This window comes from Thunnus albacares, chromosome 17 (genome assembly GCF_914725855.1).
Source record: "Thunnus albacares chromosome 17, fThuAlb1.1, whole genome shotgun sequence".
NCBI lineage: Eukaryota > Metazoa > Chordata > Actinopteri > Scombriformes > Scombridae > Thunnus > Thunnus albacares.
In genome coordinates, this window is record NC_058122.1 from 27,809,739 (window position 1) to 27,953,917 (window position 144,179).

Here is a 144,179-nt window from a genome sequence, read left to right on the forward strand (position 1 = left end):
CATGAAGTTTTCATGGTAGTGTACCTTGTTCAAAAACAAGAAACAATAGCAAGCGTAAAACCCCAAAACTGAAGATAGTTCCAGTTTAGTTTAATGTAACAATTTTAGCACTTATATTATTTTAGCATTTCTAGCATCTTACTGGCCTGTGAGCTCCTGTAGTCTCATAAATGTTCCTTTTGTGACAAATACAGATGTTGTTACATTTGAGATGCAGCTAAAAACAAACTGGGATTAGCAATGGCAGCAGCTCTGTTGCCATGGAGGCAAAAGGGTCCCTAGATGGGTCAAAATAAATGCACAGCAGTGCAAACATGGAAATCAACATGCTGAGGGGATGTTACTAAATGTGTTTGACAGAATAAACCAGTGCAGAAGACATACTCATATCTCTTACTTAAATAAAAGTAGCAATGCTACAGTGAAAAAATAGTAAATTACAAGTCCTTCATTCAAAATCCAGCCTTGAAGGACAGGTCCACTGTTTTTTTCAGTGTGTCTTAAAACAACAATCAGATGCCCATATGAACAGTAACAGAGGTTTCTCTCACTGTAATTATTCCTCCTGTTCATACTGAATATTAATTAATATAAAAGATCCCCTTCAAATGTGCTTTCAATCATTTTGTGCAAAAATGCATTCCAAAGTTGATGTGAAGCTTATATGAGTGTAACTTTATTTTGTTACTGTACTGCTGCATATACTAGGCCTATGTTTCGTTTCAATTTTCATTTTTTTCTGTTTATTGTATTGTACTGTGTTGTGTGACCATTGCAGGAAATTAAATGTGTTTTTCCTCACATTACACGCATATCTAAGTGCTCTTTTGCTTTACAAAGTGGAATGTGAAACCTTGTACTCTTGAAATCAGTGTCTGAAGAATATTCACTTTGATACACAGTAGCAGTCAGTTATCTTCAGGAAAATCTTCAGAAATCTGGTACAGTAGGCATTCATTGTGAGTGAAAACATGTAGGACAGGACTGTTTGGAAATTCGGAGATGAGAAGCACACTTCCAGAGTCCACTGTCATTCTGACAAAACATCTAAACATTTTGACCACCTTGATTGTATACAGCGTCAAAGGAGCGTGTCATTCTGGTGGCAATGAGTTATTCGTTGACACAATGACTTAATTTTGAAACATGAATTTAAGGTTTTGGGTGAGTTGCAGCCTTTTGCAGGTTCAAATTTTACTTTAAATGCTGATCATTTATATTTCTAATGCCTAACAACCTGTAACTGTTACTTATGTCAAAGAATATAAGTTACTGTTTGTGGTGTATTATCTCATATTCATTCATATTCATAAACAAAAGACCAACACATTCTCTGCATTAAACATTAGCATGAGCTTTTGTTGTTTTGTCATAACAGAGTGAGGAGTAATAAAAGATTCTTTTTTTTTTTGGCATTTTTGCCTTTATTGGACAGTGGGCAGTGAAGAGGCAGACAGGAAACAAGGGGAGAGAGAGATGGCTATGACATGTGACATTTGGCTACTGGGGTGCTCCAATCAATTGACTCTTTACAGTCTTCTGGAATAAAACTGATAATTACATCATTTCAAGTAGCAGTATTTCATCTGTGTCCCAAACCCAACTGAAAACAACACAAAAAGTACTGAAATTCATTCAAATTTATTTGTAAGTCTGTCACAATGTGGTCATTGTACATTTTTTTGAAAGCTGATAACTCTTCTTATTGGTTTGGTTCATTTCTTTATATGTCTACATTTAACTTTAAGCTTTATCTACTGTAAATACATAAATGAGATCAGATTTATGATGGAAATATGACATTTCTGTTTGTTTCATGTATTCATTTGAGGAACGTTACAGTATCCTCATTCCTCCAGATCTGATGTTTTCAGCTCTTCAGTGACATTGAAGTCATATGATTCATGTACATCATCCTTTATTCACCAAGTCTACATTTGATTTTTATATACACAACTACTTTTACACCTCAGGAACAGGGAAGCATAATAACAATACTAACAATAACAACAGTAATAATAATAAAGATGACTAGCAATAATAATAGCAATAATAGCTGGAGAAGGTGTAAAGGCTGGACCACGCTTTCATCACTCAGGTTCTGGAATTTCCTGTGAGATGAGAAAGCAAAAAAACTCTGGGGAAGAAGTCAAGTTAGTTACACACATTAATGGTACATGAATGCATACAGATTGAGAGGAGGAAGAGGAGAGAGGAGCTCAATGCATCATGGGAAGTCCCCCAGCAGTCTTGGCCTATAACAGCATAACTGAGGGCTGATCCAAGGTGAGCTTTATCAAAAAGGAAAGTTTTAAGCTTACTCTTAAACGTAGAGAGGGTGTCTGGGTGACCGAATCTGGGAGATGGTTCCACAGGAGAGGAGTCTGATAGCTGAAGGCTCTGCCTACATTCTACTTTTGGAGACTCTAGGAACCACAAGTAAGCCTGCATTCTGGGAGCGCAGTGTATTAGTAGGGTAATAGGGTACAACGAGCTCTTTAAGACATGATGGTGCCTGACCACTAAGGGCTTCGCAGATGAGGAGAAGGATTTTTAATTCTGTTCTATATTTTACAGGAAGCCAATGCAACAAAGCTAAAATGGGAGAAATATGATCTCTTTTTGTAGTTTTTGTCAGTACACGTGCAGCTTCATTCGGGACCAGCTGGAGAGTTTTTAGAGACTGATAATACCTGATAATGAGGAATTGCAATAATCCAGCCTAAAAGTAACAAATGCATGGACTAGTTTTTCTGCATCTTTGTGAGAAATGTTGTGCCTGATTTTTGCAATATTATGTAAGTGACAAAAGGCAGTCCTTGAAATTTGTTTTGTGTGGGAGTTGAAGGACATATCCTGATCAAAGGTAACTCCCAGATTCCTTACGGTGGTGCTGGAGGCCAGGGTAATGCCATCCAGAGTAGCTATATCATTAGATAATGTATTTCTGAGGTGTTTAGGGCCAAGCACAAAATTTCCTTTTTCTCTGTGTTTAGTAGCAGAAAATTGCAGGTCATCCAAGTCTTTATGTCCTTAAGGCATGCTTGTAGTTGCTTTAGCTGATTGGTTTCATCTGGCTTCATTGATAAATATAATTGGGTATCATCTGCATAGCAATGAAAATTTATGTTTCCAAACAATATTACCTAAAGGAAGCATACATAAAGAGAATAGTATTGGTCTAAGCACAGAACCTTGTGGAACTCTGTGACTAACTTTTGCGTGCTATGTAGAAAGTCACACAACTTACTGGTGACTGCTTTCTCAAGTATCTTAAAGAGAAATGGAAGACTAGATATAGGTCTATAGTTGGCTTAGATGCATGAATCAAAAATAGGCTTCTTAAGAAGAGGTTTAATTACAGCTACTCTGAAGGACTGTGATTCATAGCCTGTTAATAAATACAGATTGGTCATTTTTAGTAAAGAAGTGGTAGCTAAGGGTGAGACTTCTTTAAGCAGCCTAGTTGGGATGGGGTCTAAGAGAAGTAATCGTTGAAGTTAGTTCAGGAAGGTTAATTGGAGAACAACAGTCTACATATATGTCAAGTTTTACAGCTGTTTCTAGAGGTCCTGTGTCTGGGGATAAATAAGTGCCTGTTGAGGGCAGGAGGTGATGAATTTTGCCTCTAATAGTTAGAATTTTATCATTAAAAAAGCTCATAAAGTTGTTTCTACTGAGAGCTATAGGAATACATGGATCATAAGAGTTATGACTCTTTGTCATCCTGGCCAAGGTGCTGAAAAGAAACCTAGGGCTGTTCTATTAGTGATGAGTAATAGGCGGCTCTGGCATTACAGAGGTCCTTCCTATATGTTTTAAGACGTTTTAAGATCTTGCCAGAGTAAGTGAGATTCTTCTAGTTTGGTGGAATGCCAAATCATTTCAAATTCTCGTGATGTTTGCTTTAATTAGCAGGTTTGGGAGTTATACCATGGAGCTAACCTAGGTTTTATTATTTTCCTTTTTAAAGGGGTGATGGAGTTGTGTGTTATTCACAATGAGCCTGAGCACTATCGACAAGCTTATCAATTTGGGAGGGACTAAAGTTAACATAAGAGTCCTCTGTAGTATTGAGACATGGCATTGATTTCAGTACTGATGGAATTGCTTCCTTAAATTTAGCTACAGCACTATTAGATAGACATCTAGTAAAGACATTTTTGTCTAATGGCATGTAATCCAGTAATAGGAATTCAAAAGTTATTAAGTAATGGTCTGATACAATAGGATTTTGTGGAAAAACTATTAAATGTTCAATTTCGATACCCTAAGTCAGAAGAAGATGGAGGGTGTGGTTAAAATAGTGAGTGGGTTTAGTTACACTCTGAGAGAAGCCAATTGAGTCTAATAATAAGATAAATGCAGTGCTAAAACTATCATTATCAATATCCATATGAATATTAAAATCACCTACTATAATTATTTTATCTGTACTAAGGACTAAGTTTGATAAAAACTCTGAGAATTCAGATAAAAATTCAGAGTACGGGCCAGGAGGACGGTACACTATAACAAATAGAATTGGCTGTTAAATTTTCCAGGTTGGGTGAGAGAGACTAAGAACAGAGCTTTCGAATGAGTTATAATTAAGTTTAGGTCTAGGGCTGAGAGTAAATTCATTTAGGCTGACATATTCTTCATGATACAGTCAGGTTTCAGTAAGACAAAATAAATCAATATGATAATCTGAGATTAGATCGTTTACTAATACAGCTTTAGATGACATGAGATCTAATATTTAAGAGTCCATTTAATTCTTCTATTTTGTTGTACTATTGCAGTGGTGGTGTTAATTTTTATCAGATTTTATAAATGAATCCTCTTCTGTTTACTTTAGATTTAATTGATTTAAGTGGTTGGGGGACGGACACAGTCTCTATGTGGTTTTGGGTGGGTAACTGCTCTAACTGAAGCACAGAGAAGTGTGTAGGACTGCAGCTCTGCCTACTGGTCACAACTCTAGGTTGTCATGGTTTTCCCCCTAAACTTTATTTAAAAATACACAAAATGTCATGCCAGCAGGTGTATTCCATGTATACCTTTTATGATTGGTTGGTTTGTAGACCTCTATGTAGGTTGTGGCAGCAGTCACATTTACATAATTTGGTCTTAAATTTCTGACTTTCTGTATTTCCCTCAGGCTGTTTTCTGGTCAGCAAATCAGCTGTTGGGCTCATATGTTTTAGTGACATTTCGTGAGTCACAATGTGATGTAATTGGAGTCTGATATCAATTAAGATATATCATTATTATTATCATCATCATCATCATCATCATCATTATTATCATCTCCACTGTCGTTGTCCCACTGATATGTGTATCACTGGAGCATATCACTGCAAAACTTTCAAAACTGACAAACTGAATGAAGCATGAGTGATGTTTGAAGCTTTGTGATGTCATCAGTCACATGGTTTTCTTCATTTGACACAAACTCTGACACATACTGTACTGAAACTGTGCGCTTCCCATGACTGAAACAAGCCTCAGAGCTTCGCTGTCATCAACCCATCACTTGCAGAACATCAAGATAAGATGTAAACTGATTCAAACAAAAATCTGTGTCTTTAATGACCAAAATATTTTCACAGGGTTGGTTTTGTCTGATAATAAGTGTAATATTTCTTTAATTCAGGCCTTTCTTCTTTTTCTTCTTGTATTTAAGTATTTTTCCATTATGTAACATAATGTCGGCTCAATATGTCAGTAAATAATTTGTGTAAAACCCTTCCTGTTCAAACACACACACCTGTTCATCCTATAGCTGAAGTTCATTGGTCGTTCATGAGGTAATCAGTGCGTTGTTATTTCCAGGGGTGACCGCAGACAGGAGCGGTGAGGTCGTCCCTACTAAACCACCTCCTCCCACCTCAGTGCAAAGAGCAGTATGTGTACCTCTGTCCACACTGGGCCCAGCCCCACCTTTCACCTTTTACATAACTCTGTTAGCTCTCACTTTGATCCTCTTGATTCACTGTGTAGAAAAATCTGACTATCATTGTTCTTTATGTTTGCTCTTTTTAATGTGACTCACTTTATTAACATCTATAAACACTCTTTATTCTGCTCAGTGGGGCCTCATTTATAAAAACAGTCTCAGGACCAAATTCTAAGAAACTTTATGCCCGAAACCTTTCAAACAAGTCTAGTTTAACTTTATTATTGTCTATCTATCTGTCAATCTTACTATATTATTATAATATCTAACCAACAGATTTAAGTGAAATTTTATGGAAAGTTCAGCTCTTCATGTCGTTTTTTGTTTGGATTCAGTAACTTTTTAAAAGTATGAGATGGCTCAACATTCATTATTATCTCATGAATGTCTGTTGTATCCTGTAATATCTTTGTGTTTTGCGTATTTTGTTGCAGACCATGTCTATTATTTAAATGAATGTGGAGTTTAATGTTGCTCTGGCAGAGGAATGAGCTGTCATTCTAGTTCAGAAGTGAAAGAAAAAGATTAAAATTTCCACCCAAGCTGTAAACGTCAGAGCTAATTCATGTTTCAACTCTGACCTGCTGTACTTAGTGTAGAGCAAACTGTTTTACAGTGCAACAGATGATTATGAGTGACAAGTGTTTTTATCTGGTTTTTGTCACTCTGAGGTTTACCAACCTGGAAATTCAAAAACCGGTCTGATTGTTTTCACTGTTAGACTTCTTTGTAAATATGCAGCTACCAGTGAGGCCACATCCTCAGAAATTAAGTTTCCTGTTACTAAGAATTTTCTCTGAGGTTCAATTCACAAGAAATTCACAAGATGTCTCTGCTTATGCTTATACTAATGAGTCATGTACAAATAGTTTGCCTTCCTCCTCTGCAGGAAAAAACACTTTTGTAATGTAAAATCAGTATTCTGCTCATCATATTGTCATCATGGCATTGACTGATTTTATTGACATATTTTGGCAATATTATGTCAACTTGTACAGTTCAGTAGTTGTTAGAGAAATTGTCTCACTCCGACAGCCTCAGAGTCTTCATGCAGGCTGCAACTAACGATTATTTTCATCATTGATTAATCTGAATATTATCCTCTAAATTATTCAATTGATAGCTTGGTCCATGAAACATCAGAAAACAGTGAGAAATGGCCCTTTGTTCAAAAAAATCAAAATTATTAATTTAAGACAAAGAAAAGCCATAAATTCTCATTTTGAGCTCCTGGAACCCCCACATCTCTCAGCTCTCTAAGTCATGGACTGTTTTCAGCATCTAACTTTTCATGCCAGACTATTCTCTTTATTTCTGTTACAGTATGATGCTGCTGAATGTGTTATGTTTTTGTCTACTGATTTCTGACGTGTGAAATTCAACTTCTTACTCTTTGGGAAACTTGACCACAAACGGAACTGAATGGCTCGCCTCACGGTTCGGTCATTTTACGTTTCCATTCAACAAATATTTCCAATTCACTTCTGTTGAAGCTTGAACAAAAGGCAATTGAGGCATGTGTTTCCTGGTTGGGTGTGATGTCAAGCCAGTTTCGCAGTTCAGAGTTCACTTTTGTTCAGCTCTGACTTGGTGGATGTACTTGTTGAAACATCATGTGACCGTACCTTTCTAAGGAAATTTGAGGCATTGATTATTCTGAAGAAAAAGGGTGTGGTCACAAACTGATTGGCTAAGATGGGAATGAACCCAGCTGCCCTCAATTACTATTTGAGAGCTAGTCCCCACACCCTGCACAACAGGTGATCTAAATAACCCTCCAACCAACCCAGAGGGATTTCGTCATACAACTATATAAATTCGGAACAGGGAAATGACAAAGTCCCATGAATGGGGTGACTGCTACACAACAAAGGGTCAGTTGCACTCATACCTTGCAGACAAATGCCCCACAGGATGTCAAGTCTTGCCGACACAGATGATTTATTGTATCGCGAGTCCACCGTGAGATGTTGATATGTCTGTGTCTCATGAAGGCTCTGTAGGATAGCCAAATATTTTAGCCATTTGTAATCAAGAAACTTATGACATTACCACTGATGTATAACTTGCCTTGTCATATCCTTACATTTGCTTATGTGGGCAGGGGTTTCATCTAAGGGGTCAACGTAAAGCGCCCACTTCTCCTTTGGATAGATGACCTTCATAATACATATGAAGTCATGTAAAGGGGATGAATTATCAAATTAAAAATCATGCTAGAGTACCACACAAATGTCTGGACACTCCTACACATGGTTCAATCTGCTCTATGGTAGTGAATGTAAATTCTCACCACAAGTGTCCAGTGCCATTTGTCACAGACTGGTCCTATGGGGACATTGTAAGATGAATGAATGAATACTTGTGTGTATTGCAATCATGTATGAACAGATTTTGATAACAGTCAGCTTGTTTAATCCCTTGAATGATCCTTGCCACATTGCAGTCATTTGAAAGGAGTCAATAAGATAAAACTCTGTTTCCTCTTGTAACTTCACGACAGCATGAATGAATGCATTCACACGACACACTAGTCACCATGCCCGGCTGCTGATCATTCTCTCACGTGCTGACGTGCTGACGTGCTACGGTAAGCGTATTGTATCATTTCCGGTTGCCGACTGTGTCTACTGATAGCGTTGTTGCTGCTCTCGTCTCAGTTGATTTTCCTATATATATCACATTACTGTGGACTAATTGTGGATTAATATCTGCTGTATATTTAAACTTTCGCTAGTTTTACACAAGCACTCTCAGCGCTTTTCTCTTGGCGACTTTTCTCGCTAATCGCACAAGTTGTTAGTCACTTTAGCTCTGCAGCTAGCACTAGCAGCTAACTTAAACTAAGTAGTTAGCGATGGCTTCTCTCTCTCCCTCTCGTTCTCCTGCTCTCTCTTGCTCGGTGTGTCAAATGTTTAGTTATTCCTCTGCCTCCTTTAGTGATAGTGGTAAGTGTAATAAGTGTAGTTTATTTGCAGCACTGGAGGCAAGGCTTAGTGAATTGGAAGCGCGGCTCCGCACCATGGAAAAACAATCAGCTGCTAATATAGTTAGCCAGCCCCTAGTATCCGGTGCGGATACTAGGGGGATACTAGTATCCAGTGCCGACCTAGCGTAGCTCCCACTCCCCTGGCAGCTCCCGAGCAGCCGGGAAGCCAGGGCGGCTGGGTGACTGTCCGAAGGAAGCATAGCCCTAAGCAGAGGCCCACGGTTCACCACCAACCAGTTCATGTTTCTAACAGGTTCTCCCCACTCAGCAACACACCCGCTGAGAAACAAACTCTGATTATTGGCAGCTCCATAGTCAGAAACGTGAAGTTAGCGACACCAGCAGCTATAGTTAAATGTATTCCTGGGGCCAGAGCGGGTGACATTGAGTCAAATTTAAAACTGCTGGCTAAGAATAAACGTAAATATGGTACGATTGTCATCCATGTCGGCGGTAATGACTCCCAATTACGCCAATCGGAGATCACCAAGATTAATGTTGAGTCGGTGTGTACATTTGCAAAAACTATGTCGGACTCCGTAATTTTCTCTGGACCGCTGCCTAATCTGACCAGTGATGACATGTATAGCCGCATGTCACAATTCAACCGCTGGTTGTCGAGGTGGTGTCCAGCAAACGATGTGGGCTTCATAGATAATTGGCAGACTTTCTGGGGAAGACCTGGTCTGATTAGGAGAGACGGCATACATCCCACTTTAGATGGAGCTGCTCTCATATCCAGAAATATGGCCCAGTTTATTAGTAAACCAAAACCATGACAACCCAGAGTTGAGACCAAGAGGCAGAGCTGCAGTCCTACACGCTTCTCTGCGCTTCCATTAGAGCAGTTACCCACCCAAAACCACATAGAGACTGTGTCTGTCCCCCGACCACATAAATCAATTAAATCCAAAGTAAACAAAAGAAGAGTCATTCATGAAAATCTAGTAAAAATTAAAACCACTACTGCAATAGTACAACAAAATAAGATAATTAAATGTGGACTCTTGAACATTAGATCTCTTTCATCTAAAGCCGTTTTAGTAAACGATTTAATTTCAGATCATCATATTGATTTATTTTGTCTCACTGAAACCTGGCTGTGTCATGAAGAATATGTCAGCCTAAATGAATCCACTCCCCCCAGTCATATTAATACTCATATTCCTCGAGACACTGGCCGAGGAGGAGGAGTTGCAGCCATTTTCAACTCAAGCCTAATCATCAACCCTAGACCTAAATTTAATTATAACTCATTCGAAAGCCTTGTTCTTAGTCTCTCTCAGCCAACCTGGAAAACTTTACAGCCAGTTCTATTTGTTATAGTCTATCGTCCTCCTGGCCCGTACTCTGAATTCCTATCTGAATTCTCAGAGTTTCTGTCGTATTTAGTCCTTAGTACAGATAAAGTAATTATTGTAGGTGATTTTAATATTCATGTGGACGTTGATAATGACAGTCTCAGCACTGCATTTATCTCATTATTAGACTCAATTGGCTTCTCTCAGTGTGTAAATAATCCCACTCACCGTCTTAACCACACCCTAGACCTTGTTCTGGCTTATGGGATTGAAATTGAACATTTAAGAATTTTTCCACAGAATCCTATTTTATCAGATCATTTTTTAATAACTTTTGAATTCCTATTACTGGATTATACACCACTAGACAAAAATGTCCTCACTAGATGTCTCTCTGATAGTGTTGTAGATAAATTTAAGGAAGCAATTCCGTCAGTACTGAATTCACTGCCATGTCTCAATACTACAGAGGACTCTTATCTTAACTTCAGTCCCTCCCAAATTGATAATCTTATTGATAGTGCTGCAGGCTCACTAAGACAAACACTCGACTCCATCGCCCCCTTAAAAAAGAAGACAATAAAACATAAGAGGTTAGCTCCATGGTATAACTCCCAAACCCGCAAATTAAAGCAAACATCGCGAAAATTGGAAAGGATTTGGCGTTCCACCAAAGTAGAAGAATCTCGCTTAGTCTGGCAAGATAGTCTTAAAACATATAGGAAGGCCCTCTGTAATGCCAGAGCCGCCTATTACTCAGCATTAATAGAAGAGAATAAAAACTGCCCTAGGTTCCTTTTCAGCACTTTGGCCAGGCTGACAAAGAGTCATAACTCTACTGATCCATGTATTCCTATAGCTCTCAGTAGTAACGACTTTATGAGCTTCTTTAATGATAAAATTCTAACTATTAGAGACAAAATTAACCACCTCCTGCCCTCAACAGGCACCGTTCTTTCCCCAGACACAGGAACCTTGGTAACGGCAGTAAATCCTGACATATATTTGGACTGTTTTTCTCCAGTACACTTGTCTGAACTAACTTCAATGATCTGTTCAGCTAAACCATCAACCTGTCTCTTAGATCCCATCCCAACTAGGCTGCTTAAGGAAGCCTTACCCTTAGTTAGCACTTCTTTACTAGATATGATCAATCTGTCTTTAGTAACAGGCTATGTACCACAGTCTTTTAAAGTAGCTGTAATTAAACCTCTTCTTAAGAAGTCTACTCTTGATTCAGGTGTTTTAGCCAATTATAGACCTATATCTAACCTTCTATTTCTATCTAAGATCCTTGAGAAAGCAGTCTCTAATCAGTTATGTGACTTTCTACATAACAATAGTTTATTTGAGGATTTTCAGTCAGGATTTAGAGCGCATCATAGCACAGAGACAGCACTGGTGAAAGTCACAAATGACCTCCTAACTGCATCGGACAAAGGATTTGTCTCTATACTTGTCCTGTTAGATCTTAGTGCTGCATTCGACACAATTGACCATCAAATCCTTTTGCAGAGACTGGAACATTTAATTGGCATTAAAGGAACTGCATTAAGATGGTTTAAGTCCTATTTATCAGACCGATTTCAGTTTGTACACGGAGTTCCACAAGGTTCTGTACTTGAACCAATTCTATTCACCTTATATATGCTTCCTTTAGGTAATATTATTAGGAAACACTCCATAAATTTTCATTGTTACGCAGATGACACTCAATTATATTTATCAGTGAAGCCAGATGAACGCAATCAGTTAAACAAACTCCAAACATGCCTTAACGACATAAAGACCTGGATGACCTGCAATTTTCTACTACTAAATTCAGATAAAACTGAAGTTATTGTGCTTGGCCCTAAACACCTTAGAAACACATTTTCTAATGATAAAGCTACTCTGGATGGCATTACCCTGGCCTCCAGCACCACCGTAAGGAATCTGGGAGTTATCTTTGATCAGGATATGTCCTTTAACTCCCACATAAATCAAATCTCAAGGACTGCCTTTTTTCACTTACGTAATATCACAAAAATCAGGCACATCCTGTCCCTAAAAGATGCAGAAAAACTAGTTCATGCATTTGTTACTTCTAGGCTGGATTATTGCAATTCCTTATTATCAGGCTGCCCTAACAAGTCTCTAAAGACTCTCCAACTGGTCCAGAATGCAGCTGCACGTGTTCTGACTAAAACTAGAAAAAGAGATCACATTTCTCCCATTTTAGCTTCACTACATTGGCTTCCTGTAAAATTTAGAATAGAATTTAAAATCCTTCTCCTAACTTACAAAGCCCTTAATGGTCAGGCACCATCATATCTTGAAGAGCTCATAATACCGTATTATCCCACTAGAACATTGCGCTCCCAGTATGCAGGCTTACTGGTGGTCCCTACAGTCTCTAAAAGTAGAATGGGAGGCAGAGCCTTCAGCTATCAGGCTCCTCTTCTATGGAACCATCTACCGGATTCAGTCCGGGGTGCAGACACCCTCTCTATGTTTAAGAGTAGGCTTAAAACTTTCCTTTTTGATAAAGCTTATAGTTAGGGCCGACCAGGCTCGCCTTGGATCAGCCCTTAGTTATGCTGCTGTAGGCCTAGACTACTGGGGGACTTCCCATGATGCACTGAGCTCCTCTCTCCTCCCCCTCCTCTCCATCTGTATGCATTCATGTAACATCAATGCATGTCACTAACTTTGCTTCTTCCCCAGAGTTTTTTGTGCTTTCTCATCTCACAGAAAAACCTGACTCTCGGGCCGAACCTTCGCGGTCCTTCACAGTCCTGATGGCATCCTTCCCTGGCTGTTGCTGCTTGTGCTTGTTGTTGTTTGTTGTTGTCATTGTTTTTCTTCTGTCCCCCCTCCCCCTTTCCCTCTCTCTTTCTCTCTCTCAACCCAACCGGTCAAAGCAGATGGCCGCCCACCAAGAGCCGGGGTCTGCTTGAGGTTTCTACCCGTTAAAGGGGAGTTTTTCCTTACCGCTGTCGCCAAGTGCTTGCTCACGGGGGAATTGTTGGGTCTCTGTAAATTAAAGAGTACGGTCTTGACCTGCTCTATGTGAAAAGTGCCTTGAGATGACTTCTGTTGGCTCCTCATTTTCAATCAGTGCATAAAGATCTGCAACACTAGTGTAGATAAATAAGCAAAAGACACACAGCAGAGAAATGCATATGTTACCAAAGCAGTTCCTATTGTAGGTAAATGCCATCATACCTGCCACTTGTCTGGAATTTCAGACAGGTAACAGGCCTCCCTTCCATACATGAGAAAATAAGGAGAATATTTAGTGGTTATTTGTTTTTTAGTGCATAGTCCAAAGACAGTTGGTTTGATATAACTGTCCAAGTCACTTGGGTGATCCTGCGCCATCTTTTTCAAGGCCCTGAAATTGGACAAATATGATCAGTCTCTAGAGAGACAGATACACAAAATATAGATACACAAAATGTAGAAAGTTGTATTTTCACCCTTGAATGGTGCCATTAAGCTTTTCCACCAAGCCATTTGTTTGCGGGTGGTATGGTGCACAGAGGCTTCTGTCAATGCCAAGCTTGGAACACAAATCCAGGTTGAGCTAGCACAAGCATTGAATATGAAAATGAAGAACATACATTTTTATACAATACCATGCTGTTTTTCCCAGTGTTGCTGTGTACAAAAAAAGAGTAATATCACATCTCAGAATTCAACTTACTTTGTTGACAAATTCTTTTCCTCGGTCAGTCAGAATTCCTTTTGGTGCACCATACTTATAGAAAAAATCCAGAATGTAGTCTCACTTCCTTGGCCCTCTTATTTTTTAGTGGATAGACCTCTAGCCATTTAGTGATATAGTCCACCATGACACAAATGTATATGTGTCCATTGTTTGAGCACTTCAACTTGCCCACAAGGTCCATCCCCACAAGTTCAAAGGGCTCCGACACCTTAAATGCAAACAAAGCATACCATCAAGTAAAAGACTTCTATGTTAAACATGTTTTAATTTAATGAGATCATTCACCTCGATGGGTTTATACTGGATTTCATCCTTTATAGATGCCCTCTTTTTTTGACAGTCATCACATCGGGAATCTAATAAAGCAAAACAATTGAGACACTCGGATATGAAATGTGTAAATATTTCCATAAGATCCATAGAAATATGGAGAAATAATCTACTCACCCATTTTGTGATGTCTGCTTTCATAACAGACCAGTCATACTGTTGAAGGATTGCATGCATGGTCTTGTCCACTCCACAGTGGGCCCCGATAGCACTGACATGAAAGATGTTGTTTGCTTCATGTGGAGTACAGACTACCTTAGCAAGATGATGCTGCTGCTAATCACGCTTTCTGTGGCACTGGTAATACAGTTCCCCATCTAGGGATTTTATTGCCATAAACATTTGAAATGACATTTAAAATTCAATAACGCAATATATACAGTGCTGTTGTGTGGTTTGCCTTACTTATTATTTGCTAACTCTCTGCCCTTCGTTTAAGAATGTAACGCTGATTCTTGGTGAAGTTTGGAGGGTAGATGTTTTCCAGTTTAAAGTCAAGGATTTCCTTCACTTTCTGAGGGTCCATTGCTGGTTTCTTTACTAATCCGCTATTCAGTTGCCTACTCGATTGTTTGCAAGCCACTATATTGCTACTGAGCAAAATTCCTGTGGAGAGGATGGAATGGCCTGCCAGCAGTCCTGACCTCAACCCCACTGAACACTTGCGGGATCAGCTTGGGTGTGCTGTTCATGCCAGAGTGACCAACACAACCACGTTGGCTGACTTGTGACAAATGCTGGTTGAAGAATGGGACGCCATCCCACAACAGTATGTGACTAGGCTGGTGACCATCATGAGGAGGAGGTGCGAGGTTGTTGTGTATGGTTCTTCCACATGCTATTGAGGCTCCTGTTTGTTAAATGAATAACTTGTTAAATTGCCAATATGTCTTGTTTCTTCAAACTTCAATCATCCAATCCACCAAACAAGAGTCAATGTTAGAATAAGCTGTTTGGCATTGGCACAGAAGATTTGGCATATTTTTCATGGGTGCAAGCCACATACTCAGCTCTGCTGCTCATCCCACAAATGCATGTTCCTTACAAATGTGGCACCATTTAAAAGGGAAATAAACAGGCTTTCCAACAGTATAAGATTTATTGCCAAGAAGCATTGTTACAACAAAGAAATAATCTACCAAACACAAATTTTCTTACTTTTGTGCTATGTTTATATCAGTGAAGCTTGGCACACAACTTCATGGCTTGATCACTGCATATGCACAGCTGATGCACATGACACTTTAGATGCCATGTAGATTAATTATGATCTGGCCACTACTGACCATATACCCTTTTCTATGTTAAATTTTGGCAATATACCTAGTCTATCATCTATTGATAGCAACATAAGTGCGGGGAAATTAGACTGGTCTAATTTAACACATTTCTCAGACTGACACCCTGTTGGATGTATTGAACTACCAAAAGTTGCTACTGTTTGTTATGATATGAACTGCAAGAACCTGCAACATAGTAATGAGTTAAGTTTTATGTATGATTCCATTGTGGAGTCCCTCCTTATCTCCAGCAAGCCTTTTTATAAACATAAGTCTAATGTGTACCATGCTAAACTGGGTTGGAATGACAAGGGCTTCATGCTGAGGTTTGAAGGGCTTTTAAAGCATGGGTAGAATCGGGTAGATATAAACACGGTCCCTTATTTGAACATAAGAAACATGCAAATGCAAATTTTAAATATGCCCTTCGATTTATTAAAAGGAATGAGAATACAATGAGATCTGACTCACTTGCCAGGAAGTTGCAAAATAATAGTCGTAATGATTTCTGGAAAGAAGTCAGAATAATAATTGTAAAACATCATTACCATCGAATATTGATGAAGTGGCTCAGAAAAAAATTCTCAGTTGTGGCAGAAACATTACTATGATCTGTTCAACTGTGTTAAAAGCAAATCATTTAATGTGGGCAACACAGACAATAATGAAGATGTGATTGTCACCCCACAAGAAGTCCAAGATGCTGTCATGAAGCTAGGAGATAATAAGGCATCTGGTATGGATAATATAACTGCTGAACATTTAAACCTTGCTAGTAAAGAAACTCTACCCTTTTGTTTGCTATTTGTTTTACTGGGCTATTAGTCCATGGTATTCTACCTGACTCTATTTTTTCTGTTTATACTAGTGCCTGTCATTAAAGATAAAGCCGGTAAACTAAACAGCTCAGAGAATTACAGGCCTATAGCCTTAGCCAGCATTCTGTCCAAAGTGCTGGAGAGAACCCTACTAAATAGGCTGGAACAGTACATCCTGACTTCTGACAACCAGTTTGGCTTTAAACGTAAACATGGCACTAATTATGTGCATTTGCCAAAGCCTTTGACCGTATAAATCATGAAAAACTATGCAAATTAAATGGGGAAATTCTGTATCTGCTCCATTCCATGTGAGTAATGCAGTTCGACAAGGCAGCATTTTGTCTCCTTTTCTTTTTAATATCTATATGGATGATCTGTCACTGCAGTTGAAAAGATGTGGAACAGGGTGTATAGTTGGCAATTCTATCATTAACCACCTTATGTACACAGATGATTTGGTGATTTTCTGTCCATGTAGTGCTGGTCTTCAACAGTTGTTGAGGGTATGTTCACAATATGGTATAGATTTTGACATCAAATATAATGCAACTAAGAGTAATATTATGATATAGAAGTAGAGAGGACAGAAAATTAGTATGTCCTGATTTCTTCCTGTATGGCATTGCCCTTAATTAGTGTAATGAGGCTAAATATTTGGGCCATTATATAACCAATGATTTATCAGATGACAGGGACATTTACAGACAGTGTTGAAAGTTGTACGCACAAGCAAACATGTTGGCTCACAAATTTAGTATGTGTTCAGTAACTGTGAAAATCTCTTTTTTTAAAGCTTATTATTATATTGTAATTTAGGCCCTGCAGAAATATTTAAAAAGAGAGAAACACGACAGCTAAGCCTAGTTATTAAGGTTCCTCATTGTTTCGGCATCTGTCCAACTGAGCTCAAGAGTTTAAATCCACTTATAAAACGGGTAGTTAAAATCTCACAATCTGATTGGTTCATAGCCATGATAGAATGAGTGTATACTATAGCTATGACATTTAACAGACCTTTTACAGTTCTGTTTTTAATTATCACTCTGTGGCCACTGTCAAAATGTTACTTGCAACCTGTAAGCAAGCAGGGATGACGCTGAACTAAACCAACCACTGTCTCTGCAGCACCATGGTGCAAAAGCTTTCAGATGCCTTGAAGCAAGAAAAATAGTGGTATATTGTGATTACATCACAGAGAAGGGGGTTGTCGGGCCTCTGCTGCACTGGCTGAACAATGCCTCTATATATTGCTTAAATGTCTCATGAGGTCAGGGTCATTTTGAAAAGTTGTCTGCTCTCAGAACTCTTGACACTTAAGAACACAAACATTTTTTATCACATACTGTATCAGTGTTATTTGACACTGCACACTTACACGACTGTTGATTTTGGCTGTACGACAAAAAACATCCCTGCCAGAGTTGAAACCAGACCTCTGGTTTACAAGATGTTTTCAACTTACGCTGCCAAACTGTTATCTGTTGTACAGGTGATGTCAAAGACACAAACACTCATATTATTAACCCCAATATTTAAGGAAATAATTAAGGAAAATGTTTATTGATAAGGCTGATTGGGTGGATTCCTTGAATGTAAATCACTTCAGATTGTTTCTCAAATGTTACTTTGTTACTAAAAAGCATCTTGAAAGATCACAGACTTCATTATTAGTACATTTGCTTCACATTATAAAACCATTACTTTGCATATGAGAATTAGAATTTAGGTTTATTTCTAAATATGTTGTTGCCTGCTGACAAATGAGATGTGTTTGTTGATTTGTGTCTTTAAAGGTTTTTTTTTTTTTCAGTGTTTGTTTCCTGAATTTGTTTTTGTTTTGTTTTTTTTAAATATTTGTCAATTTCTGTGGTTGTTACAGGATGATTATTGTGGATCAAACTTTACACATTTTGGGCCTTTAATAACCTGTGAGATGCAGCTCTTCTGAGGTAAATATACAGCTTGTTGTTCCGTTGGAGCATGAACTGACTCATTCACTTTTGACATCATTCATCATTAATCTTCTTACTGGTTTATCCGGCTCGATGTTTTTTTTTTTTTTTTTTTCTTGTTTTCTGGAGGCCATTTTCCGGTGCTGTGATAAGTTTCCCCAAATGACTCTGCACTTCTACATACCTGCACATGTAACTGCACTTTAATCTCAGCGACACAGACTTCCTTGTTGAGTTCAACACCTCTGAATGTTTGTGGCCTGTAACTGGCAGATCCGGTTTGTCCTCACAAAAGAAAACGTCATGAGTGTCTCTAGAAAAAACACAACCTTTGACAGATAACAATCCCCTTTCAAAAACCCTATTATGGATGGTCAACCATTATGTTAAGCGTGTACAGAACAGTATGTTTCTGTATCACAGCTGTACAGAATATACCTAAGATGCCTTTTTAATAGCTGCACTATTAAATCAAATAAATAAAAGAATTAAAGATTTCTTGGAAGTTTTCATGTTTTATTGTTTTACAAAATTGAATCAAAGTAGATTTAATATGGCCTTTTTTCAGTGATGGAAAGTAACTAAATACACCTTTGTGTCATGTTTCTGTGTCTCCATGACCTGCTGCCACTCTCTCTCCCTGTGTGTGAGTGGAGAAAGGTGTGCTGGAATCAGAGCAGAGCCAAACCAGCTGCACGTCATCTCAATAATCAAATACTCAGCCCTACCACTTCAGCCCTGCCAGATCGTAGCTTCTGTGCCAGTCAGTCTACATTTCTAGCCAATTTCATGCCATCACCAGTTTTCTTGTCAATGCCTGTTTTGCCCTTGCCTGACCCTGACTCCCATTTCCCCGCAGTCTAATCTGCTCTGTCTCAATCCCCTCATCTCATTTCGTCAGTCCTGTTTCTTTGCCCTGGACCCTCACTCTTCCCAGTTTCCAGCCTAAGCCCCAGCCCCAGTTTCCCAGTTTCCAGCCCAAACTTCTCCAGGCCTGGATTCCCTTTCCCTAGCCTTCAAAATGAATACTTTATTCTTGTCATATCCCTGTCTCCTCGCTGTTGAGTGCCTACACTTGGGTTCACCTGCTTTGCCCCACACAACACTTTGAGGTATTTGTACTTTACTTGAGTATTTCCATGTGATGCTACTTTATACTTCCACTCCACCACATTCCAGAGGAAAATATTGTACTTTTTACTCCACTACATTTATTTGACTGCTTTAGTTACTTTTTCAGATGAAGATTTGACACAATGGATAATATAACAAGCTTTTAAAATACAACACATTGTTAAAGATGAAACCAGTGGTTTCCAACCTTTTTGGCTTTTGACATCTTACAAAAAGCAGTGTGTAGTCGGGGTCACATTTCACATGTCTATGAGTTGTTAACAGCTCCACCAAATAGTGATCTTTCCCTCTAAACTTCTCACATGCTTTCATTTCAATGAATGTTCAAATGATCCAATATTTCAGCAAAAATCAAAGATTAGAGAAAAAGTCCAAAAACTGAAAACAGATTTGTGTATCAGAACTTTGTTTTTTCTTCTTTCCTCTCCCATTAATCATCTCACCACCCCTCAGATTTATCTGCTGACCCTTTGGAGGGGCCCGACCCCTAGGTTGGGAACCACTGGACTAAACTAGCTAACTGTCTATAAAGTAGTGTAAACTAGCTCCACCTCCAGCAGCTACAACAGTAACATGCTGCTCTAACACTGATGCTTCACTATTAATAATCTAATGATGTCATATATAATAATATATCAGTCAGAGGGACCAAACCACTACTTTTACTGCAATACTTTAACTACATCAAGCTCATAATACTTATGTACTTTAACTGTAGTAGGATTTTTCATGCAGGACTTTTATTTGTAATGGAGTATTTTTACATTGCTGTATTTGTTCTTTTACTTAAGTAAAATATCTGAGTACCTCTTCCACTACTGTTTTTTTTTGACACTGTTCGACAAAATTGTGAAAATAGATCTCTATAATAATTAATTACAAATACAAAATACATGTTGACATATGTATTCAGCCCCTTTAACCCTAAACTATCACTGATGCAGCCAAATTTGTTTAAGATGACTCATAACTAGTTAGAGATCACCTGTGCGTAAATTGTTCTATAAATACTCATGTCAGTATCATGGAAAAACCATCACGATTGTAGACAAAGAAATTCTGAAAAGGTGGTTGTGTAAGAGGAAGTGATGGACCCAAGTTTGGCAGGTTACAATTTTTGTTGAACACTGAGTGGCTCTGCAATACCGCCATAGACTGTAAAAAATAACGGTCATAACCACTGTGATGTCAGGGTAAATGCTAGATTGGACTGGCCAGAGGGACGAACTCTTGTGAGTGCAGTAAGGCTTAGGGTTAGGGTTAGGGTTAGGGTTAGGGTTAGGTCAAGGTAAAGGTTAGGATTTGCATTTTGACTATTGCCATCTTAGATTTTTGGAGCAAGAAGTGACAACAGCTGTGTCTCAATTCAGGGGCTGCATCCTTCGAAGGCTGCATTTGTAGACCAAATGCGTCACAGCGGCGTGACTCATTTCAAAGGCCCCCCCAAATGCAGCTAAGAAATGTGGCCTTTTCTTGAACTTGGAGGATCCAATGGATGGATCCTTCACTGTCCAACCTATCCCAGAACGCATTTTGCACTGACTGGCAGCAGTGATGGTGGAGATTTTGAGCCAGGCGAAGCTGTAATTTTTCGCTGTAGTACTAATATGTTAATATGTCACTTCATTAAGTTTTAAGATTTTTTCAGGTGAGAAAATAACAATTTAGATTCTCACTATGTGGCCAGTTTATCCAAATATCACCTATTTGTAAGTCTTCTTGAACGTTTTTGGATATTTGAGGAGCCGCTGGCAGGGTGAGACCAGCCAGTCATCTCAGCTGTTAACAGTCCGACTCCGGAGATGATCAACCAGTCGACATCCGTCATCCCTAACTGATCTGTGCAGCTCTTTGATTATTAACCGCTGACTCAAATGTCTCCACAGCATTTTGATTGATATAATTCCTTTTGGAGGATAAATGTTGGTCTCACAGATGAAATCTAACAATGTCTGAATGTAAAATGAAGTTGCATATTTTACTAGACAGAACAACAGTGCTGCCTCTGGGGCTATATATATAGATATCACCACATTTACTTAAATATAAATGTATTAAAATGAACAGATCATTCCATATTAAATCTTGTTTTATTTTATAAAGCCAAATAACAGTTTGGATTTTTATTATAGACACATTACAGACTGAATAAAAATGCACTGCATCTCTCTGTCAGTGAGGTTATTATTTTGTGTGAGGGAAAAATGTTGGTGGAGCTGCGAGCTTTGATTATTTTGTCACAGTACAGTCAGGTAGGTGTGTTGAAGCTGAGCTGCAGCTGTCAGCAGGTACACTGCTGCAGAGAGGCAGAGGTGAAGACAGCAGAGAATGGACAGGCTTTTCTCTCTATTCCAGAGATTGGTTGAAAAATAAAAATATTGAATGAATTAAAATAAAGTAATTATTTCTGTACATTGATTATTTCATTTAGCCTACAGCAGTCTTTACAACTATTTAGAACATAAATTAAAAGTACATAATAAGTAGAATAACAGGCTGTCTGCAGGTCCTTAAATTCAATTTCATAAATATGAGGCCTTAGAAAATAACATTAAAAACATTAAACGTTCCGGCTCCATTTCTACTGGCTGTTTCCCGATTGTCAGCTTTGGGTATTGGCGGGAACAGCTAATGACGCAGCTGGAAATCCTCTGTAGACCAGACTGGTTCTGGCCTTCGTGGTCTACCAAAGCTTTGTCCTTCATAGACCGCGTAGACCACGTCCTTTGAAGGATGCAGCCCCTGAATTGAGACACAGCTCATATTTGGACGAGCGAGTGAAGCTGACCCTAACGCTAGCTGCTAGCTTGGTTAGCATGGTGCATTTACAGTCCATGGTTAACTGTGATAATGCTAATGGTAATTTTCTCTCACGAAAAACAGACTTAAAACCATTAGAACAAAATGTACTGAGGCTGCCAGAAAAAAACTGAACATCTGACTCCTCAGAGGGTCTTTTATTACAACCAAACACTCACACTCACACACAAGACTTTTTTAGGCAACCAAAGTGTCACACACTGAGATAGCGATGCTACTGCTACATCTATACTCTGTGAATCTGGGGTTACGCCATGGTTACGTAACCTAACCAACATTGCTGCTGTGGTAGTAACTTGCCTGTGATGGCACCCACCTGTCACTCAAAGTGGCCACGCCCTTAATTACACATAACTTTAAGCCTTAATAAAGGGAAATTGGCTATAGAGGCCAAAACTGTCTTTTGTACCAGGCTGTTATTTTTGCTGTAAAGTTGGGCATTTTAACATGGTGATCTATGGGGATGGACTCGCTTTTAGAGCCAGCCTCAAGTGGCTATTTGAGGAACCGCAGTTTTGGGCACTTCTGCACTGCCTTCATTTTTCGGCCCTGGAGGTTGTTGCTTGGTCAACTCTGATAATTTCCTCCATAACTTCACGATTAATCCTAAAGAAGAAAAACACGTTGGTTCCGCATGTGAAACTTTCATGTGCAGGGTTGAAAGTCTTGGCCTGTCAGGGATTTTTGAAATCTTTACTTCCTGCTGTGTTCAACATTACAGGATAGGTTCACATTTTAACCTTTTAATACAATACTCACACGCCCATAAATACACTGAGAGACTTTTGTGTTTCCCTGCTGAACAGCAGTGCAGGGATAGTAAAACAAATCTAGTATGAAGTTTCATACTAAAACAGACAGATTACATGTATACAGCGTCTATAATTCCCCAAAACAAAGTCTAAAAATAATAATACAATAATATAACATTGCAACAAGACAATTCAGTCACACTCAGCAGTCATCACACACACATTAATTTAAACTGTCAAATATTATTAAATCTATCAGTTAGTAGAACTTTAAAAAAGTATGACCATGTGCAACATCAAAATACTGCATATTCCTTAATTCATCAATAATAGTAACATTATAATAATAATATGGTGAAATATTGGATCACTCGAAGACGAGACGCAACTACACACTGTGTCATCCTTTTTAAGCTTGTGGGTTTTTATGCAAAATCTTAATCTACAAAGTAACTAAAACTGTCAAATAAATGTAGTTGAGTAAAAAAAAAAGTACAATGTTTCTCTCTGAAATGAAGTGGAGTCAAAGTATAAAGTAGCATCACATGGAAATACTCAAAGTAAAGTACAAGTACATCATAACTGTATTTTAGAACTTGAGTAAATGTAATAGTTGGATTTGTTTCTTTGCACTGCAGGGTTGAAGTGACGCTGTTTGACATGTTGGCTGTGAGGGAGGTGGAGCAGGTGATTTGTAGTAAGGTGTTTGGCTTGTTGTCAGGCAGGTAGAGAGAGGTGGGTGTTTGTGTTTGAGGGAGGGAAGGTAAAGGAAGCTTATTTATGCCGGAGCAGATCTGATATGAACTTACTGTACAGTGATGGCTCTCTACAAAGTGATCTGTGTGGCAACTCTGCTGACTCTACTGATACAAGGTAAGCTTCCTCTTCACCTGCACACACCTGAACTAATGACATTTATACTGAACACTGGGAAGGAAATAAAATTTTCTAATTAAGTAAATATAGCTGTAACACAACAGGAGTGCAAATCCTTTAAAATGTTCTCAAGAAAAGTAAAAGTACATAGCAGACCCTGTCAGTGTTAAAATATTGATGCATTAACACATGAGTACAAGTTAACATGTGAAGTGGAAGAATTACTGAGATCTCTTACCTAAGTAAAAGAAGAAATACCACAATAAAATCTCACTAAAGTAAAAGTATTGGCAGCAAAACGTATTTAAAGTATAAAATGTAAGAGTACTCATTACACAAAAAGTGTGTGTATATATATATATATATATATATATATATTAAAATATTAATACTGATTCATTGATATGCACATTTTAAGCAGCATTTCAATGTCAAGTTAGAGCAAATTTTAACAACTTTACAGTTAAAATTGTAATGATATGTTTTATGTATAAAAACTGACTTGAAACGTGTAACTATAACTGTGAATTGAATGTAGTGCAGTGGAGAGGAAGTACAAAGTAGCGTAAAATAACAAGATAACAAGTACAAGTACCACAAAATTGTACTTAAGTACAATAATTGAGTACTAAATTCCTTTCCACAACTGGATGTAATAATAAAATAAAAAATAAAATTGATCAAATCAGGGCAGAACGAAAGAAAGAAAAGTCTTGTCCAAGTTGAGTAAAATCTCAAAGTCCAAACATTTTGAAGATTAAACATTGCTAAAGGGCAAAAACAACAAACTAGTTTAATTAATTTTAAGGAAGTTTGGCAGTAGTTAAGGAGAAATTAATGTAAATGTGAAATCTGAACTACAGGCATCAGATAAATGTAGTGGAATAAAAAGTACAATATATCCACCTGAAAAGTTTCCTAAAATAGAAAACTGTGTAATAAATATACTCAGTAACTTGTCACCTCTGATTTTGTTGCTCCAAGAATCCAAAAATGGAAATGATTTTGTACAGGACTCTGTTCTGAGGGCTAAAAAATGAAATGATAACATACTATTTATAGCAGATAATCATGTGAGGGAAGCAGCAGCTCGTGCCTCAGCTTAGTTTATTTGGTTAGCAAATAGCTGTCATTCATCCTGTCACTGACTGTAAAGAGTCACTATAAATCACAGTGTCTGATACTGTATTCATGTCCTAAGGTTCTGGAGAATCTAGGAATTGGGGGATTTTTTTTTGACATGATGACAGTTTACTTTTTACTTTATCCAATTTAAATTTCCTTGAACACACTGGGTTACATGTTTTATGGATGGACACTGGCAGGCAGCACTTGGTTAAGGTCAGAGAAAGATCATGGTCTTTGTTTAAAACAGAAAAATTCTGCAGTGACATGAAGCAGGAGACACAACATGTTCATTAACATTTAACCAAACATCACCATTTTTCACTAACATTTGCTTTTGTTGTCTAAATTAAAACACACACAGGACTCAGGACACAGACCCTGGTCTCCAGTGTAGGGCTACAAATAACGGTTATTTTCATTATCGATTAATCTACCGATTCATTGATTAGTTGTTTTGTCTACATGATGTCAGAAAAGAGTGAAAATTGCCTGCTATAATTTCCCACAGTCAGAAGTGAAGTTTTTAAACGTCTTCTTCTGTCTGACCAACTGTCCAAAATCCAAAGATAAACTTACTTAACTAAATTTATTATAATGAATGAGATTATTCAATCTGGAAACAAAAATGACAATCACAAAAAAGTGTCCTCCCTCTTCTAGTATGACCTCATTTATTTTGGATCTTGGTATAATCACACCTGAAAAAAACCCCAAAATGAATAAAAAACATCATAAGTATGAAGGTCTTAAACATCCTGCTTGAATCCTTTTAAATAATATTTGGAAAGATGTACAACTTTTATTTAATTTAATTACTGACCAAACTTTATTCCAGATGTTTTTCCAACAACAAATAGCTCTGGTAAATGGTATAAAAATTTAAAAACCTTCCCAGTGACTGACTGACGGGCAGGGGAGAAAAATATAAAGGACACCTGATACATTCAGTGGGTCCCATCAGCAGAGAACAATGATGCATGTTTGGTAAAACATCTCCAGTTAAGATGAACATTTTACACAGTGGCTCAGAATATACAGTAAGGAAAACAACGTCTCTGTAATTAAAAAGGATTTACTTTTTAAACATCTATTTAGCAAACATCTGTGAAATATAACACAGGGAATGGTTAACATTTTAAATGTTTCTTTCTCAAACACATCTGTAATAAAAACAAGGAACTATTAACATTTTGAGAATTAGCTGTTTTGAGCCGTCTTGTCAGGGAAACGAGAAGCAAAATTGGTGAAATAAAAGGAGAATTCTTTTGGCCATGAGTTTGTAAATGTTAATAGCCTCCCTTCCTTCCCTCTCAATGGACGTCAGCAGAGGTTCTGAGAGCCTTCCTTCTCCACATCTGTTTGTAAGCTGGGTCTTGATCAGCTTCAGTTTGGAGAATGATTGCTCAACTGATGCAGTCATCACTAGCAGCTCAGACTGCACTGACCCAAAGACAACAGAACCATGTAAACTAGTGAGTAGAACTGTACCAGAACCAACTGAATGGAACAATGTTACAGCTACAACAACTACAACAAGTTTTTAAGGGTTCTTTATTTTCATGATGGTCAGCATACACTCATTCCTACCATAATTGTAGAGGAGTTCTCCTTCTTTAGGCTCAAAGGTAAGTATGACAGTGTTATTTAGACGAGTGGTCATTTTTGGGTCACATTTTCTTCAACTGAAAAGGCATCCTTGAGGGCATTTCATCCCAGATTGTTACATATACAGGCACTCTATAGAGCATTTCATCCTGATGAGCACTTTTGCTTTTTATTTTTGCCCCCTTGAGCCCACCATTGAACCTACCTGTTCGATGACGGTGAAAAGCCATTAAAAGGAATCAATAAATTATAGGATGGTACAGCACTTAAATTTTGGTTATTGAAACCTTTCATGATCATGATGATTTCTGAAGCAATGCCATCAAAAACAACAACTCTTTTGTGACTGGAATTTTTCTCTCTCTCTGTTAGCTGAGAGAAGAGACGGGAAAATGAGTGTCACTCATATTTTAAAAATATGTGTTTAAGTGAGTTTAGTAGTCAATATTGTAGTATTGAGTATCAGTGAATATAAATGCTGAATTGTTATTTCAAGAGCTGTTTGTTTTCTGTTTTTCAGAGTCTCACTCACAACTAGATGGTAAGTCAAAGTTTCCACTTGTTTACATTTTAAACATGTTGTTGGATAGAAAGGTTGATAGTTTGATTGTTGTTGATATTTGCTGTCAAAGCCAGAATTCCATTCTTAAAGGACTGGTTCATTATTCTTCAAAGGCATCTTAAAACAACAGTCAGGTGTCAGAAACCACAGTGGTAATTCAGGGAGGGCCGAGCATTGCTCACTCTGTGTTTTTATCGTCTGTCTCTCTGTAGTGTGCGGTCGGCCTGCGCTCAACACCAGGATTGTTGGAGGAGAGGTGGCCCCTAATGGCAGCTGGCCCTGGCAGGCCAGTCTGCAAAGTTCTGGATTTCACTTCTGCGGAGGATCCCTCATTAACAAAGAATGGGTGCTGACGGCTGCTCACTGCTTCCCAATGTGAGCAGTTAGAATAGAGCTGTGATGGAAAACAACATGCCATGAGACCCCTCCAAGGGGTCACAGGATGAATATCAAGGGTCTCAAAATGATTAACAGGACAGGAAAGAAGAAAATTTATTGTTCTACTGCTCAAATTTAGATCTCTTTTTTCTAGCTTTGTCTTGTGAAATTCTGGAGATTTTCCTCTTCAGGCCTCCAACAATTATTCAAATAGAACAATACAAGAGGTTTAGAAGAAAAATCTTTCTCTCTTAAATGGATTTGTATCTGCTTGACTGAGGTAGTCTCGACTGCAGCCCTGCTCTTCATGTCTTTGCACTGCTTTGTTTCTCTTCTGATCTTCAGCAACAGCACAGCGGGTTTGGCTGTGGTCCTCGGTCTCCAGAGTCAAGAGGGGTCCAACCCCAATGCAGTGTCTCGAACGGTCTCTCAGATCATCAATCATCCCAGCTACAACCCTAGCACTGATGACAACGACATCTCCCTCCTGAAGCTCTCCTCACCGGTTACTTTCAACGACTTCATTCTGCCAGTGTGCCTGGCAGCCTCAGACAGCACTTTCAACGACGGCGTGGACACCTGGATCACCGGCTGGGGCAACATCGGATCTGGAGGTAGGTCATTGAGAAACTGGGGCACATCTATTACTTGTGCTCTCTCAGATTCAAAAATGCATCTCAGTGAGCGACGGAAACCTTTTGTAACTTACAGCTTGTATTTATATTTTCAACATAATCTGCATGTGACAATACTATCACACCCCACATTACAAAAGTATTAGACAGATTAAACAACAAACTGATGATTTATCTATCCTAGGAATATTCTGATAATGACGTGATATGAAAGGTCATTAAAATCAAAAGGGTTCATTTATCTGAGGAGCATTAATGTGGTCAGCAAATTTCATGGCAAACTGCCGACTAGACTTCACTAGATTCTGAAATAACATTTGAAATGTTGTCCTTATTGTTGCACAAGAGGAAAGGTCAGAGGTCACCGGAAACATTATGATTGACATGAGACAGACAGACAGGTTGACTGATATCAATAACCTCAAAGATCCCCTCCAGACATGTTTTAGGAAATAACAATAATTAGCTTTGAAAAATGAATTTGTGGGTTTTTCCACACAAAAAGCTCATTTACCTTGATAGAAATTCTCAAAATCACATCTCCTCCATCTCCCTCACTGTAAAATCCAGAATCTATGAATATGCAAATCTTTTTCTTTTCAAAAGTTTTCCTACTTGACAAAAGATGCCTCCTACTTCACTGTGAGGTCCATTCTCAGTGTATGTGCACTGGAGGTTTCCATTCTCCGTGTCACACTTGTGTAAGTTGCATACTGGACTACGACTGGATCTCCTTGGCTTTCTGGAACTTTAAAGCGAGTTTCAGCTCATTGTTTGGTGTTCTCATAGAGTTGTTTTGGGCCGCAGAAGGCAGCTGTTTTCAGAGAAAAAGCTCCAAAAAGCCACTGTACAGTATCTGCTCGGCACCAAATGGCAAACAGATACAGTTACCTGTAGGCTAGCTGGTGAACATAATGCAGCATTTAGCAACTAAAGAGTCAGATATTTCTTTCAGGAGCTGGTAGAGAGCAAAAACTGAGCTAAAAGAGAGTGAATATTGTACTTATATTTACCAGTTGGACAGAAACACGACTCCAAATGAATGATAATGTTCCTCCATAACAGCTGGATGTGGAAATAAGCAACTGTTTGCTAACAAGTTCAACACGTCAATTTAAAAGCTGAAATATGTCAGTGTTGTGTTCACTACTTGTTTTTGCTGAACACTAGTGGACAAAACAAGTGGTATGAGTCCTTTACAAAATATATTTCACCATATGTGTTGTTTATTAAACTGATTTTGTGTGTCTTTAGTACCCCTTCCTTCCCCACAAAACCTAATGGAGGTGGAGGTTCCTGTTGTTGGGAACAGACAGTGTAACTGTGACTATGGAGTGGGCACAATCACCAACAACATGATCTGCGCTGGGTTACGTGCCGGAGGGAAGGACTCCTGTCAGGTGATCATTTTACCACCTGTTCTTCCTTTAGATTTCCCCTCCTACAAAGATTCTTTCTCCTGACCCACTCCTGAATGTTTCTCTCCTCAAAGGGGGACTCAGGTGGTCCGATGGTAACAAAGACAGGAAGTGTCTGGGTCCAGGCTGGAGTTGTGAGCTTTGGTTTTGGTTGTGCGGAGCCTAATTTCCCAGGAGTCTACGCCAGAGTGTCCGAGTATCAGTCCTGGATCAACAGCCAAATCACCAGCGACCAGCCAGGCTTCGTCACCTTCACGTCCAATGGAACTGACAGTGACCTCAGTGCCAACTGTTCTGGCCTGCCGCCACCTCCAACCACCCTCCCTCCAACCACCCTCCCTCCAACCACCCTCGCTCCAACCAACCTCCCTCCAACCACCCTCCCTCCAACCACCCTCCCTCCAACCACCCTCCCTCCAACCAACCTCCCTCCAACCACCCTCCCTCCAACCACCCTCCCTCCAACCACCCTCGCTCCAACCACCCTCCCTCCAACAACCACAGTCAAGCGTGAGTAACTGTAACGTCCAGGCTTTGTGAACAGATCTGACAGATTTTTTACCACAAATTTGAAAAGCTTTGAGATCACACATTTTTCCACACTGTGTGACAGTTTCAGATCTATTCTGTATCAGCTTGTTCCGCCTCTTCATTGAGGATAAATGATCTTTACACTGAGAGAAACATTCAAACCAAAGGCTCCATGCTTCTTATGGCTGCACTATTCTAACAGAAGAGAAATATTCCAGATGTTTGTGCATCGTTTTGGACAAATTTTTCCAAAAGTCAGCCTGACATGTTTGGTATCTTTGGAAACATTTGGATCTCTGCTAGAATTTAAAATAAAGTTCTGTGTGTTTGAAGGATGTTTAATGTTTAAAATGATGGATGTATTTTCTGTGATCTTTTTTAAAAAACATCTTTCATTGTCTGCCTTTTGAGAATTAGCTATTTTGAACAGTCTTGTTAGGGAAATGAGAGGCAAAATTGGTGAAATAAAAGGAGAATTCTTTTGGCCATGAGTTTGTAAATGTTAATAGCCTCCCTTCCCTCCCTCTTAATGGACAACAGCAGAGGTTCTGAGAGCCTTCCTTCTCCACATCTGCTTGTAAGCTGGGTCTTGATGAGCTTCAGTTTGGAGAATGATTGCTCAACTGATGCAGTCATCACTAGCAGCTCAGACTGCACTGACCCAAAGACAACAGAACCATGTAAACTAGTGAGTAGTACTGTACCAGAACCAACTGAATGGAACAGTGTTACAGCTACAACAACTACATGTTTTTAAGGGTTCTTTATTTTCATGATGGTCAGCATACACTCATTCCTACCATAATTGTAGAGGAGTTCTCCTTCTTTAGGCTCAAAGGTAAGTATGACAGTGTTATTTAGACGAGTGGTCATTTTTGGGTCATCTGCAAACCTTGGAGGAGTAGGTCATGACCTCTCTCTTTCAGAGCAGTTCATCTCTCTGTCTGCTAAGGATGACTGAGCAACGCAGCTGTCCTGATGAGGCTGGCTGTCTCCTTGGGAAACTAAGGTTGTAGAAGAAATGCTGTGCTCTGTTTCAGATGGCCAGGCTGTCTCTTCTAAGAATATATTGCATGTTGCCTGAATGTGTGAACAATGGTTCACTTAGGTCGGTGTAGTTTCTTGTTCAGGATCTAGTACCCAATAGAATCCTCACACCTGTATGGATGAGTAAAGAATAAGCTTATTTGGACATGTAGTAAATCTCGAGGGTCTAGTGAAGGATTAAATACTGCCCACCGGGAGGTAACCTTCAGAATTGAAAAACAGTGTTTCACTTGTACTGCTAATATCTGTTCTCTTCTAGCTTAGTCTAGCTTCAATAAATCCATGTCTCCTGAAACCTTTGTCAGTTAGGAGTTAGACAGTTCTAAATATTTTCGTTCACAATAATGGCCAGTTTACTCCATCATAAGGGCATTTTACAGGCAAAGTATCTCATGTTCTTCACTGGAAGGGCACTTCACCATGTTTTTCTCCCATGCAGGGCACCCTATAGGGCACTTCACCATGTTTTTTGTTATTGAAGGGCACTCATCATGGCATCATGTTTTCTAACACCTGGGGGCACCCTAGAGGGCACTTAATCCCTTTTTTCATTGAAAGTGCACCCAATTCTGCACTTAAATTAGGGGAACCCTAAATGGCACTTTTTCCACTAGAAGGGCAGCCATACAAAACCTCCAGCTCAGCCCATTACAAGAGCAACTCATAGGGCTCTGCATTACATCATGTGGGGATATTTTACAGGGCACTATCACATTTTCTTCAACTGAAAAGGCATCCTTGAGGGCATTTCATCCCAGATTGTTACATATACAGGCACTCTATAGAGCATTTCATCCCGATTAACCATAACTAAGATGATACTTACAGAACAGGTGTGGGGGCACCTTAGAGGACATTTTATCATGTTTGCTTTATTGTGGGGTTCACTTAAAGGGCACTTTTGCTTTTTTTTTTTTTTCCCCCTTGAGTCCACCATTGAACCTACCTGTTCGATGACGGTGAAAAGCCAATAAAAGGAACCAATAAATTATAGGATGGTACAGCACTTAAATTTTGGTTATTGAAGCCTTTCATGATCATAATGATTTCTGAAGCAATGCCATCGAAAACAACAACTCTTTTGTGACTGGAATTTTTCTCTCTCTCTGTTAGCTGAGAGAAGAGAAAATGAATGTCACTCATATTTTAAAAATCTGTGTTTAAGTGAGTTTAGTAGTCAATATTGTAGTATTGAGTATCAGTGAATATAAATGCTGAATTGTTGTTTCAAGAGCTGTTTGTTTTCTGTTTTTCAGAGTCTCACTCACAACTAGATGGTAAGTCAAAGTTTCCACTTGTTTACATTTTAAACATGTTGTTGGATAGAAAGGTTGATAGTCTGATTGTTGTTGGTATTTGCTGTCAAAGCCAGAATTACAGTCTTAAAGGACTGGTTCATTATTCTTCAAAGGCATCTTAAAACAACAGTCAGGTGTCCACAGGAACAGTTAAAGAGGTTCTCCTTGCTGTAATCATTCCTCCTGGTCATATTGGCTATTAAAAGATCTGCCACATTTACAGTCTTTTTAGCATGAAATTCCCTCTTTGTGTTTCCTTGGACAGTCTTTCCCTGTTGAGCTGTGAAGGAAGTATAGTAACACAAAGAGGGACTTTGGCACTACAGTTTTTGTAACATTGAACGGTATCTAATTGATCTGGCTCATTTGGACGCTGAAGCTTCATATTAGCTTCAGATAAACTTTTAAACACATTTTTGCACAGAAGGAGGACTGTGGATTTTGTCCCCATCACTTACATTGTACGTGCGTTATGAGGGGATCTTCTAATGGTCAGTATGAACAGGAGGAATGATTACAGCAAGAAAAACATGTTTCACTGTTCATTTGGGCTCCTGGCTGATGTATTAAGACACACTTGGAAAATTGTGAACCTGTCCTTTAAGAGAGCGAGTAGAAGTAAAGAAACATTTAGACTAATATTGAAATGAGATTATAGTTTCACCGCTTGTTATCTTGAGAGCCTCCCAGCAGACTCCCAGGATCATAATCTTTAACCCACAGTTGAAGGTTATAATCCTGCAAACAGAAACCACAGTGGTAATTCAGGGAGGGCTGAGCACTGTTCACTCTGTGTTTTTATCGTCTGTCTCTCTGTAGTGTGCGGTCGGCCTGCGCTCAACACCAGGATTGTTGGAGGACAGGCGGCCCCTAATGGCAGCTGGCCCTGGCAGGCCAGTCTGCAAAGTTCTGGATTTCACTTCTGCGGAGGATCCCTCATTAACAAAGAATGGGTGCTGACGGCTGCTCACTGCTTCCCAAGGTGAGCAGTTAGAATAGAGCTGTGATGGAAAACAACATGCCATGAGACCCCTCCAAGGGGTCGCAAGATGAATATCATGGGTCTCAAAATGATTAACAGGACAGGAAAGAAGAAAATTTATTGTTCTACTGCTCAAATTTAGATCTCTTTATTCTAGCTTTGTCTTGTGAAATTCTGGAGATTTTCCTCTTCAGGCCTCCAACAATTATTCAAATAGAACAATACAAGAGGTTTAGAAGAAATGGATTTGTATCTGCTTGACTGAGGTAGTCTCAACTGCAGCCCTGCTCTTCATGTCTTTGCACTGCTTTGTTTCTCTTCTGATCTTCAGGAACAGCACAGCGGGTTTGGCTGTGGTCCTCGGTCTCCAGAGTCAAGAGGGGTCCAACCCCAATGCAGTGTCTCGAACGGTCTCTCAGATCATCAATCATCCCAGCTACAACCCTAGCACTGATGACAACGACATCTCCCTCCTGAAGCTCTCCTCACCGGTTACTTTCAACGACTTCATTGTGCCAGTGTGCCTGGCAGCCTCAGACAGCACTTTCAACGACGGCGTGGACACCTGGATCACCGGTTGGGGCACCATCGGATTTGGAGGTAGGTCATTGAGAAACTGGGGCACATCTATTACTTGTGCTCTCTCAGATTCAAAAATGCATCTCAGTGAGCGACGGAAACCTTTTGTAACTTACAGCTTGTATTTATATTTTCAACATAATCTGCATGTGATAATACTATCACACCCCACATTACAAAAGCATTAGACAGATTAAACAACAAACTGATGATTTATCTATCCTAGGAACGTTCTGATAATGACGTGATATGAAAGGTCATTAAAATCAAAAGAGTTCATTTATCTGAGGAGCATTAATGTGGTCAGTAAATTTCATGGCAAACTGCCGACACGCAGATTTATTTTCCTTTGAAACTGAGTGTGATCATGGACAGTGAATTTAGGTTAGACAAACAGCTAAACTCAGTGGTCGAAACGAGTTTCTTCCAGCTAAGGCTTTTATCTAGGGTGAAGTCCTTTATATCACTTAATGACTATGAGAAGGTCATACATGCTTTTATCTTGTCCCACGCAAGCGAGAGCACATTTCCCCTGTACTAGCATCCCTCCACTGGTTCCCAGTGCGTTTTAGGATTGATTTTAAGATTCTACTGTTTGCCTATAAATCACTGAATGGAATATCTCCAACCTACCTCTCTGATCTCTTACAACCACACATCCCATCAAAGTCACTCAGGTCTGCTGACCAGTCGCTTTTAGTTGTGCCAGGACCTAGGGTGATCGTGCCTTTGCTGTTATAGCCCCCAAACTCTGGAACGAGTTGCCTCTACATATTAGACTGGCTCCCACACTGCCTGTTTTTAAATCCTATCTTAAAACTCATTTTTATTCCTTGGCTTTTAACTCGGTGTGTTAAAACCAAGAAATGTCTCATTTTTCTGTTAAACCGGTCTTTGTGGCTTAATTGTGTTTTCATGGCCTTTGTTGTTACAGCACTTTGGTCAACTGTTGTCATTTTTAAACGTGCTTTATAAATAAATTTGATTTGATTTATCACACCCCACATTACAAAAGTACTGGACAGATTAAACAACATACTGATGATTTATCTCTCCTAGGAATATTCTGATAATGACGTGATATGAAAGGTCATTAAAATCAAAAGGGTTCATTTATCTGAGGAGCATTAATACGTTCAGCAAATTTCATGGCAAACTGCCGACTAGACTTCACTAGATTCTGAAATAACATTTGAAATGTTGTCCTTATTGTGGCACAAGAGGAAAGGTCAGAGGTCACCGGAAACATTATGATTGACATGAGACAGACAGACAGGTTGACTGATATCAGTAACCTTAAAGATCCCCTCCAGACATGTTTTAGGAAATAACAATAATTAGCTTTGAAAAATGAATTTGTGGGTTTTTCCACACAAAAAGCTCATTTACCTTGATAGAAATTCTTAAAATCACATCTCCTCCATCTCCCTCACTGTAAAATCCAGAATCTATGAATATGCAAATCTTTTTCTTTTCAAAAGTTTTCCTACTTTGACAAAAGATGCCTCCTACTTCACTGTGAGGTCCATTCTCAGTGTATGTGCACTGGAGGTTTCAATTCTCCGTGTCACACTTGTGTAAGTTGCATACTGGACTACGACTGGATCTCCTTGGCTTTCTGGAACTTTAAAGCGAGTTTCAGCTCATTGTTTGGTGTTCTCATAGAGTTGTTTTGGGCTGCAGCAGGCAGCTGTTTTCAGGGAAAAAGCTCTAAAAAGCCACTGTACAATATCTGCTCGGCACCAAATGGCAAACAGACACAGTTACCTGTAGGCTAGCTGGTGAACATAATGCAGCATTTAGCAACTAAAGAGTCAGATATTTCTTTCAGGAGCTGGTAAAGAGCAAAAACTGAGCTAAAAGAGAGTGAATATTGTACTTATATTTACCAGGTGGACAGAAGCACGATTCCAAATGAATGATAATGTTGCTCCATAACAGCTGGATGTGGAAATAAGCAACTGTTTGCTAACAAGTTCAACATGTCAACTTAAAAGCTGAAATATGTCAGTGTTGTGTTCACTACTTGTTTTTGCTGAACACTAGTGGACAAAACAAGTGGTATGAGTCCTTTACAAAATATATTTCACCATATGTGTTGTTTATTAAACTGATTTTGTGTGTCTTTAGTACCCCTTCCTTCCCCACAAAACCTAATGGAGGTGGAGGTTCCTGTTGTTGGGAACAGACAGTGTAACTGTGACTATGGAGTGGGCACAATCACTAACAACATGATCTGCGCTGGGTTACGTGCCGGAGGGAAGGACTCCTGTCAGGTGATCATTTTACCACCTGTTCTTCCTTTAGATTTCCCCTCCTACAAAGATTCTTTCTCCTGACCCACTCCTGAATGTTTCTCTCCTCAAAGGGGGACTCAGGTGGTCCGATGGTAACAAAGACAGGAAGTGTCTGGGTCCAGGCTGGAGTTGTGAGCTTTGGTTTTGGTTGTGCGGAGCCTAATTTCCCAGGAGTCTACGCCAGAGTGTCCGAGTATCAGTCCTGGATCAACAGCCAAATCACCAGCGACCAGCCAGGCTTCGTCACCTTCACGTCCAATGGAACTGACAGTGACCTCAGTGCCAACTGTTCTGGCCTGCCGCCACCTCCAACCACCCTCCCTCCAACCACCCTCCCTCCAACCACCCTCCCTCCAACCAACCTCCCTCCAACCACCCTCCCTCCAACCACCCTCCCTCCAACCACCCTCGCTCCAACCAACCTCCCTCCAACCACCCTCCCTCCAACCACCCTCCCTCCAACCACCCTCCCTCCAACCACCCTCCCTCCAACCACCCTCGCTCCAACCACCCTCCCTCCAACAACCACAGTCAAGCGTGAGTAACTGTAACGTCCAGGCTTTGTGAACAGATCTGACAGATTTTTTACCACAAATTTGAAAAGCTTTGAGATCACACATTTTTCCACACTGTGTGACAGTTTCAGATCTATTCTGTATCAGCTTGTTCCGCCTCTTCATTGAGGATAAATGATCTTTACACTGAGGAAAATGTTCAAACCAAAGGCTCCATGCTTTTTATGGTTGCACTATTCTAACAGAAGAGAAATATTCCAGATGTTTGTGCATCATTTTGGACAAATTTTCACAGTAGTCATCCTAACATGTTTGGTATCTTTGGAAATGTTTGGATCCCTGCTAGAATTTAGAATAAAGTTCTGTGGGTTTGAAGGATGTTTAATGATTAAAATGATAGATTTATCTTCTGTGGTCTTTTTTAAAAATCTTTCATTGTCTGCCTTTTGCCTTTCTCTCCAGCTGTGGTCTGCGGTAGCGCCCCAATCAATTCACGTATTTTGGGAGGAAGCTCGGTGGTGACTGCTGGCATGTGGCCGTGGATGGCGAGCCTTCAGAAGAATGGAAGTCATGTGTGTGGTGGGACTCTAGTGGCTGTGGACTCAGTGCTGAGCAACGCCAACTGCTTCTCAAGGTGAGCCTGATATATCAAGTTAGAAAATATTGACAGACGGACTAACACATGGTTGGTTTTCAAGTTCTTCTCAGTCCTAATTGAGTCGATTTTTCCTCCCACAGTTCACCCACAGCATCTGAATGGACTGTGGTCTTGGGCCGTTTGAACCAGAATGGAGTCAACTCCTTTGAGGTGACACTGAATGTGACAAATATCACCCTAAGCACCCTGACCGGGTCTAATGTAGCAGTGCTGCATCTGGCAGCCCGGCCCACCCTGTCCGACTACATCCAGCCCATCTGCCTGGACAACGGACAGACCTTCACTGTGGGCTCCACATGCTGGGCTGCTGGCTGGAGCTCTGGGCGAGGAGGGGGTGAGTCCTTCACATACAGACTGACACAATAACATTAGCTCTCTTTATCATGTCAAACACTTAGGACATCTGGGTGTTTCCCCTCATCATTTTCCCATTTTCTTATTTTTCCCAACTCTAGTGGAACAAGTTCTGCAGGAGTTCCAGACCACAGTGGTAAATTGTGGGAACACAGCAACCAGTGATGACATTTGTACAGGATCTTTTACACTGGAACAGGTGAATAATGACAATAATGAGTAATATATACCATTTGTTGATATAGTATTTCTCTCTATTTCATCAAGGTATTTGTGAGACTTTAAACATCATAAACGTTAGGTTCCAACAGTGGTAGAAAGTAACTAAGTCCATTTACTCAAATAGTGTACTTAAGCACAGTTTTGAGGTACTTACTCTGACGTCTTACAAAAAGCAGTGTGTAGTCGGGTCACATTTCACATGTCTATGAGTTGTTAACAGCTCCACCAAATAGTGATTTTTCCCTCTAAACTTCTCACATGCTTTCATTTCAATAAATGTTCAAATGATCCAATATTTCAGCAAAAATCAAAGATTAGAGAAAAAGTCCAAAAACTGAAAACAGATTTGTGTATCAGAACTTTCTTTTTTCTTCTTTCCTCTCCCATTAATCATCTCACGACCCCTCAGATTTATCTGCTGACCCTTTGGAGGGGCCCGACCCCTAGGTTGGGAACCACTGGACTAAACTAGCTAACTGTATATAAAGTAGTGTAAACTAGCTCCACCTCCAGCAGCTACAACAGTAACATGCTGCTCTAACACTGATGCTTCACTATTAATAATCTAATGATGTCATATATAATAATATATCAGTCAGAGGGACCAAACCACTACTTTTACTGCAATACTTTAACTACATCAGGCTCATAATACTTATGTACTTAAGTAGGATTTTTCATGCACGACTTTCACTTCTAATGGAGTATTTTTACATTGCTGGTTATTGCTATTGGTACTTTTACTTAAGTGAAGGATCTGAGTACTTCTTCAACCACTGGGTTCAAAGTTGTGGAATGAAATTTCAATTTAGCTGAGCACTCCTCATCCATGTTCAGATATGTTAGAATATAAGACAACATTCATTTGGAATCCTTATTTGAAGGTTTTCCTACAAACTTACCGATAGTGGGACTAAATATGTAATATTTGTCCTGAGGGTGACACTAGAATAAAGGTTGGTTCATACGCTACTCCCTCTAAACAGACACTCAGTAGTTTACTCTTTAGCAACAGTAAATTGAGGTTTCACCTATCATCATCATTTTACGTCATCACAGGTGTAGAGCATGGACCATAGACTGTAAAAACTATGGATGTAGCCATTGTGGTCTCACCCATTGGTTTGTGAACTGCCGTTTTGAAGCCTCGAGTTTAGCGATTTAACTGTGGCCATCTTGGATTTGACCGTCGCCATATTTACTTTTTGGAGCCAGAAGCGACCATATTTGGACGAGAGGGTGGAGCCGACCATAGTGCTAGCTGCTAGCTTGGTTAGCATGGTGCATTTGCAATCTTTAAATGAACAGTTTGACATTTCTGGATTGACATTACTCCCTTCCTAAGATGGCAAAGTCATGACCCCCCCCCACTCTGCCTCTGATTGGCTAGTACTCGTTGCCTCATTGGTTGGGTTGGTTAGGTTTAGGCATGAGGAGTGAGATTCGTTTGGGTTAGGGTAAGAATATCAGGGTAAGACAATCAGAGGCAAACTAGGGTGGGTTATGACTTCGCCATCCTAGGAAAAATATTGCTTACATTGTGAAAGAGACGTCTGTAAATCAGCGGATACAATTTTTTGAGCATCACAACCCCGTCAAATGACTTGTTTCACGATCAGAATTTGATCCATTCGGTCTGATCACATTTCAAAAGTCTGGAAGAGCCGCATGATTGAATTATTTTATCCCCTTTCAAGTTAGCTGGAGGGCTAAACTAGAAGTTAGCCATCTCAGCCGGCAGAAGTCTCTAGTGAGCATGCTCCATGGGAGCATCGGGCCCTTAGAATGTGCGCAGTTTGTTTCCAGGAAGTGTTTTTTTTGGCTTCATGCGCCACTGAGCAACTTAGGAATGAACAGGGGCCCGCCTTTGATGCTGTATTCGGTTCTCTTTATACATCTATGAAAGCTACACACAGCATACGGTTAGCCTAGCTTAGCTCAAAGACTAGAAACAGGGGGAAGAGCTAGCCTGGCTCTGTCCAAAGGTAAACAACAGCACGAATTAACTTCAAAATTATATCATAATACTGATTTAATGTTTGCTGATTTCACCAAAAGGCAGATTTGCAACAAGAAAAATAAGAGGCAGATATTGTTTTTTTAATAGTTTCACAGAATGCTGTGACTGAATGTCCACACCAGTTATTTTAGAAGCTACATGTTGGACGTGAACTAATCCGTCTTTTCTGGTTGTTCAGGATGATTCTGGGGGTCCGATGATGTGTCAGATAGACGGCTCTTGGTTCCAGGCAGCTGTGTTGTCAGGCAACAACACCACCACCAATCAAACACGAGCAGATCCGGTGATGGTCTTCACCAAACTGAGCCGCTATCAGAGCTTCCTGGCTCAGACTGTGGGAGCATTCTTATCTCCAGCCTCCACCAACAGCACCGCACCTAACAGCACTGTGTCCACTAACCAGACCACTACCACGACCATCACCACGACCACCAGCGGGGGCTCACCTGCTCACCCCTTCTTCTTCTTCTTCCATCTCCTCGTCTTCTCTGTGTTCCTCCACCTCACCTTATAGGAACCTACCTTTACTTCTCAATAGGTTTACATGATGTGACGGGCACAAATGAATGTAAACAACCATGAGAGACAATATAGGCTTAACGCTACATTAACTAATCTATGACTCGATTCTGTCTTTATTGGCGACCACTAGGAATAGAGAAGTGAAGTGTGCTGGGTTACATCAGAGTGGTCTTTTAATTAAAGTCTCCTCCACTCAAAAATCTGGTTCCTACAGTTGAATGTTTTAGCTTCACTGTGCAGAATGATGCATGTGCAGAGTTTGACACTAGAAGGCTGTTTTTCTCATTCAGCTACTGAAAGTGGGAAGTTTCTCTGAGCTCATTGTAAATGTAATTTTAAGGGGCGGGACAACAAGCATGAATTGTGACATCACAAATAATTTGGAAGCCAATCATGGTCCAATATTCAACTTACACAAGTGTGATGTGGAACAAACACTGAGAATGGACCTTACAGTGAAGTAGGAGACATCTTGTGTCCAGCAGGAAAACTTTTGACATGAAAAATGCATATTCATAGATCCTGGAATTTTTAATGAGGAAGAAGGAAGAGATGCCATTTTAAGGTTTTTAACAAGATAATTGAACTTTTTTTTGTGGAAAAACCATATCCGACACAAATTATTATTCAAAGTAGGGTATTTAATATACATATTAAACCAAGAGGAATAATTACAGGGACCAATAACTCTTTCAGTGTACATTTTGGCCTGTGAATATATTAAGATAGAATTTAAAAATGTGAACCTATCCTTTAATTTAGTCACTTTTCTAGTATGAACACACTTCACACTCAAAATCTGATTACAATTAGTATTGTGGCGAGGCAAACTTTTCAGGATTTTTTTGATTTTTTAGTTAAAACGACACCTCCAGCTCACTTCTCTACTCTATTCCAACAATAAAACATGATTTGTGCTGTTCGTGTTGGACACAGTTTTATAATTTGGTCATTGTTGACCTTTTTTCTTTTTTGGCCAAATAAGAGATTCTGGATGCTAACTGCTTTCGGTCTATGAATGAAAGGGATAATGTGGGTGTAAAATGAAGAATTATTTAAGCTCCACTGAACAAATGATTGTATATGTAGCCTATGTGGTTTTTTATTGTTATTTTTTAATCAGCACAACAATGAAATATGTGTAATCTTATATGATTTTCACTTTCTGTAGTGTTTAGACATGAAAGATTGTTAAACAGGTTTTCCTGCAGTCTTTAACAAATGGACTGAAAAATCTTGAAGAATCATATTTTAGATGTCTGATGAACACAGTGACAATGATTTGCCTGTCCATCACTTACCTCATAATATCACAGAGCTACTGTACAATAACAGAGGTTACTACCTGAAAAGACAAAGCACTTAAACAGTATTTGCTTTATAAATACTTAAAAGCTGCACTTTAAATTGATGATTATTTTGCCTTGAAAGGTAAATGTCAATTTCAAGTCTTACCAAGCACTGTCACACAAAACTGTCCAGTAAATGTGAAAATTGTAAACAATTTTCCCGTTTGTCATGTTGTCATAATGACCTGCTTTAAACTGAAGTAAAAATCTTTAAAATTTTTCACTTGATTCAGTGACATATTTTTGTGCTGTGAGCCCACATAATGTTACTCTCAGTTTTATTTCTAAAAAGCGACACGTTAATATAGCAGTTAATTTGTTTTGCTTACACAAATAAAGAAATGCACAGAAAAAGTGATTGTATGTGTGTTTAATCTAATACACAGCCTGCATTTATAACTGCGCACTTATCAGGTTTGAATGTAGCAGCTAAATATAGGATGATTAATACATTTGTTCTTGAATTTTTACGTGTTTTGATCAAGACATGAATATTTATGTTTAACAATAAGACTAAGAGTTTATAGAGCCATGCTAGCATCTAGAGGTGGACATGAATGTCTGTGCCAAAGTTCATGGTAATCCATCTTTTTTATTGTAGCGTACCACAAGATGTTTATTTCATTATGTAGTCTTTTTATTGTTGTCTACAATGGTTTAAAATTATTTTTTGGAATTGTCCACATGGTCCACATTAATAATAGTTTGCTTGTATAATCTTATGTAGCTCTGTGGAATATATGCATGTATTGACACATCAGAGTCCTGAGGTCCCACCATCACATTGCTCTAAACAGAGCAACATAGAGAAACAGAGTCCTTGAAGGACTTGCACTTCAGAAGGAGGATCTCCACCAGACTACACGAGACAAGCAACAGCAAAGAAAGGAGAGACTCTCTACCAGTGGCACACTGGCTGCATGTGTTTTCTTTAAAGAGAGAGTTGAAGTTGAAGCAATCATGGAACAAAACTGGCAAACACTGAAGTAGGAAAGGGAACAACAGAAGGTCAAAAGTAAAAGTCTTTAAAAGAAAGTAAAAAGTTTCCCAAATGAGAAATACTCAACTAGCAGGACCTCAAAACTGTACTCATCTGATGATGTTGACACCATTAGACAAATGTAAAATTCTTTCAGCAGTTTGAGCTTCCAACCCACTATTTCGATCTGATCCAAAGTGATAGACCAACCGACACCAACACTGCTAGTGTAGCGAAAAGTAATGAAGGAGGATACCATCCGCTGGTAAAAACAAAAAAATTGTTTGTTTATCTTTTAACATAAAAGGTCAAAAGAAAAAACTCAGTTAAAAGACAAGTAGTCTGGTTTAAGGTGCTAACCATGAACTGCAACATCCACAGTTTGAGTCTGGCCAGAAACCTTTGTTGCATGTGGTTCCCCATCACTCTCCACCCTCTTCTGTCATCTCTCTCCTGTAAACTTATTATTGAGGCTTTCCAAAAGTCTAGTATCTGTTTATGTTCTAATAAGATGCAGCATGCTCTACTGTTGTCTGTCTGATCAAATAATTTCATTTTTGTTGTTCAGAATCTCATCTGTACCTCAGGTTATGAGTGAGTTACAGACGTGGCAAAAATTATTGGTACCCTTGCATTTTATTAAAATAATGCACCATTCACCCTGAACAGTGTTGAAATTAAAATATATTTTAATATAATTGATTTGTAGTGATACTTTAAGTAGACTATTGTGTTGTAAATAGTATCATAGGTGTTTTCAATCCTATATTCACTCATGCAGCTGGTTTAAAAGGAAAACATTACTCACTCTGCTGTTTTGTGCCACTGTGTGCATCACATTGAACATGGAAAACAGAAGGAAAACTAGAGAGTGGTCTGAAGACATTAGAAAATAGTCAAGCATGGTCAACATAACGGTTACAAGACCATATCCAAAGAGCTTAATGTTCGTGTGACCATTATTTACAATATTATTAAGAAGTTTAAGGCCCAAGGAACTGTAGCCAACATCTCTGGACGTGGTCGCAAGAGGAAAATTGGCCCGAGATTGAACAGAAGGATTGCTCAAATGGTTGAGAAAGAACCAAGGAAAACTTCAATACAGATCCAAGCTGATTTTCAAGTTCAAGGTACAGTAGTTTCAAAGCTGAAGGAAAGGAATTCAAAAGTTATTAAGTAATGGTCTGATACAATAGGATTTTGTGGAAAAACTATTAAATGTTCAATTTCGATACGCTAAATCAGAAGAAGATGGAGGGTGTGGTTAAAATAGTGAGTGGGTTTAGTTACACTCTGAGAGAAGCCAATTGAGTCTAATAATAAGATAAATGCAGTGCTAAAACTATCATTATCAATGTCCATATGAATATTAAAATCACCTACTATAATTACTTTATCTGTACTAAGGACTAAGTTTGATAAAAACTCTGAGAATTAAGATAAAAATTCAGAGTATGGGCCAGGGGGACGGTACACTATAACAAATAGAATTGGCTGTTAAGTTTTCCAGGTTGGGTGAGAGAGACTAAGAACAGAGCTTTCGAATGAGTTATAATTAAGTTTAGGTCTAGGGCTGAGAGTAAATTCATTTAGGCTGACATATTCTTCATGATACAGCCAGGTTTCAGTAAGACAAAATAAATCAATATGATAATCTGAAATTAGATCGTTTACTAATACAGCTTTAGATGACATGAGATCTAATATTTAAGAGTCCATTTAATTCTTCTATTTTGTTGTACTATTGCAGTGGTGGTGTTAATTTTTATCAGATTTTATAAATGAATCCTCTTCTGTTTACTTTAGATTTAATTGATTTAAGTGGTTGGGGGACGGACACAGTCTCTATGTGGTTTTGGGTGGGTAACTGCTCTAACTGAAGCACAGAGAAGTGTGTAGGACTGCAGCTCTGCCTACTGGTCACAACTCTAGGTTGTCATGGTTTTCCCCCTAAACTTTATTTAAAAATACACAAAATGTCATGCCAGCAGGTGTATTCCATGTATACCTTTTATGATTGGTTGGTTTGTAGACCTCTATGTAGGTTGTGGCAGCAGTCACATTTACATAATTTGGTCTTAAATTTCTGACTTTCTGTATTTCCCTCAGGCTGTTTTCTGGTCAGCAAATCAGCTGTTGGGCTCATATGTTTTAGTGACATTTCGTGAGTCACAATGTGATGTAATTGGAGTCTGATATCAATTAAGATATATCATTATTATTATCATCATCATCATCATCATCATTATTATCATCTCCACTGTCGTTGTCCCACTGATATGTGTATCACTGGAGCATATCACTGCAAAACTTTCAAAACTGACAAACTGAATGAAGCATGAGTGATGTTTGAAGCTTTGTGACGTCATCAGTCACATGGTTTTCTTCATTTGACACAAACTCTGACACATACTGTACTGAAACTGTGCGCTTCCCATGACTGAAACAAGCCTCAGAGCTTCGCTGTCATCCACCCATCACTTGCAGAACATCAAGATAAGATGTAAACTGATTCAAACAAAAATCTGTGTCTTTAATGACCAAAATGTTTTCACAGGGTTGGTTTTGTCTGATAATAAGTGTAATATTTCTTTAATTCAGGCCTTTCTTCTTTTTCTTCTTGTATTTAAGTATTTTTCCATTATGTAACATAATGTTGGCTCAATACGTCAGTAAATAATTTGTGTAAAACCCTTCCTGTACAAACACACACACACCTGTTCATCCTATAGCTGTAGTTCATTGGTCGTTCATGAGGTAATCAGTGTATTGTTATTTCCAGGGGTGACCGCAGACAGGAGCGGCGAGGTCGTCCCTACTAAACCACCTCCTCCCACCTCAGTGCAAAGAGCAGTATGTGTACCTCTGTCCACACTGGGCCCAGCCCCACCTTTCACCTTTTACATAACTCTGTTAGCTCTCACTTTGATCCTCTTGATTCACTGTGTAGAAAAAGGTGACTATCATTGTTCTTTATGTTTGCTCTTTTTAATGTGACTCACTTTATTAACATCTATAAACACTCTTTATTCTGCTCAGTGGGGCCTCATTTATAAAAACAGTCTCAGGACTAAATTCTAAGAAACTTTATGCCCGAAACCTCATACAAAACCCGAGATTCATAAAACGGATGATGGAAAGGTGATAGTGGAAGACGAGTTTTTGAATTTTCTTGTTGTCAAAATAAGGATACTAAGCCACAATGAAATTGTTTTGCTGGCTTCACACAACTTCTCATCGGAGTGGATTCAAGAGTCCAAGAGGCTCCTATTTGAAGTTTGTTTGAATACTTCACAATGCTGTGTGTAGCCCAGGCTCTAAAATGACACCCTGTAATATTAGAATTATCCCTTTAAAATAATTCATCTTAATTGAGAAGTTAATAATTCATTGAAAAGCCGTTAAAATCCTTGAAAACAATTCATTTTATTTTGAATCAAACAAACAATTAATTTAGGTTGGTTATATACATTAAGAAAATAATAATACGAAGAACTATTAAAAAGTGTTGGTATAAAAATAACATTTGGAGTAAATATCATTCAAATAACAAATAACAAATATAAATGACTACATCTGTTAAAAGTTTTTTAAAATCACGAAACTATGTGCATAAAGGGAGAAACACAGCCAACATTGTATTTTCCAAGCAGCAGTGAAGGACTCAGTATGACAAGATCCCCAAATAACAAATCAATGGACCCCACTAGTCCCAGGTGATCGGCTGCAGTTCCGCTTCCTGTTATAACTTCCTGTTTTAAAAAACAACCTATGCTGGCTACGTCGAGTGCTGTTGGGACATAGAGAAAATAAAATCTTTTGTCATCCGTTGGGCAAGAACTAAAAATGATCTTCTGAACGAAGTAATATTAATTCTAGATGATGTTAAACAGCTGCTGACCGCCATACTGTTGCATTTAAGATTGTAAAGCAGCGTGAGAGGCCGGATGATTTTCGCGGGTCTGCCGAGGTGAAATGCTGTAAACCTCATTCATACTTTGACTCAGCGGTGAGTGAAAACACTATAAAACCTGTTAAGATGACTGTAAGGCAGCTGATATTTATGTTAATTGGTGCTGATAGCCGTTAAAAGGTGCTAATAGTGCTCTATCTGAGACTGTGTTTTGTGATGCTAATAGCGTGTTAACTTGAGCCTAGCCACTTAGCTGGCATGATTATTTGGTGTTACGTGCAATTTATGTTTATTTTATGTTTATGGTAATTAAAGAGGTTAATATTTAGTGCAATCTCTCACTGTTACCGGTGCAAGGAGAGACAATTAAGCACGTTAAGCCTTAATGCCTTACGTTACTATTAATGCTTACTGCATTTGATGCAATTTTGACCAAATTAAAGGGGTACTCCACAGTATTTTATTTTATTTTTGTAAAATGTACTTTTGTTAGTTACTTGTGTAACCACATAATTTTGAGTATTTGTAGATGGTTATTAATGTGTAATTGAACATGATTATAAGAAGCACTTTGAATGTATTTATAGTTACACAACTACAAATGAACACTTGAAACTAAAGATATATTTTTGTTGTACAACTAAACCTTTTTGAGAACACGATTTGAACTAATTAATACAAAATATTATTAATTGGTAATAATTCACGGGAGATTAGAAAATGAACATGATTTATGCAGACAGTATGAATGTAATGAGATATTTGGATCTCATCTGGCCTGTCTCTAGGTCAGGTTTTTGGTGATACCATAAAGAAAAAGGGGACGCAGCCAGTATTTCCTGCCGGACTCCTGCAAGGCTTCAGATCCCTAGATCCAGAGATTCCCAGTGTGAACTGGGTGGCGAGCCGAACCAAACCACTGGTATTGAACCTGAGATGCGTGCAGAGTTCCTTGGTTTCTCCTTTCTCACAGACCGTGTGGTAGGACTAAAATAGACAGTGATACACTGACATTTGGTCGGAAAAAGGGCCCCAACGCAATAAGGACTAACTTTGGGAACAAAGGGTATCTTTTGTTTTATTTTGCCGGCTTTATTATTTTAGTTTGTTATTTTTCATACATTGTTCTTTCCAAAAAAGCTGTTGTATTACATGTTGACTTTTCAGCTTGAAATAACAAGTGGCCACAAACATACAAACCATTGTGGTCTGTGTCATTATTGATGTTCAAAATATTGGCTCTTAAAAGCTTAGTGTCTTCTGTTACTGGTCCAGTTATTACTATTGACTATTACTTACCTGTGCTCTGTTATTACATCGTAACAAGGGTTACAGAACTTGCGAGCCAGCTAGGAGCCAATTAATTTCAATATCAATACTGAAATCATGTCCAATATGGACTTTGTACAAAGGTATGGTGTTAGAATCCCAAATGCAGTTATTGTTAATGGTCTGACACAGATAGCTGATCAAGATGAACAGGTAATTGACTATCTAAAGAAGTATGGCAAAATTGAGAGATCCCTTGTTGTTGATGATCTATCAGACGAACTCTACCAAAACCTGATCGTTGAGTACTCGAGTGGTTCAGCCTTGGAAGGCTTAGAACCTCACTTGTCGCGTACGTACACAGTACATAGCAATCCCCCCATTGCCTATGAAGTAAAGACACTAAGCAGTGTGTACACTACTAAGATCGGCAGCAATGTTACCAAGACATATCTGGCTGAGCTCAAGGAGCTGGCTAAGCAGAGTGGTAAAGATTATGGTGAGGTGCTGAAAGAAATGATGTCTCAGATCGGTGAAGATGTTGAAGCTATGCAACCCCGAGCTGAAGGCCCTCCCCCCATACCTGCTGAGCCCACTGTCTTCATACCATCACCTCTGGGCCCTGAGCAACAGCCTCTCATCTCATTCTCAGATATATCACCAAGCAATAATGGCTTAGGTGCCACTGACTCTGCCCTACTCACTAATGAAAAGAGATTACCATCCCTTTCGGTAAGTGATATGAATCCACCTGAAGTCCAGAAGGTCGTGGTTGAGCACATCATATGGAGACAGGATGCTGTCCCACAAGTGCAATCCCCAGTGAGACTCCGCTCCTTCTCTGGAAAGGCCCCCAGACCTAATAATGAAACCGACTATGATACTTGGCGCTCACATATTGAGATGCTCCAAACTGATTCCAGCATGTCCCCCCTGCAAATATCCAGAAAGATCTTTGAAAGCTTGCTCCCGCCCGCAGCTGACGTCAAAGGGCTACGGCCTGTGTCACCCCCTTCAGCCTATCTACAGCTACTAGACTCAGCTTTTGGCACCGTGGAAGATGGGGAGGAACTTTTCGCTCGATTCCTGAACACCCTCCAAGATCTGGGTGAGAGGCCCTCCGCTTACCTCCATCGGCTGCAGCTAGTTTTAAACCTTGCGATTAAAAAGGGGCGGGGTTGTACACGAGGAGGTAGACAGACACCTTCTTAAGCAGTTCTGCAGGGGGTGTTGGGATAATGCCTTGCTCAACACCCTGCAACTCGAACAAAAGAAAAGTAGTCCACCCTCATTTTCAGATCTCTTGCTAATGATACGCTCTGAAGAAGACAAACAGCAAGCGTAAGCCAGTCGTATGAAAAAACATATGGGTGCTACAAAGCAGAAAGCCCAGTTGCAGTTCCATGGTGCATATGCCTGTGTGCCAGAGGAGAGTCATGAGATTGGCCTCAGTGCTATTGAGGACTTGAGGAAACAGGTGGTTAGTCTACAGAGTCAACTAACCTCATTCATGCAAACGAAAAGGACAAAGGGGGGTGGCGACAAGGGAGCAGCTGGGAAGTTTCAGAGTAGAGTATCAGGGCCAGATGATGCCAAGACAGACATGCGAGAACCGATCAAAAAGAACCCGGCAAACAAACCCAAACACGGGTACTGCTTCAACTGTGGGGAAGATGGACACATTGCTCCATCTTGCACCAGCACAGCAAACCCAGCTTTAGTAGCTGAAAAGAGGAAGCAGTTTGAGGAAAAGCAGCACAGGTGGGAAACACAAAATGGTCCCAGCCCGCCTTTAAACGAGTAACAGGCCCTGTTGCGGGACAAACAGGGGCTGAGGAGAGTCAGCAACATCCCCCAGATGTAAACAAACCCCCAGCTGGAAGAGTCAAAGCCCAATCATGTTCCAGCCTGGAACATGTGTATCGAAACCCACCTTTCCGGCTTCCCAAGCGGTTGGTTGGCACCAAGAGTACGGCTCGAGTGACCATAAAAGACGAAACAGTCAACTGCCTGCTTGACACAGGTTCACAAGTAACAACCATTCCTCAGTCGTTCTACACACAACATCTTTCAGAGCAAGAGATTAAGCCATTATTCAACAGACAACAGAGGGAGCAGCGGGGCAGTCCGTCCCCTATTTGGGCTATGTTGAGTTGGCTGTAACTTTCCCAAAAGAACTTGTGGGGGCATCAGTTGATGTAAACACACTTGCCCTAGTCATACCTGACTTTGAAGCCGTCACAGAGCCCCTTGTGCTTATAGGCACTAATACCCTTGATGTGCTCTATGACATCTATTCCAAAACTGGAATGACACATCAGCCTACCCCGCACGGTTACAGAGCATAATACTTGAGGTGAGACACAAGCGGGCAAACAACATCTAGCCCTGCGGTGTAGTGAGGCTACATGGGAAGAGCTCCCAAATCATTCCAGCTGGTGAAACTGTTGTACTGGAGGGAGTTGCTCCAATGAACGGGTTCCAGAGCGAGAAGTCCGTTCTTATCGAACATCCATCTTCATCCTCCTTGCAAGGTGGTTTGCTTGTTAAAGCTGCCCTGATTGATCTTCCCCAATGGCGGCCCAATAAGCTACCAGTTGTGATCTGTAATGAGTCTGATCATGATATTGCCATTCCTGCAAAGTGCACAATAGCACAGATCTGTACTTACCAGACCATATTGTTAAAGGAGCACAGTGTGGCCAAGGCACCTGAGCCATTCCAAGGGTCGCCAGAGACAAAGCTCTCCCAAAAGCCTGCTCTAAGCTTTAACTTTGGCGAGTCCCCAGTCCCACCTGAGTGGAAAGAACGCATCACTCGGAAACTCAACAACATGCTTGACGTGTTTGCGCTACACGACTTGGATTTCGGCCGAACAGATAAGGTAACGCATCACATAAAGCTCTCGGATGAAACTCCCTTCAAACTGCGCCCTCGACCAATCCACCCACAAGACCTTGAGGCAGTTCGGAAACACATCCAAGAGCTTCTTGATGCAGGAGTCATCAGAGAGTCGGAGTCACCATTCTTGTCACCAATTGTGGTGGTCAGGAAAAAAAATGGCCAGGTCCGCTTGTGCATAGATTACAGGCGTCTCAATCTCCAGACCATTAAGGATGCATATTCTCTCCCCAAACTTGAGGACACGTTCTGTGCTCTCAATGGCTCCCAGTGGTTCTCTGTCCTCGATTTAAAATCAGGGTTTTATCAGATAGAGGTTGAGGAGGCAGACAAACCAAAAACTGCTTTTGTGTGCCCTCTCGGGTTCTGGGAGTTCAGTCGCATGCCTCAGGGAGTGACGAATGCTCCGAGCACATTTCAAAGATTAATGGAAAAGTGCATGGGAGACATGCATTTAAAGGATGTGTTGGTCTTCCTCGACGACTTGATTGTGTTCTCCAGAACCCTAGAGCAACATGAGGAGAAGTTGATAAAAGTGCTCTCTCGTCTCAAAGAGTTTGGTCTGAAACTGTCCCCGGAAAAGTGTGTCTTCTTTCAGACGTCAGTCCGTTACCTTGGCCATGTGGTGTCCAGGAATGGAGTACAAACCGATCCAGAGAATATCTCTGCCCTTAAGACTTGGCCAATTCCCCAGAACTTGCAAGAATTAAGATCCTTCCTTGGGTTTGCTGGGTACTATAGGAGGTGTGTTAAAGGTTATTCCAGTATCGTGAAGCCCCTCCATGATCTAACTTCGGGTTACCCACCTTCTCAAAAGAAGGTGAAGATGAAACAGAAATCAGAACAGTACCATAATCCAAAGGAGCTCTTTGGGGAATGATGGTCCCCTGCTTGCCAGCAAGCATTCGAGACCGTCATTAGCAAACTTACCACCGCACCTGTGCTGGGTTTTGCGGATCCCCAGAAGCCCTATGTGCTCCACACTGACGCCAGTACCACCGGGCTTGGTGCTGTCCTGTATCAGGAGCAAGAGGGTCAGCTCCGAGTTATTGGCTACGCGAGCAGAGGGCTGTCCTGTAGTGAAAGTCGCTACCCAGTGCATGAATTAGAATTCTTAGCGCTAAAGTGGTCAGTCACTGAAAAGTTCAGCGATAACCTACATGGTAACCATTTCACCGTTGTTACTGATAACAACCCGCTGACTTATATACTGACCTCAGCAAAACTGGATGCGACAAGCTATAGATGGCTGGCAGCACTGTCCACATTCTCATTCAAACTTCTTTACCGGCCTGGAAAGCAGAACGGTGATGCGGACGGCTTGTCCCGTAGGCCGCATGGAAAGTTGGAGGATGACCTCAAATCCCAGAAGGAGAGAGAACGTATTCTCCAGTTCACCCGAGATCACCTCTCTGATCCAGAAAACATTGACGCAGTCGATCAAGCAGTCGTGCAATCCATCTGTGAAAGGCAGCTTATCTACAGTGTCAATGGTGATGAAAGTAGCGCTGATAATGTTGCCCTAGTTGAATGTCTTGCCATCTCTGCTAATGCTGTGCCCGACAGCTATGAGCAGGAGGGTCAATTTGGAGGATTGCCAGTCATCCCCCATCTATCTGAAGCAGAGCTGATAGATAAACAACGGACAGACCAATGTATAAGGCATGTCATTTCCCAAATCGAGTATGGGGACACACCATCCCCCACCTTCCGGAATCAACTCCCTGACCTCCCACTCCTGCTCCGAGAGCTAAATCGCCTTGAGCTCTTGAATAATGTCTTGTACAGACGTCGTCAAGAGGGTCCCAAAACAACCTACCAACTTGTGCTCCCAGCTGAGCTCCGTGACACAGTTCTGACCAGCCTGCATGACCATATGGGTCACATGGGAGTGGACCGTACAATGGATCTCGTAAGGTCCCAATTCTACTGGCCGAGGATGGCTGTGGATGTGGAGAGGAAGGTGAGGACATGTGGCAGATGCGTGCAGAGGAAGGCACCACCTGAGAGAGCGGCGCCCTTGGTCAACATTAACACCACTAGACCCCTTGAACTCCTTTGTATGGACTTTCTCTCTCTTGAACCTGATAAAAGTGGGACCAAAGACATCCTTGTGATCAAGGATCACTTTACCAAATTTGCGGTTGCCATTCCTACACCTAACCAAAAGGCACGCACAGTGGCAAAGTGTCTGTGGGAGAACTTAATGGTGCACTACGGCATGCTGGAAAAGCTACATAGCGACCAGGGGCCAGATTTCGAATCTCGCATGATAAAAGAGCTCTGTCAAGTGGCTGGCATACAAAAAGTAAGGACAACCCCATGCCACCCTAGAGGCAACCCTGTTGAGCGATTTAATTGCACCTTACTAGACATGCTAGGCACCCTTCAGAACCAAGAAAAGTCTCATTGGCGTGATTTTGTAAAACCCCTGGTCCACGCTTATAATTGCACCAGGAATGACGTGACAGGTTTCACACCATACGAATCAATGTTCGGGCGCCAGCCTCGCCTGCCGGTTGATCTGGCATTTGGATTACCAGTGCGTGGCAGCCAACACACATCACATTCCGAGTATGTGCAAAACCTTAAGTCACGGCTCGGGGAAAGCTACAAACTAGCCATGGATAACGCTGCAAAGACAGCACACAAAAACAAAACACAGTTTGACAGGCGCGTGACTGCTTCAGACTTGGAAGCTGGAGACCGAGTACTGATCAGGAATGTCCGCATCCGGGGGAAGCATAAGATCTCAGACAAAGGGAGTCGATTGTCCATGTAGTGGTGAGCAGAGCAGGCACCCTTCCTGTCTATACGGTTAAACCCGAAAACAAGGATGGTCCTTTAAGGACACTGCATAGAGACTTACTCCTCCCATGTGGATACTTACCTACAAAGGAAAGCATTGAACCTGTTCAGCGGCCTGCAAAGCACAGACCAGCAACTCGTGTAAATCCTGCTGTAGATGCCGATCGTTCCTCGGAGGAGGACGATGAGCTCATTCCAGTCTACTGGTTCAACCAACCCCCACAAGCTCAGGTCCCTGCAGTGCATGGGAGCCCAGTACTGCCTGATCCACCGATGTCTAACGAGCAAGATACACAGCATACTGAACCTCCAGATGTATGTTCTGTCGAGAGCCCAGTGAATGCTCAGAATGCTGATTGCACTCCCGAAATTGACAAACAACCTGATATGTCCGATTGTACACCAGACAGTCCCCTGACACTTGACAAACCTACCAGCCGTCAGGGTGACACTGAGTACCTATCTACTGAAAGAGTAATTCTAACTGGACAAATACATGAAACAGACCAACCCAAAAGTGTATGCCTTGGGGAAAAAGAAAACTTACCTGATAATGTTGATGACATCTGGAATGAACAGCTTCCAGTGCTCTCTGACATGTCAGAGAGTGAAGAGGAGAAAGGAGAGGATGGGTCGGATGAAATAGAGACGGAGACTAAAGAGGAGACGGAGAGACGAACAGGAGCAGATACCTCTGTCAGAAGATCAGAGAGGAATCGTCAACCATCAAGGCGACTTGATTATGCTGAACTTGGAAACCCCTTTGTCACAGTGGTTAAATCGTTCTTTCATGGACTGACCACAGCACTAGCAGGTGCTTTGAGTGAAGCTGAAGACTCCCTATATTCCCCTGTCCTGCCCTCTCAGATAAAACATATTTGATCACTGCCATGTACAGGGACGTACATGAGTTCAGGAGGGGAGAGTGTAGCCCAGGCTCTAAAATGACACCCTGTAATATTAATAATATTATTGTAACCCTTGTTACCTGTAACAAGGGTTACATGTGTCTTGCACAAAGGCCCACAGAAGGACACTAACAACATAAAAGCATGTTTGAAAGGGCTTAATGAGTGCAGAGAAAACATTCCCAGGTTTGTTTTGCACTACTTGGATGAGCTTCCACCTGTCGGGTTTGGCAGCATGGACGCCTCGGCGTCTGGATGAAAGCCCACTCCCTGTCCAAAGCTTCCAAAAATTATACAGCCAAACTTGCACCACGGTGGATTGGTCTGCACCATATTGTGGAGTAGGTAGACCCTGTGAATTACAGAATTACGCTCGAGGACACGGGATGAGATCTGAGAGTGGTCAATGTACGTGACTTAAAAGAGTGTCACCCGACCTGTGCTGCGGTGGAAGCTCAGGAGAGAGAAGCTGTAATGCACATTTTTATGGACAGTGACACTAGTGACAAAGATGAATTTATAGGTTTTTTGTGAAATTATGTGAAAGTAAATAAGGAGGCGGTGTTTTATTATATGTGTGGGGGGGGGTAGCAGTCACCCCAATGTTTAGATCACCTGTTGTGCGGGGACTAGCTTCCAAATAGTAATTGAGGACGGCTGGGTTCATTCCTTCATTCCCCTCTTAGCCAATCAGGGTGTGACCACGCCCTTATTCTGGGGTTATAAGAGAGGAGAGGAACTGCACTCTGTTCTTTCCTCAACTGGTTGCAGACCTCATTTGTAGAGATTGTCAGACAGAAACTCTAGTCTGTTCAGGCCCTTTTGAATTTTCTTCCCTGTCTTTTGCCTCCCTGATTTGAGGGTACCTTGAGGAACACTACAAAATAAACCTTTCAACCAAGTGACCTGCGTTGGGTCTCTCTTATAACCCCAGAAAAAGGGTGTCGTCACAAACTGATTGGCCAAGAGGGGAATGAACCCAGCTGCCCTCAATTACTATTTGAGAGCTAGTCCCCACTCCCTGCACAACAGGTGATCTAAATAACCCTCCAACCAACCCAGAGGGATTTCGACATACAACTGTATAAATTCGGAACAGGGAAATGACAGAAAGTCCCACGAATGGGGTGACTGCTACACAACAAAGGGTCATTTGCACTCATACCTTGCAGACAAATGCCCCACAGGATGTCAAGTCTTGCTGACACAGATGATTTATTGTATCACGAGTCCACCGTGAGATGTTATGTCTGTGTCTCATGAAGGCTCTGTAGGATAGCCAAATATTTTAGCCATTTGCAATCAAGAAACTTATGACATTACCACTGATGTATAACTTGCCTTGTCATATCCTTACATTTGCTTATGTGGTCAGGGGTTTCATCTAAGGGGTCAACGTAAAGTGCCCACTTCTCCTTTGGATAGATGACCTTCATAATACATATGAAGTCATGTAAAGGGGATGAATTATCAAATTAAAAATCATGTTAGAGTACCACACAAATGTCTGGACGCTCCTACACATGGTTCAATCTGATCTATGGTAGTGAATGTAAATTCTCACCACAAGTGTCCAGTGCCGTTTGTCACAGACTGGTCCTGTGGGGACATCGTAGGTCATTGGGTCAAGCTGAAAACATACACACATATAATGAATGAATGAATGAATACTTGTGTGTATTGCAATCATGTATGAACAGATTTTGATAACAGTCAGCTTGTTTAATCCCTTGAATGATCCTTGCCACATTGCAGTCATTTGAAAGGAGTCAATAAGATAAAACTCTGTTTCCTCTTGTAACTTCACGACAGCATCAATGAATGCATTCACACCGTAAGTGACAAATGTGGAGTTACATTTTTGCCAAAAAAAAATTCAAGCATGTAAATGAAAAGACTTTATGCATGCAGATACCTCACTCTCTATTTCCCTTCCGGGGGCCAGATTTTGCAGGTCTGTGGCAAATATCTTGTATGGTCTGACTTTGCGGACAAGGAGACTTGTGGACTCGGTGTGAAAGTGGGAGACCTAGGAAACCTCAAGGGGCTGGGCTGCAGTGCTGGAGAAGGAGTGGAAGTGGTAGTGGCAATCCATTTAGCAGGGCTTCGTGGCTGTGGTTTCTTGAGATGGTCAATGTTGGGTTTTTTTTTTGGTTTTTTTTTCTTCCCCAATGGTGTTTCCTTTTGGTGGTGTTAGATCAGCACTTTTACCATCAATATTTGATATCGTGAATGGACCCAATAAATCAGCCTCTAATTTCCCTCCCTTTCTTTGTTCCTGACAAATATTTTTCCATAGCGCTCAGTCCCCCACCACAAAGCAGTCATCCTCCCCCTTTGATAACTTCCTCTTCCACACCCTTCCTTGTCCTTCTATAATATTGATCTCCACTTTAGCGTACACATCTTTGAGCTCTGTAGTTCGGGTGCATGGCTCCTCATTTTCAATCAGTGCATAAAGATCTGCAACACTGGTGTAGATAAATAAGCAAAAGACACACAGCAGAGAAATGCATATGTTACCAAAGCAGTTCCTATTGTAGGTAAATGCCATCATACCTGCCACTTGTCTGGAATTTCAGACAGGTAACAGGCCTCCCTTCCATACATGAGAAAATAAGGAGAATATTTAGTGGTTATTTGTTTTTTAGTGCATAGTCCAAAGACAGTTGGTTTGATATAACTGTCCCAGTCACTTGGGTGATCCTGCACCATCTTTTTCAAGGCCCTGAAATTGGACAAATATGGTCAGTCTCTAGAGAGACAGACACACAAAATATAGATACACAAAATGTAGAAAGTTGTATTTTCACCCTTGAATGGTGCCATGAAGCTTTTCCACCAAGTCATTTGTTTGCGGGTGGTATGGTGCACATATCTGTCAATGCCAAGCTTGGAACACAAATCCAGGTTGAGCTAGCACAAGCATTGAATATGAAAATGAAGAACATACATTTTTATGCAATACCATGCTGTTTTTCCCAGTGTTGCTGTGTACAAAAAAAGAGTAATATCACATCTCAGAATTCAACTTACTTTGTTGACAAATTCTTTTCCTCGGTCAGTCAGAATTCCTTTTGGTGCACCATACTTATAGAAAAAATCCAGAATGTAGTCTCACTTCCTCGGCCCTCTTATTTTTTTAGTGGATAGACCTCTAGCCATTTAGTGAAATAGTCCACCATGACACAAATGTATATGTGTCCATTGTCTGAGCACTTCAACTTGCCCACAAGGTCCATCCCCACAAGTTCAAAGGGCTCCGACACCTTAAATGCAAACAAAGCATACCATCAAGTATAAGACTTCTATGTTAAAAATGTTTAATTTAATGAGATCATTCACCTCGATGGATTTATACTGGATTTCATCCTTTATAGATGCCCTCTTTTTTTGACAGTCATCACATCGGGAATCTAATAAAGCAAAACAATTGAGACACTCGGATATGAAATCTGTAAATATTTCCATAAGATCCATGGAAATATGGAGAAATAATGTACTCACCCATTTTGTGATGTCTGCTTTCATAACAGACCAGTCATACCGTTGAAGGATTGCATGCATGGTCTTGTCCACTCCACAGTGGGCCCCGATAGCACTGGCATGAAAGATGTTGTTTGCTTCATGTGGAGTACAGACTACCTTAGCAAGATGATGCTGCTGCTCATCACGCTTCCTGTGGCACTGGTAATACAGTTCCCCATCTAGGGATTTTATTGCCATAAACATTTGAAATGACATTTAAAATTCAATAACGCAATATATATCAATCAATCAATCAATCTTTATTTATATAGCGCCATATCACAACAGAAGTCATCTCAAGGCACTTTTCACATAGAGCAGGTCAAGACCGTACTCTTTAATTTACAGAGACCCAACAGTTCCCCCATGAGCAAGCACTTGGCGACAGCGGTAAGGAAAAACTCCCCTTTAACGGGTAGAAACCTCAAGCAGACCCCGGCTCTTGGTGGGCGGCCATCTGCTTTGACCGGTTGGGTTGAGAGAGAGAAAGAGAGAGGGGAAGGGGGAGGGGGGACAGCAGAAAAACAACGACAACAACAAACAACAACAAGCACAAGCATCAACAGACAGGGAAGGATGCCATCAGGACTGTGAAGGACCGCGAAGGTTCGGCCCGGGAGTCAGGTTTTCCTGTGAGATGAGAAAGCACAAAAAACTCCGGGGAAGAAGCAAAGTTAGTGACATGCATTGCTGTTACATGAATGCATACAGATGGAGAGGAGGAGGAGGGGAGAGGAGCTCAGTGCATCATGGGAAGTCCCCCAGTAGTCTAGGCCTATAGCAGCATAACTAAGGGCTGATCCAAGGCGAGCCTGGTCGGCCCTAACTATAAGCTTTATCAAAAAGGAAAGTTTTAAGCCTACTCTTAAACATAGAGAGGGTGTCTGCACCCCGGACTGAATCCGGTAGATGGTTCCAAAGAAGAGGAGCCTGTTGGCTGAAGGCTCTGCCTCCCATTCTACTTTTAAAGACTGTAGGGACCACCAGTAAGCCTGCATACTGGGAGCGCAGTGTTCTAGTGGGGTAATACGGTATTATGAGCTCTTCAAGATATGATGGTGCCTGACCATTAAGGGCTTTGTAAGTTAGGAGAAGGATTTTAAATTCTATTCTAGATTTTACAGGAAGCCAATGTAGTGAAGCTAAAATGGGAGAAATGTGATCTCTTTTTCTAGTTTTCGTCAATACACGTGCAGCTGCGTTCTGGACCAGCTGGAGAGTCTTTAGAGACTTGTTAGGGCAGCCTGATAATAAGGAATTGCAATAATCCAGCCTAGAAGTAACAAATGCGTGAACTAGTTTTTCTGCATCTTTTAGGGACAGGATGTGCCTGATTTTTGAGATATTACGTAAGTGAAAAAAGGCAGTCCTTGAAATTTGATTTATGTGGGAGTTAAAGGACATATCCTGATCAAAGATAACTCCCAGATTCCTTACGGTGGTGCTGGAGGCCAGGGTAATGCCATCCAGAGCAGCTTTATCATTAGATAATGTGTTCCTAAGGTGTTTAGGGCCAAGCACAATAACTTCAGTTTTATCTGAATTTAGTAGTAGAAAATTGCAGGTCATCCAGGTCTTTATGTCATTAAGGCATGTTTGGAGTTTGTTTAACTGATTGGGTTCATCTGGCTTCATTGATAAATATAATTGGGTATCGTCTGCGTAACAATGAAAATTTATGGAGTGTTTCCTAATAATATTACCTAAAGGAAGCATATATAAGGTGAATAGAATTGGTCCAAGTACAGAACCTTGTGGAACTCCGTGTCTAACTTTTGCCTTCACAGAGGATTCATCATTGACATGTACAAACTGAAATCGGTCTGATAAATAAGACTTAAACCAGCTTAATGCAGTTCCTTTAATGCCAATTAAATGTTCCAGTCTCTGCAAAAGGATTTGATGGTCAATTGTGTCAAATGCAGCACTAAGATCTAACAGGACAAGTATAGAGACAAATCCTTTGTCTGATGCAGTTAGGAGGTCATTTGTGACTTTCACCAGTGCTGTTTCTGTGCTATGATGCGCTCTAAATCCTGACTGAAAATCCTCAAATAAACTATTGTTATGTAGAAAGTCACATAACTGATTAGAGACTGCTTTCTCAAGGATCTTGGATAGAAATGGAAGGTTAGATATAGGTCTATAATTGGCTAAAACACCTGAATCAAGAGTAGGCTTTTTAAGAAGAGGTTTAATTACAGCTACTTTAAAGGACTGTGGTACATAGCCTGTTACTAAAGACAGATTGATCATATCTAGTAAAGAAGTGCTCACATATACATATACAGTGCTGTTGTGTGGTTTGCCTTACTTATTATTTGCTAACTCTCTGCCCTTAGTTTAAGAATGTAACGCTGATCCTTGGTGAAGTTTGGAGGGTAGATGTTTTCCAGTTTAAAGTCAAGGATTTCCTTCACTTTCTGAGGGTCCATTGCTGGTTTCTTTACTAATCCGCTATTCAGTTGCCCACTCGATTGTTTCAAGCCACTATATTGCTCCTGAGCAAAATTCCTGTGGAGAGGATGGAATGGCCTGCCAGCAGTCCTGACCTCAACCCCACTGAACACTTGTGGCATCAGCTTGGGTGTGCTGTTCATGCCAGAGTGACCAACACAACTACGTTGGCTGACTTGTGACAAATGCTGGTTGAAAAATGGGATGCCATCCCACAACAGTATGTGACTAGGCTGGTGACCAGCATGAGGTGGAGGTGCCAGGCTGTTGTGGCTGTGTATGGTTCTTCCACATGCTACTGAGGCTCCTGTTTGTTAAATGAATAAATTGTTAAATTGCCAATATGTCTTGTTTCTTCAAACTTCAATCATCGAATCCACCAAACAAGAGTCAATGTTAGAATAAGCTGTTTGGCATTGGCACAGAAGATTTGGCATATTTTTCATGGGTGCAAGCCTCATACTCAGCTCTGCTGCTCATCCCACAAATGCATGTTCCTTACAAATGTGGCACCATTTAAAAAGGGGAAATAAACAGGCTTTCCAACGGTATACGATTTATTGCCAAGAAGCATTGTTACAACAAAGAAATAATCTACTACTAAACACAAATTCCCTTAGTTTTTGTGCTATGTTTATATCAGTGAAGCTTGGCACACAACTTCATGGCTTGATCACTGCATATGCACAGCTGATGCACATGACACTTTAGATGCCATGTAGATTAATTATGATCTGGCCACTACTGACCATATACCCTTTTCTATGTTAAATTTTGGCAATATACCTAGTCTATCATCTATTGATAGCAACATAAGTGCGGGGAAATTAGACTGGTCTAATTTAACACATTTCTCAGACCGACACCCTATTGGATGTATTGAACTACCAAAAGTTGCTACTGTTTGTTGTGATATGAACTGCAAGAACCTGCAACGTAGTAATGAGTTAAGTTTTATGTATGATTCCATTGTGGAGTCCCTCCTTATCTCCAGCAGGCCTTTTCATAAACATAAGTCTAATGTGTACCATGCTAAACTGGGTTGGAATGACAAGGGCTTCATGCTGAGGCTTGAAGGGCTTTTAAAGCATGGGTAGAATCAGGTAGATATAAACACGGTCCCTTATTTGAACATAAGAAACATGCAAATTCAAATTTTAAATATGCCCTTCGATTTATTAAAAGGAATGAGAATACAATGAGATCTGACTCACTTGCCAGGAAGTTGCAAAATAATAGTCGTAATGATTTCTGGAAAGAAGTCAGAATAATAATTGTAAAACATCATTACCATCGAATATTGATGAAGTGGCTCAGAAAAAAATTCTCAGTTGTGGCAGAAACATTACTACGATCTGTTCAACTGTGTTAGAAGCAATTCATTTAATGTGGGCAACACAGACAATAATGAAGATGTGATTGTCACCCCACAAGAAGTCCAAGATGCGGTCATGAAGCTAGGAGATAATAAGGCATCTGGTATGGATAATATAACTCCTGAACATTTAAACCTTGCTAGTAAAAAACTCTACCCTTTTGTTTGCTATTTGTTTTACTGGGCTGTTAGTCCATGGTATTCTACCTGACTCTATTTTTTCTGTTTATACTAGTGCCTGTCATTAAAAATAAAGCCGGTAAACTAAACAGCTCAGAGAATTACAGGCCTGTAGCCTTAGCCAGCATTCTGTCCAAAGTGCTGGAGAGAACCCTACTAAATAGGCTGGAACAGTACATCCTGACTTCTGACAACCAGTTTGGCTTTAAACGTAAACATGGCACTAATTATGTGCATTTGCCAAAGCCTTTGACCATATAAATCATGAAAAACTATTTAATAAATTGAATTAAATTATTTTGAAAGAGGTGTTCCTGGATTTCTAATTAGAATCCTGGTTTTTTGGTACACTCAACAGACGATGCAAATTAAATGGGGAAAATCTGTATCTGCTCCATTCCATGTGAGTAATGCAGTTCGACAAGGCAGCATTTTGTCTCCTTTTCTTTTTAATATCTATATGGATGATCTGTCACTGCAGTTGAAAAGATGTGGAACAGGGTGTATAGTTGGCAATTCTATCATTAACCACCTTATGTACACAGATGATTTGGTGATTTTCTGTCCATGTAGTGCTGGTCTTCAACAGTTGTTGAGGGTATGTTCACAATATGGTATAGATTTTGACATCAAATATAATGCAACTAAGAGTAATATTATGATATAGAAGTAGAGAGGACAGAAAATTAGTATTTCCTGATTTCTTCCTGTATGGCATTGCCCTTAATTAGTGTAATGAAGCTAAATATTTGGGCCATTATATAACCAAAGATTTATCAGATGATAGGGACATTTACAGACAGTGTTGAAAGTTGTACGCACAAGCAAACATGTTGGCTCACAAATTTAGTATGTGTTCAGTAACTGTGAAAATCTCTCTTTTTAAAGCTTATTATTATATTATAATTTAGGCTCTGCAGAAATATCTAAAAAGAGTGAAACACAACAGCTAAGACTAGTTATTAAGGTTCCTCATTGTTTCGGCGTCTGTCCAACTGAGCTCAAGAGTTTAAATCCACTTATAAAACGGGTAGTTAAAATCTCACAATCTGATTGGTTCATAGCCATGATAGAATGAGTGTATACTATAGCTATGACATTTAACAGACCTTTTACAGTTCTGTTTTTAATTATCACTCTGTGGCCACTGTCAAAATGTTACTTGCAACCTCTAAGCAAGCAGGGATGACGCTGAACTAAACCAACCACTGTCTCTGCAGCACCATGGTGCAAAAGCTTTCAGAGGCCTTGAAGCAAGAAAAATAGTGTCTGTGACACAAATGTGAGGTCTCTCTGCAGAAGAACTACTGGCACACCAAGCAACGCATCTAACAAAATGAGTCGGCCTCTCGTTACTGCAAACACTTTGCAATGTGACCCCAGTGACACTGAAAATTTACTCCATGGGTGAACAATTAATGTGAACATTCAAATTAATGTGAATAAATAAACTCTGGTTAGATTGCTGACTAGCTTTAATGTTAGTTTAGCAGTTTACTAACGTTGCATAGCAACCACAGGCAGCTGGGAACTACTTTCATATAAATGACTCTAGTAATGTAATTGTTAACAGTTTTTATTGGATTGTGTCCATAATTTCTATATTAAATATTTGGTAACTGTTTTATAAAAGCAATATCTCACTCTTGGCAGTGGTATATTGTGATTACATCACAGAGAAGGGGGTTGTCGGGCCTGCTTCACTGGCTGAACAATGCCTCTATATATTGCTTAAATGTCTCATGAGCTCAGGGTCATTTTGAAAACTTGGCTGCTCTCAGAACTCTTGACACTTAAGAACACAAACATTTTTTATCACATACTGTATCAGTGTTATTTGACACTGCACACTTACACGACTGTTGATTTTGGCTGTATGACAAAAAACATCCCTGCCAGAGTTGAAACCAGACCTCTGGTTTACAAGATGTTTTCAAATGACGCTGCCAAACTGTTATCTGTTGTACAGGTGATGTCAAAGACTCAAACACTCATATTATTACCCCCAATATTTAAGGAAATAATTAAGGAAAATGTTTATTGATAAGGCTGATTGGGTGGATTCCTTGAATGTAAATTACTTCAGATTGTTTCTCAAATGTTACTTTGTTAGTAAAAAGCATCTTGAAAGATCACAGACTTCATTATTAATACATTTGCTTCACATTATAAAACCATTACTTTGCATATGAGAATTAGAATTTAGGTTTATTTCTAAATATGTTGTTGCCTGCTGACAAATGAGATGTGTTTGTTGATTTTTGTCTTTAAAGGTTTGATTTTTTTTTTTTTTTTTTTTTCAGTGTTTGTTTCCTGAAATTGTTTTTTTTTTTGTTTTGTTTTTTTTTAATATTTGTCAATTTCTGTGGTTGTTACAGGATGTTTATTGTGGATCAAACTTTACACATTTTGGGCCTTTAATAACCTGTGAGGTGCAGCTCTTCTGAGGTAAATATACAACTTGTTGCTCTGTTGGAGCATGAAGTGACTCATTCACTTTTTAAATCATTCATCATTAATCTTCTTACTGGTTTATCCGGCTCGATGTTTTTTTTGTTTTTTTTTTTCTTGTTTTCTGGAGGGCATTTTCCAATGCTGTGATAAGTTTCCCAAAATGACTGCACTTCTACATACCTGCACATGTAACTGCACTTTAATCTCAGCGACACAGACTTTCTTGTTGAGCTCAACACCTCTGAATGTTTGTGGCCTGTAATTGGCAGGTCCGGTTTGTCCTCACAAAAGAAAACGTCATGAGTGTTTCTAGAAAAAACACAACCTTTGACAGATAACAATCTCCTCTAAAAAACCCTATTATGGATGGTCAACCATTATGTTAAGCGTGTACAGAACAGTATGTTTCTGTATCACAGCTGTACAGAATGTACCTAAGATGCCTTTTTAATGGCTGCACTATTAAATCAAATAAATAAAAGAATTAAAGATTTCTTGGAAGTTTTCATGTTTTATTGTTTTACAAAATTGAATCAAAGTAGATTTAATATGGCCTTTTTTCAGTAATGGAAAGTAACTAAATACACCTTTGTGTCATGATTCTGTGTCTCCATGACCTGCTGCCACTCTCTCTCCCTGTGTATGAGTGGAGAAAGGTGTGCTGGAATCAGAGCAGAGCCAAACCAGCTGCACCTCATCTCAATAATCAAATACTCAGCCCTACCACTTCAGCCCTGCCAGATCGTAGCTTCTGTGCCAGTCAGTCTACATTTCGAGCCAATTTTATGCCATCACCAGTTTTCTTGTCAATGCCTGTTTTGCCCTTGCCTGACCCTGATTCCCGTTTCCCTGCAGTCTAATCTGCTCTTTCTCAATCCCCTCAGCTTGTCTCGTCAGTCCTGTTTCTTTGCCCTGGACCCTCACTCTTCCCAGTTTCCAGCCTAAGCCTCAGCCCCAATTTCCCAGTTTCCAGCCCAAACTTCTCCAGGCCTGGATTCCCTTTCCCTAGCCTTCAAAATGAATACTTTATTCTTGTCATATCCCTGTCTCCTCGCTGTTGAGTGCCTACACTTGGGTTCACCTGCTTTGCCCCACACAACACTTTGAGACATTTGTACTTTACTTGAGTATTTCCAAGTGATGCTACTTTCTACATTTCAGAGGGAAATATTGTACTTTCTACTCCACTACATTTATTTGACAGCTTTAGTTACTTTTTCAGATGAAGATTTGACACAATGGATAATATAACAAGCTTTTAAAATACAACACATTGTTAAAGATGAAACCAGTGGTTTCCAACCTTTTTGGCTTTTGACGTCTTACAAAAAGCAGTGTGTAGTCGGGGTCACATTTCACATGTCTATGAGTTGTTAACAGCTCCACCAAATAGTGATTTTTCCCTCTAAACTTCTCACATGCTTTCATTTCAATAAATGTTTAAATGATCCAATATTTCAGCAAAAATCAAAGATTAGAGAAAAAGTCCAAAAACTGAAAACAGATTTGTGTATCAGAACTTTGTTTTTTTCTTCTTTCCTCTCCCATTAATCATCTCACGACCCCTCAGATTTATCTGCTGACCCTTTGGAGGGGCCCGACCCCTAGGTTGGGAACCACTGGACTAAACTAGCTAACTGTATATAAAGTAGTGTAAACTAGCTCCACCTCCAGCAGCTACAACAGTAACATGCTGCTCTAACACTGATGCTTCACTATTAATAATCTAATGATGTCATATATAATAATATATCAGTCAGAGGGACCAAACCACTACTTTTACTGCAATACTTTAACTACATCAAGCTCATAATACTTATGTACTTTAACTGTAGTAGGATTTTTCATGCAGGACTTTTATTTGTAATGGAGTATTTTTACATTGCTGTATTTGTTCTTTTACTTAAGTAAAATATCTGAGTACCTCTTCCACTACTGTTTTTTTGACACTGTTCGACAAAATTGTGAAAATAGATCTCTATAATAATTAATTACAAATACAAAATACATGTTGACATATGTATTCAGCCCCTTTAACCCTAAACTATCACTGATGCAGCCAAATTTGTTTAAGATGACTCATAACTAGTTAGAGATCACTTGTGTGTAAATTGTTCTATAAATACTCATGTCAGTATCATGGAAAAACCATCACGATTGTAGACAAAGAAATACTGAAAAGGTGGTTGTGTAAAAGGAAGTGATGGACCCAAGTTTGGCAGGTTACAATGTGTGAACTGTGACGTTAGTCCCATGTTGTTGACAGTTCTTCTTGGTTTTACTGTTCCAAAGTATTCAGAATCTGATTAACCTGACAACGGCTAGAGTCCATTTGTTCATGGGAAGCCAGATGCAGTTTGACCAGTTAATTCCTGAGGAGACAGGACACTACTCAGTGGAGATGGATGGAGTCCAAAGGTGAATTTTTTTTGTTGAACACCGAGCGGCTCTGCAATACCGCCATAGACTGTAAAAAATAATGGTCATAACCACTGTGATGTCAAGGTAAATGCTAGATTGGACTGGCCAGAGGGACGAACTCTTGTGAGTGCAGTTAGGCTTAGGCTTAGGGTTAGGCTTAGGGTTAGGCTTAGGGTGAGGGTTAGGGTTAGGGTTAGGGTTAGGGTTAGGGTTAGGGTTAGGTCAAGGTAAAGGTTAAGGTTTGCATTTTGACCATTGCCATCTTAGATTTTTGGAGCAAGAAGTGACAACAGCTGTGTCTCAATTCAGGGGCTGCATCCTTCGAAGGCTGCATTTGTAGACCGAATGCGTCACAGCGGCGTGACTCATTTCAAAGGCCCCCCCAAATGCAGCTAAGAAATGTGGCCTTTTCTTGAACTTGGAGGATCCAATGGATGGATCCTTCACTGTCCAACCTATCCCAGAACGCATTTTGCACTGACCGGCAGCAGTGATGGTGGAGATTTTGAGCCAGGCGAAGCTGTAATTTTTCGCTGTAGTACTAATATGTTAATATGTCACTTCATTAAGTTTTAAGATTTTTTCAGGTGAGAAAATAACAATTTAGATTCTCACTATGTGGCCAGTTTATCCAAATATCACCTATTTGTAAATCTTCTTGAACGTTTTTGGACATTTGAGGAGCCGCTGGCAGGGTGAGACCAGCCAGTCATCTCAGCTGTTAACAGTCCGACTCCGGAGATGATCAACCAGTCGACATCCGTCATCCCTAACTGATCTGTGCAGCTCTTTGATTATTTACCGCTGACTCAAATGTCTCCACAGCATTTTGATTGATATAATTCCTTTTGGAGGATAAATGTTGGTCTCACAGATGAAATCTAACAATGTCTGAATGTAAAATGAAGTTGCATATTTTACTAGACAGAACAACAGTGCTGCCTCTGGGGCTCTATATATACAGATATCACCACATTTACTTAAATATAAATGTATTAAAATGAACAGATCATTCTATATTAAATCCTGTTTTATTTTATAAAGCCACATAACAGTTTGGATTTTTATTATAGATACATTACAGACTGAATAAAAATGCACTGCATCTCTCTGTCAGTGAGGTTATTATTTTGTGTGAGGGAAAAATGTTGGTGGAGCTGCGAGCTTTGATTATTTTGTCACAGTACAGTCAGGTAGGTGTGTTGAAGCTGAGCTGCAGCTGTCAGCAGGTACATTGCTGCAGAGAGGCAGAGGTGAAGACAGCAGAGAATGGACAGGCTTTTCTCTCTATTCCAGAGATTGGTTGAAAAATAAAAATATTGAATGAATTTAAATAAAGTAATTATTTCTATACATTGATTATTTCATTTAGCCTACAGCAGTCTTTACAACTATTTACAACATAAATTAAAAGTACATAAGAAGTAGAATAACAGGCTGTCTGCAGGTCCTTAAATTCAATTTCATAAATATGAGGCCTTAGAAAATAACATTAAAAACATTAAACATTCTGGCTCCATTTCTACTGGCTGTTTCCCGATTGTCAGCTTTGGGTATTGGCGGGAACAGCTAATGACGCAGCTGGAAATCCTCTGTAGACCAGACTGGTTCTGGCCTTCGTGGTCTACAAAAGCTTTGTCCTTCATAGACCGCGTAGACCACGTCCTTTGAGGGATGCAGCCCCTGAATTGAGACACAGCTCATATTTGGACGAGCGAGTGAAGCTGACCCTAACGCTAGCTGCTAGCTTGGTTAGCATGGTGCATTTACAGTCCATGGTTAACTGTGATAATGCTAATGCTAATTTTCTCTCACGAAAAACAGACTTAAAACCATTAGAACAAAATGTACTGAGGCTGCCAGAAAAAACTGAACATCTGACTCCTCAGAGGGTCTTTTATTACAACCAAACACTCACACTCACACACAAGACTTTTTTTAGGCAACCAAAGTGTCACACACTGAGATAGCGATGCTACTGCTACATCTATACTCTGTGAATCTGGGGTTACGCCATGGTTACGTAACCTAACCAACATTGCTGCTGTGGTAGTAACTTGCCTGTGATGGCACCCACCTGTCACTCAAAGTGGCCACGCCCTTAATTACACATAACTTAAAGCCTTAATAAAATTTAAATGGGTGAGTTATATAAAAATTCGCCCCCCATACAGTTGTCATGAACAGGGAAATTGGCTATAGAGGCCAAAACTGTCTTTTGTACCAGGCTGTTGCTGTAAAGTTGGGCATTTTAACATGGTGGTCTATGGGGATGGACTCACTTTTAGAACCAGTTTTGGGCACTTCTGCACTGCCTTCATTTTTCGGCCCTGGAGGTTGTTGCTGCTGTTGATAATTTCCGCCATAACTTCATGATTAATCCAAAGAAGAAAAACACATTGGTTCCGCATGTGAAACTTTCATGTGCAGGGTTGAAAGTCTTGGCCTGTCAGGGATTTTTGAAATCTTTACTTCCTGCTGTGTTAAACATTACAGGATAGGTTCACATTTTAACCTTTTAATATAATACTCACACACCCATAAATACACTGAAAGACTTTTGTGTCTGCTGAACAGCAGTGCAGGGATAGTAAAACAAATCTAGTGTGAAATTTCATACTAAAACAGACAGATTACATGTATACAGCGTCTGTAATTCCCCAAAACAAAGTCTGGAAAATAATAATACAATAATATAACATTGCAACAAGACAATTCAGTCACACTCAGCAGTCATCACACACACATTAATTTAAACTGTCAAATATTATTAAATCTATCAGTTAGTAGAACTTTAAAAAAGTATGACCAGGTGCAACATCAAAATACTGCATACTCCTTAATTCATCAATAATAGTAACATTATAATAATAATATGGATGGAAATCTGTTTAAAAATTAGTAAAATAGTACACGTGTTCTGTAGTAAACTCGTAAAACTATGTGAGAACACCTGCAAGGTGTATGAACATGTTAAAGACGTCTGACAAAGAAGTCTGACAACAGTCTGAGTGTCAAATTCAACCAGATTCCTGCAGAGATTCATGAATGCTGCCAAGTGAGATGTACGGTCAGGCATGTCAGTGTCGTTTCTGTCTGTGGGGTCACCTGAGTGTTTGATGTAATATTACACAACCAGTCGCTCCTTCCATCCCTCGCTGTTGATTTTGACAAACATGTCGAGATTAACTGATACTTAGATAAATAAACAAAAGCACTAATTAGCACTGATTTAACAGTTTGAACCCCTAAAGTGGTTTTGGCAGTGGTTGAAGAAGTATGTAGATCCTTTGTATTGGTAAAAATATCAATACATAATGTAAAAATATGTCCAGAAGTATCATCAGTGAAATAAACTTAAAATAAAAGTAAAAGTAGTTTGGTGAAATATTGGATCACTCGAAGACGAGACGCAACTACACACTGTGTCATCCTTTTTAAGCTTGTGGGTTTTTATGCAAAATCTTAATCTACAAAGTAACTAAAACTGTCAAATAAATGTAGTTGAGTAAAAAAAAAAGTACAATGTTTCTCTCTGAAATGAAGTGGAGTCAAAGTATAAAGTAGCATCACATGGAAATACTCAAAGTAAAGTACAAGTACATCATAATTGTATTTTAGAACTTGAGTAAATGTAATAGTTGGATTTGTTTCTTTGCACTGCAGGGTTGAAGTGACGCTGTTTGACATGTTGGCTGTGAGGGAGGTGGAGCAGGTGATTTGCAGTAAGGTGTTGGGTGTGTTGTCAGGCAGGTAGAGAGAGGTGGGTGTTTGTGTTCGAGGGAGGGAAGGTAAAGGAAGCTTATTTATGCCGGAGCAGATCTGATATGAACTTACTGTACAGTGATGGCTCTCTACAAAGTGATCTGTGTGGCAACTCTGCTGACTCTACTGATACAAGGTAAGCTTCCTCCTCACCTGCACACACCTGAACTAATGACATTTATACTGAACACTGGGAAGGAAATAAAATGTTCTAATTGAGTAAATATAGCGGTAACACAACAGGAGTGCAAATCCTTTAAAATGTTCTCAAGAAAAGTAAAAGTACACAGCAGACCCTGTCAGTGTTAAAATATTGATGCATTAACACATGAGTACAAGTTAACATGTTAAGTGGAAGAATTACTGAGATCTCTTACCTAAGTAAAACTAGAAATACCACACAATAAAATCTCACTGAAGTAAAAGTATTGGCAGCAAAACGTATTTAAAGTATAAAATGTAAGAGTACTCATTACACAAAAAGTGTATATATATATATATATATATATATATATATATATATATATATATATATATATATATATATATATATTAAAATATTAATACTGATTCATTGATATGCACATTTTAAGCAGCATTTCAATGTCAAGTTAGAGCAAATTTTAACAACTTTACAGTTAAAATTGTAATGATATGTTTTATGTGTAAAATACTGACTTGAAACGTGTAACTATAACTGTGAATTGAATGTAGTGCAGTGGAGAGGAAGTACAAAGTAGCGTAAAATAACAAGTACAAGTACCACAAAATTGTACTTAAGTACAGTAATTGAGTAAATGTACTAAATTCCTTTCCACGACTGGATGTAATAATAAAATAAAAAATAAAATTGATCAAATCAGGGCAGAACCAAAGAAAGAAAAGTCTTGTCCAAGTTGAGTAAAATCTCAAAGTCCAAACATTTTGAAGATTAAACATTGCTAAAGGGTTAAAATCAACAAACTAGTTTTATTTAATGTTTAACTAATTTTAAGGAACGTTGGCAGTAGTTAAGGAGAAATTAATGTAAATGTGAAATCTGAACTACAGGCGTCAGATAAATGTCGTGGAATAAAAAGTACAATATATCCGCCGGAAAAGTTTCCTAAAATAGAAAACTGTGTAATAAATATACTCAGTAACTCGTCACCTCTGATTTTGTTGCTCCAAGAATCCATAAATGGAAATTATTTTGTACAGGACTCTGTTCTGAGGGCTAAAAAATGAAATGATAACATACTATTTATAGCAGATAATCATATGAAGGAAGCAGCAGCTTGTGCCTCAGCTTAGCTTATTTGGTTAGCAAATAGCTGTCATTCATCCTGTCACTGACTGTAAAGAGTCACTATAAATCACAGCGTCTGATACTGTATTCATGTCCTAAGGTTCTGGAGAATCTAGGAATTGGGGGATTTTTTTTTTGACATGATGACAGTTTACTTTTTACTTTATCCAATTTAAATTTCCTTGAACACACTGGGTTACATGTTTTATGGATGGACACTGGCAGGCAGCACTTGGTTAAGGTCAGAGAAAGATCATGGTCTTTGTTTAAAACAGAAAAATTCTGCAATGACATGAAGCAGGAGACACAACATGTTCATTAACATTTAACCAAACATCACCATTTTTCACTAACATTTGCTTTTGTTGTCTAAATTAAAACACACACAGGACTCAGGACACAGACCCTGGTCTCCAGTGCAGGGCTACAAATAATGGTTATTTTCATTATCGATTAATCTACCGATTCATTGATTAGTTGTTTTGTCTACATGATGTCAGAAAAGAGTGAAAATTGCCTGCTATAATTTCCCACAGTCAGAGGTGAAGTTTTTAAATGTCTTCTTCTGTCTGACCAACTGTCCAAAATCCAAAGATAAACTTACTTAACTAAATTTATTATAATGAATGAGATTATTCAATCTGGAAACAAAAATGACAATCACAAAAAAGTGTCCTCCCTCTTCTAGTATGACCTCATTTTTTTTGGATCTTGGTATAATCACAGCTGAAAAAAACCCCAAAATGAATAAAAAACATCATAAGTATGAAGGTCTTAAACATCCTGCTTGAATCCTTTTAAATAATATTTGGAAAGATGTAAAGCTTTTATTTAATTTAATTACTGACCAAACTTTATTCCAGATGTTTTTCCAACAACAAATAGCTCTGGGAAATGGTATAAAAGTTTATAAACCTTCCCAGTGGTAGACTGACGGGCAGGGGAGAAAAATATAAAGGACACCTGATACATTCAGTGGGTCCCATCAGCAGAGAACAATGATGCATGTTTGGTAAAACATCCCCAATTAAGATGAACATTTTACACAGTGGCTCAGAATATACAGTAAGGAAAACAACATCTCTGTATTTAAAAAGGATTTACTTTTTAAACATCTATTTAGCATACATCTCTGAAATATAACACAGGGAACGTTTTATATGTTTATTTCTCAAACACATCTGTGGCAAAAACAAGGAACTATTAACATTTTGAGAATTAGCTGTTTTGAGCCGTCTTGTCAGGGAAACAAGAAGCAAAATTGGTGAAATAAAAGGAGAATTCCTTTGGCCATGAGTTTGTAAATGTTAATGACCTCATTATGGTCCATTTGGACCTTCCCTCCCTCTCAATGGACGTCAGCAGAGGTTCTGAGAGCCTTCCTTCTCCACATCTGTTTGTAAACTGGGTCTTGATCAGCTTCAGTTTGGAGAATGATTGCTCAACTGATGCAGTCATCACTGGCAGCTCAGACTGCACTGACCCAAAGACAACAGAACCATGTAAACTAGTGAGTAGAACTGTACCAGAACCAACTGAATGGAACAATGTTACAGCTACAACAACTACAACATGTTTTTAAGGGTTCTCTATTTTCATGATGGTCCGCATACATTAATTTCTACCATAATTGTAGAGGAATTTTCCTTCTTTAGGCTCAAAGGTAATATGACTGTTATTTAGACGAGTGGTCATTTTTGGGTCATCTGCAAACCTTGGAGGAGTAGGTCATGACCTCTCTCTTTCAGAGCAGTTCATCTCTCTGTCTGCTAAGGATGACTGAGCAACGCAGCTGTCCTGATGAGGCTGGCTGTCTCCTTGGGAAACTAAGGTTGTAGAAGAAATGCTGTGCTCTGTTTCAGATGGCCAGACTGTCTCTTCTAAGAATATATTGCATGTTACCTGAATGTGTGAACAATGGTTCACTTAGGTCAGTGTAGTTTCTTGTTCAGGATCTAGTACCCAATAGAATCCTCACACCTGTATGGATGAGTAAAGAATAACCTTATTTGGACATGTAGTGAATCTCAAGGGTCTAGTGAAGGGTTATATATTCCCTGCTAGGAGGGTAGCATTAAACAGTGTTTCACTTGTACTGCTAATATCTGTTCTCTTCTAGCTTAGTCTAGCTTCAATAAATCCATGTCTCCTGAAACCTTCGTCAGTTAGGAGTTAGACAGTTCTAAATATTTTACCTCACAATAATGGCCAGTTTACTCCATCATAAGGGCATCTTACAGGCAAAGTATCTCATGTTCTTCACTGGAAGGGCACTTCACCATGCAGGGCACCCTATAGGGCACTTCACCATGTCTTTTGTTATTCAAGGGCACTCATCATGGCATCATGTTTTCTAACACCTGGGGGCACCCTAGAGGGCACTTAATCCCCCTTTTCATTGAAAGTGCACCCAATTCTGCACTAAAGTTAGGGGAACCCTAAATGGCACTTTTTCCACTAGAAGGGCAGCCATACAAAACCTCCAGCTCAGCCCATTACAAGAGCAACTCATACGGCTCTGCATTACATCATGTGGGGATACTTTACAGGGAACTATCAAATTTTCTTCCACTGAAAAAGCATCCTTGAGGGCATTTCATCACAGATTATTACATATACAGGCACTCTATAGAGCACTTCATCCTGATTAACCATAACTAAGACAGTAATTACAGAACAGGTGTGGGGGCACCTTAGAGGACATTTTATCATGTTTGCTTTATTGTGGGGTTAACTTAAAGTGCACTTTTGCTTTTTTTTTTGCCCCCTTGAGCCCACCATTGAACCTACCTGTTCGATGACGGTGAAAAGCCATTAAAAGGAACCAATAAATTATAGGATGGTACAGCACTTAAATTTTGGTTATTGAAACCTTTCATGATCATGATGATTTCTGAAGCAATGCCATCGAAAACAACAACTCTTTTGTGACTGGAATTTTTCTCTCTCTCTGTTAGCTGAGAGAAGAGACGGTAAAATGAGTGTCACTCATATTTTAAAAATCTGTGTTTAAGTGAGTTTAGTAGTCAATATTGTAGTATTGAGTATCAGTGAATATAAATGCTGAATTGTTGTTTCAAGAGCTGTTTGTTTTCTGTTTTTCAGAGTCTCACTCACAACTAGATGGTAAGTCAAAGTTTCCACTTGTTTACATTTTAAACATGTTGTTGGATAGAAAGGTTGATAGTTTGATTGTTGTTGGTATTTGCTGTCAAAGCCAGAATTACAGTCTTAAAGGACTGGTTCACTATTCTTCAAGGGCATCTTAAAACAACAGTCAGGTGTCCACAGGAACAGTTAAAGAGGTTCTCCTTGCTGTAATCATTCCTCCTGGTCATATTGGCTATTAAAAGATCTGCCACATTTACAGTCTTTTTAGCATGAAATTCCCTCTTTGTGTTTCCTTGAACAGTCTTTCCCTGTTGAGCTGTGAAGGAAGTATAGTAACAAAAAGAGGGACTTTGGCACTACAGTTTTTGTAACATTGAACGGTATCTACTTGATCTGGCTCATTTGGACACTGAAGCTTCATATTAGCTTCAGATTAACTTTTAAACACATTTTTGCACAGAAGGAGGACTGTGGATTTTGTCCCCATCACTTACATTGTACGTGCGTTATGAAGGGATCTTCTAATGGTCAGTATGAACAGGAGGAATGATTACAGCAAGAAAAACATGTTTCACTGTTCATTTGGGCTCCTGGCTGATGTATTAAGACACACTTGGAAAATTGTGAAGCTGTCCTTTAAGAGAGCAAGTAGTAGCAAAGAAACATTTAGACTAATATTGAAATGAGATTATAGTTTCACCTCTTGTTATCTTGAGAGCCTCCCAGCAGACTCCCAGGATCATAATCTTTAACTCACAGTTGAAGGTTATAATCCTGCAAACAGAAACCACAGTGGTAATTCAGGGAGGGCTGAGCATTGCTCACTATGTGTTTTTATCGTCTGTCTCTCTGTAGTGTGCGGTCGGCCTGTGCTCAACACCAGGATTGTTGGAGGAGAGGTGGCACCTGAAGGCAGCTGGCCCTGGCAGGCCAGTCTGCAAAGATTTGGATTTCACTTCTGCGGAGGATCCCTCATTAACAAAGAATGGGTGCTGACGGCTGCTCACTGCTTCTCAAGGTGAGCAGTTGGAATAGAGCTGTGATGGAAAACAACATGCCATGAGACCCCTCCAAGGGGTCGCAAGATGAATATCAAGGGTCTCAAAATGATTAACAGGACAGGAAAGAAGAAAATTTATTGTTCTACTGCTCAAATTTAGATCTCTTTTTTCTAGCTTTGTCTTGTGAAATTCTGGAGATTTTCCTCTTCAGGCCTCCAACAATTATTCAAATACAACAATACAAGAGGTTTAGAAGAAAAATCTTTCTCTCTTAAATGGATTTGTATCTGCTTGACTGAGGTAGTCTCGACTGCAGCCCTGCTCTTCATGTCTTTGCACTGCTTTGCTTCTCTTCTGATCTTCAGCACCAGCACAGCGAGTTTGGCTGTGGTCCTCGGTCTCCAGAGTCAAGAGGGGTCCAACCCCAATGCAGTGTTTCGAACGGTCTCTCAGATCATCAATCATCCCAGCTACAACCCTAGCACTTTTGACAACGACATCTCCCTCCTGAAGCTCTCCTCACCGGTCACTTTCAACGACTTCATTGTGCCAGTGTGCCTGGCAGCCTCAGACAGCACTTTCAACGACGGTGTGGACACCTGGATCACCGGTTGGGGCACCATCGGATCTGGAGGTAGGTCATACAGAAACTGGGGCACATCTATTACTTGTGCTCTCTCAGATTCAAAAATGCATCTCAGTGAGCGACGGAAACCTTTTGTAACTTACAGCTTGTATTTATATTTTCAACATAATCTGCATGTGACAATACTATCACACCCCACATTACAAAAGTATTAGACAGATTAAACAACAAACTGATGATTTATCTCTCCTAGGAACATTCTGATAATGACATGATATGAAAGGTCATTAAAATCAAAAGAGTTCATTTATCTGAGGAGCATTAATGTGGTCAGTAAATTTCATGGCAAACTGCCGACATGCAGATTTATTTTCCTTTGAAACTGAGTGTGATCATGGACAGTGAATTTAGGTTAGACAAACAGATAAACTCAGTGGTCGAAACGAGTTTCTTCCAGCTAAGGCTTTTATCTAAGGTGAAGTCCTTTATATCACTTAATGACTATGAGAGGGTCATACATGCTTTTATCTTGTCCCACGCAAGCGAGAGCACATTTCCCCTGTACTAGCATCCCTCCACTGGTTCCCAGTACGTTTTAGGATTGATTTAAAGATTTTACTGTTTGCCTATAAATCACTGAATGGACTATCTCCAACCTACCTCTCTGATCTCTTACAACCACAGATCCCATCAAAGTCACTCAGGTCTGCTGACTAGTCGCTTTTAGTTGTGCCAGGACCTAGGGTGATCGTGCCTTTGCTGTTATAGCCCCCAAACTCTGGAACGAGTTGCCTCTACATATTAGACTGGCTCCTACACTGCCTGTTTTTAAATCCTATCTTAACACTCATTTTTATTCCTTGGCTTTTAACTCGGTGTGTTAAAACCAAGAAAAGTCTCATTTTTCTGTTAAACTGGTCTTTGTGGCTTAATTGTGTTTTCATGGCCTTTGTTATCATGATTGTACAGCACTTTGGTCAACTGTTGTTATTTTTAAACGTGCTTTATAAATAAATTTGATTTGATTTATCACACCCCACATTACAAAAGTATTGGACAGATTAAACAACAAACTGATGATTTATCTCTCCTAGGAACATTCTGATAATGACGTGATATGAAAGGTCATTAAAATCAAAAGGGTTCATTTATCTGAGGAGCATTAATACGTTCAGCAAATTTCATGGCAAACTGCCGACTAGACTTCACTAGATTCTGAAATAACATTTGAAATGTTGTCCTTATTGTGGCACAAGAGGAAAGGTCAGAGGTCACCAGAAACATTATGATTGACATGAGACAGACAGACAGGTTGACTGATATCAGTGACCTTAAAGATCCCCTCCAGACATGTTTTAGGAAATAACAATAATTAGCTTTGAAAAATGAATTTGTGGGTTTTTCCACACAAAAAGCTCATTTACCTTGATAGAAATTCTTAAAATCACATCTCCTCCATCTCCCTCACTGTAAAATCCAGAATCTATGAATATGCAAATATTTTTCTTTTCAAAAGTTTTCCTACTTGACAAAAGATGCCTCCTACTTCACTGTGAGGTCCATTCTCAGTGTATGTGCACTGGAGGTTTCAATTCTCCGTGTCACACTTGTGTAAGTTGCATACTGGACTACGACTGGATCTCCTTGGCTTTCTGGAACTTTAAAGCGAGTTTCAGCTCATTGTTTGGTGTTCTCATAGAGTTGTTTTGGGCCGCAGCAGGCAGCTGTTTTCAGAGAAAAAGCTCCAAAAAGCCACTGTACAGTATCTGCTCGGCACCAAATGGCAAACAGACACAGTTACCTGTAGGCTAGCTGGTGAACATAATGCAGCATTTAGCAACTAAAGAGTCAGATATTTCTTTCAGGAGCTGGTAGAGAGCAAAAACTGAGCTAAAAGAGAGTGAATATTGTACTTATATTTACCAGGTGGACAGAAACACGACTCCAAATGAATGATAATGTTGCTCCATAACAGCTGGATGTGGAAATAAGCAACTGTTTGCTAACAAGTTCAACACGTCAACTTAAAAGCTGAAATATGTCAGTGTTGTGTTCACTACTTGTTTTTGCTGAACACTAGTGGACAAAACAAGTGGTATGAGTCCTTTACAAAATATATTTCACCATATGTGTTGTTTATTAAACTGATTTTGTGTGTCTTTAGAACCCCTTCCTTCCCCACAAAACCTAATGGAGGTGGAGGTTCCTGTTGTTGGGAACAGACAGTGTAACTGTGACTATGGAGTGGGCACAATCACCAACAACATGATCTGCGCTGGATTACGTGCTGGAGGGAAGGACTCCTGTCAGGTGATCATTTTACCACCTGTTCTTCCTTTAGATTTCCCCTACTACAAAGATTCTTTCTCCTGACCTACTCCTGAATATTTCTCTCCTCAAAGGGGGACTCAGGTGGTCCGATGGTGTCAAAGACAGGAAGTGTCTGGGTCCAGGCTGGAGTTGTGAGCTTTGGTGCAGGTTGTGCGCAGCCGAATGTCCCAGGAGTCTACGCCAGAGTGTCCGAGTATCAGTCCTGGATCAACAGCCAAGTCACCAGCGACCAGCCAGGCTTCGTCACCTTCACGTCCACTGGGACTGACAGTGACCTCAGTGTCAGCTGTTCCGGCCTGCCGCCACCTCCAGCCAACCTCCCTCCAGCCAAACTCTCTCCAACAACCACAGTCAAGCGTGAGTAACTGTCACGTCCAGGCTTTGTGAATGGATCTGACAGATTTTTAACCACAAATTTGAAAAGCTTTGAGATCACACATTTTTCCACACTGTGTGACACTTTCAGATCTATTCTGTATCAGCTTGTTCCACCTCTTCATTGAAGATAAATGATCTTTACACTGAGGAAAATGTTCAAACCAAAGGCTCCATGCTTCTTATGGCTGCACTATTCTAACAGAACAGAAATATTCCAGATGTTTGTGCATCGTTTTGGACAAATTTTTCCAAAAGTCAGCCTGACATGTTTGGTATCTTTGGAAATGTTTGGATCCCTGCTAGAATTTAAAATAAAGTTCTGTGTGTTTGAAGGATGTTTAATGATTAAAATGATAGATTTATCTTCACTGGTCTTTTTTAAAAATCTTCCATTGTCTGTGTTTTGCTTTTCTCTCCAGCTGTGGTCTGCGGTAGCGCCCCAATCAATTCACGTATTTTGGGAGGAAGCTCGGTGGCGACTGCTGGTGTGTGGCCGTGGATGGCGAGCCTTCAGAAGAATGGAAGTCATGTGTGTGGTGGGACTCTAGTGGCTGTGGACTCAGTGCTGAGCCACGCCAACTGCTTCTCAAGGTGAGCCTGATATATCAAGTCAGAAAGTATTGACAGACGGACTAACACACTGTTGGTTTTCAAGTTCTTCTCAGTCCTAATTGAGTTGATTTTTCCTCCCACAGTTCACCCACAGCATCTGAATGGACTGTGGTCTTGGGCCGTTTGAAACAGAATGGATCCAACCCCTTTGAGGTGACACTGAATGTGACAAATATCACCCTAAGCAACCTGACCGAGTCTAATGTAGCAGTGCTGCATCTGGCAGCCCGGCCCACCCTGTCCGACTACATCCAGCCCATCTGCCTGGACAACGGACAGACCTTCACTGTGGGCTCCACATGCTGGGCTGCTGGCTGGAGCTCTGGACGAGGAGGGGGTGAGTCCTTCACATACAGACTGACACAATAACGTTAGCTCTCTTTATCATGTCAAACACTTAGGACATCTGGGTGTTTCCCCTCATCAGATTTCCCATTTTCTTATGTTTCCCAACTCTAGTGGAACAAGTTCTGCAGCAGTTCCAGACCACAGTGGTAAACTGTGGGAACGCATCAACCAGTGACAACATTTGTACAGGATCTTTTACACTGGAACAGGTGAATAATGACAGACTAATATATACCATTTATTGATATAGTATTTCTCTCTATTTCATCAAGGTATTTGTGAGACTTTAAACATCATAAACGTTAGGTTCCAACAGTGGTAGAAAGTAACTAAGTCCATTTACTCAAATAGTGTACTTAAGTACAGTTTTGAGGTACTTACTCTGACGTCTTACAAAAAGCAGTGTGTAGTTGGGGCCACATTTCACATGTCTATGAGTTGTTAACAGCTCCACCAAATAGTGATTTTTCCCTCTAAACTTCTCACATGCTTTCATTTCAATAAATGTTTAAATGATCCAATATTTCAGCAAAAATCAAAGATTAGAGAAAAAGTCCAAAAACTGAAAACAGATTTGTGTATCAGAACTTTGTTTTTTCTTCTTTCCTCTCCCATTAATCATCTCACGACCCCTCAGATTTATCTGCTGACCCTTTGGAGGGGCCCGACCCCTAGGTTGGGAACCACTGGACTAAACTAGCTAACTGTATATAAAGTAGTGTAAACTAGCTCCACCTCCAGCAGCTACAACAGTAACATGCTGCTCTAACACTGATGCTTCACTATTAATAATCTAATGATGTCATATATAATAATATATCAGTCAGAGGGACCAAACCACTACTTTTACTGCAATACTTTAACTACATCAAGCTCATAATACTTATGTACTGTTACTGTAATACTTCAACTACATCAGGCTCATACTACTTATGTACTTTTACTGCAATACTTTAACTACATCAAGCACATAATACTTATGTACTTTTACTGCAATACTTCAACTACATCAGGCTCATACTACTTATGTACTTTTACCGCAATACTTTAACTACATCAGGCTCATAATACTTATGTACTTAAGCAGGATTTTTCATGCACGACTTTCACTTCTAATGGAGTATTTTTACATTGCTGGTTATTGCTATTGGTACTTTTACTTAAGTGAAGGATCTGAGTACTTCTTCAACCACTGGGTTCAAAGTTGTGGAATTAAATTTCAATTTAGCTGAGCACTCCTCATCCATGTTCAGATATGTTAGAATATAAGACAACATTCATTTGGAATCCTCATTTGAAGGTTTTCCTACAAACTTACCAATAGTGGGACTAAATATGTAATATTTGTCCTGAGGGTGACACTAGAATAAAGGTTGGTTCATACGCTACTCCCTCTAAACAGACACTCAGTAGTTTACTCTTTAGCAACAGTAAATTGAGGTTTCAAACACCTATCATCATCATTTTACGTCATCACAGGTGTAGAGCATGGACCATAGACTGTAAAAACTATGGATGTAGCCATTGTGGTCTCACCCATTGGTTTGTGAACTGCCATTTTGAAGCCTCAAGTTTAGCGATTTAACTGTGGCCATCTTGGATTTGACCGTCGCCATGTTTACTTTTTGGAGCCAGAAGCGACCATATTTGGACGAGAGGGTGGAGCCGACCATAGCGCTAGCTGCTAGCTTAGTTAGCATGGTGCATTTGCAATCTTTAAATGAACAGTTTGACATTTCTGGATTGACAGTACTCCCTTCCTAAGATGGCAAATCATGACCCCCCCCACTCTGCCTCTGATTGGCTAGTACTTGTTGCCTCATTGGTTGGGTTGGTTAGGTTTAGGCATGAGGAGTGAGATTCGTTTGGGTTAGGGTAAGAATATCAGGGTAAGCCAATCAGAGGCAAACTAGGGTGGGTTATGACTGCGCCATCCTAGGAAAAATATTGCTTACATTGTGAAAGAGACAATTTTTTGAGCATCACAACCCCGTCAAATGACTTGTTTCACGATCAGAATTTGATCCATTCGGTCTGATCACATTTCAAAAGTCTGGAAGAGCCGCATGATTGAATTATTTTATCCCCTTTCAAGTTAGCTGGAGGGCTAAACTAGAAGTTAGCCATCTCAGCCGGCAGAAGTCTCTAGTGAGCTTGCTCCATGGGAGCATCGGGCCCTTAGAATGTGTGCAGTTTGTTTCCAGGAAGTGTTTTTTTTGGCTTCATGCGCCACTGAGCAACTTAGGAATGAACAGGGGCCTGCCTTTGATGCTGTATTCGGTTCTCTTTATACATCTATGGAAGCTACACACAGCATACGGTTAGCCTAGCTTAGCTCAAAGACTAGAAACAGGGGGATGAGCTAGCCTGGCTCTGTCCAAAGGTAAACAACAGCATGAATTAACTTCAAAATTATATCATAATACTGATTTAATGTTTGCTGATTTCACCAAAAGGCAGATTTGCAACAAGAAAAATAAGAGGCAGATAGTTTTTTTAATAGTTTCAAAGAATGCTGTGACTGAATGTCCACACCAGTTATTTTAGAAGCTACATGTTGGACGTGAACTAATTCGTCTTTTCTGGTTGTTCAGGATGATTCTGGGGGTCCGATGATGTGTCAGATAGACGGCTCTTGGTTCCAGGCAGCTGTGTTGTCAGGCAACAACACCACCACCAATCAAACACGAGCAGATCCGGTGATGGTCTTCACCAAACTGAGCCGCTATCAGAGCTTCCTGGCTCAGACTGTGGGAGCATTCTTATCTCCAGCCTCCACCAACAGCACCGCACCTAACAGCACTGTGTCCACTACCCAGACCACTACCACGACCATCACCACGACCACCAGCGGGGGCTCACCTGCTCACCCCTTCTTCTTCTTCTTCCATCTCCTCGTCTTCTCTGTGTTCCTCCACCTCACCTTATAGGAACCTACCTTTACTTCTAAATAGGTTTACATGATGTGACGGGCACAAATGAATGTAAACAACCATGAGAGATAATATAGGCTTAACGCTACATTAACTAATCTATGACTCGATTCTGTCTTTATTGGCGACCACTAGGAATAGAGAAGTGAAGTGTGCTGGGTTACATCAGAGTGGTCTTTTAATTAAAGTCTCCTCCACTCAAAAATCTGGTTCCTACAGTTGAATGTTTTAGCTTCACTGTGCAGAATGATGCATGTGCAGAGTTTGACACTAGAAGGCTGTTTTTCTCATTCAGCTACTGAAAGTGGGAAGTTTCTCTGAGCTCATTGTAAATGTAATTTTAAGGGGCGGGACTACAAGCATGAATTGTGACATCACAAATAATTTGGAAGCCAATCATGGTCCAATATTCAACTTACACAAGTGTGATGTGGAACAAACACTGAGAATGGATCTTACAGTGAAGTAGGAGACATCTTGTGTCCAGCAGGAAAACTTTTGAAATGAAAAATATTTGCATATTCATAGATCTTGGAATTTTTAATGAGGAAGAAGGAAGAGATGCCATTTTAAGGTTTTCAACAAGATAATTGAACTTTTTTTGTGGAAAAACCATATCCGACACAAATTATTATTCAAAGTAGGGTATTTAATATACATATTAAACCAAGAGGAATAATTACAGGGACCAATAACTCTTTCAGTGTACATTTTGGCCTGTGAATATATTAAGATAGAATTTAAAAATGTGAACCTATCCTTTAATTTAGTCACTTTTCCAGTATGAACACACTACACACTCAAAATCTGATTACAATTAGTGTGTAATATGTAATTGGGACACAGCTCATGTTTTGTGGCGAGGCAAACTTTTCAGGATTTTTTAGATTTTTTAGTTAAAATGACACCTCCAGCTCACTTCTCTACTCTATTCCAACAATAAAACATGATTTGTGCTGTTCGTGTTGGACACAGTTTTATAATTTGGTCATTGTTGACCTTTTTTCTTTTTTGGCCAAATAAGAGATTCTGGACGCTAACTGCTTTCGGTCTATGAATGAAAGGTATAATGTGGGTGTAAAATGAAGAATTATTTAAGCTCCACTGAACAAATGATTGTATATGTAGCCTTGCAGCTTTTTGAAGCTATGTGGTTTTTTATTGTTATTTTTTAATCATCACAACAATGAAATATGTGTAATTTTATATGATTTTCACTTTCTGTAGTGTTTAGACATGAATGATTGTTAAACAGGTTTTCCTGCAGTCTTTAACAAATGGACTGAAAAATCTTTAAGAAGCATATTTTAGATGTCTGATGAACACAGTGACAATGATTTGCCTGTCCATCACCTACGTCATAATATCACAGAGCTACTGTACAATAACAGAGGTTACTACCTGAAAAGACAAAGCACTTAAACAGTATTTGCTTTATAAATACTTAAAAGCTGCACTTTAAATTGATGATTATTTTGCCTTGAAAGATAAATGTCAATTTCAAGTCTTACCAAGCACTGTCACACAAAACTGTCCAGTAAATGTGAAAATTGTAAACAATTTTCCCGTTTGTCATGTTGTCATAATGACCTGCTTTAAACTGAAGTAAAAATCTTTTACTTGATTCAGTGACATATTTTTGTGCTGTGAGCCCACATGCTGTTGCTCTGTTTTATTTATAAAAAGACGTTAATATAGCAGTTAATTCGTTTTTCTTACACAAATAAAGAAATGCACAGAAAAAGTGATTGTATGTGTGTTTAATCTAATACACAGCCTACATTTATAACTGCGCACTTATCAGGTTTGAATGTAGCAGCTAAACATACAACAATTAATGAATTAGTGTGTTTTGATCAAGACATGACCAATTTAACAACAAGACTAGGAGTTTATTCATCCATGCTAGCATCTGTGCCAAATTTCATGGTAATCCATCTTTTTTATTATAGCGTACCACAAGATGTTTATTTCATTATGTAGTCTTTTCATTGTTGTCTACAGTGGTTAGTAATTATTTTTTGGAATTGTCCACATGGTCCACGTTAATAGTTTGCTTGTATAATCTGTATTTAGCTCTGTGGAATATATGCATGTATTGACACATCAGAGTCCTGAGGTCCTACCATCAGACCACCAACTCAAACAAAAGTTTATCTGAAGCTAATATGAAGCTTCAGCGTCCAAATGAGTCAAATCAAGTAGATATCTTTCAATGTTACAGTCTTTTTAGTGCCAAAGTCCCTCTTTTTGTTACTATACTTCCACCTGCAGCTCAACAGGGAAACACTGTCCGAGGAAACACAAAGAGGGAATTTGATGCTAAAAAGACTGTAAATGTGTCAGATATCCACTTGATATGACTAACTCAGACTGATGAAGCTGAATAGAAGCTTCACATCAACTTTTAAATGACTGTGTGGACACACTGTGGATTTTGGCCTCCATCACTTCCATTGAAAGCACATTTGAAGGATCTTTTAATATCCAGTATGAACAGGAGGAATGATTACAGCGAGGAAAAACCTCTTTCACTGTTCATATGGACACCTGACTGTTGGTTTAAAACACACTTGGAAAATTGCGAACCCATCCTTTAAACAACTTATAATGACACGACCGACTGGGAGGACATTGCTCAAGTTTCCGAAATGAGAAATATACTCAATGTAAAATTCTTTCAGCAGGTTGAGCTTCATAATTATGCTAAATATTTATTTTAGGGTTGTGGAAACTTCAAGGTGATCAAAATCTACCGACAGAGCAGATATGAGAAGAAAGAGAACAAGTTCAAACCAAATTTAAAACATTTCAGAATTTTATAAAACCTTCAAAACGTATAAAATAAAACCACAACACTACTTTTTGTCATTTTTACATGTAGAATAGAATTTCTAATGTTAACTCAATGAACTGAATCAAAACATACAATACAGAAGGCACTTCCAGCAACTTTTAAGTAGATCAACAAAACCAGGTCTGGATCTCAGTGTGATCCCACTGCGGTGCAGAGCCTGTAGGTAAATGCAATCTGCAGTCCATTCGACTGTTTCATCACCATCAACAGACTCACACAAAAGTCTTCTCATATTTATAATTACATATGAAACAACACTCACAGAGCTGCAACAGTTTTTGGGTTGAGATCCTGTTTCTCACTTCAGTTCTGGTGGGAAAACTGAATACTTTCAATGGCAATGTTAACAGGCTTTAGCATGTTCAACATCTTAGCTTAGCATGTTAGCATGCTAACATTTGCTAAACAGCACTAAAATCAAAGACGAGTTCAGGCTGATGGGAATGTTGGACAAAGTGTTGGACAAATTCAAATTTGGACCTGAAGGTGGCGCTACAAGAAAAGTTAAAGGAATTTTCTTCTTCTTTTCTTTATTTTTCTCAACAAATCTCATGTTTGGATCCAAACCAACAATGAACTGATCTACTAACCAGTATTGTGTGTGTATCAAAGCCTGATATATCTTATTCCTCTGTCAGTAGAGGGAGACAGACGCCGCTTTACTAGCTTAGTGTGCTACATGTCACGACCTCTTGACTCTTGAATTTCTCAGATAACTTCAGTACAAAGTCAAGAGGTTGTGAAAGTGAAGCTGTAAACAGAACCAGACATGCGTGTCTGCTGTACTAGGATCCTCACTGCTGAGAGTTACTATCTTATCACTGTTATTAGTCTTTGGAGCCGTTTCTAAACAAACTAACGTGACCAAACTCTTCATGATGAAGGAACATGTGACCCAGTGCAGCGGTGTGGCTCACTGACGTGTTTTTAATAGTTTCTGGACAACAACGGAGGAATAAGATATATCAGTAACAATACTTGTTAGTAGATCAGTTCATTGTTGGTTTGGATCCAAACATGAGATTTGTTGACAAGAAGAAAAATATAGAATCACCAGCTTTAATGGATCACTGAAGTTATTACAATTCATCCTGAGGGGAATGTGAACATCTGAACCGACACCAACACTGCTAGTGTAGCTAAAAGTAATGAAGGATACCATCTGCTGGTAAAAACAGAACAATTGTTGGTTTGTTTTTTAACAGATCCAGATGAGTCCAGACAGAAACCTTTGTCACGCTCCACTTTCTTCTGTCATCTCTCTCCTGTAAACGTCATTAAAAGTTGTGGTTGGTCAGCACACACACTGGCATTAATGCACCTCCATCCTCCTCTTCTTCTTCTTCTTCTACTTGATCCTGATCTCGAAGCAGAGACAGTTGCAGGAGTCGCACTCAGGAGGCTGACAGGTGCAGGCACAGTCCCATTTGACACACTGTGGGGGAAAAAGAAAGGAGACGATTCACTGAGGAGAAAAACATCTGCTCGCTGAGCAAATGCAAAGCATCTTAGTTTTGACTCGTAATCCACTGAATTGAATCCGATTTTCTTGTGAAAACCAGTGTACTCACAAGTCCACAGGAGGCAGGGAAAATGTTGAATGAAAATTTATGTGAAGTTACTTTTAGCCTGGTCCGTTACCGGCTTGATTCCAAACTGTAACGCACACGTTATTACCTGCTATCTCATGTACACACATTACACATCAATCAATCAATCAATTTTTATTTATATAGCGCCATATCACAACAGAAGTCATCTCAAGGCACTTTTCACATAGAGCAGGTCAAGACCGTACTCTTTAATATACAGAGACCCAAACCATCTGTGAATCTACATCTTAGCACCACGTTTTTTGGTGCATTTAATGTACATGTCACTAAAACGTCTCTAAAACCCACATTATCCCTGTTCTTGCGTCCCTCCATTGGCTTCCGGTAAGATTCAGAATAAACTACAAGATCCTGCTGATTACATATAAAGCACTACATGACCTCGCCCCTAGCTACATTTCTGAGCTCCTTGTTCCTCATTCCACTTCACGACCTCTTCGATCCTCAAATCTCGGCCTTCTATCTATCCTTGGCACAAACTGCAAATCAAGAGGTGACCGCACATTAACATTTTTAGCCCCAACTCTGTGGAAACATCTTCCACAATCCATTAGATCAGCTGAATCCTTGGACTGTTTTAAAGTTATAATCTGTAATTATTCCACATTAAAATGTCTAATAACAACTAGACCTATGTTATATATGTTGTTGAGTTGTGTACTTACATTATCCCAAATGTTTCCAACAATGTTCAAACTCAGAGAAATCTGTAATTTAATCAAAGTAACGGACCGTTTCATTTGGTCGCCTGTCAATGGCGTCATACCTCCTCTACCAAAGAGTAAACACACACCAGATGCATACGGCGGCGCTGTGTTTGTCCGCTACAATGGCGTCTACCAAAGAGTAACTTACACACATACAAGATAATACATCGGCGTTGTGGTTGTTCCACACAAACTGTTATAAATTGACTTTTATTCAGTTTTAAGCCACATTTTCATGATAAATTTAGGTGGTTTTTAACTATATCTTTTAACTGGAAGAAGGATTTTAGTCATTGGACGTCTGGATCTTAAGTTATCAGAGAAATAAACTGGACAAACGTTAGCAGCAGCTCAGCTAACAGCCCCTCCAGGAAGTCCGGTGGTCGCCGTGCATCGTCGGAGAAATATTGATTTTTTAGGTGAAACAGCTTTATTCAGTGTTTTTACCTGTAATCTCCGGGTCCGTTTGTTCTGGAGAGGAGGAGACCTCTGCCGGTAAAAACATCCTGAATGATGAACACTGGAGTAATCCTATCCCGGTGAAGCTGGTTATTTAACAACGAAGACAACAACTCCCATGATCCCTTGCTACTTCACACCGTCATCACACCCCGTCTTTTGTTATTGTTTTGATTGAGACCCCTAGCGGCTGAAATTACATATTGTGCGTTTAAAAGACGACGTTTATATCAGCAAGCCTTTCTATAGACCTCCCTTCTTGTTCTCATGTCCTGCTTTATTTCTCTCTGTGTCATGTTTGTCTATTTTATTAATCTGTTTCAATTCTGCATGTGTCTGTGAAGCGCTTTGTAACTGTGTGTTTTAAAAAGTGCTGTACAAATAAAAGCTTACTTACTTACATGTGCATTAAAAACTACCTTAAAGCATCATCGACTGTCACAAACAACAAAAATATATGTTCCTGCATTCCGGCACCCAAGAACAGAATAATAACAAGTATATACTTAATCTTATCAAAGTCCACCTATAATACTCTTCAAAATAAACTGCTGCATGAACTTAAATAATGTTGTAAACATGTATAACGTGCTATATACACTCCTGATTTGACAAACATGACATTGTCTGTCTTGTGTGATTGGATATATTGAAATATAATAAAATAAGACATCAGAGAGGAAGTGGTGTCTTATTTTTACAACACAATTTTAGCTTCTTAACAGATTTTGCTGCCTGATGTGAGAATGGTTTAAATTAACTTAGGAAAGTGTTTTTACAGAGATGGAAACCTTGGCTTGTTTTTTTTAAATGTAAACACATCAGTTTTAATTCCAAGTCTTTGCAAGTCGGTGAGACAAAGACAAATTTCCTTTCTTAGCGGGACAAATGGAAAATGGTCGGTAGGAATGTGGAGTGAACGTGTTTACTTACAGTAGGAGAAGGACAGTTTTTACTCAGATATGAGCGCAGGTTCGGCGGCTTAAAGTCACATATTTCAGCCAATCTGAGGCACTGTTCACATAAAGAAATGTCTGGACAGCAATCGCCACATGTTGAAGAGCAGCGGCCCTTTGAGAGACAGGAAACAAAGACAAATAAAAATCACGATCATCATCATCATCAACGCTGCCACACTTTAATGACTCCACTGCTGCTGAACCCAGCTAATCTATAAATTCATATTTTTGTTATATAAAAAGCCAAGCCAAGGTCATGCATAATGAATATGTCCTTTAGGGATGTTTCCAGCTACTTTATTAACTTATTTTAAGTTGCATCATTCATATTTTTAGATATTTTCTATTAAAACTGAAAGAATATATAATGGTTCTGTGCATCGCTGTCTGCCTCAGCGTCCACCACCAGGGTGTGTCAAAACCACACATGATCACATTTGCCACATAATAATATCTCAGGAATCTACAAAAAGGGTTTTAAACAGAAGCTGAAGATGTTCTTCTCATAGACAAACCTGCAAAATAATTTATATGATCTTTTCTTTTAATGTGTGTTTAGATGAACTGAGATTGTTTTTGTTGTTTTGTGTTGTCAGCCCATTTAAATTTGATGTTTTTCATGATATTTTCTTCTTATTTAGAAAAAGAAAACCAACAAACACAAGGTATCATACACATATTCTGAACAAAAGGGTCAAACAAGATGCCTATTCTGATGTTTTGTAGAAGTCTATGTATAGTCTTGATGTAATTTTATTAATGAATACCGTGGTAATGTTGTAACTATGTTGTTTACTGTATGTAGTGTAAGTGACTTTAGTTTTGTGTTGACACTGGTCATAATGATTTAGCAACTGGAGTAGTGACGTTCTCTCTTTACCCTATATCACATTTTAGTTATTTTACATATTTTACAAACAGCGGTACAGAGAAAGGCGTCTCTGCTCTGGTTCTGTGGTTCTGTGGTTCTGTGGTTTTTCCAGCAACACCAACCTCGAGGCAGGATCGGATCCACAGGACGATCCCCAGAACGATCATGTAAAGACTCACAGCGATTATTATCACGGCAGGCAGAGGGATGGCGAGCTCCCAGGCAGGCAGCACCTGAGGAACAGCACCGCACAGATATTAAACTACATCTTACGTTAACGGTTTCTAGAGAAAAAGTTTCAAGAATTCTTCCTCACCTGCATCGTCTCTGTCTGAGCAAACACCGTCAACATTCAAAAAGGTTCACATCTCTGGGAAGTCTGCAGAAAAAACAATCAAACATATGGAGTAAAATCTGGTTATTATGGAGGCTTTCCAAAAGTCTAGCATCTGTTTATGATCTAATAAGATGCAAAATGCTCTATTGTTGTCTGTCTGATCAAATTATTTCATTTTTGTTGTTCAGAGTCTCATCTGCTTAGGGCTGCGACTGAAACTTGTAAATGGAAAAGCTTGTTATATTATCCATTGTGTCAAATCTTCATCTGAAAAGTAACTAAAGGTGTCAAATAAATGTAGTGGAGTAGAAAGTACAATATTTTCCTCTGAAATGTAGAAAGTAGCATCACATGGAAATACTCAAGTAAAGTACCTCAAACCTATACTTCAGTACAGTACTTGAGTAAATACACTTGGTTACTTTCCACCACTGCGTAAAAGTTATTATTTCAATCTGTTACTTGTTGTGTTAAAGTCAAACTATGGCGATAAAATGCACAAACTGTGGTGAAGAGTCTCTGAGAGTATTACTCTACCGTGAACATGTACACAAAAAGATAATGTAGCAGACAGTTCAAAAACATGAAACAATAATAAGCGTAAAATCCCCCAAACTGAAGATAGTTCCCGTTTAGTTTAATGTAACAGCGGTTTGTTTTAGCGCTGCTAGCATCTTACCGGCCTGTGAGCTCCTGTAGTCTCATAAATGTTCCTCATGTGACAAATACAGACGCTGGTACGTTTGAAATATGATCATATTCTCCTGTTTTTATCGTTAACTGTAGAATAAAAGCGGACTCTGGTTCTGCCGCCTGTAGCTAAAAACAAACTGGGATTAGCTATGGCGGCAGCTGCGTTGCCATGGAGGCAGAAGGGTTCCTAGATGGGACAAAATAGATGCACGGCGGGGCGAACGCGAAAATCAACATGCTGAGGGGATGTTATTAAATGTGTTTGACTGAATAAACAAGTGTGGAAGACGTACTCATTCATTTACTTAAATAAAGAGAGCAATACTACGGTGAAAAAATACTAAATTACAAGTAGAAGTCCTGCATTCAAAAGCTTTAAACGACTAGTTCACTATTTTTAAAGTGTGTGTTAAACCAGCAGTCAGGTGTCCATATGAACAGTTAAAGAGGTTTTTCCTCGCTGTAATCATTCCTCCTGTTCATACTGGATATTAAAAGATCCTTCAAATGTGCTTTCAATGTAAGTGATGGAGGCCAAAATCCACAGTGTGTCCACACAGTCATTTAAAAGTAGATGTGCAGCTTATATGAGTCTTCAGCAGTCTGAGTTAGTCATATCAAGTCTATCGATCAATTCTGAATCGATTCACAAATGTCAACAATCCTGTGATTCCCAGCACTGTAACTTTATTATGTTACTATACTGCTGCATATACTAGGCCTATGCTCTGTTTCAATTTTCAGTTTTTTTTTTCTGTTTACTGTGTTGTACTGTGTTGTGTGAGAGAGGACGCTTCAAAATGGTTCTAGAGAATTGATCAGTTGAAAAGACTTTCAGGACAATCTGGGATGTTGCTAGACGACTGATTAATGAGAGGCAGGACTTTGCACTGGCTGTTTTCAAAGGGAGAGAACTGAGTTTCAGTAGAGAGGGAGGGTCGCACTGCTCGTTTTGTTTTTTTCTTTAAGTAATGCACAACTTGAGAGGAGAGAGGACACCAATCAGAGGTCAAGGAGTTGGAGGATAACCCTACAGGACGTTTTAGCACAAGATACATGAAACATGACACAACAGGAGGTTTTACAGACTGTAGCATCTGTGGTGGGAGTTCGATAAGACTTCCATGACAATCTGAGATGTTGCTAGACGACTGATTAATGGGAGGCAGGACTTTGCATTTGCTACACAGTGGTTCTGGAGAACTGGGCACATGTAGAGGATTTTGAGGCAGCAAATTTTCATCATCATTGGAGCATAATGATGCAACCACTTAGCAACCACTCTAAATATCTTAGCAAGCAACCAAACAGGAGCTTTTACCTCTCCTTTCTTAAAGAAAATTCAGACGTATCTTGTTGACATAGGTAATGGATGTATGTATGTGTCTACAGTTAATGTTATTGTGGTCAGTAATATGTTATACAGTTTATTGAACTATTAATGATATTATATAGTAATATTTTATATTTCATGCAATATATTCTTGAGTGGTTTTTGTTTGTGTGTTACTGCTCTTGCAGATGTGCATGAAGAACATTTCTGACACAGTCCTTCAACCTTTAAATATTTTTCTTGTATACAACAGATATTGTATTGCACCGCATAGAAGCCTTTTTATGCAATAGATCACCAACACTTTCCTCAGTATAGCCTTACTAGGATTAACTTACTGCAAGTAAATAAAAATGTAGAAAAATTCTGTGGACACTGCAGCTGGTGCAACATAAACACATAAATCAAATAGTCTATAAAGCAGCAACGTGGCAGATAAGGATGAGCAATATTAGCTGCAGCTGCAGCTCACAAACATATTTAAGTAAGTGTGTAGCACACACACACATACGACACTACCTGGCATCATGCATCCGTAAGGGAATCTCTGATTTGTTGCTCTTTATAGGGCTCTGTCTCTAAACATCCGTCTAATCGACGGGCTCAAAGCCAAAGTGAATCAAACGAAGCTTCTGCATGATGTCAACTGGACAGACTGGATTATACAACTGCGGAAAAGTTTATCACGACATCAACTATTCTATCTTTCATCGCAATGATCACAATGTAAACAGAAATATTTAGTTCAGGTTGTACAGTCATCCACCAGGAGAGTGTACTTGCATATGTGTGATTGACCGATGCAGCATCTCGGCGTCACATCGAGGCCTGATTCAACTTTTTTGCAGGAGCTCTCTGCACTGTTTCTACTCCCACTGTGCTCCACAAACAGTTTTTAATAATTCTGAGTTGAGGGTGAATAATCTACAGTCACAGGAGTTTATCAAAAACAGCATAAAGGTCGTGCACACTGAAGGTAGAAGTTTCACGTCCACCTGCTCACTTCTAATGTGTTTAGTCTTGTGGTTATGATCAATAATCTGCTCTACAGTCATGCTGTCATAGTTGGTTTACATCTGTTCTCATATTTCTAATGTAAGATATTACTGTACACATAACGTTGTAGGCGGCTTCGTGTGCAGATGTCAGTTTTTGTTTAGTTACAAGAATCATTAAGTGTTGTATTTTTGCTAGAAGGTGTATTTCCTCTGTGTTATATTAGACTGGATTGTATTACACTTGTTCTGGACGCAGTATTATTATCTTTAATGTTTCTGCTCTTATTTAAACTGAAACCGTTAAAAGCCAACAGCGCTCAGGATGTTATCAGGTGGTTGATTTATAATAATAATAATAATAATAAAATCTAAAATAACAATAATACATTTGATCATGTTTCAGATCAGATCTCATCCAGAGTATGTCAGATTGTTTTAGGTTGCAGTAGGTGGTGTTTCTAGATGTTTCTTTACTCACGTCCCTCTTCTGTGTCCCTGAAACTGTTCCTCCAGGGAACAGAGTCACATCCAGAGAGGTCTCATCTCCTGATCTGATCCTTCTTCTCTTCAGGGTTTCAGGTATTCTGATGTGAAACTTGCCTCTTTGCTTCTGTGTTTCTGTCTGTTCATCAGAAAAAAAGCAGGCAAAGTGAACCGGATCAGTTCCAGAGTCTCTTCACAGGCTGGACCTCTTTATCAGGTCACAAAGCCTCTGTGAATATTCTAATGAGCTGCTGATTCTGTTTAGATCACAGGCGGCGTCACGTCAATTGACGCGCATCAGTTTCCTATCCTGACGGAAGGATTGAAGTGTTTCTGTGCATAAACAGACTGTTGAATACTGAGGATTAATATCTGCAGTCAGAAAACACTGCAAGCTTGACAAGGACCTGAGCAAAGACACGTTTTAATACAAGAGAGATGAAGATGGACTCAGCAGCTTTATCGGCATGACAGATCAGAAACCCGTAGCCTACAGAGAATTATTAACATTGACAGATGATTAGCAATATTCAAACACTTATATCAAATACAATATAATAAAACCGCATTAAATAACAATTACATTCAACTTAACTCACACAAGACAGAAAAGTTGTCCGTATGTATGGAAGGAATGAGGTGAATAACATGAAAAGCTTTTCTACAGAGCTTGTTTCTCTTGTGCCAGAAACGACTATTAAAGCGATTTGTATCAGACAAATTAATTTCCAATGTCGGAATAAAATCAGGAGAGTTTTGCTGGAGTTGCTCCCGTCATCTACGATGGTTTGGTGTCATAAAACTCAGTGTCTGTCTTTGTCTCGTCTTAACGTTCCGATAAATCAAACATGTTTAATATTATATTAAGTTTTTAGTCTCTTGCAAATAGTGAAGTTGAATGATGTGGACATTGTCAACAGCCAATAGGAGCGCTCTCTCAGCTCCAAACAGGAAGCAGCAGACCGGGTAGTTACTGTAAAAAAAACTCCTGAAACACCGTCAAACACACACGACAGACGGTGAATTAACAGCGGTATGAGTCGGTGTTTAATCCGGATTGTATCTGATCCACCAAACAGCGCGGATTTTAGTGATAAATCTTTAATTTTTGCAACTGTTCTCCTCTCATTCCCACCGTCTTCTCCCGCTAAAATACTGCAGCTAACTAACGGAGGCTGGTGGCGAGTTGAGTGAACAAAATCCAATATGTAAAGTTTGCACAGAAATACAGTTTATCTTTATGGATTATATTGATACAGGTTTGACAAGAAGACTGTCGACATATGACGCCTTTTATCTTGTGTTTATAGAGTTATGTGTTCTTGCGGAAACATCAGGATTTTTAATGTCATATTTCTTAAAGGGAGTTTGGCGGAGATCGCAGCTTCACTTTAATTCAAACTGATAAATATGAATATTTTTAATATTTCGTCAGCATTACAGAAACACCAGATAACTGCTAAAGTATGATAAGGTTGTGTGACGTTGATTGCTGTTAGTTAATGGTTTGATTAATGGTTTAATAATGTGTGTTTGTATTAATTACTGACGGTGACTTACTGTATTCAGTTTCTATGTTGATTGACTTTTGATGATGTCATCAATGACTCCTGATGACACTTGAAAGCTCATCAATCTCGTTGCCCTTTAGCTTCACTTCTTATAATTCACATCAACATTTATTCATCCAGAAAAAAGCTCATTTTTCTCTGATTAACATGACCTCTTCTTCCTGTCAGCTGCTGTGTGTCTGCAGTGGATTTACTTACATGAAATGAAAATGAGTTAATAACAGGAACAATCAGCATGTAGTGTCTGTTGTTGTTATAACTGAATTAATTAATTAATCACATTTTTGGGAGGCTGTTTTTTTTTTTTTTAGAACAAACTACTGCACACACGCTGAGGCAGCTGTGGTTTCTGTTTCTGCTCAACAGTTTTGTAAATTTAGTTGTAGTTTTACAAACAGTGACCCTGCAGGACCCCCATAATCTGGGTTCAATAGTTTGTGACTAAAAACTGAGTGATTTATGACACGTTGTCTTTCAGACTCTCAGTCAGTCAGTATAGAGCTGCAACTAAATATTATTTTGATCATAGATTAACCTGTTGAGTATTTTCTCAATGAATTGATTAGTTGTTTGGTCAATAAAATGTCAGAAAATGATGAAAGATGTCGATCTGTCGACGTCCTCAAATGTTTTGTTTTGTCCACAACACAAAGATATTCAGTTTACTGTCACAGAGACGAAAGAAACATTTAATAAGTGCTGGAAAGTAACTAAGTACATTCACCCAAGTACTGTACTTAAATACAATTTTGAGGTATTTGTAGTTTACTTGAGTATTTCCATGTGATGTTACTTTATACTTCTACTCCACTACATTTATTTGTTTATATTTCTTTGTTTAAATTGTTATGAACTTTGTGTGAAAGGTGCTATATGAATAACATGTATTATTATTAAAAAATATGGTATATATAATTTATATTAATTAATGAATATTTATATAATGGAATACAGTTATTAATACTATTATTAAAATGTTCTTACATGTATTTGTTAGTGATTTCTGTAATACGACACTTTTAAAGAAGCCAGTCTGCATAATTAACGCTTTTGATACTTTCAGTACATTTTGCTGATAATACTTCTGTACTTTTACTGAAGTAATGAGATGAATTCAGGACTTTTACTTGTATTGGAGTATTTTAAGACTACAGAGTTTCAACTTAGTAAAGAATGGAATGAAAGAATATTTCAGTAAACGTACGTCAACGTGATATTTACAAGATCTACATGTGCAGAAACACACATATGTGGAAAAACAAAGTGCTTATTCAGCTGTTCTGATGTCATTTGTGGTGTGTGTGTACAGATCAGATGTATTAATGTTATTGGAAATTCCAGAAACTGAACATTTTGAGATACATGACTGTGTGATGAGTATAAAGTTCCTGTTTTTTAATGGCTGCCACAGGAAGTCACATGTCAAAGTTCATGTAAAATCCACATAAAACTACTAATGTTTTCATAGGTAGTGTTAAATTCCACTTCATACAGAGGTTGGTGTTGAAAAGCTACAATCACACTCACACATACAAAAAAACAGGACAGATTTATCAACTGCAGAAATTTTATTGAACCAAATGTGGATTTTGCAAAACAGACTTGCTCTCCATCACCTTCAGTCACAGGAGCACAGTGTGAGCTGACCATGGCTTTGATTTTAAACTACGTCTTTAAACTCATGTTTATAAATTATTGCATTATAGGAAAACGAAATATTCAAGTGTCCAAAACCGCAGGTCTGGTACCAGATTTTTTTTTCTTTTCTTTTATTGGACCAAACAAGAAAGCTGGTCAAGAGCCAGAGTAGGAAAACTACCTTCTGTCCTACCGACTATTCAACAAGATAGTTAACCAGCAACTGACTTCATTTCCTACCCTGCAGTCATTAGTAACATCATGGATTGACCCAGCATTCCTCAGTACAGGCCTCTCTGATCAATGTAAGACCACCACTGAACAGACCCCGTATGTCTGAAACTTGGATTGATATAAAATAATGAAAAAAATTAGAAAAATGTGCCATCAAATAAAGAGCCTGAAACATAAATAAGCTGGCGTGGGGGGGGGGGGCGGTGAAGATATAATGGGTACACAACCTCCGCTCTGCACCTGACAGCAGGCAGCTGGGCATGTAAACACTGCTAGTGGGGGAACTGAGGCAGACTGAAGAGAGAAATAACTTAAAGATGGAAAACAAACTTCTTTCAAAACCATCTTCATTCCCCTCCTACAACCTGCAGCCTTTGTTCTTCTAAGAAAAAAAAAAAAAAAAAAAAAAAAAAATTCACCCACTTGAGCAGATAACACTGTTATAACACCATGACCCTCCTGCACACACCCAACCCCCCCCTCGCCCCCCACCCCCACCCCGTTCCCCCATGACACCACTCCACTCCAACATCTGGAGACTCATTGTTTTATTGAAACACCTTGAAGTACAAAACAAAAAAGTTACATGAAACGGTGCCTCCTTTTTATTGTGGCACGAGACCTAAAAAGAAAAAATTAAAAAAGGAAATAAACAAGGGGGGAGGGGGGAGGAAGGAGGAAGTGTGTGGGAGGGTCATCACCACTCATCCCTGATGTTGTGTGGAGCTGCAGTGGTGTGTCTTTGTGAGAGCGAGCCTGCCCCCTGGTGTTGTAGGGGGGCGGTGGTGTTACAGAGTCCCATGTTTGTCAGAGGTAATTCACGTGTTAGCTAATAGGAGCTGGTGGGGCTGCGAGGGGGGAGAGGGGGGAGGAAGAGCAACAGCAGCACATAGGAGGATGGGAGGAGAGTGTGGGGGGGGGGGGAGATGGGAGGGGTGGGGGGAGTTTGATGGCCTTCCAGGAGAGAAGGGGAGAGGGCTGCTAGCAGCTTCTAGAAGCCGTGGACTTTGAGCTGCTCCTCCTTGGCCAGGTCAATCTGCACAAAGAGAAACAAGAGATCGATGTTAAAATGAGCCCAACCTTCAGTCTGTGCATCACATATCGACTTACTGCTGTCCCCCCGTGAAGAAGAAAACAACTCAGCTGAGACAAACACTCACAGCTGGGAAAAGTTATCCCAACAACACGTGGTGAAACAATAAAATACCCACCTCAATGAGGAACTGGCAGATATTCTTGCGCTGGTCTCCCTGAAGCTGGATCACTTCACCATACTCTGGGTGCTCAATCACTGTCCCATTGCAGGCAAACTTCTGTTGAGGGTCAAGAACAGAAAAACAATCAGTGGTGGCAAGAAAACACACAGCATTAACCACAAACTGAGGTAGTTACCACTCTTTATAATCACTGAAAACACCAAGGTTAATTACACCTGGGTGTTACCAGGAGTATTTACAACCAGGAAGCTTGAAAGTGCCCCAGGAAACACACATATATACAAAGCATTTGAGTGCCCGCCCCCATCCGCAGCCGTACCTTCTTGAAGGCCTTGACTAGCTTCTTCTTGTCATAGTCGGTGGCAATGCCCTGGACAGTTGTGAGGGTCTTCCTGCCGTTCCGCTGTTGGATTCTTATGTGGATGTAGTCCTCTGTCCCGGCTGGGAGGCGGTCATCACCCTTAGTTGCATCAGCAAAGGGGTCTGGATGGAAAAAAAAAACATGGGAAAAAAAGATCAAACTCCAGAAAAAGCTAGGTTGTGTGCAGAAAATGTGATGCTTTGCTTCCCTATCCCGACCATACACACACACAACACAAATGTTTAATAATTTTACCAGTGACCATATATTAAAATCAAACTCTTCATCCACCCTGTTGTCACCTGGCATCTCTCTTCAGCCGAATCATATTTCAGATGAAGTGCGCAGACGTAAGAGCTAAATATACAGCTTAACAGCTTACAGGAGGCCGACAGCGGCGGTTAGCGGCATCCTTCAGCCAGAAAACACGACTGTGTTCGGGATAACAGCCGAGTCATGGTACCGCTACTTACGGTTTACGCGACGTGAATCGAAGCAAAATATCATCTGTTAATCTGGGTGAAATAAATCTCACGTTACGGATTTCGGCAACTAACAGATTCCTTGAGCACCACTAACGGAGATGAAGAATAAGCTAACGCGTTGGTAGCTAAATGCAGGCCTAATGGCGGCCGTTTGGACGTTAGCAAAGGCCTGCTAGTCGGCTAAAATCAGACTCTCTTTTAAAAGTTTAACATTAATATCAAATCAATGACTTAAAAGGACAAGCGTTACAATTATTAAGAAACATTTGCAACAAAGAAAATATCAGCTAGATTTGAATAAAAAGCTTGGGTTAGCTTCGCTAGCTCTCGCCCTTCCCCCACCTTGTCTCACGGATCAGTTTGGTTAAAAATTCAACTTACCAAAAGTTTGGAGGTTCTGGATAGCGGACATACGATAAGATTTGCTTTCCTTTCGGATAATAACTTGGTTAGCGAGCGGTTCGTCGGCTAACTGTGACTTTTATTTGTCGTATCTGGGTTTTGCCTTTCCTCGGGGACGCTGGACTCGCCTTCACAAAGTCTCACAAAATGGAGATCGTCGAGTCCGAAGCACTAGAAAACAAGCCTTTATAGCCCCGCCCCGAAACCAACGTCAGCACGTCGCTGACGTACGTATGGGACAGATGCCGACGGCGTCACCACGCCCTATTATTTCTCAACTTTACTGGAACAGTGACGTCATCTCTTTATAAATTACGTTTATAAAATTACATCTGTAAATTTCCAAAGCATTAAATAACTTACGTGTTATTTTTAAATTTTATTTATCTTCAGTTCTCTTATTTCTAAAGGTTTTTTGTTGTTGTTTGTTTATTTTATTGTTAATATATATATATATATATATATATATATATATATATATATATATATATATATATATATATATATATATGACTTTATTCCTGTGCTTTTTATGTTGTTCTATGTCCTTCATTGATCTGTTCTACTGTGTGTTTTGTGTGATGGTTTTCCTGTATTCGTGTATTATTTGTGTGTTGTGTATTTCAAATTTTGACTAATAAAATTGAAAAAATTGTTCATTCACTTCAATAAGTCCAAGCCTCTTCTGCTTGTTTTTAAATTAAGCTCTAAGTTAAAATGTTAAAGCTGTGAAAACTATGCTTTTATTTACAACCCCTCTGAAAGATGTGTGTTGATATATATTTATTTAAAATCTATTTTTTATGCTTTGGCTTTTATGCGGCTCCTTTATTTTCTTATGTGTATTACTGATCTGTTATAAATATATATACATCCACAGTTGAAAGCTTCCGTAACTAGTGACGTACTTTACAGATTAAGATTTTAAATGCAAACCATGTGACTAATCCTTAAAATATGATGTACGTTGATCATGTTTATAGATTAAAATACGCATCAGTAGATACATTTAAATTAGCTCCAGCTACAACATCAAAATGTTTACATGTTATTTCAACAGTTATAGTAATCATACAGTATATTATCTATAATAATCTGAAAGGAGTCATTCTGTATAATGACTTTTTCATTTTTGATACTTTTAAGTACATTTTACTGACAATACGTAAGTATTTTACTTAAGTAAATGATCTGAATACCACATTTTGGGTCCTTTTCTACAAAGACGGCCCCATCTTCACCCTGTCCTGTCTATTTAGATTTTTTACTTATTTCTGAGGTGAGAATGAAACTAAAGATGCAGAAAGATGCAGGGTCCATACTTTCTTATCTCAGATAACAGCTCATGTGATTCAGGGGAGGGAACTAAAATAAGTTTAATATAAATGATGATGAAATAAAAATGAAACTACTCAGTATCTAAACATCAGGACAGATCAGATGAGGTCAGCTGCCTTTACAAAACAAATACGGCCGGCAAACCTTTTCAGCCTCGTTTAGTTTAGTTAATATAAAGCATCACCACCCAACATTTGGCTTTATGAACAGTGTTAAGTTTCAAATCTTTTTAAAATCATTAATATTACATCTTGTTGTGCTTTGATGCATTTTAACCTTTTTGCTAAATAGAACATTCAAAACTATAAAACATCTCCAAAAAGTGAAAGTAAGTTTACCAACAGCTGCATTTTATTTTGCAGCTTTTTTTATGTCAAAAATATGAAATAGAAATATTAGAGAGTAGGAGGTAGAGTACTTCTACCACCTTGTACATAAAAAGTGAAAGATACATCTAAGATATGTATTTTATATGTAGATTGTATATATTTATGTCCTTGATTATTGTGTAGTAGTTGTGTATTTCTGTGACCTGTGTGTTATTCCTGTCTGCAAACTAAATTCTTCTCAAAACAAATTCATTAATTCAGTATTAAAGGCGACTCTTCTGTCACTGCCAATATTAATGTGCTTTTGTTTCAGGTTTCGTATTATTTCTCCACATTTTCAGATATGTTGCGATCAAGTTTTCTGGAAACGAAAGTATGTTGTTGTGCGTCTTGCAGAGGAATCTTACCGAGCCTGTCCTTCGATGACAGCTGTGTTTACTCCGTCTTGTATCGACGGCTGAGCTTTACGGGCGTAGAGGTGGTTAACATGCTCAGACGTGGAGGTAATAAAGACAGACTGTTGCTCCAGAGAGAAGCGAGGGATGTTCACACGATGATTATTGTGGGTAGAAATATCACGGTAAACGGTTTTATCATGATAATCGTCAAAGTTTCCTGAAATCTTATTATCAGTGCTTGAATACGGTTAAATGACTTCACACTGGGATCAGCTTGGTTGGATGTAGCTGCACAGATATAACATTTAAAGCAGTTTTAACGCTGTAAACACAAATAAGTTGTAATAATAATAATAAAGTTCAAGACAGTTGGACACCTGGCCTGTGTCACTGCTACACACCCGTTCATACTTTATAAAATCATGAATTTTTCCAAACGAAGTTGACTGATTGATTTCTGGAGTGAGTGTTATCTGCTGGGTTTGTGCCAGATGTATGTTGTTAACTAAACTGTCTGAACACTGAAGGCTCGACAACGAACGGAGCGACGCGTAACACAGGTGCCAAACTCGTTACAACATGTAGACGTCATCAAAAACTATTTTTGGCAACAATTGATGCCTGAACATGATCAGCTCATTATCAACGCCTGAAGGAAGTCACAGAAAACAGTCACAGCCCTATGACTATGTATATATATATATATATCAAAAGAATGTAAAAAAAAATCATATTTGTTGTAAAATATATACAATAAGAGAGATGCAACATAGCAAAACTTTCAGTTTATAAGATATGATGCATATTGATTACATTACGTGAAGGTAGATGTAGAAGTTCAAATTAGCTTAATTAGTAAAATGTTTTCTGCAACAGAATTAATCACAGTTAAATACATATAATAAGTCATTCTGTATGATGACTGACAATACTTATGTCCTTTTAATTAAGTGACATTTTGAAGTTGAGACTTTGACTTATAACTGACTAACTTTTCAGTTATGTAACACAGTTCAAACCAAACAAATCTGACTTCATGATCAAACATGAACGGCGGCAGAATGTTGTCAAACTTGTGATCTGTAGTTGTGTTCAATTAGACAGCAGACATCAATAATGGCCTTGTTACTTGTCAACAGAGAGACTGCCAACAAGTCAGAGCTGCAGATGCTCTCATAGATTCCTCGTCAGTGACGCAGAGGTGCCAGCAGGAAAAAAAAAGGAGAGCTGGATGGAACAAAATCTGGCTGCTCTTGACACTACTGGTCTGTTTGAAAGCACCAAATCAAATTCGTCTGACGTGGAAACACAAGAGAAAGTAGTGGAGGAGATCGAGACATGCGTGTCGCTTGCTTCACCAGGTCTTCTTTTGTGTTCTTGGTTGCGCTCCAGCTTGGCAGATTCACAGAAGACCAGGAAACTGACAATAATGCAGAGGCAGCGAGGCCTTGTTCACTTAGGGAGACGATCTGAAGATAGGAGTCACAGGTCCTGCTTGACTTCACCAGGGAGAGACACAGATCCTGCTGAAGTTATTGAGCTACTACAGAAGATCAACTGCGTGATGTAGAGAAACGGAGACGGCCCAAGACCAAGAGAGAGACCTCCAGGAAGGAAACCCAGAAACAGCACTCAAAGAGAAGGAAGCTGGAGGCGGTTCCTTCTTAAAGGCCCGTCTAGAAGGTGCTTTAGATGTAACGTTCACTTTTTATGCCCAAAGTTTCAGACCGGATCCAAAACCAGCTGTAGTGGTCGGTTGAGTCACTGCTGCAGCACGTTATGAAGAATGCTGTAAATGTCTTAAAGGACCAGTATGTAGGATCTAGTGCCATCTAGTGGTGAAGTTGCAGATTACAACCAACTGAATAATCCTCCCCTTCCAAGCATGTAGGAGAAGCTACGGTGGCTGAAAGGTCCTCTCAGCGTTTGGTTTGTCCGTTCTGAGCTACTGTAGAAACATGGTGGTGTAACATGGCGGGCTCTGTGGACGAGGACCCCCCCCCCCCCATGTAGATATAAAGGGCTCATTCTAAGCTAACGATGTCTAAACAAAAAAGATTCTTATTTTCAGGTGATTATACACTCATTAAAACACATTTATGAATATTATTTTTTCATTTCTGCACACTAAACTTTTTAAATGTTTCTGTAAAGGTTTTTACCATCCATGAGACCCTTTAGAGCCTGCTACACGTTCAAGTCCTCCTCCGCTCAAAAACCTGTTTTTCTTCTTGTTCCTTCAGTTGGATGTTTCAGAAAAGGTGCAGGACACTCAAATATAGAAAATCAATCAATTACAGCTTTTTATTATAATGTTATTCATTGTTTATACAGCAGGAAGAGTTATAGTTGTTGAATAATGCATTAATAAACACTTATATCTGCTTATAACTACAGTACCAGTCATACCTTCCCATTCACTTCAATGAGAAAGTGTGTCCAAACTGGTGCTGTTCATTATAGTGTTTTATTAACTGTTTATATACCGATTATCAATGTTGTAAATTAGCAAAGTAAAATGTTAATAAAAAAAACACAAGATCATTATAGACAAAACATCAAATCTTTAATAAAAGTCACATCTGTCTAACATGACATAATGGGAGAAACGTTTCATCATACAAAGGGTGAGACAGCAGCGAGCGTACCATCGGTAGTCACAGGTGCATTCTGGGGAAAACAGGATACATCCAACACGCCACCTTAACAGCTAACCAGCAAAACTCAACTGCTACACAACTGCGCCTAGTGCACAAAAAACAAACAAAAAAAAAAACAAAAAAATAAACAGATGAGCAGGATTAGAATCAAAAAAATTAAAAAGAACAAAACAAGACGCTGAGTCTGGAGTCCAGTATGTGATGATCCGAGTTTCAACCTGACACACTTTTCCAAACTCATAGAGCCAAAGTCGTACTGTATGTTCCAGATGTTATTACATTTAAAAACACACATCTGTGATGAACAACAGTCCTGCCTAACAAACACATCCTGAGCTGCGACTGCAATGAATAAAAGAAATGTAAAAATATGTGACTTCTGATATGAAAACAACACAAAGGAAAGATTTGTCATGTTTACTGTGGATTTTGTCATTTTGGATGTTTTTTTTTTTTTTTCACACTTACCAAGAATAGTAAGATAATAAATGGCTTCTTCTGATGGGAGGAAAATGAAACCTGATAATAAAACTATGGACACTACAGACCTGTATCACAAAGTAAGATCAACTGTTGTTAACCAGATAACTCTGACTCACTCACATCTCCAGGACTAAACTGAAAACCCGAAATCTCTACAGGATCCCGACACGAACAAAAGTATTTAAAGTTTGCACTAAGGTGAGATGTGATAACGCAGAGTTGAGACGATAAGTCTTACTTTCCTGATCCTTTTAGTCATTTTCTAAGCGCAAAAAAAAAAAAGTTCTGCTTTTTTCATTCCATCAACATCATGTTTAACAAACATCTAAAAAGAAATTTAATTTGTGAATTGATGCAGAATCGTAGGAGATAATATTTAATTTCTTCACCCTCCGCTATCAGCTGGCGTCCGTCTGTGTGACGCCGTTTATCTGACGTCACAAACGTTAAGTTTAACACGCAGAGAAAGCGAAAGACTCAGTTGAACTTGCTTCGAGTTACAGGCTGCAGAGAGAAGAATTGGAATGAAAGGGGACCACTGGTACCACTTTAAACTGGTTTATACTGCTGTTGATGGTGTCCAGTGAAACCATTACAAAAACCAGGTCAGAACAGATTCCCTCTCCACATCAAGCCAGATTCTTAAAATAATAAACATGTTATAAAAAAGAAGAAGAAAAAAAACAAACAAAACAAAAAATCACAGCACAAAGAAATTAAAAAAAAAAAAAGAAGGATAAAACAGACCAAAGCATGGAAGACACAATAATAACCTTTCACAGCGGCTCTGTTGCTTGTGTGGATCCAGTCTTGGACTTGAAGCTCTTACGTCTTCACCTGAAAACTGTCAGAATGAAAAACAACAGTCAGGAGACAAACTTTTACCTGGAAAACTCTATAAACCCCCCAAAAACAAACTACACATCAGCTGAGTAGCGCGAGGGGGGGGGTTCTGTTCTGTATTTCTCTGTTTAGCATCTTCAGGTTATGCTAACCCATTGTTGCTAACTTTGAAGCTAACCTCCTTTACTTTTCCAGCATTTGGGGAAACAATAGACGTGACTTTTTAGCATTTATTAACTGACACACTGTAGTCTGTACTGTACTGACAACTTACTACTAACCTTTTCCTCTGCTCCGCTCGCATCCACCGTCACTTCTCTGCCCCTCGCTCTTTCCCGCTTGCTACGCAAACATATTACGCAATGACGTATTCCTTAACGGAGCCACGCTACCAGTGGTTTCCCAGGCAACGACAGAGGTTGACTCACGTACCGGAACAGCGCTGCACAGAGACTCCCAAACGCTGTATCCATTCATTCGGATATCAAATATTAAAAAATATATATTTTTTGGCCTGGCGGAGGTTCTCGTTGTGTCATTATGGAGAAACACAGATTCAGTAAACGTTCAGTATGTTCAGTAAACGTTGAGTACAGTTAGACCCAGCAGTCTCCGTTAGGTTGGGCGAGTTCAAAGTTGTGAAAACAACGGGGGTGTTTTGAATACACCCCCGTTGTTTTCACAGGTAATTTGTTAGTCTGTCCCTCCCGCCGCAGGAAATAATGGATTAATCCTGGAAAGATGTTGATGTAGCACTTTTCTCCTTATGAAAATAACACGGAGATTATTTGACCAATGAGAATTTAGTCGGACAAGAGCATATCGACCAACTAATCGATCAGCAGACTGCAGCCCTACAGCTGATACAGCGATGATGTCCGTTATGTTTCAGGCTACAGGTTTGTTGGAAAATGAATCAGCAGCTATTTGTTTTAATTATTCTTTGAGCAAAAATGCAAAGATTTGCTGTTTTTGTGGGTTTTTTTTTTAAACATGATAAATTGAATATTTTTGGGGTTATTGACTGTTAAACTGACAAAAAAAACGACATTTGATGACGTCTCATTGGAGGCATTTTTCACTAAATTATTTGATTAATCGAGACAATAATCTGCAGATCAATCAATCATGAATATAATCATTAGCTGCAGCCGTCTGATAGTAACAATGAATCTAATAAAAAGTTAATCAAATACTGGTGTTTTTTTTTTTAAAAAAAAACCCTGATGTGTATCAGTGGTGTATATTTAATAACACGCATCACAATTTACTTTTCATATAAAATCCTGTATCAACTCAAATCCATCAGTTTCTCATTTCATCTTTTGACTTTAATCACAGGATCCTGCAAACTGTTTGAGTTATTCTCAAAGGAGGACACATCAGTGTTTTTAAACCTGATAGAAGAACAAGCCCAGATTTCAATCAACAATCAAAGATCAATCAAGATTTTGATCAAGAAAACTGAGACCCGACTGATGCTGCCTTCGTGTCGTATCAGATTTACTGTAATTAAACAGATTCCAACCTGTAAACGACGTTCACGCCAACATCAGAGTAATAATTACGCTGATTCTTCTGAAAGCTTTGATATATCTGACTTGAAGCTTAATAAAACCAAAGTTCCTAAAAACCAAACAAACGTCGGTCCGTCAGTGTGATGCGTTTCACCAGGACTCACTGGCTTCTATATAAACCGGCTGCTGTCACACACTCTGCCTCTTTAGTTTGTCTTTAATTTATCTACAATAAAACCTATTTTCAGTTACATGTGTGATCTCTCCGCCTTCGTCAAGCCTTGAGCCGGGATGTGAAGAATATAATTAATCTAAGATTTAATGAATGTGGAGATTTATTGTAAATTTATGTCTTTTAACCGTCACACAACCGACCGTCTGTCGACCTGAAAGCTCACAAGTTGTAAACAATCTCTCCCGTCTCGACTGATCCTTTCAACATGACGTAAACATGGATGGTTGTGTGAACTGAGCACTCGGCAAGAACACAACGAGCAAACTGACTGTGTTGCTTTATGAGTCTGGTTTGTGTGTTTCTCAGCACCAGTTTGAACTAAACCAGTGTGCAGATTCTCTGATAACATGGTCGTGTTGCTTTAAAGACTGAAGATGCAAACAAACGTCTCATCCTGCTACATATATTTAACTGAGAATCTGTTGTACTTAAATCATGATAAATGGATTTAGTGATGAGATGGACAAATCTCAGTAACCCCACCCACCCCAGACGTACCTCAACACCAAACCTCCAACACTTCCTGCTGCCTCACACCTCCTACCTGCCTCATACTGCCTCAGCTCAGCTCAAACTCCACTTTAGCAAAAAAAAAAAAAAAAAAAAAAAAACAGGATGCCGCAGCTTTGGGAAGGAGAGAATTCCACATTTGGTTCACCGTCAGAACTGTTCTTCTTAAATAACACTTTGCTTTAGTATTCAGTGAGGATGAGGAGCTGCGGCTGAGTTATGACAAGAATCTCGTGTTGCAGGTCAAGTTCAGAGGGCAAGCAAGACCCCCCCCCCCCCCCACCCCAAACATGTGTTTCCTACAGGACAGCAACAGCTGCTGTTTAAATACGGCAACTCTTAACTGTTTTTGCAGCTAAATAATGTCAGCGGTTCCCAACCTGTGGGTCGGGCCCCCAACAAGGGGACACTGGATGAATCTAAGGGGTCGTGAGATGATGGGACGACCCTCAAACATTTGCTTTATTCATTGTTAATTACTGTATTTTATCTTCTTAAACCTGTAAAAGTTATTAAGATAAAATGAAATTAATTTATTTAACTGGTAGAAGCCACAACGTGTGACGAGGTTCCAGGTAGAATTTACTTTATTTTAAGAGGTTGGGAACCACTGATAAAGAGGTTATATTTATTAGCCACAGCACATCTTTAATTAATTAATCTCCAACCTTGATACTAACAACGTTAAATAAACTTTTACAGATAAAATCCATTCCTGTCTGCACAGTAAACTCTTCTTATCAAAGCTCACCTGTTGCTGATGTGCTCGGCACTACGGGGACTCTCCTCCATTCTCTGCTGCTGACTTGGGCTGGCTTTTAGATCTGGACCTGGATCCTCTTTTGGAGGAAGGGGTGCGGCTTCTGGACCTTGACTTGGACCGGGACCTGGACCTGGATCTCGATCTGGATCGGGACGGGGACTTGGCCTTGGTCTTCTTGTCCCTCGGAGAGTGGGACTTGGATCGGGAATAGGACCGGGACCTGGATCTGCTGTAGCGGGATCGGCTTCGGGAGCGAGAGCGGCTCCTGCTGCGGGATCTGCTGCGTCTCCTGTGTCTCGGGCTGGGGGAAGAGCTGGATACATTCAGTGTGTTGAGTTATTGTCTACCATGTGAAAACAGCTCAAACTGAGGAAAATATGACATGTAATGTAATTTTCTGCCACTACTGGGTTTCTCAATCAAAACAATAACAAAAGATGGAGTTTGATAACATCGTGGTGTGGCATGGGATCATGGGAGTTGTCGTCTTCATTGAATGAATAAAGCACTTTCACGTTAAAAATCAGTGTTTAGCAGACACAGGAGGACCGTAGGGGCTGTTAGCTGAGCTGCTGCTAGCATTTGCTCAGCTTGTTTCTCTGGTAACTTATGATCAAGACGTCCGGCGACTAAAATCCTTCATCTGGTCAAAGATATAGTTAAAAAACAAACAAGATCTAGAAAGTATAGTGTAAAAGTGTGGCTTAAAACTGGATAAAAAGCCAATTTATGACAGATTCTGGCAAACAAACACAACGCTGACGCATGCGCAAAGGGGATATGACGCCATTGACAGGCGACCAAATAAAACGGGCCTTTAAGTTGATTAAAATTGTGGATTCCGGTGTTTTAACATTGTTGGAAACATTTGAGATAATGTAAAAACACAACTCATTAAAATATATAAAATAATTACAATCGTTTTTAGACATTTTAATGCGGGAAAGTTACATATTGGGCCTTTAACTGGGAATCGGAATCTAACTTCAGCGTCGTCTCTCCTCAGAAACCTGAGTTATTCTTACCTCCTGCTTCTGCGGCCGTGTCCCCCGTACCTCCGAGGCTGGCCTCCCCGCCGCCCTCCTCCTCCGCCGCCGCCTCCGTAGTGGGAGTCGGGCGGCCTGCCGTATCGGGCCATCTGCACGCGCAACTCCCGCCCGTCCAGCAGCGCGCCATCCATCGCGTCCATTGCGTCCTCCGCGTCCCGCTTGTCGTGGAACCGCACGAACGCGAAACCGCGGCTTTCCTTTGTGTAGCGGTCTCTGGGGATGTAGACGTCCCCTACCCGGCCGTACTTCTCGAACACCCGTCTGAGTGTTTCGGGAGATGTCCGGTAGGTCAGGTTGTCCACTTTGAGGGAAGTCATGCCGTCGACATCAGGCGGAGGCCTACCGTAACTCATGATGCTCAACTAGCGCAGCCTTCTTCAAAACACTTAATATCCTGGCTAAAACACCGCCTACCTGCTCGTTAAACTGTACACACACATACGAGGGTGTAATTTATAATAAATCGACTTGCCTGCGGTACTTTGAAGGTTGAACAGTCACAAAACAACCGGATTCTTGCAGCTCGACTCACCACGTCTCCACACTGCACAAGCCAGTGGGCGTAGTCTTCTTCTACTCTGTAAATAGGCGCTGACTTCTTCTACTCTTTAAATAGGCGCTCTGTCATATTTGCCCCATCAGCGCCATCCTGTGGAACTGCTTTAATTTTTATTTTTATCACTTCAAAAAGCAAACAAAATAAAATGAAACGTATAAAACTAACTTTTTGAGAGGTGTTTGTTGACGTTGATCTTTATCTGATTATTTGTTGATTTATTTTATTTTAATTTTTGACATTCTGACTTTTTCCCAACTTTATCGGCCAAATATTGAAATACACAACATAAAACTAAGAACTCAAATTGATGTCTTTGATGAAAATTGGTCAAAATGACTGCGCCACGTCTCAACTATAAGGCCTGATTTTGTACAACAGTAATATACTAATATACTTACTTTAAAGGCATATCTTCCTATTTAAAACATTTTTCTTCTTGTTTTTTCTTTTCCTCCAAGTAAAGAATTATTATGGTTTGATATGAATCTGTATATGCACGTGCATGTATGTATACATGGGTGTGTATGTATATATGTGTATCTTGCATTCCAGTCCAGTTACCATTAAGGTATCAACTGAAATAATACCATGTAGTATCGAAACTTCTCCAATCAAACGATTCCTGCATTCGATCCTTTTTATACCCAGATCTAGAAAAAAGCGACTATTTGTAACAAGACAAACTGGTTCTGATACTTCTCAGTCTTTTAAAAGAAGGGAGGAAGTTAAAAAGATGGTTAGCAGAGCGAGAGGAGTCTTGAAGAACATTGTGTCCCTTTTCCCTTGAAGAACATTGTGTCCCTTTTCCTTTAGTCTTATAGTAGCCTGTAGATCTCAGTGAGGGATGGAAATTCCTGGCATTTGATTTTTGATGCTGTGTGTATTATTTTGTCAAGACATTTCCTGTCTTGCGCTGAGGTGTTTCCATACTAGACCGTTATTCCAAAGGTAAGGATGCTCTCCATCCCAGTAGGATAAAACTGCATCATATATCAAAATAATTAACTTTTACAATCTCTGGAATGAGCTTTCATTAGAACAAGCTGTATATCTAGAAGGAAAAGTTGATGGAGATTTTAATGCTCATAGTATATTATGGGATAGTTATAATGAAAAAAGTGTGATCCTGCTGATTGGGAAAAAAAATAAGCAGATTAGTGATAAAGAAATGCAAAAAGTGGATGTTAATCAGGGTGTTGATGTGTGAAGCTAGCTGGTGGATGAAGGAATGTGAAAATGCAATAAAATTTTGAAATAAAGCTTTTAAAATGTTGAAATAATCATAATTTCCATATAAAAGGTTGCAAACTAATGCAAGGAAAACAATTAAAAATGCAAAGAAGGTTTTTTTGAGAAACAGAAATTGCTTAAATATGGGGAATAATAAAAAAGAAAGAAATTAATTTACAATGAAACTACAGCTGTGACAGATGAGGACAAAACAGAGATGTTGGCATAAACTTTTGTGAAAGTTCAGATCTGATAATATTAGTGAAGAGGAGCAAAGAGGAAGAGGAGCTGCGAGTGTCCAACCAGCAGCAGGTTTGTGTGGACGAGGATGAAAACAAACAAATTTGCAGCTGTGAGAGTGTTTGAGAAGAACATCATCCACAACATGAGGTTAACACTTGGTGGAAAAGTGAAGGGGAGTAGCACTAAAGTTAGCAACAATGTTTTAGCCAAACCTGTCGATGCTAAACAGAGAACTAGAGAACAGAGAAATGTGGCTGCTGAGTCTCTCCTGAGGACGCCGCCCCAAAGCACAACTGTCAGTTAATATCTGTACTTGTATTTATGTACTAATGTCCTTTGTATTAATTGTGACAATTATAATAAGTGAAGTTATGACACAACATGTTTGACAAATGTTGATTTAAAGAAGAGTAACACATTCATTTATCTGGTATTACTTTTTTTTAATAAGTTTTCTGCAAAATTAACAGTCATAAATAAGTCAAAAGAACAGGAAGAAGAGAAGATAAAGCAACAATGTTCAACTGGTTACTGGATGTGGTGCAAAATGCTTAAAAATATCAGTTTCTCCACGTGTCCCATCACTGGAGATTAGTCTGTTATTGTTCACGTCCTCCTGTGTGAACAAGACTCACACTGGCAAAAATGTCCCGAACTGTGAAGCCCTTGTCTGCCTTAATAATATCACCTGGTCGTAGAGGCAGTTAGAGTTGTCTGAGGCGTTCCCAGTATACAGGTCACTGGTGTGTTCCCTCCTTTGTACTGGCTGTACAAATAACCATGTGTCAAGCCTCTCAAAGCTAAAGACGACAACCTCAGTGCAGTTGAGCAGCGTCCTGCACTACAGCTGTGGATGTTTGAGTGAAGCAGACAATGATGGTGGTTAAGATGTTGGTTACTGTGGTTGTGCTACGATTAAACCTTGTTGAAATGTCGTCTGCAATTAAGTTACAGCTTCGTTAAGGTGAGGAGCAACTGATCGACTGGTCAGGATGATACTGTAGCTCAAATTTGAAGTGTTTCCAACGGTGGCAGCGTCAGGTAATCCGGTGAAATATTGAAGGAAATCTGACTAAAGGAAAAAAGTTTGCTTCTGTTTCTCCAGCTGTCTTTTCAGTTTCTCATTCTCTTCTCTCAGAATGTCATTCTCTGCCGCGAGCACTGCCAGACTCTCCAGCAGCACGAGACTTTTTGAAGCTCGAGGTGTCTGTGCAGGCATGATGTCCGGGTTGTATAGATGATCCGTGACTTCATCCTCGGCGCCGGTCAGGTCCATTAGTTTCCTTCGTTTCGGGGTGGGGCTGAGGCGGTCGGGGAACTCGAAAGTCCTCCCGTCGTTCCACGCTAACCGCGATGGCCCGGCGGATTCGTCATCGGGGAAATGCCCCTCTGTCACACTGCCCGCCCTGGAGGTACAGTTTGAGGTGAAGCTTTCACACCTGTTTAAAAAAAAAAACAACAAAACAAAACATCACTGAAGTTCTTTATTAGTCAATTAAATCTCAGGCTCCCTCCAACAACGCTCAAACAGTACGTATAGAAAGTTAAAATATAGTAAAATAATATAATACAGTTGTAGCAGGTGATCAGTGATGATAAACTGTAATGTAGACAGGTTGTGCACTAATGTATATGCATAATGACAACAGGATGTAAACAATAGTATCAGCTGTTCTCTTGCTTGGTTAAAATTAAAACCTGTAGCCACTCCGGCCCTGTGCAGATACCCTGATACAGGCGACGGGTTTAGAGGGTTTTTCACGTTTCCAGATCTTTGTGTTCTGGTTTGTCAGGCTTGTCGGTTAGTAAAGGGCTGATGAAGATAGCTAGCGAGCTTTAGCTGGGCAGTGTCTCCGTTTTGTTCGTATTGACCATGTAGAGAAACTCTTTCACTCAGAAACAAAGTTATTTTTTTGCGGTTCGGTTAATGTAGTGATACACACACAGTCTGCTGGAGTTATTTACTTTCATATGGACATGCTGTGAATTTCTAGCCGCAAGATCAGTGAAATCAGCCCCTTTTTTCGGTTTTCACAAATAGAATGAAAAGGTTTCACAAGTTTAAATCTGTTTTAATGAGTCTCTGGAGGCTCCTCAGGTCTACGTATGGTGGTATTTGATCTGGACCTGCTCTAATGTGGTCTGGATGGAAAAAAAAAGGCAGTGAAATCACCTCTTTTTCTGATTTAAATCCACAGTTAACAGGTGTTGATTGTTAATTTCATCTCTTGCCAAATATACAGCATGTCAAAAAAAACATCAATATCAGAGTATTTTTACATCAAAATCTCCGTCTTTAGTCTTCCTGTGAAATGTTTCAAATGTTCATCCAACCTACTATGAATCCTCCATTCAGCAGGAAGAAATGACATAAAATGGTTCATTCTTATGGATTAAGAATCACTGTCCTCTCAATACACTACAAACAAAACATGGCTGACTTTCCTTTTATTCTCAGTTCAATGTTTTAAGATAGTTTCGGCATTAAAATGCATTTTGATAACATTCCAGCGAGGAAGATGCATTTTCTTTTCATAATCTTCACTCAGTGATGTCATTTACTTTTAGTTATTGAGAAGATTTTTTCAGGCTTTCCATCGCCGCTATGGTGGTTGCTATGGAGGTTGCTATGGTGTTGCTATGGACGCTGCTATCACTGAAACCATGAAGCTACACAGAACTGAGATTCATTATGACGCCGATCCAGAAATCCAGGATTTGAAGCTCTGTGATTGGCCGACCAGAGGACCCACATCCTGGTATTTTCCTCACTGTCACTGTGTTGAAGTTTTCTGTTAGTGAATCTTTAACATTTCTCAACACAACAAACACAAAAGTGTTCTTGATAACTCAACAATATAGCAGGTTAATGTTACAGCCATCAGTTTGAATTACTTCAGAAAGTCATTTTGTTGTGGCTCAACTTCTGTTTTGGCTAAAATATCTGAAATAAAACAACATCTTTACTTTTTTTTTTAACACAGATCATCTAGATGCAGCGTTATCACTTGTTCGGCTGCACTAGATATCTGATATATTCAGTAGCGTATCTTTTTATGACCCTATTTACAACCCTAAACTGAAAAAACTACAACTATGGTGCTGATTTTTATCCAGCTGTATGGTGTGGCTCTAGGGAATCTTAGTTGTTTTTTTTTTTAAATATTTGTTTTCCTTGAATTGTAAGTTGTAAATAGTGAATTGAGAGAACACTGAGGAGATTAAGGGGATGTAAACACAGTTGTTGACTTTACTCACATGATAACTGAGGTCAAGAGCTCTCTGTAACAGATGGTCCTGAGATTATAGATTAACTGACGTCATGATATTATTGATTGACTCAAGCCTACATAAGCACACGTCATATTTTGTCATACAGGGAAAAAAACATGATTGGATTTTGATATAAGAATTTATTTTATATTATATTTGGCATATATTGCTTAACAGGTGCACATATGACTGGTGATGTCATCTAAAAGGGTTAAAAAGGACATTCATCACAGTATAGAAGCTAAAGACGCTCTAATTTCCTTATCATGGGGCCTTTACTGAGCAAAATAAGGGTTTCACAGATCTGGAAGTGGGTTCAACAGTGTTGAGGCTTTTGCTATGATGTCTAACACCTTTTCACAGGTGTACGTGGTGCAAAAACGCAGATTCAGCCGCTAAATATCATTAATTATGTTTCCCTTCAGCTAGAATCAGAAGCGTTGTCTCTCCACAGAAACCTGAGTTAATCTCACCTCCTGCTCCTGCGGTCATGACCCCCGTACCTCCGGGGCTGGCCTGCCCGCCGCCCTCCTCCTCCTCCTCCTCCCCCTCCTCCTCCTCCTCCTCCGTGGGCCATCTGGACGCGGAGCTCCCGTCCGTCCATCAGCGCGCCGTCCATCGCGTCCATCGCGTCTTCCGCGTCCCGCTTGTTGTGAAACCGCACGAACGCGAAGCCTTTGCTCTCCTTTGTGTAGGGGTCTCTGGGGATGTGGACGTCCCCTACCCGGCCGTACATCTCAAACATCATTTTGAGTGTTTCGGGCGATGTCCGGTAAGTCAGGTTGTCCACTTTGAGGGAAGTGAGATTGTCCACTTTGATGCCCTCGACGTGAGCCATCTCGACGCGCAGCTCCCGCCCGTCCAGCAGCGCGCGGTCCATCGCGTCCAACGCATCCTCCGCATCCCGCTTGTGGTGGAACCGCACGAACGCGAAGCCGCGGTTTTCCTTTGTATAGGGGTCTCTGGGGATGTGGACGTCGCCTACCCGGCCGTACTTCTCGAACACCCGTCTGAGAGTTTCGGGCGATGTCCGGTAGGTCAGGTTGTTCACTTTGAGAGAAGTCAAGTCGTCGACGTCGGGCGGAGGCCTGCTCATGATGCTTTAACCAGCGCAGCCTTCCTCAAAACACTTTATATCCTGGCTGACACACCGCCTACCTGCTCGGTAAACTGCATACACACATACGAGGGTGTAATTTGTATTAAATCGTCTTGCCTGCGGTATTTTGGAGGCTTTTCAGCCACAAAACAACTTACATCTTGCAGCTCCAAACTGCCCCAGTCCAGTGGGCGAACCTCTTCTTCTTCGTTTGCTTCTTCTTCTTCTTCTTCTTCTTCTTCTGATATTTCTTGGCAGATGGCAAACAGCTTTACTTGGTGCTTTACCGCCACCCTCGAACTGACCAATGACTGTAGATTTCTTCTACTCTTTAAATAGGGGCTCTATCATGTTTGCTCCATTAATACCTTCTTGTGGAACTGCTTTAATTTTATCACCTCAAAAAGCAAACAAAAACGTCAACAAATTATATATAACTAACTTGTTGACGTTATATATGAGAAAGTGGTTCTTCATTTATAGACTTTCGAAAATTTGCATTTGTGGATATAAAATGTAGCCATTGAAATATAAAAATTGACAATGTTCTGAAAGGATGAAATGAACTGTTCTTGTCTCAGAAAAATACAATTACATCATATAAAATCAAACTACAAGGCTCATCAATGAAGCTGAACACATGGTTAGCAAGTTCTTGCCAAAAGGCCTGTACCACAGACTGTATATAAAGATTTGTATTTATGTATTTATTATTTATATGGAATTATTTACAGTGCTTGAAAGTAACTAAGTACATTTACTTAAGTATAGTTTTGAGGTATTTGTACTCTACTTGAGTATTTCCATGTGATGCTACTTTCTACATGTCAGAGGGAAATATTGTACTTTCTACTCCACTACATTTATTTGACAGCTTTAGTTACTTTTCAGATGAAGATTTGACACAATGGATAATATAACAAGCTTTTAAAATACAACACATTGTTAAAGATGAAACCAGTGGTTTCCAACCTTTTTGGCTTTTGACGTCTTACAAAAAGCAGTGTGTAGTCGGGGTCACATTTCACATGTCTATGAGTTGTTAACAGCTCCACCAAATAGTGATTTTTCCCTCTAAACTTCTCACATGCTTTCATTTCAATAAATGTTCAAATGATCCAATATTTCAGCAAAAATCAAAGATTAGAGAAAAAGTCCAAAAACTGAAAACAGATTTGTGTATCAGAATTTTTTTTCTTCTTCTTTCCTCTCCCATTAATCATCTCACCACCCCTCAGATTTATCTGCTGACCCTTTGGAGGGGCCCGACCCCTAGGTTGGGAACCACTGGACTAAACTAGCTAACTGTATATAAAGTAGTGTAAACTAGCTCCACCTCCAGCAGCTACAACAGTAACATGCTGCTCTAACACTGATGCTTCACTATTAATAATCTAATGATTATTTATGTATCTTTATATACAGTCTATTGTCTGAACCACATCACAGTGGAAGAAAAGATGAGGAATATTTTCTTTCTGGTGATTACAAAAAGTACAAAGATCTGCAATCTTCACATATTGTGCAATAACTGAATTAACAGGATAAAAACAAAGTGGAATTTAATCTTTTATTTGATGTTTCATTGAGTTTTATTTTGGACATTGTTTAATTTCTCGTACTTGTAGCAGTAAGTGTACTTCAAAATACTTAATAAATAGTATATTGTGCCATTTTTTAAAAACAAGAAACTCTTTCTTGTGAAGTTATAGATTGTGAAATTTGATTTAAAATTAGTTTCCTTTTAATGTCTGCCTTTGAGTGAAAATGTCCCGAAAGTTTCCACACATGAGCTTTATCTAGAAATTTAAACAAAATGGGTTTAATGTCCAGAATATAACTTCGTTATGATATTTTTTTTCATTAGTTTTTTTTGTTGTTTAAGTCAGTGTTTCACAAACATTTTCATGTCAAGGACCCTAAACTGACACAAATTAGACCACAGACCCTCATCTGATAGGATTTTTGCTTTTAGATGTTTCATTACAGAAAGTGTATGAGTCTCATGACCAAATAGTCATTCTGTCACTATGTTACTTATGGATGGAATTACAGTGAAAATAAATTATTCCCCTTTTGCTGGAGACCCCCTGAAACCTCCTCAAGGACCTCTGGGGGTCCCTGGATCCCACTTTAGGGCTTTTCACACTACATATGCTTAACCAGGGGTTAAGTGTTGACCCTGGGATATATTAACCCCTTTTCACACACACTGTTAACCCAGATTAACCTAAACCCAGATTAACCCTGCAAATCTACCACTACTACTACAACTAGTACTCCACTGTTTACTTTAGCCCGCTTTCACACTTGTAGCCCAGTGTTGAGTCAGTTTTCAGGGGATAACTCTGTAAACTTGGGGCTAAGGCTGCTCTGGAGCAGGGCCAGCAAACCCCGGGCTAAAATCGGGGTTAGCCCACTTTGAAGCGTGCCAGGACTGTGCCAGTGTGAAAACTTTCTTATCCTTAGGCTAACAGCTCCCTTATCCTGGGGGTAAGGACGTTATTTAAAAGCTTTTGGCCCTGGGCTAAGAGCCGTATGAGAAGCCTGTAAAAGCAGTGATTTAAAGTCATGATGATACAGACTCTGGTACAGCAGGAGGCCCTGATGCGCCTTTAAGGTCGGTTCGTAGTCCGCCAGTAAACCACAGAAGAAGAAGATGAATCACAGTAAACTAAACTGGATTGGTTTAAGCTGACTCGCTGCTGACGGAGCTCCTCCGCGCGCAGCGTTTGTAGATCTGCGGTTTTGTAGCTGAAGCATAGCTAGCTAGCAGCTAGCAGCTAGCTGGGTCACGACATTACAGTCAGCTGATTAATTCACATGACTTTCCCAGTTTCGGGCAGGTCCTGTTTACCGGCGCCGCGAAAGAACTGCTGATAATCTGTTTTATACGACGGATTCAGTCATGCTGTATTTAGTTTGAGAACTACACAGAGAGGACAAATGGCTAAAGATATCGCAGGTTTAACAAAGAGCTAACTATGTCATTAATAGCACACTGAGACCGCGCAGCCGCAGAGAAGAGCAGCCAGAGGTTTAGCTGAACACTTCAACACTGTTGGTGAGTTGTTTTCTCTGTTAAACTAACAGTTGTTTTCTTCAGCTTTACGTGACATATATATAAATATACCTCTGTGTCATACAGTCAAGTAAAGTCAGCCTGAGTCTTTATTCTTTCCTTTTTAGAAATGAAGACAAACTCCCTTTAAAAAATTAGTCAATTAAGGTTTCCTGTGCTTAGATGCAAAGATAATATCTGATATAATATACATTTATGTCATATAGTAGTCAGAACGACCCACTTTATAATTCGGCATATAATAAATTAAACAAACAATACGTCTTTTAAAGCAATCTAACTTTGAGAAATGTAAGTTTCTGCGTTGCTCCGCCGCTGAGATGGGAGGCGGCGCGCAGTCTAAACATCTCAAAAAGTTAATATTTTATCGAAATAAAGTAATTTGTATTTGGATCTATTGCAAGCCGAAGTGATCAATGAACCCTGGCAAGTCCAACATTTTATTAAACACACATGATTTGTCACAGACTTCAACTGTGCGCGTGATTGTCATAAAACTACAGATTTCTGAATGGAGTTTGGTGTAAAAACAGAATACCAGCTGTTGTCTCACCAACAAGGAAGTGTTGCAGTGAGTACATTAATGTTGCTCGGATATAACACACTCTGCTGATTTCTTCTTCTGCTTTTTCATTCTCAGATGTGCTGGTGATTTATTTTCCATTCACTTCATCAAGAGATTTGCAAATAACCTCCAAAATGACTCCAGAGGGGAAGAGGCTGTTAAACATCATCATCCTTGGCTTCGGCTTCATGTTCATGTTTACTGCGTTTCAAACATGCGGTAATATAGAGGTGGGATGGTTTGACACATTCCAGATTGATCTCACATAACTGAAGATGAGATAATTATGTCTTTCAGTCCTTAACAATCATCTTTCTTCATCTTCACAGCAAACTGTTATCAAGAGCTTCAACAGCACCGAGTTCCACGGAAGCGGATACACGAGGTAAACTGTTATGTTTTACATTTTATCTTTTATCTGATGCTCCAGCGCAGAATTTTTGACTGAAGACTTCGCCACCATTGATGCAGACCTGGTGGCTGCTTCTATAATCAAATCCCAGAAGGATAATTAAATCTCAGCTAAACTATTTAAGGGAACAAAAGTTTTCTCAGTGTGCTCCAGTCAGGGCGGGTTTCAGGAAACATCACTTCTGTGTTACTCTTAAACTCGTTGTGAATCAGTGAAATCTTTGAAAGCAACAAGAATATGATGACTAAGCACCGACCGTCGTGCCGTCTGCCTCCCGCAGCATGGCCATCATCTACGGAGTTTTCTCTGCATCCAACCTGATCGCCCCGTCGGTGGTGGCCGTCATCGGACCGCAGCTGTCCATGTTCTTCAGCGGGCTTTTGTACAGGTGAGCTCACCGCTGACTCCCGCCTCAACTTCTGCTCACGATGATAATCCAGACTTCCTGTTTTTACACTACGTAGATTTATATTTGCTTACATATGACGGTAAACTTCCAGCATTCTGACTATATTTACACATTTAGCATAAAGATGACAAACAAAGAAATGAATTAATAACTGAAGGAGAGAAAGAAGATGGTAATAAATAAATAAACACATATATATGTATGTGTATATATGAGAGAAAGAGACAGCTGCAACAATTAGTCAATTAATCACCAACTGTTTTTATAACCAATTAATCGTTTTGAGTCATTTTTTAAGGGAAAAAAAAAGCTGAAATTCTCTGATTCAGCTTCTCATATGTGAATATTTTCTTGTTTCTTTAGTCTCTGTGACAGTAAACTGAATCTCTTTGGATTGTGGACAAAACAAGACATTAGAAGACGTCACTTTGATCAATTTTCTGACATTTTAAAGACCAAACAACTAATTGATTAATCAAAAAAAATAACTGTTAGTTTCATCCCTGAATAGAAACATGATTAACCATCTAAAGTAAATCATCCTTTAAGTCATGTAGAGCTCTACATCTGCCTCCTCTCACAATAAATCACTATTATTATTTAGTTGTGGACGTCACATGTAACTCAGTTTACATTTGATTTCCAGTTTCTAAATGAAGGTTTTAACCAGTTTATTTCTTGTAGAGTCTGTCAGATACATTTAGGTTCAAGTACCTTCATCTCTTCATAACAGAAGATATAATTCTATATAATATAAACAGAATTCAGCCTGTTGTTGTCGTGTTTCTGCAGCGGTTACATCGCCATGTTCATCTATCCGTATACGTGGAGCTTCTACACGGCGTCTGTGCTGGTTGGAGTAGCAGCAGCAGGTAAACAGATGTTATTTCCAGCTGTGGATTCCATGTTTTTTCCTGCGTCTTGTGTTTTTTTTTTTTTCTGACGGTCTGCGTGTTTTGTTCCAGTCTTGTGGACCGCTCAGGGAAACGTGCTCGCCATCAACTCCACGGACGCCAACATCGGGAGAAACAGCGGCATATTCTGGGCGCTGCTGCAGTTCAGGTGAATCTTTTTTGCCCTTTAACTCTGTTCTTTAGTAGGATTGTGCTGTTTGATGCGTTTGATTCGATGTCCTTTATGTCTCTGCAGCTTGTTCTTTGGGAATCTCTACATATACTGCGCCTGGCACGGACACGTTCACATAACAGGTAGGAAGAGAGATTAATATGTTTTATAAAGTCTGTTTATCGCTGCTCATCGACTCCAGTTCTGGTTTTAAAGAGCGTGACTCATGCTGTGTGTCTCAGACAAGGACCGTCAGACCGTCTTCATCTCTCTCACCGTTATCAGTCTGGTCGGCTGCTTCCTCTTCTTCCTCATCCGGAAGCCCGACGCCGAATCCGCTCCGTCGGAGACGTCGGAGTCGGAGTTCGCAGAGAGCAGCTCTGTAGTCGGGTGAGTCTGAGACTGAATGAGCTGCAACTATTCAGAGATTAGTTGCAAAACTATTTTAACAATCAAATAATTGTTTGGAGTCATTTTTAAGAAGAAAAAAAGTCAAATTTCTCTGATTCAGCTTCTTAAACGTGACTGTAAACGTGTCAGATATTCACTTGATGTGATAGAAGCTTCACACAGACTTTAAATGATAAAACTGTGCATTTTATCCTCCATCACTTCCACTGAAAGCACATTTGAAGGATCTTTGAATATCCAGTATGAACAGGAGGAATGATTACAGACACCTGACTGCTGGTTTAACACACTGGGAACACTGGGAACTCGTCCTTTTAAACTACTGGAATTGTTTTCTTCTGTTTTGTGATAAATGATTTTAATTTTCTGTCTTTAGTGAAGTAACACTAAATAATAACAACTCATTATAATTATTATTATTAATTCATTGTTCATCCAGCGTCGTTGTGTTTGAGCCTCTTTTCTTTCAATTCTTCATTAACTTGACATTTTTTTTTAATAAATTGCCTCCATAAATTATTAAAAGAACGTCTGAAAATATATTTTTGAAGAGACGGATGTTGGTCCTGCAGCAGAGGAGACAGACGACCTTTAACTGTAAATACTTCTCTACATGTCTCATTGAAACTGCTGTGATACGGTCGCCACGACGACCGATCCGGTTTAGAGATGAGCTGGGAAAGCGAAACTCCGAGAAAAAAAAAAATGAGCCTGTGAAAAGTCAAGAAGCCTTTTTATACACACACACACACACACACACACACACACACACACACACACACACACACACACACACACACACACACACACACAGACACACACACACGCTGGGTTGACTGGTGATGGAAGGTTCTCGTTATATCTGTAACATCGTTATTAATATATTAATGTAATCATGTCTCATCTCGCTGCTGTTTGTGCTTTGTCTTTGCAGCTCACCACAGTCGAGTCTCGGAGCTCAAGCGCTGGATGCTTTTGGTACGTTTATCACAACAGCTGTTCACACTTAAAGCCTGTTAAGCTTTTATTATCTGTATATGAACATAATGTAGTTGTGAACTGATATAATTGTTTATTAATGTGTGTCTATATTTCTTTCTTTCTTCAGTTTTAGATGTTTTTGTTGTTTTTCTTGTTTTTTGGTGAAATGTCTTTTAAAACCTTTTTGGGTTTTTTAAATCTCACCATCATCATCATCATCATCATCATCATCATCATCATCATCATCCTTTTTTTACTCCTTTAATCCATTTTTGGGGTTTTGCGTCTTGTTATTTATGCAAATAAATAAAACAAACAAAAACAAAGCATACAGTAGAGCAGATAGATCTGGCAAAAAAACACCAAACATCTGATTCCAGCTTCTCAAATGTGTTTTATATCTTTATGAACTGAATATTTTTGGGTTTTTGGGACATTTGAAGACGTTGAGCTCTGAAAAACTAAAGGACAGTTTTTCATCACTTTTTATCCATTTTATAGACAAAAATATACATAAAATAAAGAAAATAATTATTAGCTGCAGCTCTAATCATCAACAATTATAATATTTACATTATTACAACAGTTTTACTTTGTCGTCATTCATTATCTGTTTTTACAGAGTTTTAGTTGATGACAAATACATTAATAAACACTTATAACTACATAATAAAGTCTTTCTATACTGTTATAAATGCTGTGTGTGTTTCCTGTCTGCAGTCAAAGCCTGTAAACTCTTCGTCACTAAAGAGATGCTGCTGCTCAGCTTGTCCATCGCGTATTCAGGTGAGTTCAACGTGTTTGAGACGAAGGTTAAACTGATGATGATGATGTAACCGAGACGAGTCTGACTTCACGCCGTCTGTCCCGACAGGCTTGGAGCTCACCTTTTACAGCGGGGTGTACGGGACGTGTATCGGCGCCATGACGCAGTTCGGCAAAGACGCCAAGAGTCTGATCGGCATCTCCGGCATCTGCATCGGCTTAGGAGAGATCTTAGGTGAGTCTTCAGTCTTCTTCTTCTTCTTCTTCATCATCCTCGTTCATGATGCACGTTAAAACCACTGCAGAGAGAACCAGGAAGCAACCGTTTCTCTCTCTCTCTCCTCCTCTCTGTGCGATCAGGAGGAGGCGTGTTCGGGATGCTGAACAAGTGCAACAAGTTCGGGAGGAACCCGGTGGTGCTGCTGGGACTCATCGTACACTTTGTGGCTTTCTACCTGATCTTCCTGAACATCGCCAGCGACGCTCCTCTGGCTCCGGAGGAAGGAACCGACCTGCAGGCCTACATCACCCCCAGGTGTTTATATTTAAACTTCCTGTTTGACCTTTTACACACATACAGAAGATCAAAACTGAGACAACTGGGCTCATTAACTGTCTGCTGAACCGGATCGCTGTGATCATGTGATCATTCTGAAGCAGGTTCTGCAGATATCAGACGTCGCTTTTTTAAAAAATTTTCAATGATTTCTACACAGATTTATGGAAATGAGTTTGTGATGAACACCAGAGATAAAAATATGTTATCATATATGTTTATATATGTTTATCATGTCTGTGTGTTCATATTTGACTGAGTTATGATCCTGAGGTGGATTAATAAGAATAATAATAATAAAGTTTATTTATAAAGCACCTTTCGTAACATAAAATGCAGCTCAAAGTGCTTTACAGAAACAGGTATTAAAAACAAAGAAAAACCAGATATTTAAAAATGATAAAATAAAGGAAAAAAAATACAATAAACAATAAAAAAAACTGAGGTAAAATCATCAGGAGATAATAAAGATAAAACAGAGTTAATTAACCCTTTAACATTCATCCTTTTTATAGAATTTTCACCTGTTTGGCCAAATGGAAAAGCTTCCAACAGAAGAACTGTGAGGTCATGATGCATGTATCACGTTTCACCTTCTAGTTTAGCATGCGGCTAAAACACAAACTGAACAACATCAGTTCAGATAAGCCTCGTCTATCATGAATCATATTTGAATAACAATAATTAAGATGCTTTATGCAAAACACTGTAAACCTTCTACGTCTTCCAGACCTCCAGGTCCAACCTTCCGGGAGTTTTTAGTTTGTGGCGTCTCTGAACGTCTCCAGTTGGCTAAATGATGCTGCTGCTTCCAGCTGCTTTAAGCAGGTCGCTGATGGATGTTAAAAGGTTAAAAGCAAAACCATAAAAATAAGATTTGAGCTGCTTCTTGATGTTTGTCTAAACATGTGCTGCCTCACTGGACTTACTGATTGCTTCCATGAGCTTTCACACTCTGCTGTAGCTCCAGCAAACAACAATAACTCACTTCCTGTTATGCAAAAAGTACAATTATACAAAAAAAAAATATATGGAGACGTGTCCACATTTTTAACTGTGATGTTTGTGTGTTGGCGCTCAGCGTGGGCGTGGCGTTGCTCTGCAGCTTCCTGCTCGGTCTGGGCGACAGCTGCTTCAACACGCAGCTCCTCAGCATCATCGGCTTCATGTACCGAGACAACAGCGCCCCCGCCTTCGCCGTCTTCAAGTTCATCCAGGTGACCTTCACACTCACGTGGGAGATGTTTTGAGTGTTTTTTTTTTCACTATAACCGTTGTTGTGTTTCCTCTCCAGTCCATCATGGCCGCTCTGGCCTTCTTCTACAGTAACTACCTGCTGCTGCACTGGCAGCTGCTCATACTGGTCCTGGTGGGTTTCCTGGGCTCCATGACCTTCTTCGTGGCCGAGTGGATGGCCGAGTCCAACCGGCGGGAATCAGACTACGACAGCATCTGATCTGTTTATAGTGAGGAGGAGGAGGAGGAAGAGGAAGAGGAGGAGGAGGAGGAGGAGGAGGAGGAGGAGGGCACAGCTGGAGGTGTTTCGCTCTCCACAGCTGGAAAAAAAAAAATCACCCAGGGACGATGAAAGCCACCGCAGCCTCGGCTGGCGGAGACTGGCGCTGTGGTATGTTTTGGTTTTTTTTTTAACGGAGCTGCGCGGCGGCGGCCGCAGGAGAGCCGAACGTTAACCTTCATCTCTCCACGTTTATCTTTTACTACATCGAAGGCACGAGGAGACGCCGTGTGCACGCCAGATATACCTCATCTTTGGTTCACTCCCGGCCTCGCAGTTATTATTTCGTGCACACGGGGGTTTTTCAAATTAATACAACAAAATCATGAAAATATATAACCAGCCGTCACAGAGGCATGATGGGTAAAAATCTGTTAATTAAACGAAAAAGCACTTTTGACTCTTTGACCTTTCAACACTTGTATAAAGAGGCTCTGAGGAATCACACTGACTGAATCATCTGTAGAATGCAAACATTTCCACAACTTCCTGTTTTCTTTTTTTTTTTTTGGGTGCAGCTGCTTCTGCTGCGTTCACTGACTCAGAGGAAAAGTCTGGTCATCTTCTATATTTTTCTTGTTTTCAATAAATCCCATGAAAAAAACCCACTTTGACTCAACCACACACACACACACACACACACACACACACACACACACACACACACACACACACACACACACACACACACACACCATCCCGCTGCCAGTAATACTCACCAGAGCAACCAAATGTGGATTCATCCGCCGCTGAAAGTAGTCCCACAAACTCACTCCACTTCCTCTCCAGCTGTTTCAGGAAGTCACTGAAGCTTTTTTTAAACATGAAACTTGAGCGATTTATTTAAAGATTCAGAGACGATGTTGTTGAAAGACAAACTGATACTCTGCTGGTTTTGGGCTTTTCATGGGATTTGTTGACAATAAGACAAATATAGAACGATGTGTCAACTAGAGCTGCAACATTTAGTCGACTAATCAATCAGCTGATCAACAGAAAATGAAGCAGCAACTATTTTAATCATCAATTAATTCATTTTTAAGCAAAAATGCCAAAAATGTGATGCTTTTCCTGGTCTTACATCACAGATAATCTGATATATTTGGACTGTTGGTTGGAGAAAATCAGACGTTTTTCACAGTTTTGATGTTTTTTTTTTTACTAAAATGATTAATCAATAATGAAAATACTGGTTAGTTGCAGCTGTAGTTCCAGTCTGATCCTTTTAAAACTCTTCTCTCCTCTCATACACACAAATTCAACCTCGACTGCGATGAAATACTGACATAGCCGCCGCCGCCGCCGCCGCCGCCGCAGCGCTCCGAGCGTCTGTCATTACATCGTCGTTCTTCACCGTCAGTGATTTATTTCCTGAATCAGTCAAACGCCGTCGTTCTCCTCGCTCATAGAGTTCAGCTGCAGTCACGAGGCGACGATCACAACCGTAGAATTAACTTTTCCGACTGATTATCTGCAGTTTCCCAGCGAAGGAAGTTTCACGGAAGAACAGCGAAGCGGTTAAAAAGGGAAACATTATCGAGAAACTGAACCGACTTTTGTCATTTTTTGTTTGTGAGTGTTTCTGTTTTCATCCTCGTTCTTCTGCTGTTGTTGTTTCTTTTTTACACTAAGTGCTACATAATTAGTTTAGTTGTAATGAGATCCAGGTCGTCATGTGACTCTGCATTCCAGGAAACTAATTACAAGTGACTGACTTCATTTGATTGGGATGAAATCAGCCGAAGCTGCTTCGGTTTGTGCCAGAAGAAAAAAAAAATCACCAACTAACATTCATTAGAGGTAAAAGATGATAAATTAGGAAGAATTTCAAGTTTTTTTTTTCCACTTTGACAACATACAGTTTGTAGTTTCTCTAGTTGCTCCATCGCTTTGGTTCAGAGTGAAATATCTCCTCAATTATTAGATGAATTTCCATAAAATTTATATAATAATCAACATCCATGTTCCCCGCAGGCTGTATTGTAATAACTAGTAATATTAAAAAATCTCACTAGTAACTTAAAGGAGCACTGCAGGGATTCTTGTTAGTACACATTTATAAATTTAGGGGATTCACAAGAGGAAAAAAAAAGGTCAAAATTGAACCAGCGGAGACATCCTGATGTTTTAGTCCCTCCAGTATGAGCTAAGATCCAAAAATGCTGGTTCCTACAATTCCCATAATGCAACTGGATAGTGTTGTTTGTTAAACACTCCCTGTGTTTGTAACGCAGACTTTCTGTTAAAGGTTTAATTGGTTAACAGTAAAGTTTTTGACCACTAGTAGTAAAGATGAAGAAGAAGAAGACAAGGCAGGATTTTTTAAAACTAATTGGCTGTTTGACAGACCTGGAGGAGTCACATGATCACAATAAGAAAACGTTTTGGTGAGAAACACTAAGAAACTTTATTTAGTTGACAAGAAAACTGCACATGGCTCCTTTTTTAAAGACATCAAGTCGAAGCTGAGATAACCCTGATGACATCACTGTGACATCATCAAAAAAAAAAACCCATCTGAATGAGATGGAGCATGACTTACACTTCCTGAAGATATAATCATCTCTGATCTTCATCACGAATAAATCCTCCTCAAAGCTGAGAGTCTTCTTCAGTCTTCAGTGATGTCGTCGTCACACTGTAAACAGCTGATTCAACTGACTTTTAATGGGTCAAACTGGCAAAAAAATGTAAACAAATGTAGGCAACATGGTTGACATCCCCCCAAAGCATTATGGGAACTGTAGTTCCACAGCTGAGAGCATGATTATCCCCCAAATTTAAGTCAGACGAGAAACAAAGAAGAATAATAGGAGTGACACAATTCATATTAACTTTTTTTCTGTATTTTTATAACTGAAGCTCAGAATACTTTTATTCCTGGACACTGACTCTCTCCTCTCTGTTTCCACAGTAACAGTAACCATGACAAGTAAAGTCCTCTTGATTTGGTGGAGTAAACCTTTTAACATATTGACGTCTCTTCTTGCACATCCTCAAACCATATATATATATATATATATATATATATATATAACACACACAAACATCTCATCACTGTAATGCCAAATATCTGTAATTTGACGCCTCCCTCTGGTCGTCTCGTAGGATCAGAAACAAACTTTGGACCTCGACTTTTATCCGTTTTCGGTGTGTTTACGATGAGCTGCTAGCGTGGCTGTCGACTCTCAGTCTTGTTCTTTTCTTTTTCATTTCCAGCCTTGTTGTTGTTGATTCCCTTCACGTCGTCACTCATTTTAAACTGATGCCAAACCAACACAGTGCTACTACGGGCCTTAAGACACGTTGTGTTTTCAGACAGCTGTTTGTAATGTCGAGGTGGGAAAGGGCAGCAAATATAGAACTATATCTTAGATGCTGTAGTTTTCTATTTGTGTTGAAAAGTGTCAATTAATTCAATTCTCTCGTTAATTTATTGCTGAATTAAACATGAAGTGGGGGGGGGGGTTTGGTTGGTCAAATTTGTTTCATGTTGCGACTGCAATGGATGCAATCTATCTCAAGGATATTAAGGGAAATGCATGTGTACTATGAAGGTGATTTTATACTTGAATGTAGTAATTGAGAATGGCACCTGAACTTTCGCTTGCTTGTTTTTATTATCAATAAAATGTTATTTTGAACAGTTGTAGTGTGATTCACATGAATGGACAGAAAACTGTATGATATATTATGGGTAATGTGAAAAGAGCTGTGGTCAACAGGAACGTACTGGAGGATAAATTGATCTTTAATGGGGTTATTTTATTTGATTGAATTGTTGACATTAATGTAGTTGTATTTGCTGTAAAATGTGAGAAAACTGAACAGGAGCAACTACAGCCTCCAACAACCTCAATCATTGTGTTTAGATGTTAACAAACATATTAAGAGGCTGTGAAAACATCCAAATACTCAAATCTGAAATCACTCTTGTCCAAACAATTTCTTTTTAATTGATGTTCAACAAGTGTATATAGACACATACAAATACGCATGAATACACAAATAAAATAAAATAAACTTAATTAATGAAATTAATTCAAAACATTTTCAAAATATTTTAGAGACATTAGTTAATATTTGTAAAGATCCAACTTTTTTGATCATTTGGTTTTGGTTTGAGCTGTTCAATAATGCAATAAACATCAATAATATTAAAATACATATTTTAAGTAATTATTGAAACAAATGAATAACGCGTCCTGCTACCTGGTGATTTAGTTTTGATAATGAAACATATTTTATTGTCTCTATTGTCATAAAAATAGAAGAATATAAGGACTTTTTAAAAATTTATAATATGAGATCTGGTATTTTTTACCGCTCCGTGAACGCAGCATGAGCGCCGCTTGTTGCCTAGCAACCGGGACGCTGCGAGTTAAGTCCAACGTGGGAACCCGCGCGGAGGGAACAGCGTCAAGTCAGAGAGACTCAAAACGACGACATCCGGTCAGAAACTTAAAAATAAAAGCCCTACTGGCGAACAGAGGCGAAGGTCATTGTAAGAATGTCACAATGGAACATAAAAAGTGGGGAAATAATGAGCATAATTATGTTAAGAGTGAAAGAATTTAATCGTCTTTACTTTGAATAAACGCTGCTGTTCGTCAGAATGTTTTTTCTTCGTTACGGCTTCACTTTGAAGGGCGACTGTCGTTTTCCGGTGAATCTGTCGAGCTTGACGCGCTGCTTCAGCCGAGGCTGCTGTTTTCTCTTGAACATCGTTAACAACCTCCGAGATTCCTGCCGGTGTGATGCTGGGCTCTTCTCACATCAGAGAAAGTGTTTTTTATTATAGTTTTTTAAACTTTATACAATATATTTCTGTTTCTAATCAACACGAGGGTCATTACGAGCGGAATTTGTTTGCGAAAATGTAGAAGTGGCGGTGATATTTTAAGTGTGATAAGCTAGCAAACGTTAGCTTAACTTTAATCAACGGTTAAACGGACAGAGCTGCGGGTCTTCATATAAAACCAACATGTCGGAGGAGGGCATCAGCTTGTATGAGCTCTTAAACTTATCCATCGGGACTCCCCAGACGGGAGCTGTGAACTTCAGCGCCCTCCACGAACTGCTCCACGCCGTGCTGAAGCAGCTGGGTCTCCGGGAGATGAAGATCCGGTGGAAGGAGCTTCCTCCCGGGCTCGGCGGCCGCGGGCACCCGGAGCCTCTGATGGAGGTCTCCGGTACCGAGCAGGACAGCGACACCGAGGAGAAGCTGCACCGCACACAGAGGGGCATGTCCGCGGCGGAGCGGGAGGCTCAGCCCGGTACCGAGCTGCTGGAGCGGACCCCGTCCTCCGGCACCGCGGCGGACGGTCAGCGGAGGCTCCAGACCCGCATCCAGAGCTGCGAGGACGGCGTGTCCAAGGTGAGAACTCCTTCAGTCACTTCTATCAAATGAAACAACATTTATTTTTAATATTTACTGAACCAAAAGTAATAAACTCTATAATATGAATTTTAACCAAAAGTTCCAAACAAGATTTTCTTTTAAATATTAAAGGACGAGTTTACAGAAAACAAACGATCCTTCAATCTCCACATTTTCTTTATCCTGATAATGTAACTTATATATTATTATTATTATCACATTCCAGTGGTTACTGTTAATAAGTACATTAGTATTTTCATTTTATGCTACTTTATAGGCAAGACAAGTTTTAAAAAAATACTTCACATAAAACACATAAAAGGCTTGAAGACAAGATGTAAAAGAAACAAACGTTCAAATAGAATTTAATAATAAACTGGCACATTTCATTACATGTGAGCTCAATGTGCTTTACATTGAAAAACAAAATATATAAATATTAACATGAGAACATAAAGCAATATAAATGTTAGAATATAAGTATGAAGCGTCCACCCAACGTACTTTAAACACACAGCAATTCAAAAAAACCAAAAATATCAACACAGTCAAATAGAAACAACTGTTTAGAATAAGACGGATAAAATAGAAGAATAAAAATGACAGTTCAGCGCCAGAGATGAATACATTCTCCAGAATTTGGTTTAATAAAAAACAAACAGAAAAGTCTTCAATCTTGATTTAAAGAACTGAGTTGCAGCAGACCTGATCCAGACCTGATCCAGACCTGATCCAGACCTGATCCAGACCACCTGAGAGGTCTGGATGTTTCATAACGTAGCAGCAGTATTTTAAATTCTATTTTCATAGATTCAGCTACCTGGCAGTGTATAAGTGTTCATGTTTAAATGATGTTTACACATGAATGTGTTTATAATTATAATCCAGTAATATGATAAAAATGATCCTGATTATATTATATTATATTATATTATATTATATTATATTATATTATATTATATTATATTATATTAAAGTAAATCAAACTTGTGTCGTGACAGATGAAACTTAATCCTAATAATTTATTATCATCATCACGTTCCACCAAACCATTCATTGATTAATTGATAATGAACATAACTGTGTTTGATGGTTCAGGTGTGTTGCACTAGAGGCCACGCCCCAGGAAGTGATGTCACAACAGGTGTTTTTCCTTCGGCTGCCGGTGGAGGACGCCTGCTGTGACATCACCGATCAGACGCCGCCGACACGCTTCAGTCCCGACAGAACGGAGCGGCGGCGATGATTTATACGATCGATACGACTCGTCCTGATCGCTGACGATCACATGACCGACCAGCGTAGCTGAGCAGGAAGGAGTTCTACTGCTGACGTCACATCAGAGACCACACTGACTGTGGGTTTGCTGATTTATGAGTTTTAATATAAAAATGTTACAACTGACTGATTTTAGTAGGAATTTATTGTTAAAAATGAGATTTGTGGAGCGTCGCTGTAGCTTGTTTCCTGTCTGTCTCCTCGCCGTCCAATGATGCAAAAATACCAAAAAGAAGAAGAAAAAAAGATCTAGTTGTGTTTTTCCTACGTTAACTTTGTGTCCTCTTTCATATCTGACGTTTCTCTGATCAAGTCTTTTACTGACGGATCCACACAAAGAATTGGAGGGAAAATTCAGTTTGTAGAAGCTTGAACATAAATTGTTGAGTAAAACTGAGGAGACGCTTCAACATCTGATCAATCAGACGTCACGTTTGCAGGAAAATTCATAATGAAAACGTCATATTATGGATGCAAACGTTAGTAAATGTTTTGCATCATTCTAATCATAATTTGTCCAAACTCGACATCTCCAGAGACGGTTTCTTCTTCACTGTTTACTTTATGTTACAACTAGATCATCCACCGTCTCCATGGGTCACATGACCCTCTCCCACGGCAGTAGCTGCTCTTCTTCTTCTCTTGCATCTCTGGCGGGACGGCGGTGAACATGTCAGTGTAGTATTAAGCCGTTGATGACAGAGCAGAGCACAATAGGAGATCATCTCAAATGACCTCAGCGTGTCTGCGTTCAGGTTTCTGAGACAGAAGACAGAAGCTGAACTTCAGCATCGTCTCAAACAGACGAAGCAGGTTGAGACGCAGTGAAGGAAAGACAAACCTTTGATTATTGCGTGATGCGTTGAATAAAAATGGAGGAGTTTTTGTTATCAAACCCCCCCCCCCCCCCCCCCTCGTCTGTGTGATGGGGGGTAATTAGTCCCCCGCTGAGATGACTGGCTGTCAGCGTCTGAATGGCTGTCAGGTGAAAAGCGGGACGTCGGGCAGCTGCAGGTGATGCTGCGTCTTTCACAAGCCCGTCTGAATCATTCATGTCCTGTGTGGGCAAAGCTCGGGTCAGCTGCCATATCCGCTGACTTAACCGTGACCAGGTGACCCGGCCTGCCCCCCCAACCCCCCACTCCCTCTCCCCCCCCCCCCTTCCCATCAGGGCACAGTGGTTTAGCCAGTAAACGCCACATGTCATGGAGATCAGGCCGTTCGCCAGCGTTCACCCATTAACCTGTCAGGGGAATCGTTTTTATAAAGCCTGTGTTTAGCGGTGGAACCCCCCCCCCCCCCCTCTCTGCCCCCCTCCGCCCCCCCGTGAGGCTGCTGAGTGGCGTTTCCTGCTTGAGGTGCAGTAACGGTCAGATCTGTTAATGACAGACTGATGTTAAACAGTAACAAAGCTGCAGCCTTTTCTTTTCTCACCAGAATGTGATTTTATCGTTTGTTCGTCAGCAGATGTTTGACTTGTAGGAAAAGCAAAGTTGTTCCTGATAACTTCAACAACTACTCGCTTATCTTCCTGATAAATAAACCATCACAGTGTGAATAATAAATAATAGATAGATAATTAGATCATTAGATTAAAGGAATAATTACAGCAAAAACATGTTTCACTGTTCATTTGAAGACTTGTGAAGTCGTCCTTTAAGTAAAACAACATAAAAATACTTGTATACTCTTGTTTTATCTGACCAACAGATATTGAATCTATAATGATATAAAACAAAGAAAAGCAGCAAATCCTCATAAATATTCAATGAATCAGTTTCAGACTGATATTAAATGTTTGACAGTCTTGTTGTCATGAAGGTCCTTCAGGTTTCTATCAGTGTCATGTGGATTTATCATTTTTATATTATTATATGTACAGAACAGATGGAAATTAGCATTATGCTACATTAAAACATGTATTGATCTCTGTCATTGTTTTAAATAAACCAGTAAATGAAATGAAAATTACATCTGGAACCTTAAACTGAACTTTGTTTTGATGGACAGACGGTTTCTAAGTGACCTGAAGGTGTGTGATGTATTAACCAGCTGTGAGTCATTCAGTCTGACGCTGTGTGTGGTCGCTACGCATCACTGCACGTCCACCTCACCTACCACTCAGGAATGTCCTCTGTTTACACACACACACACAGACACACACACACACACTCACACACACACTCACACACACACACACACTCACACACACACACACACACACACACACACACACACACACACACACACAATCATACAGACACACTCACTCACACACACACACACACACACACACACAATCATACAGACACACTCACACACACACACACACACACACTCTCACACACACACACACAATCATACAGACACACTCACACACACACACACACACTCACACAGACACACACTCACACTCACACACACACACATACGACCACACACACACACACATACCATGTTCCTAATTAACAAACAGACAGATTAAATGTTCATTTACTTTGACAACAAACCCCGACAGGAAATGTAAAGAACCTGGAGGTGTTTTATCAGTGTGAGATTCCACGTGTGTGAAAACAGTGTAACAGCTTTATTTGATCGTGATTGTGCTTCATCCTCTTCGTCAACCGCTGTGTGCTCTCGCAGGGGTCAGAGGTCGGAGGGCAGTCGCTCTCAGAGATTTCTGTTTCTTAATTTAAAACGTGGAGGAACATTAATGTGTCCTCGACACAAAGCAGTGAAAAGCTTTTACCAGTGAAACATGTTGAACTGTGTGTTGTGATCTTCAGGCGATGAAGCTGATTCAGGAGCTCCACAACCAGAGAGACGACATGAAGGAGGAGATGAAGGAGCTCCGCCACCAGCAGGAGAAGGTGAGACTGCACATTACTGACACACTAGTTTATTATCCAGCAGCTGAACAGTGAGGCGCTGATCCTTGACTCCACTACTGCAGGAAACCACAACCTGCTGAAGGTCTGATCCTCTTCAACTCTTTGTCTTTACACTAATTGTTCAGCAGCATCAGCAGTGATTCATAAAGCAAACAGGACACAGAGGGATTCACGGTTTAAATGTAGAGGTGAACCTGCACACTGAGTCCTGACACATGTACACAATCACAATATTATAAATTATTGACACGATAACCAGAATATCATCCTGAATGCTCCTTTGATGGAAAATCAAAAGACTTATAAAACTTATTTTGCTAAATCTTTCCATGGTAAAAATCAATATAATCAGTTCAGTTGGGTTCAAGTGTGAGTCTCACACACACACACACACACTGTAGTTTACTGACTGAGTCTCACACACTTCGTCCTGCTGCCAGAAATAATCACTAGAGCAGCATGTGTGTGTGGAAACTGAGCGTCCAGCTGCTTCAGGAAGCTACTGAAGCTTTTTAAACATGAAGCAGGAGGAACTCCCTCTGTGTGTCTCTCAGCTGGACGTCAGACAGTAACTATGACATAACATGTATATGTTTAACAATAAACGAGCAATAACACACGTGCTCATGTATGCTGTGGTGTAGATACTGACGGACGTGTTTATTCTCTGCGTGTTCAGATTGTTTGTGCTCAGGCGGAGACGGACTCTGCTGTGGAGAAGTGCTGCCAGCGGCTCAACATGCTGGAGGACACGGTGGTGAGTTTGTGGACTCAGAGATTTATTAGGAACACAGTCCAGTACAACAGCTCTGCCATCAATGCTACTTTTAAGAGTGAGAACTTGACTTTATGTTTATGGTTGAGGTGATAGTGGGTGGTGGTGACAGTGGGTGGTGGTGATAGTGGGGGGGGGGGGGGTTTATGTCTTTATTATAGAGACAGTGGACAGATGACAGGAAGGGAGAGAGTGACGGAGGGATGACATCCAGCCAGTGAATGTTTGGACTAAATATCAGAAAGTCTTTGTAATTACAGCAGCATGTTGTCTGCCACCGCAGCAACAAACTAATCACTCAATTTGTTGTCATAACGAGAAACTTTTTTTGTATTTTTCACATTATTATGACATATTTTCACGTTATTACTCGACACCAAATTATTCTGTTCAATTTAGTGAAATAACGAGAAAGTTTTGTGTTATAACAAGATAAAGTGATGTGACGTCACAACAAGAAACGTTTCTCATGAAAACAGAAACATTTGGAATCTGCTGCAGTAATAATGTGAAATAATTAATATAATAAATAATTATAATCACATGAAAACGATCTTGTTATAAGGAGGAAAGAATTCTTCACAGCGAGAACCTGAGCAGACATACATACTGAAAGGAAGGATGTGTGATGATACCGTTCAAAGGAAGAGCTGGCGAAGTTCTTATTTTGAAGACGTTTATTAGACGATGAACCATCGGGTCCATTCCATGTACAAAGATGGTCTGGGCAACGTACCCCTGTTGGTGCATAGCTTATATAGGGTTACACATCTGAATCTTATCACATGAATAACATAGGTTTTCCATGGGCACTAGGTCAGTTGGGAGCCCTCCAATCAAGTGGTTGACAGCTACCTCACAACATATTATGTGTCCCAACAAACCACATCTGGAACAGTTCCAAACTTGACCATAAACCCATTATTTGTATTTAAAGGTCCCCCCAAGAAGGGCTATAACATATTACCTAAAATGACATGCAGATTATGGAATATTTAGGTCCCATGTCCAACATCCAAAATCAGTGAAATGCGTAGGGTCAGATAAAAGTCATACTAACACATACGGTTTCAATCGTTAGTTACATCTACTTATATAATGACTTCTTTTGCAAATATTAGTTAATAAAAGGAAATAATGAAAGTTTGATGTCTTTGTCTCAGATATCTATGAGCGATGCGTTTGAGAAGTATCCGGACGTGGAGGAGCTGAGTCAGTGCGTCACCTGGGACGTGATGCAGTCGGCTCTGCTCAGCGAGAGAGAAAACCTGCAGAAGGTGAAGAGACGATGATCCAGCCGATCCCGACCGAGACTTTATTCATCCTCAAAACCGGGAAAGAGTTTGTTTACGCAGCAGAAACGTTGTACAAAGGTTGTAAAATAACCTGCTGCTGTTTTGAATCATCTGCATGAAAAAAATATTCAAAAACAAATAAACAAATCTGTTTCCTGATCCAAACAAAGATGGCGGCAGAGTTGCAACTTGAGAAAAATCTGTCAGAGCAGCAGTAAATATTTATCAGTCAGAGAGATGAATGCTAATAATGCTGCTGTTATAAATATGCTAATATATCAGTCACTATGTTAATGTGGAAAAGCTGAGAAGCATCAAATATGAGTTTATTTATTTATTTGCAAAGTTTAAAATCAAACAACAACAAAAAGCGAGGAAAGAGGAAAACAGCTTATTGATGAACTAAATAATATAAAGACATGAATATGAAATAAAAACAAAGTCAAACATACGTCTGTACTATAAACTGATCAATAGTTTCATAACTTTGGACTCTTGTAACTGACAGTAAATTAACTTCTGGTTGTCAGACGTTTGTGAGATGAAGATCAGTCGATCAATCGATTAGTTTCCAACTATTCAATGAAATGACAACTGCTTTGATAATCAATGAATCCTTTTGAATAATCTCCAAATTTTCTGATTCCAGTTTGTTAAATGTGAATATTTCCTGTTTCTTTAGTCTCTGTGACAATAAACTGAAGATCTTTGAGAACAAACGATTAATCGATCAATCAAGAAAATAATCAACATTTATTGATAATGAAAATATTGATCAGTTAGATCAGATAACTGATCTGAGAGTTAGTTTCCTCCTTAAACTTAAAGTTCATATAGATTATGAGAATAAAAGATAAACTCAGATCAAGACGTTTTATTTCTTCAGATTTGTGAACATTTCTTTCAGACAGATGACCAATAAAAACACAGTTAAATGAAACTCTACTAACATTGTTTACTTGTTTACAGGAGCTTGTAAACTCAGGAGTTGTTGATCCGTCCGCAGCGGTCAAACCTTTCAGCAGCAGCTCCACCGCTGTAAACGCTGAACCTTCTCACACCGGCGCGCCCTCGTCCCCCCGCGCCGCCGAGGACGCCGTCAGTCCGGCGGCTCCTCCTGTTCCCGCAGAGCAGCAGACTCATCCTAAAACAGCCGGGACAGGAGCCGGGACGCCTCTGACCCGGAAGGGCAGCGGCTCACAGCGTTACCCGGAGACGGTGGAGGCTCTGAGGAACATCGGCAAGCTGAAGGAGAAGCACAACAAGCTGGAGGCTCGCGTGGCGGAGTTAGAGGAAGGAAAGCTGGACCAGACTCAGCTGACACAGCTCAGAGAGCTCGTCACTAACAAGGGTAACTTCATATCACCTGATGACACTCTTTCATAGAGCGGCGACTGACTTTAAGGCTTCTCAGTCAGCTTCTCACTGTGAGTGATGGAGTCCCACATGGACGACATTTTCTGCCAAAGTTTGAATAGTTTTGGTGATTTTACGTGAGAGGTTTTGGTCATTTGTATTAAAATCTGTGCTCTTCTATACTGGGTTCAAGTGGGCTCAGGTGGAAAAAAGTGATGTAATGTAGTCTGTGGACCAATTAGGGTAAAGATTTGCAAGATTTGCAAAGTTGTGTGCTTTGCAAATCTGATCAAACTGCATCCACACAGTTCTGCTGAGGCTATAGAGCAGCTATAATCAATATTTTTTATATTACATACATGAATGATAATGTTGCTCCGTAACTGCTGGATGTGGAAATAAGCAACTGTTTGCTAACATGTTAGCAACAACTACTTTATAAACTGATAATATGACAGAAGTTGTGTTTACACTGTTCTGCTGAAAACAAGTGGACAAAAAAACAAGCAGCTTTAACCAGATTGAAACTATAAAGGACCAAGAATAGAACCCTGAGGAACCCCAAAAGTTATTATTGACATTAATGAATGATAATGTTGCTCCGTAACTGCTGGATGTGGAAATAAGCAACTGTTTGCCAACAAGTTCAACATATCAAGTTATGAGAAGTTCCTTCTTTGACTTGGACTAATATTTACTTTATTGTACATTTAGGTTCTCGAAATGTTTATAACAACCTGATGGATCAGATGAACCAGCAGAGAGCTTTAATAGACAGTCTGATGAGCGACCGCGAAAAGGTGAGAAAAACAAAACGCTTTCTCACAGTCGCAGCCCAACATCTGCACCAACATCTGCACCAACATCTGCACCAACATCTGCACCAACATCTGCACCAACATCTGCACCGACATCTGCTCCAACATCTACACCGACACCTGCACCAACATCTGCACCGACATCTGCACCGACATCTACACCAACATCTGCACCAACATCTGCTCCAACATCTGCACCAACATCTGCACCGACACCTGCACCAACACCTGCACCAACACCTGCACCAACATCTGCTCCAACATCTGCACCAACATCTGCACCGACACCTGCACCAACACCTGCACCAACATCTGCACCAACACCTGCACCAACATCTGCACCAACACCTGCACCAACATCTGCTCCAACATCTGCACCAACATCTGCACCGACACCTGCACCAACACCTGCACCAACACCTGCACCAACATCTGCACCAACATCTGCTCCAACATCTGCACCAACATCTGCACCGACACCTGCACCAACACCTGCACCAACATCTGCACCAACATCTGCTCCAACATCTGCTCCAACATCTGCTCCAACATCTGCACCAACATCTGCTCCAACATCTGCACCAACATCTGCTCCAACATCTGCTCCAACATCTGCTCCAACATCTGCACCAACATCTGCTCCAACATCTGCACCAAGACAGACTCCTCAGTATCACATACAGTCTGTTCTGCTTTGGTTCTGATGATGTAATGTGTGTCTGTCCTAAGCTGGATAATTTGGAGGACATGTTTATGAATCTGAGCAGCCAAGACAGAGAAACCTCCTCAGAAGCAGCTTCAGAAAGTTTGGATTCAGACAGCAAAGCCTCTCATGAGCTCAAACCGCAGATATCCTACCTCAGGTAAAGACAGAGTCACCACACAGAGGAAGGAAAGTCTGGTTTTACTAATATTATCTGAGCCACAAGTACAATATTAGAGGTTCAAAGCTTGAGCAGGTTTAGAGGAACACTGGAGCGGTTTATTCCCAGTTGCAGGTAAATCAGTACGAGTTGTCCGACAGACGTTCAGGATGGAAAACAAAGATGTTTTATTCTACATCCAGTTAATAAAATACATCAGGCCTCATGCAAGAAGCAAGAGATTTGCTCTTAAGAGCCACGTAGGAGTCTGACTCTTCACAGGAGGAAAAACACTCGTTTCAATTAGAATCATAAAGTTTAAATATGATACTGAAATCAACTAAAATAACAAACTTAATGCAAAATTAACATACTGCTCACCATCATCATTATCATCATTATCATCATCATCATCATCCTCGTGGCTGCCAGTTTCCAGATGTTTCTGTCAGTAATAAACAGCATCATGTTGACAGTGTAGCATCAGCTGCTGTAGCTGTAATATTCTCTCCTCTAATATCTCTGATGGTCACATGACGCCTCTCGTATGAGTCTCATTGGAGCGTTTTGCTTTAGAAACTAACTTCTTTATTTCTGTCACAGTGCTGCTCTGATAGATTCATGTTTTCTAACAGTTTCTGACGCTGATCGATGTGTCTGCTGGTTTCTGATTCTTCTTTTTCTTTGGGAACATTTTTTCTGAATGAAACGGAGCAGAACATGTTGTCTTATATATAACGTTCAGCTGCTTGTGAACAGGCGACCTGTTCACATCAGATTTACTACAAAGAGAGTTTGTTGGAAAACTTGTACGACCAAAAAAAACGAGTTTTAGAAGAAGAAAACATTCTTACATGAGGTCTGATGTGGGATAATTTATCAAATGTGATATAAAAACTGAACTTTAATGTTGCACTTTGACAGTTTGAAAGTCTTTACATCATTTGTTCATTGTCTCTGTGTGTCTACAGTCACTTTGTTATATTTTGATTCAGGCCCTTATAGTGATAGTTTAGATCAGTTTTAGATGTCGCTCTGTGTCTTCATGTTCCGAACGTCACGTCCAGGAAGTCTGTGCAGAAACTGGAGGAAGACGTGAAGCAGCTGAAGGCTAAACGAGCTTCATCTGATCAGAGAGCGACAGACCGACACCTGCAGGATCAGGTCAGACAGGAAGACGCGTCGCTGAGGGACAGTAGAGCTGATTGATATGGTGTTATTATTTCCTGCTGCGCTCAAAATGAAATGTCCGGTTTATGTGTCAGTTTGCTGAACAGTAAGCACGTCAGTCAGCTGATCATCAGGTGCCTAAAAAGAATGAACGACGAACAGGAAATACATTTTAATAAGTCACATTTTCTTTACACAACACACACTATAAACATTTTTGATAAGGTTCCATTAAGTCATTTTGTTTAATAATTGTGACTCAGAGATGTGCTGGACAGGATGTTTTATATCTGATATATTGACTTTTACCACCAGATATCAGTGATAACATCATGTCTCTACTTTAAAGCGTCCTGCTCAGAACAGTTCTTGGTCGCATTTGTTCAAAAAACTAATTTAAGCCCCGAATGTCAAAAAAAAAACAGCCTCAAAACTCAGTTTCAGTCAGACTTTACTTCAGATGTTAGATTTTATTGATTCATCTGAATGATTTTTCCAGTTTCTCTTTCTAAACATCAGATTTTCTTTACTATAAACTGACTTTTATTTATTGTCTTACATTGTTTTACAGCCACAGGATGAATTGTGTTTCTGTCTGACTGTTATTAGTGTTTACAGGTCAGTGTGACACAAATGCTTCATTCTAGTGAAGTGACAGGAAACAGCAGCTATTAAAGATATAAACGGCTGTGACACTCATCGCCTGCTGGTGGCTAAAGTGTTAAAACCGAAGCAGATATTATTTCCTGTTTATGTCTGTAGGTCTAAACTGCTGCTGCTTTCTTTCCTTCATGTGCTGCAGGTCAGCATGTGAATAAACAGACAGACAATCTGCAGCCTGATACGTCTGAGTTTACAGCAGGTTACATCTAAAAATGATGCGTCTTAACTTTTACCCACAAAAAGGACACTGCCATCGTTTTTTAGAGTAGAAACAGATTTTGGAGTAAAATAACGATAAGAAAGTTTCTCCAGCTGACTTAATTCCAGCGTACAGTATCAGGCTGATGTGTTTGAGTCTAATCTCAGCTCTGTGCCTTCTCCTCGACCTCTGACCTCAGCTGGACGACCTGCGAGGCATGTTGGAGGACATGACGCTGTTCTTGACCTCTGAGCTGTCCAGCAGCCTCGAGGACGAGGCGGTGCAGGACGAGAGCGATAGCGAGGGTAAAGAGAGATCAGCTGTCACCAGCAGGACAGTAAACGTTGGCAGGAAGCTCAGCCGGCTGTTCCAAGACTATGAACAGCTGCAGGACACAGTGAACAGCATCCTCCAGCTGCACACAGCTG

General features: G+C 39.7%; 9 protein-coding genes and 1 pseudogene across 17 annotated transcripts in view; 5 read left to right on the forward strand and 5 right to left on the reverse strand.

The window, feature by feature from the left end:
* Positions 1-2,090: 2,090 nt before the first annotated feature.
* On the reverse strand, positions 2,091-6,002 carry LOC122967013 (annotated as a pseudogene).
* Positions 6,003-23,773: 17,771 nt separating this feature from the next.
* Positions 23,774-83,652, forward strand: LOC122966422 (transmembrane protease serine 9-like). The gene is made up of 10 exons (XM_044330631.1): positions 23,774-23,905; positions 27,162-27,182; positions 27,416-27,578; positions 27,927-28,195; positions 29,471-29,616; positions 79,355-79,640; positions 80,081-80,252; positions 80,357-80,610; positions 80,733-80,830; positions 83,216-83,652. The coding sequence occupies exons 1-10, from the start codon at positions 23,851-23,853 to the stop codon at positions 83,549-83,551; spliced, it is 1,800 nt and encodes a 599-aa protein (XP_044186566.1). The 5' UTR covers positions 23,774-23,850; the 3' UTR covers positions 83,552-83,652.
* Positions 46,561-50,271, forward strand: LOC122966423. The gene is made up of 2 exons (XM_044330632.1): positions 46,561-46,996; positions 47,689-50,271. Exon 2 carries the CDS (start codon positions 48,287-48,289, stop codon positions 49,379-49,381), a length of 1,095 nt encoding a protein of 364 aa, XP_044186567.1. The 5' UTR covers positions 46,561-46,996; positions 47,689-48,286; the 3' UTR covers positions 49,382-50,271.
* LOC122966426 (serine protease 27-like) lies at positions 70,964-76,402 on the forward strand. Its single transcript, XM_044330637.1, has 3 exons — positions 70,964-71,102; positions 75,360-75,380; positions 76,221-76,402. Exons 1-3 carry the CDS (start codon positions 71,048-71,050, stop codon positions 76,385-76,387), a joined length of 243 nt encoding a protein of 80 aa, XP_044186572.1. The 5' UTR covers positions 70,964-71,047; the 3' UTR covers positions 76,388-76,402.
* Positions 83,653-87,387: 3,735 nt separating the features above from the next.
* On the reverse strand, positions 87,388-96,440 carry si:ch211-198p11.6. Of its 4 annotated transcripts, none has more exons than XM_044330636.1 (6): positions 96,425-96,440; positions 94,860-95,003; positions 91,337-91,399; positions 91,143-91,253; positions 90,124-90,261; positions 87,388-87,846 (listed from the first exon to the last, which is right to left on the reverse strand). In XM_044330636.1, exons 3-6 carry the CDS (start codon positions 91,370-91,372, stop codon positions 87,760-87,762), a joined length of 372 nt encoding a protein of 123 aa, XP_044186571.1. In that variant the 5' UTR covers positions 91,373-91,399; positions 94,860-95,003; positions 96,425-96,440; the 3' UTR covers positions 87,388-87,759. The 4 variants fall into 4 exon arrangements, with proteins under 4 accessions (XP_044186571.1, XP_044186570.1, XP_044186569.1 ...); XM_044330635.1 differs by lacking the exon at positions 96,425-96,440 and adding an exon at positions 95,464-95,695; XM_044330634.1 differs by lacking the exon at positions 96,425-96,440 and having other exon boundaries at positions 94,860-95,025.
* Positions 96,441-98,838: 2,398 nt separating this feature from the next.
* LOC122967384 (eukaryotic translation initiation factor 1b) lies at positions 98,839-100,939 on the reverse strand. Its single transcript, XM_044332009.1, has 4 exons — positions 100,752-100,939; positions 99,844-100,007; positions 99,519-99,620; positions 98,839-99,343 (listed from the first exon to the last, which is right to left on the reverse strand). Exons 1-4 carry the CDS (start codon positions 100,780-100,782, stop codon positions 99,299-99,301), a joined length of 342 nt encoding a protein of 113 aa, XP_044187944.1. The 5' UTR covers positions 100,783-100,939; the 3' UTR covers positions 98,839-99,298.
* A 4,442-nt stretch (positions 100,940-105,381) lies between these two features.
* LOC122966635 (serine/arginine-rich splicing factor 2-like) lies at positions 105,382-111,482 on the reverse strand. 3 transcript variants are annotated; one of them, XR_006398423.1, is made up of 4 exons: positions 110,874-111,482; positions 109,837-110,161; positions 106,754-106,824; positions 105,382-105,582 (listed from the first exon to the last, which is right to left on the reverse strand). XR_006398423.1 is itself a non-coding variant. In XM_044330889.1 (3 exons), the coding sequence occupies exons 1-2, from the start codon at positions 111,248-111,250 to the stop codon at positions 109,858-109,860; spliced, it is 669 nt and encodes a 222-aa protein (XP_044186824.1). In that variant the 5' UTR covers positions 111,251-111,482; the 3' UTR covers positions 105,382-106,824; positions 109,837-109,857. The 3 variants fall into 3 exon arrangements, 2 of the variants coding, with proteins under 2 accessions (XP_044186824.1, XP_044186823.1); XM_044330889.1 differs by having other exon boundaries at positions 105,382-106,824; positions 109,837-110,149; XM_044330888.1 differs by having other exon boundaries at positions 105,382-106,824.
* A 1,850-nt stretch (positions 111,483-113,332) lies between these two features.
* LOC122966634 (nucleolin-like) lies at positions 113,333-117,620 on the reverse strand. Of its 2 annotated transcripts, XM_044330885.1 has the most exons (3): positions 117,460-117,620; positions 116,676-117,372; positions 113,333-114,368 (listed from the first exon to the last, which is right to left on the reverse strand). In XM_044330885.1, exons 2-3 carry the CDS (start codon positions 117,296-117,298, stop codon positions 114,002-114,004), a joined length of 990 nt encoding a protein of 329 aa, XP_044186820.1. In that variant the 5' UTR covers positions 117,299-117,372; positions 117,460-117,620; the 3' UTR covers positions 113,333-114,001. The 2 variants fall into 2 exon arrangements, with proteins under 2 accessions (XP_044186820.1, XP_044186822.1); XM_044330887.1 differs by having other exon boundaries at positions 116,676-117,620.
* A 1,903-nt stretch (positions 117,621-119,523) lies between these two features.
* Positions 119,524-127,510, forward strand: mfsd11 (major facilitator superfamily domain containing 11). The gene is made up of 14 exons (XM_044332593.1): positions 119,524-120,365; positions 121,024-121,178; positions 121,278-121,333; positions 121,641-121,748; positions 122,562-122,641; positions 122,735-122,831; positions 122,919-122,977; positions 123,077-123,224; positions 124,180-124,223; positions 124,947-125,012; positions 125,101-125,226; positions 125,352-125,526; positions 126,629-126,764; positions 126,842-127,510. The coding sequence occupies exons 2-14, from the start codon at positions 121,083-121,085 to the stop codon at positions 127,001-127,003; spliced, it is 1,353 nt and encodes a 450-aa protein (XP_044188528.1). The 5' UTR covers positions 119,524-120,365; positions 121,024-121,082; the 3' UTR covers positions 127,004-127,510.
* A 4,210-nt stretch (positions 127,511-131,720) lies between these two features.
* LOC122967778 (glutamine-rich protein 2) overlaps positions 131,721-144,179 on the forward strand; it is a 21,649-nt gene continuing 9,190 nt past the window's right edge. Inside the window, exons 1-9 of one of the 3 annotated variants that reach the window (XM_044332591.1) lie at positions 131,721-132,440; positions 136,508-136,591; positions 137,292-137,369; positions 138,551-138,664; positions 139,652-140,033; positions 140,753-140,838; positions 141,586-141,719; positions 142,787-142,883; positions 143,951-144,179. The exon at positions 143,951-144,179 is cut by the window's right edge and continues 29 nt beyond it. In XM_044332591.1, the coding sequence (XP_044188526.1) occupies positions 132,048-132,440; positions 136,508-136,591; positions 137,292-137,369; positions 138,551-138,664; positions 139,652-140,033; positions 140,753-140,838; positions 141,586-141,719; positions 142,787-142,883; positions 143,951-144,179 (1,597 nt within the window). In that variant the 5' untranslated portion in view covers positions 131,721-132,047. The remainder of the gene's footprint in view (positions 132,441-136,507; positions 136,592-137,291; positions 137,370-138,550; positions 138,665-139,651; positions 140,034-140,752; positions 140,839-141,585; positions 141,720-142,786; positions 142,884-143,950) is intronic. The other 2 variants (XM_044332589.1, XM_044332592.1) reach the window with 2 other exon arrangements.

Bases quoted from the DNA above. Each gene is read 5' to 3' on its own strand.
- LOC122966422 (XM_044330631.1), top strand. From the start codon at position 23,851: ATGGCTCTCTACAAAGTGATCTGTGTGGCAACTCTGCTGACTCTACTG. The intron at 27,579-27,926 runs GTGAGCAGTTAG...TCTGATCTTCAG, and splicing joins GCTGCTCACTGCTTCCCAAT to CAACAGCACAGCGGGTTTGG. The intron at 79,641-80,080 runs GTGAGTAACTGT...TTTTCTCTCCAG, and splicing joins TCCAACAACCACAGTCAAGC to CTGTGGTCTGCGGTAGCGCC.
- LOC122966423 (XM_044330632.1), top strand. From the start codon at position 48,287: ATGTCCAATATGGACTTTGTACAAAGGTATGGTGTTAGAATCCCAAAT.
- LOC122966426 (XM_044330637.1), top strand. From the start codon at position 71,048: ATGGCTCTCTACAAAGTGATCTGTGTGGCAACTCTGCTGACTCTACTG. The intron at 71,103-75,359 runs GTAAGCTTCCTC...TCTGTTTTTCAG, and splicing joins GCTGACTCTACTGATACAAG to AGTCTCACTCACAACTAGAT. The intron at 75,381-76,220 runs GTAAGTCAAAGT...GTCTCTCTGTAG, and splicing joins GTCTCACTCACAACTAGATG to TGTGCGGTCGGCCTGTGCTC.
- si:ch211-198p11.6 (XM_044330636.1), bottom strand. From the start codon at position 91,372: ATGTTGACGGTGTTTGCTCAGACAGAGACGATGCAG. The intron at 91,254-91,336 runs GTGAGGAAGAAT...GCTGTTCCTCAG, and splicing joins CTCAGACAGAGACGATGCAG to GTGCTGCCTGCCTGGGAGCT. The intron at 90,262-91,142 runs GTTGGTGTTGCT...TGTCTCTCAAAG, and splicing joins GGATCCGATCCTGCCTCGAG to GGCCGCTGCTCTTCAACATG.
- LOC122967384 (XM_044332009.1), bottom strand. From the start codon at position 100,782: ATGTCCGCTATCCAGAACCTCCAAACTTTTG. The intron at 100,008-100,751 runs GTAAGTTGAATT...TTTTCCATCCAG, and splicing joins CCAGAACCTCCAAACTTTTG to ACCCCTTTGCTGATGCAACT. The intron at 99,344-99,518 runs GTGGGTATTTTA...CTCTTTGTGCAG, and splicing joins TCTGCCAGTTCCTCATTGAG to ATTGACCTGGCCAAGGAGGA.
- LOC122966635 (XM_044330888.1), bottom strand. From the start codon at position 111,250: ATGAGTTACGGTAGGCCTCCGCCTGATGTCGACGGCATGACTTCCCTC. The intron at 110,162-110,873 runs GTAAGAATAACT...GAATGTATCCAG, and splicing joins CACGGCCGCAGAAGCAGGAG to CTCTTCCCCCAGCCCGAGAC.
- LOC122966634 (XM_044330885.1), bottom strand. From the start codon at position 117,298: ATGAGCAGGCCTCCGCCCGACGTCGACGACTTGACTTCTCTCAAAGTG. The intron at 114,369-116,675 runs GTGAGATTAACT...TTTTTTAAACAG, and splicing joins CATGACCGCAGGAGCAGGAG to GTGTGAAAGCTTCACCTCAA.
- mfsd11 (XM_044332593.1), top strand. From the start codon at position 121,083: ATGACTCCAGAGGGGAAGAGGCTGTTAAACATCATCATCCTTGGCTTC. The intron at 121,179-121,277 runs GTGGGATGGTTT...TCATCTTCACAG, and splicing joins AAACATGCGGTAATATAGAG to CAAACTGTTATCAAGAGCTT. The intron at 124,224-124,946 runs GTACGTTTATCA...TCCTGTCTGCAG, and splicing joins TCAAGCGCTGGATGCTTTTG to TCAAAGCCTGTAAACTCTTC.